This window comes from Danio aesculapii, chromosome 15 (assembly GCF_903798145.1).
Source record: "Danio aesculapii chromosome 15, fDanAes4.1, whole genome shotgun sequence".
NCBI lineage: Eukaryota > Metazoa > Chordata > Actinopteri > Cypriniformes > Danionidae > Danio > Danio aesculapii.
In genome coordinates, this window is record NC_079449.1 from 38,733,215 (window position 1) to 38,877,393 (window position 144,179).

The 144,179-nt window shown below is 35.8% G+C and overlaps 6 protein-coding genes across 8 annotated transcripts in view; 3 read left to right on the forward strand and 3 right to left on the reverse strand.

Moving 5' to 3' along the window:
• Positions 1 to 5,298: 5,298 nt before the first annotated feature.
• sgcg (sarcoglycan, gamma) lies at positions 5,299 to 26,154 on the reverse strand. Of its 2 annotated transcripts, none has more exons than XM_056473316.1 (8): positions 25,914 to 26,154; positions 21,067 to 21,261; positions 20,832 to 20,933; positions 18,298 to 18,385; positions 16,220 to 16,339; positions 12,752 to 12,824; positions 10,806 to 10,929; positions 5,299 to 5,563 (listed from the first exon to the last, which is right to left on the reverse strand). In XM_056473316.1, exons 1-8 carry the CDS (start codon positions 25,914 to 25,916, stop codon positions 5,546 to 5,548), a joined length of 723 nt encoding a protein of 240 aa, XP_056329291.1. In that variant the 5' UTR covers positions 25,917 to 26,154; the 3' UTR covers positions 5,299 to 5,545. The 2 variants fall into 2 exon arrangements, with proteins under 2 accessions (XP_056329291.1, XP_056329290.1); XM_056473315.1 differs by lacking the exon at positions 5,299 to 5,563 and adding an exon at positions 6,967 to 7,579 and having other exon boundaries at positions 25,914 to 26,148.
• A 5,293-nt stretch (positions 26,155 to 31,447) lies between these two features.
• trappc4 (trafficking protein particle complex subunit 4) lies at positions 31,448 to 37,814 on the forward strand. The gene is made up of 5 exons (XM_056473509.1): positions 31,448 to 31,662; positions 31,758 to 31,932; positions 32,968 to 33,071; positions 33,175 to 33,301; positions 36,989 to 37,814. The coding sequence occupies exons 1-5, from the start codon at positions 31,488 to 31,490 to the stop codon at positions 37,065 to 37,067; spliced, it is 660 nt and encodes a 219-aa protein (XP_056329484.1). The 5' UTR covers positions 31,448 to 31,487; the 3' UTR covers positions 37,068 to 37,814.
• Positions 37,815 to 38,234: 420 nt separating this feature from the next.
• On the reverse strand, positions 38,235 to 56,834 carry slc37a4a (solute carrier family 37 member 4a). Its single transcript, XM_056473508.1, has 9 exons — positions 56,628 to 56,834; positions 53,737 to 53,967; positions 49,898 to 50,130; positions 46,299 to 46,542; positions 45,586 to 45,744; positions 42,652 to 42,737; positions 42,333 to 42,446; positions 40,235 to 40,373; positions 38,235 to 38,474 (listed from the first exon to the last, which is right to left on the reverse strand). Exons 2-9 carry the CDS (start codon positions 53,882 to 53,884, stop codon positions 38,308 to 38,310), a joined length of 1,290 nt encoding a protein of 429 aa, XP_056329483.1. The 5' UTR covers positions 53,885 to 53,967; positions 56,628 to 56,834; the 3' UTR covers positions 38,235 to 38,307.
• An 856-nt stretch (positions 56,835 to 57,690) lies between these two features.
• On the forward strand, positions 57,691 to 62,969 carry si:ch211-261a10.5 (potassium channel subfamily K member 13). The gene is made up of 2 exons (XM_056473112.1): positions 57,691 to 58,045; positions 61,873 to 62,969. Exons 1-2 carry the CDS (start codon positions 57,691 to 57,693, stop codon positions 62,799 to 62,801), a joined length of 1,284 nt encoding a protein of 427 aa, XP_056329087.1. The 3' UTR covers positions 62,802 to 62,969.
• Positions 62,970 to 69,600: 6,631 nt separating this feature from the next.
• calm3a (calmodulin 3a (phosphorylase kinase, delta)) lies at positions 69,601 to 95,210 on the forward strand. Of its 2 annotated transcripts, XM_056473432.1 has the most exons (6): positions 69,601 to 69,753; positions 79,186 to 79,216; positions 81,389 to 81,532; positions 82,045 to 82,151; positions 90,858 to 90,993; positions 93,631 to 95,210. In XM_056473432.1, exons 1-6 carry the CDS (start codon positions 69,751 to 69,753, stop codon positions 93,657 to 93,659), a joined length of 450 nt encoding a protein of 149 aa, XP_056329407.1. In that variant the 5' UTR covers positions 69,601 to 69,750; the 3' UTR covers positions 93,660 to 95,210. The 2 variants fall into 2 exon arrangements, with proteins under 2 accessions (XP_056329407.1, XP_056329406.1); XM_056473431.1 differs by lacking the exon at positions 69,601 to 69,753 and having other exon boundaries at positions 79,180 to 79,216.
• Positions 95,211 to 121,992: 26,782 nt separating this feature from the next.
• ptgir (prostaglandin I2 receptor) overlaps positions 121,993 to 144,179 on the reverse strand; it is a 71,588-nt gene continuing 49,401 nt past the window's right edge. Inside the window, exon 3 of the mRNA XM_056473814.1 lies at positions 121,993 to 124,067. Coding sequence (XP_056329789.1) covers positions 123,795 to 124,067 — 273 coding nt within the window. The 3' untranslated portion in view covers positions 121,993 to 123,794. The remainder of the gene's footprint in view (positions 124,068 to 144,179) is intronic.

Sequence of the window (144,179 nt, forward strand, 5' to 3'; positions counted from 1 at the left end):
CGATTAACTTGCACAGATTAATTGTTCTTCTAACAAATTACAATGTGCATAAAAAAATAAACATTGTGAATTTTTATTTCATGCTGACTTTAAGGTCATACAGCACAATATCTGTGATTCGTAATCAAGTTGGTGTTTATTATCTTATTTTTACCTACATTTTGGTTATTATCTGGTCAATTATGTTTAGGATGGACATTCTTCCTAAAAATTGAACTTTTTTTTTTTTTTTTCAAAGATCTTTATCTATTCCGCAAAATATCCTACATTTCAAGAGTTCACAATTAGCTGATGATTGATTATGAAGCGTGTTTGGCATACTCTCTCTGAAGAGAGCCCTGAACTTTGAGATCCTCAAGCCCGGGGCTCCCTCTCGTTAGCAGAGCGAGAGGGGAGTTTGAGCTCAGGTAGATCTCGATGAACTCCCATGACTTATTTCTGGCTAATGACAGATATAGGGATGGCTAAGGAGAGATATATGACTTGCCAAGATCTTGACTATGATGCCAATTTGGTATGTTCAATTTACTTAGGTGTTGCGGAGAACCCGGGGAAAACAGACGCAAGCACAAGCAAACTTCACACAGAAATGTTGACTGGTTTAGTAGGGACTTTGAACATTCTTGCTGTGAGGCAAGAGTGCTAATCACTGTGTTGCCGTGTCGCCCAACTAGAAAGAAGGGGGTGTAGGGGTGGGTGTTGGTGGTTTCTTCAAGACGAAGATACTGAGATAAGAAACTGGTTATTTATAGTGAGTTAAGAATCATCTGATTGGAGAATCAATCGTAAGCTAATGCGGGACCAGCCATGGACAGTCATAAGCACGTGATCCTCTCGAAATTAGTTTATAAATAAACTTCACTAAGTGAATTTGAAGTTAATGTATGAGTCATTGTATTACACAACAACACCCAGTTGTCTAAAATAAAATACACTTTTTTTATTAATTTTTTTCATCGTCACAAAAACATTCCCTTTAATTTAACGAATTCTTTGGTTCATTTAAATGAAATGATCATGTCAAACATACTGTAACATTTCAAGTGAAAAAACAAATTTACACTTGTTCATGCATGTCTGATAGTTACAGTTAACTATAATATTCAATTATTTACATGACACAACAAACATAGCCTGTTGAAAAACATATGCATCAATCAAAATATACAACTGATGTATAACTGCAATGATCCCCCGCCAGAATATACAGTTGAAGTCAGAATTATTAGCCCCTCTAAATTATTATCCCGTTTATTTTTTCCCCAATTTCTGTTTAACGGAGAGATTTTTTTCAACACATTTTTTAAACATTATAGTTTTAATAACTCATTTCTAATTACTGATTTATTTTATCTTTGCCATGATGACAGTAAATAATATTTGACTAGATATTTTACAAGACACTTCTATACAGCTTAAAGTGACATTTAAAGGCTTAACTAGGTTAATTAGGTCAACTAGGCAGGTTAGGGTAATTGGGCAAGTTATTGTATAATGATGGTTTGTTCTGTAGACTATCAAAAAATATAGCTTAAAGGAGCTAATAATCTTGCCCTCAAAATGGTGTTTAAAAATGTAAAACTGCTTTTATTCTAGCCAAAATAAAAAAATAAGACTTTCTCCAGAAGAAAAATATTATCAGACATGCTGTGAAAAATTCCTTGCTCTGTTAAAAGTACATTAGGAAATATTTAAAAAGAAAAAAAAATCAAAGGGGGGCTATTAATTCTGACTTCAACTGTATATACAAACAATCACTCAGTATTTTCATACAGTACATACACAAGGAGTTCTGGAAAAAAGAAAACACTAATCACAATCTCAAGCAGCAAACAAAACAAAATGGAGATGCTGTATTTAATGTTAAACCATTGCAAATATAGTTCAAAACCCAAGAGCACCTTTTATATCTAAACATCACAAACCAGAGAATAACATTAATATTACATTATATAAACCATAGAAGTTGGATTTGGGTGTTTGGTTTTTCAGCTGTAATAATCATTAAGAATGTTAAAATTAATGGAAAGCAAAAGCCTTGGAGGAGCTCAAGGCACAGTTGTCTCAATATATTTTATGTCTTTCTATTAGCTGAAATTTAACACACAGAATTTGGTTTTTTATTGCACCTCATCATTATATTGCATAGGATGTCAGCTGTTGACCAGCTCCTTTATTGCCCAGCCTAATTTCAAAATATTTTACAAACAAGAAAAAATTCTAAACAAAACATGTACAATAAAACTACAGGTACACTACACTATAAAAATGCTGCGTTCCCCAGCAAGCATTTTTTGTTTCTAAAAGATGTCTAATAGACATCTAAACATAGCGGTCTTAGCTAAAACAAGGCTAAATTTGGGCTGTCAGTAAAAATAATAGACGTCAAAGAATACTGCAGGCCTTACTTAATGCCTACACTGTAAAAAATTATATGATCAATTAGTCATGACAGTATATGTTTTAGCTCATTGTAACTTAACTTTAAACTAAGTGAATCATGTTCTAACTTAATTTTATAAGTTACGCAAGCTGTTTTAAGTCCGTTTAACATAATATAAGTCCAATGGACTTAAAGTTTAATTTGATTCAGCTTAAAATTTTAAGGAAACCAGGATTTATTTTTTACACTGTAGTCATGAAATAAACAGAAATGAATGAGTACACACAAAGTCTGTCTAATCTGTCTATTTGATGACTAGCTTAGTTTTGGCCTATTCTTAAACGTCTTTTAGATTTTCAGACCAAGTTTAGCCTTGTTTTAGCCAAGCTGTCTATGTTTAGATATCTATTAGACGTCTATTAAACAAAAATAGTTTGCTGGGTTCATACAATTCCTTCATGCTGGCCCAACACAAATCGATTAAATTAACTTAATAAGTGGATTAAACGTAAAACAATTAAGTTATCCCAAAAATCTAAAGAATTGTGTTGATTTACTTTATTATAAATTAGTTTGAACAAGGAGCAAAAGTGTAACCTGATCTCATGAGAGAACTATTTTACAGTGTGGCAATTTTCAATCAATTTGTACAAGGAAAAAAAGAGTCCATTGTCTAATGTGAATAGTTTGACTAGTGACAAGGTTGCACTAAATTCATGTTCAAACCAACCAACTTTTGTGTTATGAAATCTGCATGAGGGAATTTTTCACTCTTTTTTGAAATGACAGAATTTTTTGAATACATTTTGACTGATATCAAAACAGTTAAAAGAATACTAAAGTAAACATGGTCCATCAGAAATCAGCAAATTGTATGAAAGCATACATATGGGATCGAACAAATAAACCACAAATCTGCCGTAAAGTAAAATAGTTTTAAAGAGTGTTGCCTACTGTACACTTCATTTTCCCAGTCATGCTTCAACTACCCAGCATGTTAATGTTTGGAAGCATGTGTCCACCATAGAGTATTAATCTTATATTAAATATAAAAAATAAATAAATAGCAATTTTTATCTTACAACTCTAAATTTATTTCTTGCAATTTTTATAAATTCAGTTCTATTTTTTTTTCTTCTCAGAATTGCTACTTTATCCAACCCAGGCTCATTCTGAAAACATACCACTATATACATTTATGGAGAATACCAATTACATCCAAGGAGCTATGTTTTTTGCAGTTTTTGATTTACCAAATCCACCAGGGACCTCTGTGTAAGCATTTTGAGATCTCAAATTTCTCTTGTGAGTGCCATTCGCGCCTGCTGTTCTCACATAAATCCACCAGAGGCTGCTGTCGACTGACTGACCAATCGACTGACCCACCCTCCTCCTTCCCTAAACCCAACCTTCCCTAAACCCAACCAACACTAATTGACCAGCGCCCACCCATTTCCCTAAACCCAACCGACAGTTAAAAAAAAAAAAACACAGAAAAAGAAAAGGCCTCGCATGATTTTTACCACGTTTTTAGATTTTACCACATTATCACCCTGTTATTTATTTGTTTATTTTATTTATTTTTTGGCTTCTGTTTTTGTCATACCCCGTCACTGTGGTCAACTCGTCTCTGTGTCTCAAATCTGCCAACGTACATGGCGAGCTACTGGACAAACTGGTAACAGCAGGAAAGCGGTCCATACGGAGGTAAGCAGTCAGCTGGAAAGCGCGAAAAGGAACGGCGTCATACACCGTACACCGTAGCGTTCGTTTTAAAGACTGAATGCAGCCACATAGATATATACACTAGATATCGCATATGGACCCTGAACATGCGTCAATAGCACTGCCACATTTGTACAGGGCACCCAGCACAAATGTTATTCAACTGCACAAGTCAAGACAGTGTGCCAACGTGAAGATGCTGGACTTTAGCGCTGTGTACGTGTGTAGTAACGAGCAAACAAAGAAAACAAAGCACAAAGGCAGAACATTTCATAGGTAAGATTTCGTTTTGTACATTTTTGTTTGTTACGAACTTTTGTGCTAAATATTGATGGTAATACAGTCACTTACTGCACTGACCATAAGGCAGAATAGCACCAACTCACACTGAATCCTAGGCTTATGCTAGTTTTGTTGAATAAAATAAGCAAACAATGCAAAAGAAACATGACAAGATGCTGCTCTGCCAGAAACTTGTATTATTGTCAGCTAAGTGAACAAGTCGTTCATAACGGAGATTCATTCACAAACGAATCGCTCCCTCTGTTAGAATGACAAGTGAAAGCAGGAGAGGAGGTGTGTTTCAGGACACGGATTAGATCAAATTTAACAGGGAGGGAGGATAATACATTTCCATGCACACAAACCTACACTCTTTGTCAGCAATGCCCGTGCGATCACTTATCCATCAATGTAGAAAAGTAATCTAAAATTATAATTTTCGTAATTAAAAAAAATATTTGCATACTGACCACCGGGAAAACTCCCGATCATAGATATATGTATATATGTGTATATCTCTGGCTCTAGATGGTCACAGTCCTCGACTACAGCTTGGTCCTGCATTCATTTCAAAGGAGCGCAACCCTGTACTAAAATGGTGGCTCTATTGACGCATTTCTTCCAATAGACAACAACAGGGTAGGCGACATCTAATGTAAATATCTATGATGCAGCCATAAGTACTTCTGGCTACATAATTTGTAATCTCTAGAAATGTATAAAGGGCAACATTTTCAGAATGAGCCTATGTTGACTTTATTTCTTATGCTTTTTAATTTAGTTGCTTTTTACTTAATTAGCTTTAAAAAATGGCCAAATTAAAAACGAATCCCTCACTCAATGAGAGAACAGACAGAAACAAAGAGGGTAGAGCCTTAAATTTCTGTGATGGAAGTATTCTAATTATTCTGAATGCATTGAAGAAATGGAAAAGAGGATTGTCTCAATGGACAGTTATTTTATGTAACTAGCAAAACAAAAAGTACAAAAGTAGCAAACACACTGCTTTACACCTTTATTAAACTGTAAATACCGAATGTACAGTATAGCTTTGGGGTCAGGATGTTGTCAGAAGATAACATTATTTTAAATAATTTTTTGATGTGTTTCTTTTTTTTCTTTTTTCTTTTTTAATGGAGGTTATACAGTGCGTTGTTAATTGCAGAGCGCCTCCTATAAAAAAGAAAAGGAGAAAAAAAAAACTATAAGTTCTGAAAGAGATCAAGCTTCACCCAAAAGTAATGCAAAAGTAACTCAAAAGAAACGTAACATTACTTACTATAAAAAGTAACTAAGTAACTAGTTACTTTTTAGGGAGTAACTCAATATTGTAATGCATTTCTTTCAAAAGTAACTTTCCCCAACACTGGTTACAGGAATTAAAAACCATTATCTGGGTATATTGCAATTCTTTTTTTCTGAATTTTCAATTCTGAGTCTAAAGGGGGTCATACACTGGATGCGCCGCTCGGCGACACGCTGCGTCGCGCCACGCAGCACCATGCATTTTAGAATTCTAAACATAGATTTCTATTAGTGTACACACACCGGCGCCGCAAGTCGGCAGCTGTCCGCAAAGCCCAGCTACAACTCAGGACACTGTTCATATTTCTGCCACGCCACAGAGCACCATCCGAATACTTTCATTTTAAATAGCATGCGAATGTGCACATCTGGTGTGTGATACTTTTAACTGTCATGTGCGTGCTGTGTCGCGGCACATCCGGTGTGTGACGTCCTAAATTCTGACTTATTTTTCTGAACTGTTTAGGAAAATATATTTTATATTTTTTGTTGTTTAAAGAGACCCTTTAAAGTTCACCCAAAAATTGACAATTTCCTCATTGTTTACTCACCCTCAAGAACTTTTATGAATATTTTTCTTCTGTTGAACATAAAACAAGATATTCTGAAGAATGTACTCATTCAGCTGCCATCAACATCCATAATTAAAAAAATACCATGGAAAGAAACCACAGTTTTTTTATGTAAGGAAGGTAAATCCGGCCAATTTTTAACAGTTCTGGAACAAGAGGATGATGTGTACACTACCTGACAAAAGTCTTGTCCCAGTTGTAAGAGCAACTAATAATAACTTGATTTCTAGTCATTTGGAAAAGTGGCAGAAGGTAGATTTTTCTGATGAATCATCTGTTGAACTGCATCCCAATCAACACAAACACTGCAGAAGACCTATTGGAACCCGCATATACCCAAGATTCTCACTGAAATCAGTCAAGGTTAGTGAAGGAGAATCATGGCTTGAGGTTACATTCAGTATGGGGACGTACGAGAGATCTGCAGAGTGGATGGCAACATCAACAGCCTGAGGTATCAAGACATTTGTGCTGCCCATTACATTACGAACCACAGGAGAGGGCAAATCCTTGAGCAGGAAAGCACTCTTTCTCATACTTTAGCCTCCACATCAAAGTTCCTGAAAGCAAAGAAGGTCAAGGTTCTCCAGGTTTGGCCAGCCAAGTCACCAGTCATGAACATTGTTGAGCATGTCTGGGGTAAGATGAAGGAAAAGCCATTAAAAAAGCCAGATGACTTTAATAATAATAATAATAATTCCTTGCATTTATATAGCGCTTTTCTGGCCAATCAAAGCGCTTTACAAATGAATCTCCTCATCCACCACTTTATTAATAAGTCATATTTTATTTTGATGAAATAAGCATAATCTGAAGGTCTTTGCCTTTCATATATGCCACTTCTGATACCAAATGATCAACTAAAAGTCATTTTTTTTGTTGTTCCTAAAACATGGATAGGAGAAAAGACTTTTGTCAGGTAGTGTAAATCATGACTGAATGTTCATTTTTTGGGTGAATTATCCCTTTAATGTATTTATTGTAATTCCCTGGGGAAAGCAGGCTTCCATATATGTATCATAGGGTTGAATTACCATTTGTATTATTGTTTTTACCTTGCCCAAACCCAGTGTAAGAACACATCAAGTCCTTGTTATAGGGCAGAAACTGGTTATAGTTTCAACCAGAAGCTCATTCAGCAGTCCTGGCTTTCGCTGCAGGTCGAGGAGACTCCAGCTGTGGAGAAAAAGAGTTTCCCGCTGGGGCAAACGCAAACCTCATACATGTTGTACATTCCCTGAGAGTCTCCTGACGTTCCGGCTTCTCCCACCGGTAACTTTGGCAGACGGACTGTTTCTGCATCTAGAATCAACTTGACCATACAACAGAGACCCCAACATTGAAGCAATTCATGAATGTATTTATGGAAGTAACAATACGCTTATTTCACGTGGCCGCCATTTTAAAGAACCAAAGCGAGGCTGCGGTGGGAAGAAACCCGGAAGTATAGGACCAGCACTGTAAACATTGCAGTAACATGCTGTGGACTATAAACCTCCAGCTGTTGCTGAGAATTCAAAATGCAGAAATGGTGTAAACATCACTTTAATATCATTCAGTAAGCTTAATTTAAACAATTAAAAGCAATTTAGCATAAAACAACATCACAATCTCTTCAAGAGTAATATGCTCAAGTGTCCTCCTAGGCTTCAGTTATTGGCACCAGTTAAACACCGTGGGGACGCTTTCCTGCTTCAGCCTATGTAACCCTGTGAGCGATAAAACTCTGCAGTCCTCTGTAGCACACCCTACTACTTAATTCAGTATCGTGACAAGTCTAATATAGTGAAAAAATCAGTTCATTAACTCGAGTTTGATAAATAGCATCTAAAACGTGTGTTTGGGAAAGAAAACGTTAGCTAACTAGTGCCATTTCCCTTAACTTAGCTGAAAATGAGCTCTGATATCCCTTTTTATTTTCACTATTCATTCAGAAAGGACCTTCGGGTCACTCGGAAGGCGGTGAAATGATAAATTTGTGTCACTTTCTCTTCCCTGATAAGATATACAGCCAGGTACACAACATTCCTATGTAACTCCCAACGATACTTCCGGGTTTCTTCCCACCGCAGCCTCGATTTTGCTTTTAAAAATGGCGGCCGCGTGAAATCAGTCTATACTATTATAAAAAAGATATATATGCACTTACTGACCACTTTATTAGGTACACCTTTTCAACTGCTCATTAATGCATACATATAATCAGCCAATCACATTGACTTAATACATTTAGACATGTTAAAGTCCACATGGACTGGAAGCTGCGACTGTTTTTTTTTTCATATTGTGATGCAGTTCCTAACAGACACCTCCTCCTTACCATTTCTGTTTGTTGTCAAATCTGACAGTTGGAGGTGTCTGGCTAAGTATGTCAGACATGCCCAATAACTAAGAAAGATGTCATCTGAGAATTTAACTGAAAACAAACATTTTCAGATTTTAATTTTAGTTTACAAGGGCAAACTTTTTTTTTCTTAATGACGAACAGAGGAATTGTTCACAGCAAAACTAGCAGTGTGAGCGAAAAATTCAACATGGTTAATTTTGATTTCATTTGTACTTTAATATTGTCAAGATGATCTACTGAAGTTCAAACAGCATCAGAATCGGGAAGAAAAAGGGTGATTTAAAGTAGTCCTATTATGCTCTTTTACAAAGTCTTGATTCTGTTTTGCGGTGTACTAAAACATGCTCTCAAGCTTGGCGGTTCAATAAATGCATTATTTTTCACAAAATATAAATTTTAACAATTTCTTTCTCCCCAAACTGGCACAAACAGCTTGATTAGTTTCAAGCTGCGGTCACTCTGGACTTTTATCCCCATAGACTTCCATTCATACGCACGCGAATTCGTCAGACCGGAAACGCAAGGTCGTGCGGCAAGTTTCGCACTTAGCTGCTTTGGAAAGTTCAAGCTTGGTGAACTCTGACCTGCAAAATCGCATCACATGACTGCGTGAGACCAATTGCAGATCAAAACATGACCTCTCTGGACAGAAATTTTAAATATGGACAAATCGCTCGCTTTTTAATTGACTAATCATCTTGTTCAATCCACCCCTTTACACAGCACCGTACGACATAATTTCGCACGCACAATCTCTAGTGTGACCGCAGCTTTAGGTTTGATGAAGAGACGCCTTCCGATTGGTTAGCTGTCCCAGTGCATTGTAACCAGAAGTGTCCAAATTTGGTGCTGAAGGGGCCGGTGCCCTGCAGATTTTAGCTCTAACTTGCCTCAACACCTGCATGGATGTTTCTAGAAACCTAGTGAGAGCTAGCCCAGGTGTGTCTGTTTGTGGTTTGAGCCAAACTTTGCAGGACACCCTCCAGGACCAAGTTTGGGCAGACAGTGCAAGTCAGGGTTTAGTACTGCCATGCGCCCTTGCTAAAGCAGCAACTTCAGCCTGTTATGCAGACTGACGCTGAGCCAGAGAGAGAGAAAGTGAATAACTTGTTGAAGATCAAAATTTATCAGTGTTTTCAATGATTTAACAATTGTTTTTGGTTGCAGACATTTGAATACATATTAGTACACAAGTAGTGTAGAGACAGCAATGATAATCCTTTTACGCATAATCCGATGATAATTATTCACATACAGTTTAAGAAACTAGAATATTTACTATTTTCTTCTCCAAGTTGAACAGACACTTTTCTGTATTTGATGAAACAGTTTACATGTTGTAAATCCAGCAGCTCTAATCTCCACCAGCCATTCTTGATCAACCAATATGATCATTAATAAGATGCTATAACAATAAAATTGTGCTTCTTACACATATTTTACAATCAGACTATCAAATGTTTGACAGTAAAATCAATTGGATATAGCACAAATGGATAAAGCAAGACATGTCAAAAGTTATTGTTGTTTTGCCCCCTGCCCTCCCCACCCAAACTATTTGAATTACCGTAGGTGGGACCAAAAAAAGACTTAAAATAGTTTCTTCTCCTCAGTGTCAGTATAGGGCACATGTTCATGTGTTGCACTTGGTTGTGCCTCTGACGTATTACCTTAAATATGCCTTTGTTTTTCAAACAAAGGAAGTTGCATGTGTGCTTCCAGGGGTTATACCGTACATCATTGCACAGTGCTCATAAACATGCGCAATATACTGACACTAAGAAGAAGAAACTGTTAAATAAAGTCATTATTTTATGTGCACACAAAAGTAGCTTTAAAATATTCTGAATAAACCACTAAAGGCAAATGTTCTGTTTTAAGGAACTTTTTTGGTGTTTTTCTGGACTTTAAACGAGTTGGGAATCTTGTGGTCTATGGAGAATGAAGGAGCTCGCAGATTTCACCTAAAATATCTTAATTTGTGTTCTGAAGCTGAACGAAAGTCTCAGGGATTTGGAACAACATGAGGGTGAGTAATTAATAACAGAATTAAAATTTTTAGGTAAACTAATCCCAATCCTAAACAGTTCTGAGTGCAAAAGTTTGACCATCCTAGTCCTAGCAAGGCATACCTAATAAAATGGCAGTGGTTTAACATGATTACTTGAAAATGACAGGCATTAATACTCACCAGGCCTTCAGCTGAATGTAGCAGAATGTCAAAATGTGCTGTCACGTCAACATTTCCAGCCAAGGCTTTGACATGAACGCCTTTGGGTGCATCCATACTGAGAGAGCGAGTTGGAGATTCCAGTCTGAAAAAAAAACACTTGTTTTTTTTAGTTGGGTTACTTGGGTTGGGCAGTAGTTGGGTTACTGCACCGTGCAATACAAAGTTTAGACACAAGATGGCCACAAAATCTAACAGGTCGAGTCATGCATAGGCATTAAAGAGAGAGTTCACCCAAAAATAAACCATATAGTGACACTGAAATGGTTCTAAACAATGGGTGTCCCTAGGCCTATTTTAGGGGGACTGTAGCCCCCCTATATTTCTACTCAGCCCCCCTAAAATGTTTGCAATTAGCTCATAAACTGTACAATAAATTATCGCCTCAGTCCTCTTTTAAATTTGATATGAAAACAGCGGGAGAATTTGGCTCCCCATATTTTGTTTTCCATTTGATCAGCAAACCACAGCTGTGTAGCTTGAGAGAACAAGGTGTGTGTTTATCGATAATATCTGCTCCTTTGCTATAGATACACTTGTATCACTTATACACATCACAGTGTATGTGCCATTAATAGTCTATTTTATACAGTCATGCACAGAAAAGATTAAACAAAGTGACAGAACCATTTAGTGAATGCACTCATTTTAATTGTCAGAGTTACTGACAGAGATAGAATAGAAATAGAATGAATAGAATAGGCTTAACTAGGTTATTAGGTTAACTGGGCAGGTTAGAGTAAATAGGCAAGTTATTGTATAATGATGGTTTGTTCTGTAAACCATCGAAAATAAAATTAGCATAAATGGGCTAATAATTTTGACCTTAAAATAGTTTTTTAAAAAATAAAAACAAATAAGACTTTTTCCAGAAAAAAAATTTGATCAGACATACTGTGAAATATAATAATATATACATATATATACATATATATATATATATAAATATATAAAATTTATTATTATGATTCAGATTGTTAAATGTGTGAATCAGCCTGTAGGTTTAAAAAATATTTATATTTATGCCATTTAATTAGAAAAGAGGCAGTTTTATTTATTTAATATATGGAAACATTTAATTAATAATATTTTTTAAAATAACTTTATTTAATGCATTGTACTACAGTAAACAGGTGTGTCGAGCCTATTTGGCTTATTCAGAACTCAAATTGCTATGCCTGTCTATACAATAGACTGCTAGTTTAGTGAACCTTACCATATTAGTCAAACATTTTTAAATGAATTACTATTAATTATTACTTATAAATGTAATATTAGGCTTATATATATAATTTAATTAATAATTTTTTTTACCTCATAAGGAGCTGAGCCCCCCTAAAATGAATATCCTAAAATCGCCCCTGTTCTAAACTTTTATGAATATCTTTTTTATGAACACAAAACAAGATATTCTGAAGAATGTTGGGGGTAAAAATGTATATACCATAAATCAATGGCTGCTTTGTTTTCACAACATTCTTCGTTATATTTTCCTTTGTGTTTAACAAAAGAAAGAATCTAAAACAGATTTGTAATTAGTGGAGGATGAGAAATGATTTTTGGGTGAGCTATACCTTAAAAAGAACTTACGTTTATTTGAAAAATCTGATTTTTGCAGTTGTTTTTAACCAGATGCTGGGTCTTACTCATCACAGATGTGGCTAATACCCTGCTGGAAACCTCCATAAAAGTTATTTCAGGGAATATACTCAGTGCTGTCATTACTTTTAATGGGCTGACATTTTACAAACAAGAATGTTTTTAAACAAGCGCCCACATACATCGCTGTACATGCAGACACTGTATAAAAAGGATATATTTCTGCAAAATCATAATTTTTTTAGCATTTTAATGTGTACATCTGCATAAGAAGTGAATATGTTAACAAATATTTAATGTGTACTTACTTTAGCTCCTTGTTAAGTACTGCTTTGACCATAGGAGTCCTGACTGAATGCTCGAATAAAGCACCCTCTGCCCCTGTCCCAACATCACAAAACTCAGTTATTCACTGACACTGTAAAATTCATTCTATAGTAAGGGTTAGTATAGTATAGTATAGTATAGTATAGTATAGTATAGTATAGTATAGTATAGTATAGTATAGTATAGTATAGTATTTCTGCAGGTTTCACCATGCCAAATTTAAGACTTTTTAAGACCATTATGAATGAAATTTCAGACTTAAATGGCTTAAAGCTAAAATTCATTCATCCAATCGTTCAGCGGAATGAACCGCCAACTTATCCAGCACATGTTTTACGCAGCGGATGCCCTTCCAGCTGACAGGAGTGGCACCCGGTGTGGTCTTCAGCTGCTGTAGCCCATCCGCCCCAAGGTTGGACGTGTTATGCATTCAGAGATGCTCTTCTGCTTACTTCGGTTGTAACGAGTGGTTATTTGAGTTACTGTTCCCTTTCTATCAGCTCAAACCAGTCTGGCCATTCTCCTCTCACCTACTCACTGGATATTTCCTCTTTTTCAGACCATTTTCTATAAACCCTAGAGATAGTTGTGCATGAAAATCCCAGGGGATCAGCAGTTTCTGAAATATTCCGACTAGCCCATTTTGCACCATTCCATGTTTAAAGTCACTTAAATACCCTTTCTTCCCCATTCTGATGCTCGGTTTGAACTGCAGCAGATCGTCTTGACCATGTCTACATGTCTAAATGCATTGAGTTGCTGCAATGTGATTGGCTGAATAGAAATTTGCGTTAATGAGCAGTTGGACAGGTGTATATTAACAACATAAATGGCCAGTGAGTGTTTATTATCAATGTGCTAAAACAAGCAAACCCTACTTGTATGCATTCACATTTTTCTTGAAATAGTTTTTCTAAAAAAACTATTCATTCATTCATTTTCTTTTCGGCTTAGTCCCGTTATAAATCAGGGGTCGCCACAGACGAAAGGACCACCAACTTATCCAGCATGTTTTACGCAGCGGATGCCCTTCCAGCTGCAACCCATCTCTGGGAAACATCCATACACACTCATTCACACACATACACTACGGTCAATTTTAGCATACACAATTCGCCTATACTACATGTCTTTGGACTTCTGGGGGAAACCGAAACACCCGGAGGAAACCCACCCAAACATGGGGAGAACATTCAAACTCCACACAGCAATGCCAACTGACCCAGCCATGGCTCGAACCAGCGATTGTGCTACCCACTGTGCCACCGCGTTGCCTAAATAAACTTTTAAACAAATGTTATTGTTAGGAATATAGTTAAACCAAATTTGTAAAGTTTGAGTTGAGTTTTTTTGAAAGTTTTATTGAGAAATATTGTTGGTGACTGGCTTTATGTGAACATAGGCAAATTAAGACCTATTTAAAATGAATAGAGACCTACAAGATGCTATTTCAGTCAATTTAAGACTTTTTAAGGCCTTTTCTTTTTGAAATTGAAGACTTTTTAAGACCCAACGGACATTCTGTGTTATGACTTAAAGCACATTATTGCAGAGATTTTGCACATACGGATATTAAGCACTTGTCCGCAGTATTTATTTTCTCTTATTTCAACTTTTTTTACTGTAATATTTTTGTATGCAGGGGCAGCACGGTGGCTCAGTGGTAAACACACTCGCCTCACAGCAAGAAGGTCACTGGTCTGGTTGGGTCAGTCATCTTCTCCCCGTGTTCACGTGGGTTTCCTCCGGGTGCTCCGGTTTCCCCCACAGTCCAAAGCTACACCTGCGCTACAGGTGAATTGAATAAACTAAATTGGCCGTAGTGTATGTGTATAAATACGAGAGTGTATGGGTGTTGCAGCTGGAAGGGCATCCGCTGTGTAAAAACATATGCTGGATAAGTTGGATTTTATTTTGTTAGCAATGTATAATTACTAATTACTAATCAATTGTATACAAAGAATTAATAATAACACAAATTAAAGGTCCTGAAAAAAGTTTCTTTAAAAAATTTAATTTTCTTCTTTTGATTTCAAGATGAAACATAACTGACAGGTCTTGGTCTAGGTTTCATGGGATTTATCTAGCTTTAGACTATTCTGGATGAAGTATTAATATTTAACCTAGTGTGTGAAAACCCACTGGGAATCATAAAGTACCAGACATGTTTGTTGATAAAACCTCAGTTTTACCACCTGTATTAACTATTTTACATAAATATAAGGTGTGCAGTGTTTCTTTGGAAAGTGACATCACCAACTACTGGCCTGGCATGGATAGTACAGTGTTTTAGTAATATTAAATATTTAGTATTTGTGAAAACATCCACACGCACATTTCACGCATAAATTTGTGCGTATGCATGGTTAGTGAATGAGACCCAGGGCTCTATTTTAACTATCTAGGCGCAATGTCTAAAGCGCTAGGTGTTTATTCTCTTAATAAGTTATGGGTGTGTATTGAGCATAACATGCATTAAACCAATCAGAGTCTCATCTCCCATTCCCATTAAGAGTCAGTTGTGTCGCAAGACCTTGATAATTACATGGCGGTCCTTGTAAGTGGAAAAACTGAATGCTTCACTAGCGAGAAAACAGTTAAACAGACCATCTGCGCTAGGATAAAGAATAAACCTCATACATTTGGCCTTTTTACTTAGTCCTTACTCCTTTAGTTTACTTTTACTCTTTACTTTATTCTTTTAACTTTGTGGAGTATGGGAAACTCATTCCACTGAAGACATCCATTAGCCTACATAAATAATTTTGTTTGTTAAGCGCAAAGATTTGCTTCAAAACTATTACTAAAATCAGTTCTAAATTCCAACGAACTATTAAATGAACAATAATAATGAAGTGTGGTCAAAATTTATTTCCAGTTATGGAGTTATATCCAAACACACGTCCTATTCTTGTGCCCCATGGTGATGCATACACCTCTAAAACCCAACAGGTGGACAAATCTAAACTTGTTTTTATTAAAACAAATATAAATATACATATAATAAATAATACTGCTAGTAATAATAACATTATACAAATGCAAATAGTCATGAATAAACTGAAAAAACAACGCGCCTTAACACACCCATGAGTCCACAAAGTGGCTCAAATGGATTTGCTATTTAAATAACATGGCACAAAACATAAAAATTTGGGTTGTGCTGGTCTGAAAATTGCAACAAATTGCACCAAACACATCTTGCGCCTTATTGTGCCAGGTGTATGATAGGGTCCTCAGTGTTTTGAGAAATTGTCATATATAAACTAAACTTATTAAAAAACAGAAAAAGAAAATGTTTCTAAGTACATAAATACCATATTGGACTCTTTTTTTAATGAAGATTTACATTATTGCAATATAAATAATCTGCTTTCTGTCATGACAGTAATATTAATATGCTTGAACATCAATACATTTACATGGTCCAGGTCTAGAATTAGACTCACCAGTTACACGGAGCTTTCCTTTTCCCACAACGGCTCCATTTCCATCTGCGTAAAATAGATTTTCATCATGGTTTGAACTGATGTTGAAATGTTCACTGAAACCCTCAGCCTGACTGGGACCTGACAATAATAAAAAAACAAAACAAAACAGGACAGTCAACATGTCATTTTCTCATGAAATATTCATTTTAACTAATTCAAGAGTTCACACTTAGCTGATGATTGATTATAAAGCTTGTTTGGCTGTTCTGGGAGAGAGCCCTGAGCTCAAGATCCTCGAGCCTGGGGCTCCCTCCCATTTGCAAGGCAAGAGAGGGGAGTTTGAGCTCAGGTGATCTCGAGAACTGCCCTGCTGTAGTAGCTAATGAACAGATAGTGATTGCTCTTAAGAGATAACTACTTACTAGGAGCATGTCTATGGTGCTATTTGAATTAGACAATTAACTTAAGTTGCATATTTCTGGACGGTGGGAGGAAACCGGGAAACCCGGTGGAAAAGCACGTGAGCACAGGGAGAGCATGTAAACTCACCCATTTAGGAACGGAGAAGGAGTAGGGGTGGAAGGGGTGATTTTTCAAAGTGAAGATGGCTGTTATATGGAACTTAGGGTATTTCTAGTGTTGTAGGAATTGTCTGATTGGTGTATCATAACTTGGATAATGTGGGACCAGCCGCAAGCAGTCATAAGCATGTGATTCTCTCGAAATTAGTTCATAAATAAACTTCACAAAATATGTCACATTATGATTTTTGATCAGGTAGTGTATATTGTTTCATGTTTTGTCCCGTGCATGTTCTGTGTATAAAATAATCTTGTTTTAGCAGTTTTATATTTTAAAGAGCAGGGTATATTTGCTTGCTTGTATAGCGAGATGTAGAAGAATATGACAGTCATACTCAAGGGGGTAAATAATTTGGCACAACTACTGATAATTATATGTATTTCAAAGGAATTAAAAGCCTCATGTTTCATATTTGATCATTACATGTTATGCTTTTCTGGATAATCAGGTAAACAGTCCTGGAAAAAGCTGCACTACAGAGCTAGTACAGTAAATAGTCATCATGAAACGTTACTAGCAATATAAAATTATTCTCACTTTTTTCACTGCAAAAAGGAACAAGTCCGATGATACCAAAAGGACTGTTACTTGCTTAATAAGTATGAAGTATAGCATAGAAGGCATTAGGCATGGGACGATAACCGTTTTCAAGGTATTCCACGGTTTGAAAAAGTCAGGGTTTTAAAACCGACAATATTTTCTGCTATACCGTTCCTAAGGTGTGTGAACGATTATTTATGGTTTTTAGGACAACAGTATCTCCAGCAGAAAAGGTATCCAAAGATGCCATTTTAAATTGTAATGAAATCAGTGTTTTTGAAACAAATGAAGACAACAGAATGATTCGTTTCAATTATTTAGCCTGACATGTTTACTGTTCCAAATATTTTAAATGTTTAATAAATAAATTATACTGTGTTCAAAGCTGAAAAATGTTTTCTGTTTTTTACCCAGACTTTTAAAAAGAACTTATTTTAAAGCAGTATTTACAATACCGTGATACCGTGAAACCATGATATTTTTATCCGAGGTTCTCATCCCGTCAGAATCTAACACATTATATGCATTATACAAGGTATTTAGGTTGTGTGCAACCTAAGCAAATATTTTATTATAAATATATAAATTGATTTAATATTTTTATTTTATTAAATATTGACAACAAAGGGGACATTTACACAACAGTAATGTACTAAGGTTTTTTTTTTACATAGTCAAAGTTTTGTTGTTGACACGCATCCACAAAAAAACTATATGTTTGCTTTATTATGCATGCCACACAAGTAGATGCCGATGTCACTTTGTAGTGATTATTGTATTGAAAATTATTTGTTAATAATTTTGATGGTTACAAATCAATTGCAAAGTAATTCAAATAAATTTCAGATGCATTAAAATGTTTGCATTTTAATTAAAAAACTGTTATGTAAATAACCCTGTAAGAGACGTTTGAATGTCGCATCTCAAAAACATTTTCTAGGGTTAAACCAGTTATTGTTTTAAAAATCTCTTACCTACAGACACACTTCCTGTAACGTCACCATTGGCATTGCGAGCATTCAGGGTAACATTTTCAGAGGATTGAATTAGAAGAGCTGAATCCTATAATGAAGAGAGAAATATGAAAAATAAATAGTTACATCTGTATATCTATCTATACAAGATTACTTTACATACTGACATATCACATACTGGCAATTTATTGGTACTTTTGTTGCACATATTGAAGCCCCATTCTGCATGATCATATCCTACATCACTTAATCCTTTTCCAAACCAGAACTTAACAGCTACAAGAACTACCTTACTAACTATTAATATGCTGTAAATGATTTTTTTAGACTTATATTATTGGGCTTCTAAATGCTTAATACTGATTGGTTGATGAAGATTTTAAGGTGCGCAATCTGTTCATAACTCTCAGTCATAAGTATTTAACATAATGTCAGAAATGTGGCTATTTTGTATGTATTCAAATAATCATACAAAACGTTCAACACAACCGTCATTGGAGATGAGCAAATCCTACTAAAATGTACAAATGAAATTGTACAAATTCATATGAATTAGCCACTGAATCAAAAAATTCTGAATTTCCTACAGATTGTTTTGGATAAACACAGAGCTAAAGTATTTTCAGGCAGATTTTTACCGTAATACAGTTTTTGGTTATTTCACAGCCTTTGAATGAGAGGCGTGAGAAACAACACAGGAGATGTTTGAGGACAAAAACCTGACAAATGTTATAAAAAACAACATCTGATTCTTAACAGTCTCTTTATATGTGTTGACTGTAGTATTAAGCGGAATAAATGGCCACTGACTATTAAATTATTATAGGAAATAATGCACACCAAAAGTGTAACGGATGAATCACCACCTAAGGTGTGCATTATTTTCTAATAATATAATCCTTAAAAGTCATAATTATGGCCAGACAGAATCTGCAGACATTTTTTGTAATTTATGCGGAGACTTTTGTAAAAAATCATTTTAGAAGTATCATAACTGAAAATTTAAAATATAAAATAAAAAAGAATTCATTTTTAACTTTTGTTTAATGTTTACAAAGCAAATCCATCTAGATCCACTTATTTGATATACAAAGCAAGTCTCTCATATAATATGTCTACTAAAAGACAGAAAATTGTATTGTAAATAAATCAAATGAACATTTTAATAGTACCATTAATTTTATCACAATAATATTAGTGAAATTAATAAAAAAAAAAAATGTGGATTTTTGCGCGTGCAGATTCTGTGTGGGCCTAGTCATAATTAAAGGACTATTCTGTTTTGTAAATAGGTTCCTAACTCCCCTAGAGGTAAACAGTTGAGTTTGGCCATTTTTTAATCCATTCAGCCAATCTCTAGGTCTGGAAAAAGCACGTTTAGCTTAGCTTAGCATAGATCATTGAACTGGATTAGACCATTCGCATCTCACTCAAAAATTTCATAAAAGAGTTTAGATAATTGTCCTATATTAATTTTAAATCTCCTGTACACTGTAAAACCCAACAGTAAACTTTATGAAATGAAATGAGTGTAGTTAACTCAAAATGTACTGAAAGTTAATTCTACTCATTTAAAAAGAGTTTTGAATGTTGAAGGTAATGAATAATTAAATACTTCAATACTTCAACTTCACAGTACTCACATAGATTCGTTTTTTAACTCAAATAGTTTGTTGCAATCAGTTTCCTCAAACGGTTTGAGTTGACTTAACTTATTGGATTTTACAGTACTCAGTTGGTTTGAGTTCCCCTCATTTATCAGGTTTTACTGTGCTAAAATTGCTTCATTTATTCAAATGGATTAAGTTCACAGTACTCATTAGGATTAGTGTTTGAACTTAAATGGTTTGTTGCAATCGGTTTCCTCAAATGGAGTTACCTTAACTTTTTGGGTTTTACAGTGTAGTACCATTGTGTATTTAAACTGACAGAAAATCAACTTTCTATTTTCTAGGATTATATGTCTAGGAACTATACTCTCTATACTCTCATTGCGCTTGATCAAAAAACTTTGCTGCTGTACAGGACAGCAGCAGGCGCAATACTATAACACAGGTCTTGACAATAATCCCCAGCTAGGTAACTAGGCAACAGCACTGCATATTATCATCGCACCTGCTGCAGCCATGGTACGACAGCAAAGTTACTTTTTTATTATTATTAGTATTATGATTATTATGTTTATATTTATGTATATTTATTACCCATATCGACCAAGAAAATAGCTACTTTTTTATTTTATGTCTTTCTTAGTGTGTTATGTATAGTAGAGTTGAGCTTTAAATAGAAAATAGGATAAATAGAAGATGCTAATGGTCTAATCTGATTCAATTAATTATGCTAAGCTAAGCTAAGCTAAAAGTGCTTTGGCCATACCCGGAGATCGGCTGAATGGATTTAAAAATAGTAAAACTCAACAGTTTAACTCTATGGGTCTGGTAAAGTGAGCTTATTTACAAAAAAGTGGAAAGTTCCTTTAATATTTCATAGCCCATGTGTTTCTAAAGTATTATCTTACAGTAAGTACCTCTTACCTCTCTGGAGTCGATTTCTTGGGCGTAAACAGGGAACAGAAAGTCTGACTCTCCCTCTAGTCTTAGTCCATCTTCATGGACTTGCAAGTACCCCATGCCTTCCTACAAAAATAATACCACCAACAGTGCATTTCTCCACATGAGTGTGACATCACCCGGTAATAAAAAGCCTAATCTGAGGGTAGAACCTAAATACGGTTTCATTAAATATGTGATCTAGGTGAAGTTCTCTCACCGCATTGAACCACATTACTCGCAGGATCCAGATGGTAAGGGCTAAGTTGACGACCAGGATGATCAGGAGAAGCAGAACAAACAAATAGAGGCAGCGTTTCCTCCAGCCGTAGATGCCGATCATGTAAATGTACTCAGAGACTGGAGACAGAACTCCAGATTCCTCTGTGGTGGTGACATACTGCTCACGCACCATCTGCAAAACAAGATTTACTGTAAGTTGACAGTGGGTGAGTGAATAAAAACTCATACAAGTTTTTATAGCTACAAATGTATCTACAAATTAATCAGTTGTAGTAATTCGATAGTTGCTATGGTAATACAATAACTATAGAAATATAAACAACCCAATGCTGAGTTGAATTTTTTACAACTATAGCGTATATTATACTACACCACAGTTTACTATCGTAAAAACTAAAGCATCCGGCACTATTTATTACAGTCAGTCAATTCACTACAGTTAATACTACAGTACACTGTAGCATTTAGTAATAAAGATTTGTAAATGATATACTCTAAAGTATACTGTGTAAGACATTTTACTATGGTTCAAAAACACTATAGTACATACTATAAATTACTTTAGTATTATTCAGGTGGAATTTTACTTCAGCTTCAGCTAACCTTGTCATGAAAACGTTGAAGTTATGAAGTTATCTAAAACATTACAATTACTTTTAATTTTTGATTTTGTAGTACTGTAAGTACAGTGCATCCAGACAGTGCATCCAGCGCTTCACTTTTTCCACATTTTTTTATGTTACAGCCTTAATCCAAAATAGATTAAATTCATTTATTTCATCAAAATTTTACAAACAATACCCCACAATGACAATATGAAAAAAGATGAAAAAAATGTTTTGAAATTGTTGCAAATTTATTAAAAATAAAAAACCTGAAAAATCACATGTACATAGTATTTACAGCCTTTCTACAACTCATCATTCTTGAGATTTTTCAGCAGCTTAATTGGAGTTCACCTGTTGTAAATTCAGTTGATTGGATATGATTTGAAAAGGCATACACTTGTCTATATAAGATCCTATGGTTGACAGTGCATGTCAAAGCACAAACTAAGCATGAAGACAAAGGAATTGTCTGTAGACCTCCGAGAGAGGATTGTCTCGATGTACAAGGCTGGGGAAGGTTACAGAAAAATTTCTGCTGCTCTGAAAGTTTAGACGAGCACAGTGACCTCCATCATCTGTAAGTGGAAGATGTTTGGAACCACCGGGACTCTTCCTAGAGCTGGCCGGCCATCTAAGCTGAGTGACCGGGGGAGAAGGGCCTTAGTCAGGGAGGTGATCAATAACCCGATGGTCACTCTGTCTGAGCTCCAGCATTCTTCTGTGGAGAGAGGAAAACCTTACAGAAGGACAACCATCTGTGCAGCAATCCACTAATCAGGCTTTTAAGGTAGAGTGGCCAGACGGAAGCCACTCCCCGCCTGGAATTTGCCAAAAGGCATTTGAAGGAGTCTCAGACCATAAGAAACTAAATTCTCTGGTCTGTTGAGACTAAAATTGAACTCTTTGGAGTGAATGCCAGGCATTACGTTTGGAGAAAACCAGGCACCGCTCATCACCAGGCTAATACCAACCATGTTTTTCAGCAGCAGGAAATGGAAGACTAGTCAGGATAGAGGGAAAGATGGATGCAGCAATGTAGAGAGACATCCTGAATGAAAACCTGCTTCTGAGTGCTATTGACCTCAGACTGGGCAGTCTTTTCACATTGTCATTATGGGATATGATGAGTAGAATTTTGAGGAAATAAATTAATTGAGGGGCGACGCAGTGGCGCAGTAGGTAGTGCTGTCGCGTCACAGAAAGATCGGTGGTTCGAGCCTTGGCTGGGTCAGTTGCCGTTTCTGTGTGGAGTTTGCATGTTCTCCCTGCGTTCGTGTGGGTTTCCTCCGGGTGCTCTGGTTTCCCCCACAATCCAAAGACATGCAGTACAGGTGAATTGGGTGGGCTAAATTGTCCGTAATGTATGTGTGTGTGAATAAGTGTGTGTGTGTTTCCCAGTGATGGGTTGTGGCTTGAAGGGCATCCGCTGCATATAACAAATGCTGGATAAGTTGGCGGTTCATTATGCTGTGGCGACCCCAGATTAATAAAGGGACTAAGCCAAAAAGAAAATGAATGAATGAAAGAATAAATTAATTGAATCCATTTTGGAATAAGGCTGTAACATAAATGTGGAAAAACCGAAGCACTATGAATACTTTCCAGTTGCACTGTACATGTCAGAATAAGCCTGTCCTGTGACACTTTTTTTATATTTGAAGGGGTGTTCATAAGACTGTCATTACACCTTTGTAATCATGATATGAAAGAGAGTTTATCATTGCTTATTGCAACTGTCATTAAGTGTTGTCGTTCAATCAGTTGTCGTTTTAAGTGCAAATATGACATTGTTTGAGATGTCTTTATGACAACTTGACATAAATACATCATTACTTGTCTTTGTAAAGGCGACTTGACTTTACCTAGAGAAACTTGTCATAAATCTGTCATAAACATGATTTTCATGAGGCCCTTATAAATATGTCATAAATATTGTGATTGTTTTTTTCATTGGAACAAAATTCATTGTTAAATTCTCTATAACAGGGGTGGCCAAAATTGTCTTGGAATGCTTGTGTCTTGCAAAGTTTAGTTCCAGCTCCAATCATACACACCTGGGCTAGCTAATCAAGCTCTTGCTTGGAGGGCCGGTGTCCTGCATAGTTTAGCTCCAACTTTCTTCAACAAACCTGCCTAGAAGTTTCTAGAATACATAGATAGAGCTTGATTAGTTGGTTCAGGTAGGTTTAATTGAGATTCGAACTAAAATAGGCAGGACACTGGCACTCCAGGACCGTGTTTGGGCTTCCCTGCAAAAGATTTTACTGACTCTGTTATAAAAGTCATGACATAATTATAAACATAATGACAGTCATGTTTATGACAGATTTATGACAAGTCTTGGTATTATCGAGTTATTATGACAAAGACATTTTATGATGTCATCATAACAAAGAAATCTCAAACAATGTCACCTTTGCATTTAAAATGACAACTGAGTGAATGACGCATAATAAAATTAATAAGATTCATGTTCATGATACGTGGCATATGATTATAAAGGTTTCATGACAGTCTTATGAACAACCTCAAAATGTTGATGTCTCATGATCTGCACAGTATTCACTGAACACAGTAGCTCAGTAGTGAACATGCTGTTGCAGGAAAAACTGAAACAGTGTTCATGGCAGCTCCTCCAAACATTCCTTTGGCTTGGCCTTGCATGATTCAATTCCCATTCCTTTCTAATCCCTTTTAAAGCATAATTACCAGCCAGCAATTAAACATTTATAAGATATCAATGGCTGCAGAGGATCATTAAAGTCCAACAAGAAAGTAAACATCTTGATTCTCACAGACAAGTCTCTCTTTCTCTCTCGGCCTCCCTCGGGACTTTGATTTTTTTTCCATTAACCCACCCTACTGATGCTCTTTCACTGTTTCCAGCCTCGTCTAAGCTGCCAAGAGAAGAAATTACAGCTGAACACTGCCTTTCAAAGCCACCGAGGTCTGACATTGTTTTTTAACAGAGAATCCAAGATCCTCATGGTGTCAAAGCTGGACCTGATCAAATGTCAAGGGGATCAAAGGAAGATGTGATGTTGTTCTGTTTCAGTGGACTTCTGCTGGAGGATAAACAGTTACGAGGTGGGAAAAACAGTTCTCTAAGGAGCACAGATAAGAGCTTGTGGAGAGAGGCTGTGGGCAAACATATAACAAGCTGTATGAAGTTCTCCCCACTCCGTCTAATCTTGCTGTCTGCATAACTCCAACGCGCTGTAATGCCTCGGTCCTCTAAAAATAGGTCCCAGGACCGTGCTCTCATTTTAAAGAGGAAAACTGGCAGGGTGTTTGAAATAATGATCAGAGAGCAAAAAGGGGGAAAAAATATGGCAGAGGATTTATATTTCCAACCACAGTAGTCTGACTATTTCTTAATGTCAGTGTGGATGTTATCAGTTTGAAAACATGAAGGGTATACAGACTGCAAAAGAATGTGCAAAAGTATATGCCCCCCACTAATTGTTGAATTGTATAACCCAGCGGGCACCTTAATGTCAAAACGACATCAAAAATGGGTCAAAAAACACATAAAATATGCTAAATCAATTCGATTTCAATTGAATATCTTGCAACGACATAAATTTGACATAAAACATTGGTATAAAAACACATCAAAAATATATTACATGACAGTCTTCTAATAGTTTAGGTTAATGATAATATAATGAGGTCAATTTGACATAACTTTGACATTAAGATTAACTTGCATTGTTGGAATAAAAAATACATTGTAAATTTGTATTTAAGAATTGAAGCTCTCAGATTCATTAACCATTTCATTACAATGTTTGTGTCACCATTTTGGTGGTTAAAAGGGCATCAATGTGTGGATCTCAAATGGACGTTGAAGGTTTGAAGCGAATTTGATTAGCAGTTATTGACATGTTTTTAAGATCTAGTTTTTAAGACCTAAATTAGATCTAGACGTTTATTAGATCTAGTTTCGACATCAATGTGCTCACTGGGTAAACATATGTAGTCATTCAGATACGATTTCTTGCACATAATTATACAAAGATGATATATTTTACCAAACAAGGAACATTTTGGCACACTTAAACACAGCTGCTGTTTGGGTTTCATTCATCTACTGTAGCTATATGTCCAAATCTTTTTTCATATCTCGTACAATCGTTATTAATGATAATAAGCGAGGTTAATATTTAAAAGTAAAGTCAAACTTGTCAAAAACAGAGTATACAGTGTGACTTACCATTGGTGTTTAGTGTGATCTGACACTCCTCAGCAGACTTGTGTTACACAGCAGCGCTCCGATCCGTATGTCTGTCAAAGCCTCAACAGCTGCCTTCCATAAATCTGATTCTGGATCAGTCTCAGCGCGGACACCCCCTTAAACTTCCTCTCAGGATCTCACATATCCTTTAGAGGTCCTCACACTTTTAGAGTAACGCAAATAGGAGACTTTAATGAACATTCGAGAGTGGGTTCATTAGCGGCACCCATAAACAACAGTTGTGTTTTTTCTCAGCTGAGAGAGGAGGAGGAAAAGAGCGCGGATGGCTAGAAGGAAAAAATGACCGTAAAGACAGAATTAAGGAGCATTTTCTGCACTTGTTTGACGTTTTGCATGTGACTCACTTTGTAAGCACGAGCTCCGGATGGGAAACTAAAGTTAGTGGCTTTGCTCGCTTGGACAGCGAGTCACGCTAAAATAGGACAGAGTATTTTAATGTGTGTCTGGTAACAGGCTTCAAGCAAAACACAGCATTATGTTGTTGTCATGTCACAGTAATAATAATAATAATAATAATAATAATAATAATAATAATAATAATAATAAAAGAAAATGAAACTACCAGCTCATCCCAAAATTCAGTTTAAATTCCAGATTCCTGAACCTATTACTGGCTAAGGCTAGTGATTTATTGTAAATATTATAATGTTTTTGACTGATGCTGGTTCTCCAATGGCATAACTGGACATCCTGTATAATCAGTGGTGGAAAGAGTACTGAAAAATTATACCTTAATAAAAGTACATTACTTGCATAAAAATGTAGTGCAAGTAGAGTAAAAGTATCTGTTTTAAATATTACTCAAAGTATGAGTAAAAAGTAGACCTTTCAAAAGTACTCAAGAGTAATGAGTAAGTATTACACTCTAAAAAGCTGATGCATTTACATGTAATTTGTGGATGTGTGTAAACGTAACATTCTGTAGTGCATTTAGTCATCGCCCAGCAGGCACACAATGTCATAAGACCTTAATATTAGGTTAGATTTAGGTTGTGGTGACCAAAATTCAATGTCTAGTCAGCGTCTAAGGACAATGTTCTTTTCATGCCCAATAACAACATAGAAGGATGTTGATATTTGGTTGATTTTAGGTTGTGTTAGAAAGTGACCAAAATCCAACGTCGAGCCAACATCTTAAACCAACATTATATGGACGTCAAATACTTGCATTTATTCATCAGGTATGGCAACCAAAATCCAACATTTGTTAGATGTCGTAGTGGGAATGTTCACACAACGTCAAGCTGTAACATCATTAGATGTTGATATTTAGTTGTTTTTAGGTTGGACGTTGGACATTGACGTTGTCTGCCTGATGTTGGGTTCTGATGTCAACCCGATTTTCATTTCTAAACAAAATGCAATGTCCCTACGGCGTTGGGGTACAATGTCAATCTGACGTCATATTGACATTGTTTTTTCTTTTGCAGTTTGTGTAATGGGAGGGGATGCTGACAACTGAGGTGCAGATCCAAATGCAGGGTTTATCAGGAGATTGGTTAGGCAAGCAACAGTCAACACATGGGCAAACAGGTACATACAGATCATCCAAAAGGCGCAGTCATAAACAGACAATTGGTCAGTCCTGGCAGCAAGCAACGTAAACAATAAGACAAGGCAAAAGGTCAAACACGGCAAGGCAAAGAAAACACGTTGTAATGTGACAAATACAGTAAACAGATAAACAATTTGCTTGAACTATCCATTTAATGTATTAATGTATTATCCCTTTAATTCCCTTCCAGCTGCAACCCAGTACTGGGAAACATCCATACAAACTCATTCACAGACACTCATTCACTACGGCCAATTTAGTTTACTCAATTCATCTATAGTGCATGTCTTTGGACTGTGCGAACAAGGGGAGAACATGCAAACTCCACACAGAAATGGCAACTGACCCAGCAAGAACTCAAACTAGCGACTTACTTGCTGGGAGCCTCTGAGCCACCGTGTCACGCCATGTGTTGCTGCTGGAAGGGAATTCACTGTGTAAAACATATGCTGGATAAGTATAAATAAATATAAAATATACAATCAAAACATTCAGTAAAGGTACATTAAAGGGATAATTCAACCAAATAATGAAAATTCTCGGGGATCCAAGCCGATGATCTCTGGATTCCTCACTGCTCCAGATAATGCTTAATGACCTGCCTGTGAAGTGAGACTCAATTTGAATTATCTGTACTTTATATTAAAATTCTAGGTAGTTACTTTACTGTGTTTTGGCTGTTAGTGGGTACACTTCACTATTTCAGTAAAATACACATTATTTAACTGTAAAATGAACTGTATTTTATTGTGGAATGGTTATACAGTATTGTACTCTATTTTAAAATTTAATTGCTAGAAATATCCTCTTGGCGCCATTTTTTATTTGCTGAAATACAGTAAAACAAATAAACAAGATACACGACCAGTCACAGAAAGGGATTTCTTATAATTATGAAATATTTTATTTATTTAACTCTGTCTTAGAAGGATGCTGTTCTGTTCTGTAACATGAGAAACTGTATCTGGCGATATTTGTGCATGACTGGAGACATCCTGGTTGTCTCTGTATTCAAGACAGAGACAGAAAGTGTGCAGTGACAACCCAAACAGCTGACCACATCCATCAATATCTGATCTCCCTCTGCCAGGAAAGACAATGACGGGTTTCATCTCACATTTAATGCATGTCTGCAGCAAATATAGCAAACTAAATTCATAAAGACCTAACAAAGTTGTAAAACACTTTGCTATTAAGTTTGTGTCTTTTATTTTTGCCCTGAGACAATAAGATTTAGATCTTGAAAAACAGGATGTCATGAGGATTAGAAATGTAGCCTGTTGTGTCAAGCTTTACATTGCATGGTTTTCATCTCCTGTGTCACATGCAGAATATGTGTCCCACTTTTACAATAATTTTTACTGCATTACAAAGGAATTTGTCCCAGTCAAAATCCCACACTACCACAATGTCCCTGTTAGGACATAATAGCTTTTATAATGATATTATCACAGTGTCGCTGCCAAAAACGTTTAGCCTATTCTAATAGGGTTAGCTAACATAAAGAACTCTACATTAAGTGCTATTACTTTATTGTATATACAGTATATACTTCTGATTATTAATAGCCTCATGTACATATATTCATTTATTGTAAATCTCTGTTCATAGCTAATACAACCTATATATAATGTTCATAGTACATCCATCTGTAAATATCACCATAGTTTTTGAGGGCAAAGGGGCAGTGGCTCAAACCACAGGCCCACCCCCTGTGCATGGTGCTGATTTTAAGGTCAAAATTATTAGCACCTTTAAGCTATTTTTTTTTCCCGATTGTCTACAGAACAAACCATCATTATACAATAACTTGCCTAATTACGATGACTTGCCTGGTTAACCTAATTAACCTAGTTAAGCCTTTTAATGTCACTATAAGCTGTATAGAAGTGTCTTGAACAATATCCAGTAAAATATCATGTACTGTCATCATGGAAAAGATAAAATAAATCAGTTATTAGAAATGAGTAATCAAAACTATTATGTTTAGAAATGTGTTGAAAAAATCTCTCCATCAAACAGAAATTGGGGAAAAAAATAAACGGGGGACTAATAATTCAGAGGGGCTAATAATTCTGACTTCAACTGTAGATGTTTACAAAGAACACATTTTTAAACAAATTAAACTGTGAAAGAGTACAATACAATAGGTAGCATAGGTGACACTCTGCAACAAGGTCTTATTAGTATGTATTAATACATTTAACATCAACAGTGCTCTATACACTCAACGGCCACTTTATTAGGTACACCTGTCTAACTGCTTGTTGGCGCACATTTCTAATCAGCCAATCACATGGCAGCAACTCAATGCATTTAGGGGTGTAGACATGGTCAAGATGATCTACTGCAGCTAAAACCGAGCATCAGAATGTGGAAAAAATGGGATTTAAAAGACTTTGAACATGGCAAGGTTGTTGGTGCCAGACGGTCTGGTCGGATTCTTTCAGAAACTGCTGATCAAGTGGGATTTTCACACACAACCATCTCTAGGGTTTCCAGAGAATGGTCTGAAAAAGAGGAAATATCCTGTGAGTGGCAGTTCTGTAGGCGCAAATGCCTTTCAAGCTGAGAGAGGTATGCAGAAGAGCATCTCTGAACACACATGTCGAACCTTGAGGTGCCAATCCTGTCAGCTAAGAATAGGAAACTGAGGCTAAGTTTTTCGCATTTTCCAAAATTGGAAAATAGAAGATTGGAAAAACGTTGCCTGGTCTGATGAGTCTTGATTTCTGCTGCAACATTCAAGATGGTAAGGTCAGAATTTGGCGTCAACAACATGAAAGCATGAATCCATCCTGCCTTGTATTACAGTTCAGGCTGGTGGTGTTGTAAAGGTGTAGGGGATATTTTCTTGGCACACTTTGGGCCCATTAATACCAACTGAGAATTGTGTCAATGCCACATCCTACCTGAGAATTGTTGCGAATCATCTCAGACTGGTTTCTTGAACATGACAATAAGTTCTCTGTACTCAAATGGCCTCCACAGTCACCATACTCAATCCAATAGAGCACCTTTGGGATGTGGTGGAACGGGAGATTTGCATCATGGATGTGCAGCTGACTAATGACAAGCATTTGCGTGATGCTATCATGTCAATATGGACCAAAATCTCTGAGGAATATTTCTAGTACCTTGTTGAATCTATGCCACAGGGGATTAAGACAGTTCTGAAGGCTAAAAGGGGGTCCAACCCAGTACTAGTGGTTATGCTAAATTGTCCGTAGTGAATGTGTGTGAATGAGAGTGTCTGGGTATTTCACAATGATGGGTTGCAGCTGGAAGGGCAGGTTGGCGGTTTATTCCGCTGTGGCGACGCCTGATTAGTAAAGGGACTAAGCCGAAAAGAAAATGAATGAATGAAATATTGAGGAGAATTATTTTGAACTTGACTCACGTTTAAGGGATAGTACAGCCACATTTTAATTCACTTAGGTTTACTATTTACTCTCCCTCAATTGATTGCAAGCCGTTATGAGATTTTTTCTTCTGTCCAACACTAAAGAATATATTTTGAAGAATGTTAAAATCTGGTAACCATTGACATCCATAGTAGGAAAAACAAATGGAAGTCAATGATTACCGGTTTCCAACAATTTTCAAAATATCATGTTTTTTGTTGTTAACAGAAGACAAAAAAAAAAAAAAAAAAAAAAAAAAAAAAAACTGGAGAAAGTAAGTCAATGATAGACTTGTCTCGACTTTTCAGTTTTGGGCGGGCTATGCTTTTAACATAGAGGACCACCAGGGGGCAGTCACTCGGCAGGCAAATTATTATGGGAAATGTATATTTATCATCAAAAACCTCATTAATGAATTAGAATAAACCAAATACAAATAAAAACTACATATTATTCACAAAATTGTTAAATTAAATCACGATCTGCTCTAAATAATTTTGTTTCAAATTTATTTATTTATTTTGTCTACGTCATAAAGTCACATGATCGCCCGAGTGACAGTCAGGAAGAAAGATGGCGATATTCAGTGTGTATGTTGTCAATAAAGCTGGTGGACTCATTTACCAGTACGACAATTATGTACCTCGAGCTGAAGTGGAAAAAACCTTCAGCTTTCCGCTTGATTTAGTGTTAAAGATTCACGATGAGAAGGTTGTCGTGTCATTCGGACAGCGGGACGGAATCAGAGGTGTGTGTCTGCAAAACATCACACGAAAAACACACATTTATAGGTTCTTTACGTCTGTTCTTTTCATTTACATGATGTGTTTTTCTTTTGTGAAGTGGGTCATGCAGTTCTGTCCATTAACGGCGTGGACGTGAATGGTAAATTCACGGCGGAAGGGAAGGAGATCCAGGAGTATCTGAGAGATCCTGCAAACTATCCAGTGTCCATCAGATTCGGCAGACCGAGACTCACTTCAAACGAGAAACTCATGCTGGCCTCAATGTTTCACTCGTGAGTAACACTTACATTTATTTGTTTAAGGCCATTGTCTTTATTTTGTTATTGTTTTTCCTAACATGTATTATATTTAACATTATATTCTGCTTATATCTTAGCAAGGTAAAGTTGGTTTATATTCACACATTTGTTCAATGACGGCTTGTTACACTGTTCCTATATTGTTTACCATGCTACTTTGAATATTCAGTCAGAAATAGTATGCAAGTTATGTCTTCAAAACAACATTATCACTATTTAATTGACTGTGAATAATGTTGTACTTTGATAGCCTTTGGCTGCTTATATGATTTTCCTAATTAGAATTGGTAAAGAATACTTTCCTGAAAATATAATATTAAGCAGAAAGTCAGAATGTGCAAATATAAAACCAAAGTTACCTAAATTTGTCATGTATGTTTTTGTTTCGGCATATATATTCTCGCATCTGATTCTTAAAGGCTTAGTTCACCCAGAAATGTAAATTTAATAATTCTGAGTTCAACTGTATAAAAAGAAACACTAAAATGTAAAGCTTTATTTGACTTTTTTTGTTTTAATGCTTAAAGTCCATGTATATTGCCTTTAAAAAGTTTAGGGTCAGTAAGATTTTGCTTTTGTAAAATATCTTTGTAAATTTTTAAAACAATAAAACAGTGAAATGTGAACATTTTTAATTGTTTCTGTAATATATATTTCTATAATTATGTATTTTATTCCTTGTATCATTACTCCAGCATTAAGTGTCACATGATCTTGCAGAAATCAGTCTAATATAATGATTTCTACTCTAATTTTATCAAAGTCATCGATACATCAAAAGTTGTTCTACTTAATGTGGAAAGTGAACCATTAATTTGTTGCATCCTCGCTAAATAAAAGTATTAATTTCTTAAAGAAAAGCTTTACTGAATCCACACTTTTGAACAACAGTGGAATACATAGACCACTATCATTACATTCAAAATCAGAAGCACACCAATGATAAATATTATACAAAGTTCTGTTATAATTTTATCATATATTTATTTTCTCTGTCTCTCTTCTAAGGCTCTTTGCTATTGGATCACAATTGTCACCAGAAGTTGGCAGCTCTGGCATTGAAATGCTGGAGACAGATATGTTCAAACTGCACTGCTTTCAGACTCTCACAGGTTGACTTTTTCACTATTGAAACTATATTTTGTTCCAGAATGTTGTGTTAGTATGGCGCTGAAGGAAACAACCGTAGTTCTGACAGTTTTCTTACTTTGACAGGTATAAAGTTCATTGTATTGGCAGACCCTCGACAATCTGGAATCGACGCCCTGCTTCGAAAGATTTATGAAATCTACTCAGACTTTGCACTAAAGAACCCGTTCTACTCTTTAGAGATGCCTATCAGGTGTGTAATATCTTTATTTATATTTTTGTACTACTATTATAGGGATAGTTCATCCAAAAATGAATATTTACAGTTAATTTAATCCTCCTCAGGCCGTTAAATATTTGTGTACACATTTATGTATACCTAAATAGTTAATTATAGTTTATATTTATGTTTACTTATTTGCATGCTCTTTAATTGCCTATTTTGTTAAATTATTTTAGTATAGTTTTATTTATTTACTTTTTTGGTTAGTGCTGCACGGTATTGGAAAAATCTGACGCTGTGATGTTTTGATTTCTATGATATATATATATATAGATATATCTATATATATATATATATATATATATATATATATATATATATATATATATATTGTGATATATATATATATATATATATATATATATATATATATATATATATATTGTGATATTAATTCAATTTCACCAGATGGCTTAAAGTTCTGTATGGAAATAATTTATTAATTAATATTAATTATTGTAATTGAATAATGAAATGTAAAATAGCACAGTTTTCATTTCAATTATTTAATAAAATTAATCTTTAATAAAGTTACAAATAGTCAAATTTTTTCTGACCTTTAATCTTTCCTGAAATCTGACATCACAGGCTTTAAAAACATATTTAAATAAGGCTGCATAATATATTCCAAAAATGATCGTAATCCTGATAATAGTATTTGCAATATACTATTATTGTTGTAATAGTATATGCAATATATGTATCGCAGACATGCGTGATAAAATCCATTTATATTATGTGCCAAAAGTTGTGTGTGTTGTATACATTGGTTATTTAAGTTTGACCAATCAGATGGGGCTTTACTATCTTTATCCCCACCTCCATAGTAGTTGCTGTTATACTATTGGCTAGAAACGAACCCAGAGCTGAAAATAAAGATTGGCAGGAGTCAAGAAAAGACAGTTAAAAAACAAATCTATCAAAGTCAGAATGTCTGCAGAGGTTTTCGCTCATTCATAGTGTTTTAAAGAATTAATGTTTGCACCTTGACATGTTTTTTCATCTGAATTGGATCTTAAAATATCTTTTACTTTATTTTAATATCTCTTAATTAAAGGATTTAAAACGAGATAATATAAGGGAAATGTTATATTGTAAGAAATATCGTTGTTGCAAGCAACTATATTGAATATTTTCCTAGTATCGTGCTGCCTCCACATGTAATAAACTTTCACTCCGTTATTGTAGAACTCTGCAGTGACTCCACATTAAATCTTATGTGTTCTGAGTCCACTATGTGGCGTTGATCAACTACTGTACAATCCCAACATATAAACTCAACAATACAAATCCTGTGATCGTACTGTGGATGCGCACCTTGCAATATCACTGGCTGCTCTATACACAACGTTCAGTCCTACCCTACCTACCTTTTTTATCATACAGTGTGGACAGCAAAGTAAAGCCGTGGTCACACTGCACGTTTCACCACAATGACTTCCATTCAAACGCATCCAAAAGTTTCATATGTCTCTCCATTCCAAAATTGAAGCTCGGTGAACTCTGAGCTGCGGAATCATATCACATGATTGCATGAGTCCAATAAAACTTCAAAAAGTGACCACTCTGATTAGTGGGGCTGCACAATATATCGTCAGCATCGATATCGCAATGTGATCATTTGCAATCGTCACATAGCATATATACTGAATGTTAAATCTGGATTATAATTTACCATTTTGCAATTTTTTTTGAGGCCTGTGACTGTGTGAGGGGTTTTAAATACAATCAGGCATAAGAGATTGTACTTTTTGTAACTTCAACAAATTAATAACGATTTATTTTATTGAGTCGTTTATCAAACGAAGACTACAAAGACTATTATTTTACATTTGATTATTAAATTACTATATACCTGAAGACAGATCAACTCCTCTGAACACAATAAAATGCTGGTTATCTAATTGGTATATTTTCCTTGATTGAATTTATCTGTGCTTGTAGATTGTTTGTTATATTTTATACATATGCACTCCCCTACAGAATCATCCCAATCAATTTTTCTTTCCAAATTGTTATTCAACAAATCTAGTAAAATTATATTCTTATCACTATATACATTGCAGAATAAAAATATATTGCAATGTTAGATTTTCCCAATATCTGTACTGTACTGTACTGAACAGTATATTGTATAGTAATTTACAGGGTTCATGCGGTCATGGAAAACCTGGAAAAGTCATGGAATTTTGACATGGCATTTTACAGGCCTGGAAAAGTTTTGGAAAAGTCATGGAAATTAGTTTAATAAATATATACACAAATTAGGGCTGCGTGATATTGGAAAAATGTGACATTACCATATTTTGTATTTCTGTGATGTATATTGCGATGTGAATACAATTTCACCAGATGATTTAACAGGTTTATTTGGATTGATTGGGGGGATTTTGTAGAGTAGAGGAGTAAATTTCGAATAATGTATAACAAATAAATTACAAGCATAGATAAATAAAATATTGCAAAGACAAATTGAATTATAGTTTTCAGGTGTTTACTATTCAGGTACAGATATTGAATAATCAACACTGCATAGTCTTCATTGTATATTATTTATTCTTTATTAAAGTTACAAAAAATTTCTTGTGGCCGGATGTTTTAAACTCTGAAATATTGAAATGTTCACACAGTCACAGGCCTTAAAGGGACAGTTTACTCAAAGATTCAAATGTATTCACTATTTACTGACACTTCACTTGTTTCAATACTATAGGAGTTATTAAATTGTCTTCTTTTTGTGTTCTATTTTAAAAAAAGAATGTTTGAAACAAGTGAAGGGTGTAATGAAAATTGTAAGTAATTTTTGGGTGAACTATCTCTTTAAAAAAGCATGCAGATGATAAACTTTTAATCCATTAAAATTAAACTCTACATTAAACTATAATTCCAATTTAACATTGCATATCCTGCGATTTGACTTATGCTGATGCACACATAGCGATATCGGTTAGTTGTCTTTACTTATTTCTGTCCTTGGCCAAACATTGTTAGTGCTGTGTAAGCATTATCAAAATCAATTTTACATAGATATAAAGACAAATTTAAACAAAATAGATTGTTGTGTGTTTTATGATATGCTGTAATAAATTTGAACGCCATTGTTTTTCTTCCTATTTACCATGTATACGTAGACATTACATGAAACATTAGGCCATGAAAATTTACTTGAAAGTTCTGGAAAAGTCTTAGAAAAGTCGTGGAATTTTAGTAGTAAAAATGTGTATGAACCCTGAATTTAAAATATGGAGCAATTGATCACTTTATTGATGTCTAATCATCTTGTTTGATCCCGCCCCTTTTTGCAGCGCTGTATAACAGAATTTCACATGCTCAAACTCTAGTGTAACTGCAGCTTTAGAGTTTCATGGTACAGGGAACCTGCTTCCCTACTGTGCATATGACAATAAATGCTTTGAATCTTGAAGATGCATGTGACACTTTTTTCTACAGGAAAGAAGCTATTTAGTCCTTGGTGATTCGTATAATGCTAGTCAATGGTTACCCATCAATCCTGATGATACACTGAACTCTTTTGAATGACCTGAGGCTTTAAAATGAACTGCAAGTTATCAATTTTGAATGAACTGTCCCTTTAATCATAACTTTGCAAGAAGTTCAAAGTGTAGTGCATAACAAAAAATGCTTATTTTCTTTCAGATGTGAACTTTTTGACCAAAACCTAAAGAGTGCCCTGGAAATAGCAGAGAAAGCGGGAACGTTTGGATCCGGGTCCTAAATTGAACTTGAATTGAATATGTTCTGCGGTCATGCGTGTCCAGAAATACAGCATAAGTACTGTATTTCCATCAACCTCTTAAGGAAAACAAACAAGACTTTTTCACAAGCTCAAATAATTCAACACTGGTTAGCTTTTTTTACACTGTTCCTGAAATTAAGTCTAAAATTTACAGCGAGAAACTTTTTTCACATTAGCTGTGTAAATACTGTACATGGACGCAGTTTAAGTTTGCAGTGTTCATGCAGAACCTCGAAAGAAAATGGTGCAGCTCAACAAATGTTCATTGAAGTATGTTTATTACCATCTGCACAAGTATCATGGATGTGACATTTCTGTTTGTATGTGTAATTTACTTCCTCTTAGCAGAACATGAAAAGACTGTTCCTTGGATCTGTAGTTTGGGTCCAACGTGCTTAAAAGGAGAGTATTTTAATTCTGTCATCATTTACTTCATGTTGGAAAATGGTAACCATTGACTTCCATAGTATTTGTTTCTCCTACTATAGAAGTCAATGGTTATCGTTTTCAGCAGTCTTCAAAGCATATTCTTTTGTGTTTAACAGAACAAAAAACCCTCGAACTGGTTTGGAATACGTCAATGGTGAGTAAATTATGACAGAATTACATTTTGGGTGGGTGAACTATCCCTTTTAGTTAAAAAGAGGTCAAACAATGATGACAGTAAAATCTTTTCTTTTTTAATTTATTACAAACATTGTGTTATTAAACATTCATGTGATGTAACATTCTTATGTCACACATTTTATATTTGTAATACAACAAAGGTAGGACCAGTTAAAGCTTTGAAACGCATAAAGAAATGCATGTTATTCTTAAATGGCTTTAACATGCCTTAATAAACTACTTCTATACAGTCAAAAATGCTGCTCGTTTAAACTACTTATTTAAAATGAGTTCAATCAACACAATTCTTAAGTTTCTTTTGGGAGAACTTAATTGTTTTATGTTCAATCCACTTAAATTTGTAAAAACGATCTATTTGTGTTGGGACTGTAATCTGTTTTTAAAATGAGCAGAATAAATAACATGATGTGCTTCTGAAAGTGACAACATGATATCCCAATTTGTATGTTTGTAAAAATATAGTGTGAAATCTTAATAATACACATGCATTCCAGAAACAAACAAAAAAAACCTAAACGCTTTTCCACACTTTCAAAACGTGTCCTTTATTCTTAAAAACTAGTTCAAATATATTTAAATAACACTCTAACGTTTAGTCTGCCTTCTTGGGAATGCTTCCCATCTTGGTGCGTATATTTCGGAGCAGGAAGTATCCAACTGTAGTGACCATGCAGGCTATCTCTGCTACCCAGAATGCTGTGTTCCAGCCATGGTGTTTAGCAATGCTTCCGAATGGCAAGCCTGACAGAAAACCACCAACTGTTGGGAAAACAAACACAAAAATGCATTAGTACTCTTTGAGATGGACAACAGGGGTCCGTACTTCATACCATCAGTCTGGAGGAACTGATCTGAGATCGCTGTGTGTGCTAATTATACAATTAATTATATTGCGCCAGACTGCACACCAGCTGATTGGTGGAGAGGAGACAGAGTGATGAATCCAATTATGATACGGGGATGGTTAAGAGTCCAGTGGGCAGATTTGGCCAGTATGCCGGGGTTAAACCCCTTATCTTTTTCGAAGGACATCCTTGGATTTTTAACGACCACAGAGAGTCGGGACCTTGATTAAATGTTTCAACTGAAAGACGGTGCTTACTGAGCAGTATAAAGTCCCTGTCACTATACTGGGGCATTAGAACCCACGCAGACCACAGGTTGGGCGCCACCTGCTGGTCTCACTAACAACACTTCTGGCAGCAACCTAGCTTTCCCATGTGGTCTCCCATCCACGTACGGACCGGGCGAAGCCCTGCTTAGCCTCAGTGGGTGACCATGTGAGAGTTGCAGAGAGCTAGCTGCCAGCTATTTGTACACATATAAGGGGTCAGATTTTTGTTGATGATTTCACTTTTCAAATTCTGTGGATGGATAAGTATTGTGAACAACTTCGATGGAAACATGAGGAGGAACACTTTCGCATGTCGAGATGTTCATAATATGTGTGTGTTTGCTGGCGTGTAAAGCAACTGAAGGAAGCAGAGCTTGATGGTAAACAAACAGGTTTATCATAAACATTTTATCGATAATTTTTTTACACAGTTAGCGTTAAGAAGGCACATAGAAACGTTCTCTGACTAACATCTAGCAGCTAAATATGTCTGGAAAAATATTCAAAGGCTTTTAATTTTCATAAACAGCGTGGTGTGAATGCATATGAGTGTTCTGATTGGCTGGAGTAGACGTCTCACATCAGCACATTCTCTTTCCGGAAGTTTTCCTTCTGCGTTCACACAGCGCAGCATTCTGGCAAATTACCTGTAATGTTACAACTTCTCTTTCTGGAAAATTGGCGGAACAAATTTACCGTTTTTTTTTTTTTCAATAAGGGCCTGTTCACACATACAGACCTTTCTGGAAAATTGCCAGTAATTTTCCGGAAAGGTCTGTATGTGTGAAAAGGGCTAGTGTGTCTTACTGACCATTTGGAAACCGGCAGGGGTGATTCTAGGATTTTAGATTTAATAGGGTGGCACAGGTCGACCCATAGAAATTTCATTCAAAAGTTAATTTTTAGATTTAATAGGTATATTCTAGCTAATTAAAGACAAAATCATTTAAATGCGAATCTGTTCTTGGACATTGCAGTTGAAAAAGAAAAAAAGCTAACTATTCCATGTTACAAAATGTCAAAACACTTAACATCATTAATACCCCACATTTTAGCATTTACCGTGAGACTAGATAATGTCTAGGAAGGTCAGTGTGCCTTTTTAACAACAGGAAAAAAATGTAACTATGATTTCAATATTAAAAGCTTGCTGAATATCTATAAGCGGGAACTGGAGCTTTAAACACATGAACCTATTTCAGCTTGTGAAATAGCACTTCTGTATTTGAGCTCTGAAATTTACAGCACTTTAATCCAATGGCATTGAGCGTTGTGACATTGACAGCGCTCTAATCCAATGGTGTTGTGTCGTAAATATATGGGAATTGTCAGCGAGTATGTGTGCCACCCCTCTACATCCATCCCTGTAATTAGGGCCAAAAAAGCAACAATAAATAAAGATTACCGTTTGCCATCAGTGCGACAATGGCGTGAGAAGTCCCGCAGTAGTTTGATGGAGCACTTTCATTCGCAAGAACTCCAAACAAGGCAATCGGTCCATAGGAGGAAAAGCCAAAAGCAGCACCCAACAAAAGAATCCAGACCTGTGTGGGGGGAACAATACCTCATTAAGATCTTTCATTCTTGCACGGAAATACTTTGATTGCAACAGTAAGTTTGGATGGGTTTGATTGTTCTTTAGTGTTAGTCAAAGGCAGGTTATATTAAAGGGTTCGGTCACACAAATATTTAAATCATTACTCGACCTCGGGTTGTTCCAAATATCCTGAGGGAAATCAATTTTATTTTACCAGACAAAAATGTTCTTGGAGCTTCGTATGATTACAGTTGAACCACTGAAGTTAATTGTTTTGAGGTTCATGTTTTTGGTTCTTTTTCTGGACTTTAAACATATCTCAGAAGCAGTGCTATCTATGGACGATATCTAAAGTATCTTTATTTGTGTTCTGAAGATAAACAAAGATCTCAAGTGTTTGGAATGACATGAATGTGAGAATTTAAAAGCTGATTTGTCTATTTTTTGTTGAACTAACCCTTTACATGGTTTCTGCAGGTTTCACCAAGGTACATTTCTATCTTTTTTATTTATATTAAAAATAAATTTATTTTTAAGACCATTATGAATTAAATTTTAGACTTATACAGGGCTAAACGCTAATGATTTTTGTTCAAATATCCCAGCTGGAAAAGATTTTTACTTTTCTAATAAAAGAAAAAGATTATAATTTAATACATTTAATAATACAACAACAACAATACTAATAACAATAATAATAATAATAATAATAATAATAATGAAAAATCAGGTCAGTATCCTCAGCAGTAATTACACGGAGAACTAAACAAATGTTATTGTAAGGAAAATAATTAAATGATTATGGTAAATGGAGTTAAAAATTCAGTTTTTTAATAAAACGTTATTTTTTATTGAGATGGATTGTAGGTGATTGTATGGGTGGCCAGATTGGGCAGCAATATATGAACAGAGGAAAATTAAGACCTGTTAAAAAAGATTTAGGACCTACAACACAATATTTCAGTAGATTTAAGGCCTAAAATGTAGTTTTTGAGATTTAAGACATTATAAGACCCTGCAGACACCCTGCTTTAAGGGTGGGGATGATAACTGGTTTTAAGGTTTACCGTGGTTTAGAAAAGTCAAGGTTTTAAAATTGTTAAAGTTTTCTGTTATACAGTTCCTAAGTTATTTGTAATTTCTTTTCCGTGATTTTTACGACTATTTATTGAGAATTTTTTTAGGGCGACCGTATTTCCAGCAGAAAAGGAGGTAACGCTTTATTTTGATGGTCCACTTGAGTATCAGTAGACTGTCTGCTTAATATCTGTTGATACTGCTCCTTCAACAGACATTTAACTGACTATAAGAAACTTTGCAAGTACATGTCAGCTTACACTAACCCTAACCCTTACCCCTACCTAACAGTCTACTTATAATCTAATGAGAATTAGCTGACATGTAGATGCAATGTAACTTAATTCAACAAACAGACCATCAAAATAAAGTGTGACCGAAAAGGAGCCTTCATATCAAAAGCTACTTATCAGCCTACGATTAAGAAAACATCTAAACAACAAATCACTTCTAAACCAACATCCAGCATGCTCTAGAGCTGAACAGTGCAGTGCCTTATTTGATATCCACAAAAAAAGCTCTCCAAAGATGCCTTTTCATGTAAAAAAATCTGTGCTTTTGAAACTAATGAAAACAACAGAAGTCAAAATGATTCATTTAAACTATTTAGCCTGACATGTTTACTGTTCCGAAATATTTTAAATGTTAAAATAAAAATATATTTATTCAATGGGAAAAAAAGTAGTTGTTTTTTACCCAGACATTATAAAGAGCAAATTTTACAGCAGTATCACAATACCGTGATACCGTGACATTTTTTATCTAAAGTTATTATACCATCAGAATCTTATACTGGCCCATGCCTACATATGATTGGACAAAAATCAGTGCAGTGCAGGATGAGTCAGTTTTGTTCAGCTGTAATTGTGTAAGTGACGACTGAGCTTACATTTGAGCTGTGTGCTGTGACAGTTGTGCGGAAGAGGTACATGGACACACACATCCCAGCCATCATGGAGAGCAAGAGCCCATGGCGAGGGTTACCATACAGTCGCAATCCATGCTGAATTACAAGAGAGGGACAAAACAACACACTTTTTAGTCCGTAAACTTTTTATAATTAATGGTTTTATTCAGAAAAGATGCACTAAATTGCACTATTTAAATGGTAATTTAACACAAATATGCAGCTGTGGTGAGTAGGAGAGAACATGGTGTGGCTGCTTAGTGGCAAAAATCCAAAAAGTCTATTGGTGGTGTAAAGTCACCTTTGCCACGGCTCTGTCTGACAGGAATCCTGCAGCCAAACTACCCAGCAGTCCTCCGATTTCAAGGGCACTCATAAAGGAACTGCCTGTGAAAATGAGCACATTATTTAACTCAAAACCACTGACTTTTTTTTTTTTTTGAGAGTAGTTTTGCTATTCTATTTCTACATGTATACTTTCTTTTGAATTTATCTCTTTAATTAATTTAACAAAATGTGTGACGGTTGTCATTTAGGTTTTTCCTTATTATGGTATGAGCGATTGTGTGATTGGATGACAGTTGTCAGCTGATTCAATGCTATTTAGAGCGCCTTGGTTGGCTCTCTCTCTCTCTCTCATTCAATCCTTTAACTCAAATGTGTTGAAGTTAAAGCTTGTTTTGTTTTCTTCATCAATATATTGTTTTGCTTGTTTGATTGAATATTTGATTTGGTTTATCTGATTAAACCATGCATTTGTTGAAGCTCAATTTTTTATTCAAGTGAATTATTTGAGAAACTGTAGTGGTTTTTTTTTTTTAACCCCTGGCGCCCAACCCACTTTATTAGCCAAATACCGCTACAAATGTACTGTAAAAATTCAGAAATACGACTGTTTACTTAAATTGTAAGCTATAAATTCATTAATGTGAGTTTATGTTTTTCAACTTCCTCAGAATTTTGACTTTCTCAAAATCATAAATTCCAATAAAGTCATAGCTGAGTTTATGTCTTGCAATTTTTAGTCTTTTCTAAGCCATTATAACATGCAATTGTAAGAAAAATGTAAAAATTGTATGGTGTAAACTTTAAGCCAAGGGGTGAACAAACTTTGAGCAAAAAGCCAAACTTGATTGAGGGCTGTGGGCCGGAGGTAAATATAACAAACTTTACATGACATTAAAGTTACTATGAGTAAATTCCTATTTATTTTCCTAATATTTAATCGAAGAATATATATATATATATATATATATATATATATATATATATATATATATATATATATATATACATTTGAAGTCAGCCCCCTTTGATATTTTTAAATATTTCCCAAATGATGTTTAACAGAGCAAGGACATTTTCACAGTATGTCTGATAATATTTTATGTTCTGCAGAAAGTCTGATTTGCTTTATTTCGGCTAGAATAAAAGCAGTTTTAAATTTTTTTAAAAACCATTTTAAGGTCAAAATTATAAGCCCCTTTAAGCTATATATTTTTTTCGAGTCTACATGACAAACAATCTTTATACAATAACTTGCCTAATAACCCCAACCTGCCAAGTTAACCTAATAAACCTAGTTAAGCCTTTAAATGTCACTTTAAGCTGTATAGAATTGTCTTGAAAAATATCTAGTCAAATATTATTTACTGTCATCATGGCAAAGATAAAATAAATCAGTTATTAGAAATGAGTTATTAAAACTATTATGTTTAGAAAGGTGGTGAAAAAAAATCTTCTCTCCGCTAAACAGAAATTGGGGAAAAACTAAACAGGGGGGGCTAATAATTCTGACTTCAACTATATATGTTTTAACTTATTACAGTAAAAATATAAACAATGTCATTTATTACACAATGGAGTTCAATGCCGAATATACAAGTCAAGCTTTGCATTGATTTGCTCGTGATGTTTTCTGGATTGTCTGAGAGACAGTATTTACATTTTTAAAAATCTGATTCATTTACAACATTTAATAAAAACAGTTAATTTCAGTTTGCTTTTTTGGAGCTCAACATCAAAGAAACAAAAAAGGTTACGTTAAATTCAAAATGACAATCTCTGATAAAGGCATTCTCCCCAACGTTCCCCAGCATTCTCCTTCTCTTTTCAGATGGGATGTTGGCCCAAATCAAAGCTTTCCATGGGCCAACTTTGGCCCGTGAGCCCTAGTTTGGGCATCTCTGCTCTAATCTCATGCCAACTCGTAACTTTTTGATTTAGTGACTAATTTGTATGAACTTGTATGATTCCATTTGTACATTTTAGTACAATTTGCTCATCCCCCAATGGCGGTTAGGTTTAGGGGTGGGGTTTGGTGTCACGCCTCCTTTTTAAAAATCGTACATTTTCGTAACTCGTATGAATTTGTACAAATTAGCCACTAAACTGACAAAACGTAAAATAGTTACGTTTCAATTTATCTTTCAATTCATCTTTATTTCTATAGCACTTTTACAATGTAGATTGTGTCAAAGCAGCTTCACATGGAAGATTATAGTAAATTAAAACTGTCAGTCCAGTTTTCAGAGTTGAAATTCAGTTTAGTTCAGTTCAGTGTGGTTTAATTTTCACTGCTGAAAGTCCAAACACTGAAGAGCAAATCCATCGATGCGCAGCTCCACAAGTCCCAAATCAAACAAGCCAGTGGCAAGAAAAAAAACATCACCAACTGACGAAAGTGAAAAAACAAAAAATCTGGCCAAACTTCTGGTACACAGCTGCAGTCTAGGTGCTGGAGGCTGGAAATCATTTCCTCATGAGATCAAGCTGAAAACTCGCAAGTAAATTTATATCTACCGATTCTGACTTATATCTGAAATGTATCTCTCATCTCACAAAAAATGAGAATGGACTTTCAAAACTTCACCTTGCCAAAACATCCTCCCTTTCTTTGTAAACTTGTTTCCACTACTAAAAACAATAAGTAATTGCAACTTTCTTGTTTGCATGTAAATCTTGTAATTATCCCTGTTTATATTTCACAATTCTACCCACTGCACCACCGTAATTTTGAGTTCATGTTTTACAATTCAGACCTTTTTTTTGTTTTGTTTTCTGCCACATGATAAAACAATTCATTCATTTGTTTTCAGAACTGCCAGTTTACTGCCATCTTTTGGCATTTCTTTTTTATTTTCTATTCCATGGCAGAATCGCGCTTCTACAGACCCTCATTAGACTACATATGATGCTGAAAACCCCAAAACCCAAAGTCATCAACACACATTACCCATTAGAGCTGACTGCTCCTTATCCTGGATGAGAAAAAGTTGCCCCCAGTCTGTGTAGGCAGTCTTCACCCCAAAGACCACCAGGTAGCCCAGCGACATCAACCACAGATATGGAGAAAAGATGAACTCTTTAAAGGTGCTTTCATTTTTGCTGGAGCCTGAAATCAGAAGTAAATACCAGATCATGGATCAAATGTACAACTGCTATTGGGAGTGAGTGACGTTTGACAGAAAAAAAAAACACTTTAATCACACACACACACACACACACACACACGCACGCACACACACACACACTCACACTGTACTGTGATTAGGTCCAATAGTTCATTCTTCAAAGAACAAATGAATTAAACCTTTTATCTAATGCAGTCTTTCACAATGTCATAGAACAGTAATGACCTATATATGCCAAGCCAAGCAAACACCAATAATTGAGGATGACCAATTTTGAATTTAAATCCTAGATGTGATGCGTTTCATACTAAAACAGCATGTGCAATGGATAATGGTCAATTTTAGACCCGTTTTAGACCAATTCAATTTTAAATCCTAATTGTGATGCATTTTCTATACTAAAACAGGATATTCAACAGATAATGACCAATTTTAGACCAATTTTGATTTTAAATACTAATTGTGATGCATTTCCTACTAAACAGGATATTCAATGGAACTGGTGCATGCATACATTATTGTGAATTCTTCATACCTCCTTTGCCTTTCTTGGCTCCAGCTTCAATATTTGGCAGGCCAACTTCACTGGGCTCATTTCGGATAATGATCAGACAGAAGATAGACGTGACCACACAAGTCAGGCCGGAGATGGACAGCGTGGACCTCCAGCTGTAGCTTTGCGCCACCAGTGTTGCAATTATGGGTCCAAGACCTCCAGCCAGGTTCATACTGCAGGACAGCACTGCCCACCAGGTGCCAAACTGAGATGGCTCGAACCACTGTTTAAACGAATGAATCAATTCATTGCAAACGTAGAACGACTGAAAAGGAATCATGCGAGTACACTACCTGACAAAAGTCTTGTCCCCATCCAAGTTTTAGGACCAACAAGTTGATCAATTGATATCAGAAGTGGCTTTTATGAAAGCCAAAGGCCTCTAGATTACGCTTATTTTACCAAAATGATACCAAAAATGATCATGTCTTCTATTTTAATTAATTAGGACAGTAAGGCCTGACTTTGCTTTGACAAAAATCTTGTCCACTTAACAAATTAATATTGTGTATGACTCTCATGAGCTTGGAGGACTATATCCATACATCTGTGCAATGACTTACATAGCTTATTAATGAAGTTATCTGAAATGCCAATGAAGGCGTTCTTGCAGTTCATCAGGATACTTTGGATTCATCTTCAATGCCTCCTCCCTAATCTTACCCCAGACATGCTCAATAATGTTCATCTATGGTGACTGGGCAGGCCAATCCTGCAGCACCTTGGCCTTCTTTACTTTCAAGAACTTTGATGTGGACGCTGAAGTATTAGAAGGAGGGCTATCCTGTTGAAGAATTTGCCCTCTCCTGTAGTTTGTAATGTAATGGGCAGCACAAATGTCTTGATAACTCAGGCTGTTAATGTTGCCATACACTCTGCAGATCTCTCGCATGCCCCCATACTGAATGTAACCCCAAACCATGATTACTCCATAATTTACAAGTTGATTACAAACTTGACTGAATTCTGTGAGAATCTTGGGTCCATGCGGGTTCCAATAGGTCTTCTGCAGTATTTGTGATGATTGGGATGCAGTTCAATAGATGATTAATCCGAAAAATCTACCTTCTGCCACTTTTCCAAATGATCAACTAGAAACCAAGTTATTATTTGGTGCTCTTACAAATGGGATCGACGCCAACTTTTGTCAGGTAGTTTATAGGTCCAGCATGCCCTATACTGACATTAAGGAAAAGAAACTAATTAAATGAAAGTTATTTTTGTTTTATACAGTGCATCCAGAAAGTATTCATAATGCTTCACTTTTACCACATTTTTTTATGTTACATCCTTATTCCAAAATAGATTCAATTCATTTATTTCCTCAAAATTCTACACAGAATACCCCATAATGACAATGTGAAATAAGATTTTTTTTAATTGTTGCAAATTTATTAAAATAAATTCACCTGTGGTAAATTTAGTTGATTGGATATGATTTGAGAAGGCACACACCTGTCTATATAAGGTCCCAGGGTTGACAGTGCATGTCAAAGCTCAAGCCAAACATGAAGACAAAGGAATTATCTGTAGACCTCCGAGACAGGATTGTCTCGATGTACAAGGTTGGGGAAGTTTACAGAAAAATTTCTGCTGTTCTGAAAGTTCCAATGAGCACAGTGGCCTCCATCATCCGTAAGTGGAAGATGTTTGGAACCACCAGGACTCTTCCTAGAGCTGGCCAGCCATCTAAGCAGAGTGATCTGGGGGGAAAAAGGGCCTTAGTCAGGGAGGTGATCAATAACCCAATGGTCACTCTGTCTGAGCTCCTTACAGAAGGACAACCATCTGTGCAGCAATCCACTAATCAGGCCTGTATGGTAGAGTGGCCAGACAGAACTCCCCGCCTGGAATTAGCCAAAAGGCATCTGAAGGACTCTCAGACCATAAGAAACAACATTCTCTGGTCTGATGAGACTAAAATTGAACTCTTTGAAGTGAATGCCAGGTATTACGTTTGGAGAAAACCAGGCACCGCTCATCACCAGACTAATACCATCCCTACAGTGAAGCATGGTGGTGGAAGCATCATGTTTTGAGGATGTTTTTCAGCAGCAGGAACTAGAACACTAGTCAGGATAGAGGGAAAGATAAATGCAGCAATGTACAGAGACATCCTGAATGAAAATCTGCTTTAGAGTGCTCTTGTGTCCAGACTGGGGTGACGGTTCATCTTCCAGCAGGACAATGACCAAAAGCACATCGCCAAAATATCAATGGAGCGGCTTCACAACAACTTGGTGAAAGTCCTTGAGTGGCCCAGCCAGAGCCCAGAACTAAATCCTATCGAACATCTCTGGAGAGATCTAAAAATGGCTGTATACCGTCGGTTCCCATCCAACCTGATCAAGCTTGAGAGGTACTGCAAAAAGGAATATGCAAAAATTCCCAAAGACAGGTGTGCCAAGCTTGTGGCATCATATTCAAAAAGACTTGAGGCTGTAATTGCTGCCAAAGGTGCATCAACAAAAGTATTGAGCAAAGGCTGTGAATACTTATGTACATGTGATTTTTCAGGTTTTTAAATTTTTTTTATAAATTTGGAATAATTTCATTCACATTCTCATTATGGCATATTGTGTGTAGAATTTTGAGGAAATAAATGAAAAAAAAAAAAAATGGAAAAAGTGAAGCTTTATGAATACTCTCCGGATGCACTGTATGCACATAAAAGTATTCGCATAGTTTTATAATGTAATGATATTATTCTGACTGAACCACTGAAGGCATATACGGTCTGTTTTGAGGTGATGACCTTGAAGTTGTGAACTTTGAATCTTATTTTGTGTTCCGAAAACGAACGAATATCCTAGGGTTTTGGAATGGGTGAGGTTGAGTGATAAATAACATCATTTTCATTATTGGAACGAACATTACTATTTGGTAATCTTCAACCAAAGTTTGACGATTTGCTTCCACATTTGGAGTGGTGGTTTTTCTGTTAATGTCAGTTTGATAACTTCACCGACAGTATTCCCATTTTACCATCAGTTTATTGTAAGCGAATGATGCGCAAATGGAATGCCCCACCCCCTACTCAATACTCTGTTCCAGTTGGAAGTACAGCAACATACTAAAATTAAAGTCTCTGAAACTTTCAGTTCATGTGAACTTTAATGGTCCCATGAAATTAAAATAACATATTTGAATTAATTTCTTAGATATTAGTATCAGTACAATGACAAAATTCGTATTTAGAAGATACACACATCCAAAGTTTGCGGCTAGTCACTACAGCCTAAATGGATAAATGATTTTTTTGACATCATCTCATACTTCAGTTTCTCATCAAATCTTCTGACCAATCAATTGCTCTATAATATCTGACATGTCCCGCCCCCTTCAAAATGCTTCTTTTGCTTTTCATTTGATGTGGTTGATCTCAACCACTCTCACTGGCAGAGCTGTGATTAAATTAAACCCTTATGGTAGTTTTTTTTAAAGGGGAGGAGCTACTATATGTCCCACCCTGTCTTCGTGAAACTACATCAAACATTGAATAAAAATATCTAATTTCAAAGGACTTCACGGAAATTTTAATAGTGTATTTCTACGCAAGTCAAGGACCAAACCCATACCTTACGTAGCACTTTTGCACAAGGTGGCCATCCTAGACCTTGACCCAGTCCATTGAGAAACCACAGTCCTGAGAATACAACCACTGAAGACGACTGAGAGAAAATGACATTAATGCCGCCAACTGTAAACAGCCCAATGGAGAAAAGCCATCGTGCGCTCATCTGATCGGACAGCACACCGCTTATAAACTTGCTGATGGCGTAGGCCAGAGATTGACTGCTGGTGATGAGACCTGCAGCACACAAAGATGAAACAAACACTCATTAATCTTCAGTATAGAGAGTGATTCCTATTCAGAATTGGTCAACAACATTTGGGCTTGAAAAGATAAGACAAATGAGCCGTTCTTCAGGCATCATCGCACTGAAAAGACTTTGGTGATAAGAGAAACTCAATCACTGTGTTGATCAGGGGTGCCCAAGCTTTTTCTTACAAAGGGCCAAAAACCAAATTTAATTGAGGCTAGTAGGCCGAAGATAAATATAGTTGCCATGGGTGATTTCCTAATTTATTTAATAATATTTAAAAATTGCTTTATATGAACTAATACAGTAAATATTTTTTTACAGTTTATAATAAAGGTATTCCAGTAAAAACAAAAAATCTAATTTCTAACAGAATTAGTTTTCGCCTTGATTTGCTCGCTGATGTCTTCTGCATAGTTCTCTCTCCATCGAGTGACGGTGTTTACATTTTTACAAATCAGATTCATTTACAATATTTAATTGAAACATTTCGTTTCAGTTTGCTTTTTTGTAGCTCAGCAATAAAACAAACAAACAAAAGAATGTTATGTTAAATTAAAAATGACGATCTCTGCGTAAAAGGCATTTGCCCCCATCATTCTCACTCTCTTCTCAGATGGAATGGTAGGCCAATCAAAGGTTACAACGGGCCAACTGTGGCCTGCGGGCCCTACTTTGGGCATCTCTGGTGTTAATAAAGTAGATCCAGACAACACACCAAACTCTCATTAGCTGTGATTCCATCTACCTACAGTATTTGTATCAGGGTTCATACACATTTTTAATACTAAAATTCCATGACTTTTCCATAACTTTCAAGTACATTTTTATGACTTAATGTTTTATGTAATGTTACGCATATGTGGTAAATAATAAGAAAAACAATTCACGTTCAAAGTTATTACGGCATATCATAAAACATTTAATTTATATGAATCTTTATATCTATGCAAAATTTATTTAGATAATGCTCACACAGCCCTAATAACGTGGGAGCATGTTTTTGGCCACAGAAAGAAAAGAAGTAAAGACAACTAACCCATATTTAAGTATACAGATATTTGTTAAACTAATTTATATGACTTTTCCAAAACTTTGTGGGTTTTTCAGATTTTTCAAAACTTTTCCAGGCCCTTGACAAAATTCTGTCACTATCAGGTTTTTCAAGACCGTATGAACCATGTTGTATGTGCATTTTGAAATATTGCATACAGAAATGCTCAAAGAAATGCCTAGATGTACATTTAAAAAAATCACTTAAGCGCACAACTGAGTAAGACAAATTTTAACCCAATAAATAAACTTCTGGAAAAACTTTGATTTACCAAATAAATTCCCGCATGTGTATCAAAAGTACTGTGATTTTGTTTTAACAGATCATGCGATAAAAACGGGCATGATTGGATGGCATTAAAAACAAAAAAGTTATACACATTAAGTTAGAAATGCATATTACTACTCAAAAATGTATTGAATATTTTAAGTTTAGATATCAATGGTAGAAAATGTATAACATGTCTTCAGGGAACATGATCTTTCCTCAATATTCCTTAATGATTTATTGCTATATATAAAAAAACATTGTGCATGTATGACGTGTGCTTCACATAGGTGAGTGGACTTGACAAACCACATGTTTAAACTCTTTTCTCCCAAAAAACAAAACACTTACTCTAGCACTTAATTCTCTGAGCACTAACAGTTCATTTGTATAATTAGCACTTGTTGTATGTATTGCCTCTTCTTGTTGAATCACTGCCTCCTCAACTGTAAAACCCTTTGAACAAAAGTGTCTGCTAAATCACTATACTAAGATACTATACTGTTTTTTTAATTAAATGGATTGAATTAAAGATGAAAGGGTTTTCAAGCATTTAAAAAAGGAATGCAGCTTAATTATTTTCAAATACATTAGAATGTGTTGCATTTATTTGTAATTTAAACATGAGATGTCATTCATCCATACCAGCCACTAAAATGCCAGGGCGACCCCAGATTAACAAAGGGACTAAGCCGGAAAAAATAAATGAAAGAATTATTATCAATGTGTAAAACAGTTGTACTGTGATACGTATTTCAGCAGTTTCAAGAAAATAAAACTTCTAAATAACATTGTTTATTTGCATTTCTAGAAATCTACTGTCACCTGAGATTTATTTAATGCACCTAATATATATACATATACAGTTAAAGTCAGAATTATTCGCCCTCCTGTTTATTTTTCCCCCAATTTCTGTTTAACGGAGTAAAGATTTTTTCAACACATTTCTAAACATAATAGTTTTAATAACTCATTTCTAATAACTTATTTATTTTATCTTTGCTATGATGACAGAACATGATATTTTACTAGATATTTTATATAGCTTAAAGGGGCTAATAATTTTGATCTTAAAATGATTTTTTAAAAATTAAAAACTGCTTTTGTTCTAGCCAAAATAAAACAAATAAGACTTTCTCCAGAACAAAAAATATTATCAGACATACGGTGAAAATTTCTTTGCTCTGTTAAACAGCATTTAAAAAAATAAATAAATAAATCCAAAGGGGGTTTAATAATTCTGATTTCAACTGTGTGTGTGTGTATGTATATATATATATATATATATATATATATATATATATATATATATATATATATATATATACACATATTTTTTTTAAATCTCAAGATTGCAAACATTTTTAGATTGCAAACATTTGAATTTCATACTAATTAAAATAACATTCAATATATAATTACATTTATATTAAATAAAATGTATAAATAATTATATACAGTTGGAGTCAGATTTATTAGCCGCGCATTGAATTGTATTTTCTTTTTTTTAATATTTTCCAAATGATGTTTAACAGAGCATGGAAATTTTCACAGTATGTCTGATCATATTTTTTCTTCTGGAGAAAGTCTTATTTGTTTTATTTCGGCTAGAATAAAAGCAGCTTTTTTTACATTTTAAGGTCAAAATTATTAGCTCCTTTAAGCTAGATTTTTTTTTACGATAGTCTACAGAGCAAACCATCATTATACAATAACTTGCCTAATTACCCTAACCTGCCTAGTTAACCTAATTAACCTAGTTAAGCCTTTAAATGTCACTTTAAGCTGTATAGAAGTGTCTTGAAAATGTAAAGATAAAATAAATCAGTTATTAGAAATTAGTTTTATGTTTAGATATGTGTTGAAAAAAAATCTCCCTGTTAAACAGAAATTGGGGAAAAAATAAGCATGGGGCGAATAATTCAGCAGGGCTAATAATTCTGACATATACATGCTTATCAATTGAGCTAAAATACATTGAATATTCTTTCAAGAATCTTTATAAATATATATTCTTTCAAATATTGTTCTGATTCAAAACAAATCTAATATAGTTCTCTGTTCAGCAAAAAGGGATATTCCAAAAATGATTTTCCTAAAGTAATGACAACCTAGAAAGGCATTTACACAGTTTACAACCACCTCATTGATCCTGAGCTTATCATCATTCACAAAAAGTCAGTTTAATACCTCTGTGCCAAGTTATAAAACATGTGTGATCACATAACAAACAGGTAAGACAAAGTACAGGCCGCTAGTGGCACATGCTCACCCAGATCATCCTTATCCAGCGTGATCTCCTGCATTACCGACGGCATCACGAAGGAGAACGTCTTCCTGTTAAAGTAATACAGCGTGTAGCCCACAAACATGGCCAGAAATATAGTCGCTCGGTAGTAGCCATATCCAGTCTTTGCCATGGCTAAAATAAGCAACAATGAAGGTCTTCTTTATTAGCGAGTTAGCAGGAACATCTGAGGGCTCTGAACTCTTGCGTGCAGATCTGTAAAACATGAAAAGTTGGTGAGGTCAGGAAAAGAGAGCTGTAATCAATGGCAGGGTTAATGGTCAACCTAGCAAAGATCTTTGGAGCGTCTCCGGCAAACAACTGCTTTCAAGGGACGCACTGTAACAAAGCTAACTAAAAAACTAGCACAGCTACACAGTCAGCAGACCTGCTACAAACAAAACTTGAATGTTTTACTTTGATTGTAGTCTTAAAGGGATAGTTCACCCAAATTTACTCATTATTTACTCGCCCTTTACTTGTTTTAAACCTTTATGAGTTTCTTTCTTCTGTTAACTACAAAAGGAGATATTTTGAAGAAAGCTGGAAACCTGTAACCATTGACTTCTATATTATTGTTTTTTCCTACTATGGAAGTAAACGTTTTATAATGAAATTGTTAATCTAGTTTTCATTTTAACCTCTGAAGTTTATTTGATTTGTTTCCATAATTGTTTCCACAGTAGATTTTTTACAGGTTTTCAGCTTTCTTCAAAATATCTTCTTTTGTGTTTAACAGGAGAAAGAAACTCATAAAGGTTTATAACCACCTGAGGGTGAGTTATTAGTGGGCATATTTTCGTTTTTTGGGTAAAGTATCCATTTAAAGTCTTTTTGTGGGGAGTGTTATTGAAGATTTGCTTGTCTGAGGAGATTAATGATTGACGTGGGGGTCTGTGTATGACGTTTTTTATAGGTTTGACCATTGCGGTGTTGTGCAAGAATCAGTGCACTATGATTGTAATCTCTGCTTAGGGGGCAAGAACAAAATGTGCAACACTGTTTAAGGTTGTTTATGTCACTGATACAGAGTTATAGCCTTGCATTTAGTCTAACTATTTGAAAGTCAATTTCTGACATAAAAAACATACATAAAAAGTTTGAATTATGACATACCAAGGTTATAATTGTAAACGTATCATGTCAAAATGATCAAATAAATCAAATTTATCTGTCAAAATTCAATATTAATAGTTATTAATAATAATAAAAAATAATAAAATTAATAAAAGTCAATATTCATTTGAAATTATTAGATTAAAATAAAAGTTATGAATATCTTTATATTAAGACAAGTCAAAATTATGACACTCATAAATATAACATTAAAATCAACTGTCAAAATATGACATACTTAAATTGTAACTAAAAAGTAAAGTTCGTAGACAAACTTTATAATGACTTGAGAAGCCTCATCTGAAACTTTTAAAGTTTAAATAATTGAAGTATTTTTTTTTTTTTGCGTTTGAAACAGTTGGCATAGATTGATAACATCATATATGTTAGCATGTTTTTAGTATGGATTGGCATGTTTCTTGCTAGGCAGTTGAGAGGGGTTCTGAGTAGTTGCTAAGGTGTTGCTATGGTGTTCTGAATGGTTGCTAAGGCATTGCCAGGCTGTATAAATTAGCATGTTGTCAGTATGGTTCAAGTATGAAATAGCATGTTGCTAGCGTGTTTCTAGTGTAAAGTAGCATTTTGTTAGCATAAATTTAGTATGAATTAGGATGGTGCTAGTATGATTAGTATGTTTGGTAGTGTGTCCAATGTAAAGTCAATGGCAGTTTTTTACAATGGAAGTCTATAGAACAGTTGTTAGGGTGTCGTAAGTGGTTGCTAGGGGTCATCAGTGATTGGCAGATTGGTAGTCTGAGTTAAATGAGCCCAACCTTAAGTCTATGACAGTCTGGTGCAAAGTTATGAGATGACAAAATTTGGTCCAATGTTAATGGGACTTTTTTAAGTTTTCCGGGTCAGTTTTCGGAAAACTGTAAGTCAGATCAGTTGGAAAAGATATAGCAACTTAATTCAGTAAAGTTGGGCGGTTTGGAGTTAGTTTGGTGGCTGTAGAACGGTCCAGAGATGCGTTCTTAAAATAGTCGAAGAAGAAGAAGACGACGAAAGAAGAATAATACGTTTATGTAGTATAACAGTAGCTAATTGGCTTTCTCAAGCCACCATAATTAAAAACAAAATCAAATTTGGTTTTAAAGACAAAATTATGAAATTAAAATATACTGATACATACTGAATACACTGAATTTGTCACGGATGCCTTATGTCCTAATTAGTGTAAATTGGGATTTTAAATTAAATATAGCTATATAGTTTGTGTGAATAATAAGTTATATTATTAGAGGCCTATCAAGTTAAACAAATCAATTGGGAAATGGAAAAAAGGGGATATCCATGCAAATAATAAATGTTAGGTGGTTCATTCCGCTGTGGCAACCCCAGATTAATTAGAGATTATAAACTGAAGGAAAGTGAGTAATAAATGTTAATACGGCTTGCCATAAACTTAAAATCAAAGACAATTTATTTAAATGTTGATCTTTTTTTTTTATTCAGATGCATTGTGTGTCCACATTGTTGCGGATATATGTTTTTATTTGACATCTGCAGACCTGACTGGAACTAATTCCCTAATTCTCGTCCTACTAAGAGTTAAAAGTTTGTTAATGCTGCACTGCGAGCTGGTTTGGCACTGCAAACGTGGCAATGCTATCAGTCAAACAGTTGTAAACGGTTGATCAGCATCCATTAAACCTACAAGTCCCGATCACCTTTATCTGAGTTATGACATGATGGATGGAGATTTTACAAATGTCATAATAGAATGAAAGGGATAATCGTGAAAACCATAACATGCCTACTTTACTTCCGTGAACAAGAGGCTGCCCTTCGGATGTCTGTTCCAGCAAGCGGACACTTTCATTAACCATTTATTCACGACCAAAGCATGTCGACCCGACACACGGTCCTCCTGAAATGTTCATGTTATAGTTAATCGCTGTCCTTAAAGTCAAATATGAGTGGATTTCGTCAAGATGCTATACATGTAAAATCCTGAAATACTGGCTAAACTTGTGATTGTCAAATGCTGCCACCTAGCGGAGCAGATGGACTTAAACAGCGAGAGAACTGGAAATAAGTAAAATTCTATCTATCTATCTATCTATCTATCTATCTATCTATCTATCTATCTATCTATCTATCTATCTATCTATCTATCTATCTATCTATCTATCTATCTATCTATCTATCTATCTATCTATCTATCTATCTACCTACCTACCCACCCACCCACCCACCCACCCACCCGTCTGTCTGTCTGTCTGTCTGTCTGTCTGTCTGTCTGTGTCTGTCTGTCTGTCTGATTTTCATTCATTCAATCTTTTTTCCAAGTTGTTAACCCCATCGCTTAAGACCTAATGTTTCCTGCCATATATTCATTCATTCATTCATTCAATTTCCTTCAGCTTCGTCTATTATTTATCAGGGGTCGACACCGCGGAATGAACCGCCAACTATTTAGGGCATGTTTTATGCAGCAGATGCCCTCCTTTAATAGTTAATTTAAAAATGTAGAATAGTGGCTCATATAAAAATAAATTCTTTTAATTTATGATGGATAAACTGCCAATACTCAACCGTATATGACAGTAATAACTGCTGGGCCATTAAACACAGTTATGTGAAGTTTACACAAGCGTTGGTGGGGCGAGGAGGATCATGTTTGCCTTTTACCGTACTTGGCAGTCAGCACAGTTCCCAGAGCAGCTTCTGAATCTCAATGTTTTTGGATCAATATCTCTAGATGATGGTTTTCTAAATGGTCAGATAGAAGTAATTAACCTTAAGCGTGAGGTTGGGGTCTGGCTCTGACGGTAATGCAAATGGTTTTGTAATATTTTGGGGTTTAATTTCTCCATATTAATGGTGCAGTCAGATCATTCTGCTAGGAGGAAAGTCTGCGGCTGCATCTGGTCTCACGTCAACATAGACTTTGCCAGAATATTGCTGTTAGGGTTTGTGATGATTTTCTATGCTTTACTGGGGGCCGCTGTCTTCTCTGCCTTTGAGAGACCCTCAGAAATGGAGGCTCACTGCAGATGGGACAGACAGCTGGATGAGTTTGTCCAGGACCACCGGGTTTCTTCAGAGGACCTGCGTGAGCTGCTGGGACACTATGAGGAGGCCATTGCTGCTGGGATTAGAATGGATCCTAGGAGACCCCGCTGGGATTTCTCAGGAGCTTTTTACTTTGTGGCAACTGTGCTCAGTACTATTGGTAAGACTGCTGGAGTCCTGTCTGTCTGTCTGTCTGTTATTCTATGCTTTCTTCCCTTCTCTCTGTCTCTTTCATTCATTCTATAAATTTTTTTTTCTTTCTTTCTTTCTTTCTTTCTTTCTTTCTTTCTTTCTTTCTTTCTTTCTTTCTTTCTTTCTTTCGTTCTTTCTTTCTGTACTTTTGTATCCATCGATCCTTTATCTGTTTGTCTATCTATCCATTCTGTCTGTCTGTCTGTCTGTCTGTCATACTATGCTTTCTGTCTTTCCTTCTCTTTGTCTTTTTCATTCATTCTATCATTCTATTATATTTTCTTTTTTCTTATTTTCTTTTTATATTTCTTTCTTTCTTTCTTTCTTTCTCTCTTTCTTTCTTTTTTCTTTCTTTCTTTCTTTCTAAAAATTCTGTCTGTATCCATCTATCCATCCACAGTCTGTCTGTCTGTCTGTCTGTCATTCTATGCTTTCTTTCATGCTCTCTGTCACTTTCATTCATTCTGTCAATCTATTCTTTCTTTCTTTCTTTCTTTCTTTCTTTCTTTCTTTCTTTCTTTCTTTCTTTCTTTCTTTCTTTATTTCTTTCTTTCTTTGTCTGTATCTATCGGTCCATACATCCATCCATTGTCTGTTTTTCTATCCATTTTGTCTGTCTCTTTCATTCTTTCTGTCTAGCCATTCTTTCTACCCTTTTTATCTTTCTGTCTGTTTTTTTTTCTATCTATCCATTCATCCATTCGTCCATCCATCCATCCATCCATCCTTTGTCTGTTTGTCTATCCATTCTGTCTGTCTGCCTCTTTCATTCTTTCTATCCGCTTTCTTTCTACCTTTCTGTCTCTCTGTCTGCTTCTTTCTTTTCCATCTTTCTTATCTATCTATCTATCTATCTATCTATCTATCTATCTATCTATCTATCTATCTATCTATCTATCTATCTATCTATCTATCTATCTATCTATCTATCTATCTATCTATCTATCTATCTATCTATCGTTTGTTTTTCTTTTTTCTTACTCTCTGTCCTTATCTCATCTGTCTGTCTGTGAATCTGTCCATTTATCTAGAATGATTAAAAATAGAATATACTGTCCATTTTTTATATTTGCTCTTGTACATGCAGCTTTCCATATAATCTAAAGTCATTATTCAGTATAATTCTAATTAAAATGTCTGTGTGGTAGGGTGTATGTTGTATTTACCCACTAATGCAGAACTCTTTGTTGACATAACGTTTGCTTATTCTCTAAATAACCCATTTATATCCATACATCTGTTCCTGTATTTGCAGAAGCTAATATTTCTCCCACTTATAGACTCCTCGTGGTCATTAACTTGAGGAAGAAACAATGCATAACTGTTTAAATGTGATAGCAATCTTTTTAACAATCTTGTCTGCTTCTGAGCTTATCTTCCAGTGGTGAATTAGAAAATCAATTTCCTGATTTAAATCCCCAAAGCTCACATCATTATTGCTTTGTAATCATAGATACACGTATCTGTAAATGTCACCATTCTTGCATAACATAACAAGGATTTCCTTAAAGGGATAGTTCACCTAAAATGAAATCATTTAATCACTCTTCAGTTTTTTAAAATCCTGTTTGAATTTCTTTCTCTTGTTGAACACAAAAGAAGATATTTGGAAAATGAGATAATATTGTATAATATATACTTTTTTCAACTACGGAGGTCGATGGTTGCCAACAACCAGCATTCTTGCGAAAAAAATACATTCTTTTTTTAACAATAATTTTTATTTTAAACATTGTCATACAAATTGACAAAGGTTTAAGTTTTCAGTTTAGCAAAATAATACATATACACTCACCAGCCAAGGTACACCATGGTCAATATGGACAATCTCCCAGGGTGACACAACCCCCCTCTTCACTTTCATCCATGACAAACCCTCACCCCACCGATCTTCACTTACCTGGGGTTGCATGAATACTGTCACGGCGACACGGTCATCGTTGCCTATAGCGCCAGTTAGGCTTGCGCCGGCCTGGTACTAATACCACGTTGGACCCCCTTTTGCCTTCAGAACTGCCTTAATCCTTAAAGGCATAGATTCAACAAGGTACTGGAAACCTTCCTCAGAGATTTTGGTCCTAATTGACATGATAGCATCACACAGTTGCTGCAGATATGTCGGCTGCACATCAATGATGCGTATTTCCCATTCCACCACATCCCAAAGGTACTCTATTGGATTGAGTTCTGGTGACTGTGGAGGCCATTTGAGTACAGTGAACTCATTTTCATGTTCAAAAAACCAGTCTGAGATAATTCAGCATACATTTTGGACTATTTCATGTTCCCAACATTGTTTGAACAGTTTGGGTAAGCCCTTTCTGTACACAAACAAGGTCTAAAGAGACATGGATGAGCAAGTTTGGTGTGGAGGAACTGGAATGGCATGCACAGAGTCCTGACCTTAACTAGATTGAACACATTTGCAATAAATTAGTGTAGAGACTGTGATCCAGGCCTTCTTGTCCAACATCAGTGCTTGACTACACAAATCCTCTTCTAGAATTGTCAAAACGTCCCACAAATACACTTCCCAGAAGTGTTTTTATAGCTGCAAAGTGTGGGTAAATTCCATATTAAACCCTACTGAATAAGATTGAGATGTCATTTAAGTTCAGGTGCATGTAAATGCAGGTGTCTTTAAGCCTTTGCTAAAATTATTTTTATCAGCAGAAAAATTTTTAAGTTTATAAATCTTCTTCCAGGAACTGTGTTTCCAACACCTACATTAAACGGTAATGAGCAACATCATAACTATGACAAGTTAGAGCAGATGTGCATAACCATTGTCCTTTTATGATTTTGTCCAGTGTTGCCAATTGCCTTAAATGAATACTAGCTACAAGTTTCTAAATGTTGATGTCATCATGTTGCATCAACCCTTTATATTTGTTTCCCATTTATAGATTATCATTAACATTTGTATTTTAATACAGCCAAATTCCCCCAAAAAATTTACATGTTTTATGTTTCCGTTGTCAGATGATGTGGCTCCTGTATGTCTTTTGGACTAATATCGCATGTCGCAGTTTAGCTAAATTAATTCATGCCTCCTGCTAACGCCTTCACCGATTGCAATGCATTAAAACACTGTTTTTCAGCCACAGCTGCGCTTCATTCTTGAAATGTATAGTTTGTCTGATGTGATGTATACAAACTATAAAGTACACTATGACCAGGGAGACAATCAGCCAGTGCAGCGACCTGTCTGTTTACTTGCGAGAGTTCCATTGGCATTTTCCTGCACGTTAATTCTGACCAATTGAAAAGCAGTTTAAGAAATACGTTCAATAACATCTGGCTAATGAGTGATGTGGATTTTGTTCCAAGACTGCATTTTGGTTCTTTTCAACTGGTTCGGACCAAAGCAATCAGTGTGGTGTGAAAAGAACCCAAAACAGCAGAAACATGCTATAATGTATCATTTGTTGCCCTTAGTCCGGACCAAATGAGCCAAACCACAGGTGTGAAAGCAGCCCTACAGTATGTTCATATTTCAATCAAACTGCACTATATTGTACATTTGGTCTCAATATTCTTGTTTTGAGCACACTAGGATTCAGATGGCAGTATTTACACTTATTATTGAAAATGTTCCCATATTTTTAGACCAGAGTTTAAGCTTAACCAAACCCAAGTGTAAACACACACCATATATTTATCAAAATGTGATTGTAAATTTTGCACATGCAAAGAAAAACAGATTTCTTCAATATATCCACCAATTTGAAAAAAAAAAAAAACAACAACAACAACAACATTATTGCATTAACTACATGTGTGTTTACATATCAGGTTTTGGGATGGCAGCACCGGCTACCCACAATGGAAAAATCTTCCTTATCTTCTATGGGCTGATAGGCTGCGCAACCACCATGCTATTCTTCAACCTCTTTCTGGAGCGCATGATAACGCTGATTACATTCCTCACAAGCAGATGTCGAAAGCAAAAACAAAGGACAAAGCAGAGTAAAAGACACATTGTCCCAAATTTAAACACACATCCAGAAAATGGAGACATCCACGAGGAGTGGAAACCATCCGTTTACTATGTTACCCTCATTCTGGCAGTAGTGGCATTGCTTGTGAACTTGGGAGCATCGGGTTTGTATTCAGCCATGGAGGATTGGAGCTATCTGGAGTCGATGTACTTCTGCTTTGTGGCTTTTAGTACCATGGGTTTCGGGGACATGGTAAGCGGACAGAAGGCCCATTATGAAGTACGTTGGGTCTACCAGATTGCCAACTCTTTAATGATCATCCTTGGCGTCAGCTGCACCTACTCTCTTGTCAGCGTCACCGCTATCATCATCAAACAGATGTTGAACTGGATTTTGGCCAAGCTGTTCAGCATGCACTGCTGTTTCTCCATCACTGCTCCAAAAGTCAAAGAAGCAGCCAATCAGCAGATCCAGAACGCAAGCAGTCATCAGAGCACTTGCCATGGGGTCAAGGCCTCTTTCCCCTCCAAGAGCAAGTGTAAGTGTGCCAGCTCTGCAGTAGAAACTGTGTGCCAGAGCCAGGACACAGCAAACAGCGGCCCAAGCTTTGAACACCAAATCAGACATTCGGACAGACTGTCAGAGGATGGTGCAGCAAAAGAGCTCTGCAGTGCTGTCAGCAAGAACCGTCATCTCTGTGGTGTGCAGGAGGATGTGAGAACAGTTGCACTGTCAAATCAGCAGCAGCAAGAGACAAACATTAATCCAAGTCCCATACTGTAACAAAAATATTGGTTTTGAGGCAATAAAATAATGTAGAAACTGTCTGAAAACCTGTGACTGTCTGAAAAAAGTGACTTGTTGTAAGTTATATTGTTATGTGAAATGTGTAATACAAGATTAAAAATTGAATTTTACTTGGAAATAATAAATGAAAATGGTTTAATTTAAGGAGACTACTGTATATTCATGTCACATTTGAGATCTGTAGAATTATTGTGTGTATTTTACAATACTTTCTTTAAATACTGTTCAAATGAGGTGTTATATAATATTAAAGGGCATTTAAAAGACATTCTGATCAAAAAGTAGATGAATTTGTAAAAGGAATTGTCAGGACTCTCCATCTTGTGCTTGTGTTTACCTTCCCCATGTGCTCCTGTGTTTGTCACATGATTCCTTGTCTCCTTTCCCGCCGTTATTAGTGTTGATGTGTTCTAGGTGTCCCTCGTTTTGGTGTGAAGGTTTCCAGTTTCCCTTTGTTTCCTGCCCATTGTTCTCCTGCTCATTATGCCTAGTGTTAAGCTGCGGTCACACTCGATTTTGAGCTTGTGAAATTCTGTAGTATGGCGCTGCGGGATTAAACAAGATGTTTAGACATTTAAAAAAACGAGTGATTGGTCAATGTTTTAAATTCCTGTCCAGAGAGGTTATGTTTTGATCTTCGATTGGTCTCACGCAGTCAAGTGATGTGATTTCACAGGTCAGAGTTCACCAAGCTTGAACTTTCCAAAACAGCGAACTGTGAAACTTGTGGCAAGAGATTGCGTTTCCGGTCTAACACATTTGCATTCGTATGAATGGAAATCTATGGGGAGAAAAGTGCAGTGTGACCGCTTCACTTCACTTGCTAGCTTTACTAGCTTCACTTGACTGCGTGAGACCAATCGAGGATCAAAACATGACCTCTCCGGACAGAAATTTGAAATATGGACCAATTGCTTCCTTTTTAAATGTATAATTATCTTGTTTAATCCCGCTCCATTTTGCAGCGCCGTACGACAGAATTTCACATGCTCAAACTCTAGTGTGAACACAGCTTTATTCTCTTGTGTTGGATGATCATGTGATCTATGTTCCAATTTATTTAAGGTTGATGAGCCATGACAGCAATAAACTATTTGCAAAATAGCAATATTTCAACTTAGTTCAGATGTAAATTAGCTTTTTAGTTAACTCTGGCACATGTCATGTTGCACATTGTCCCTGTATAAATAAAACAAACAAATATGAAACATCACAATTGTTTCATAACAAAGTACTTTTAATTAATTCAGAAATAATTAATCTTGGTTAATGTTGCTAAAATTACATGCCTTGAGAAAACCTTGCCTGAAAGTTTCTGTTTTGAAAATGAATGCTTTACAAACCAAAACAAACAGAAAAACCATGCTAGCAGCCAATTGCTAGCATGTCTAATGTTGACAACATAAATGTTTCTATGTTTATATGATCCTAGCCAAATTGGTGCATCACTGACATCTTTTAAACTTCAAAAGAACATTAAATAACATGTTTAACACTACTGGCGAGGCTAGCACATTGCTAACATGGATATCTAACATGTTTTAACATGACTTAACATGTTTCATGTGCAAAGCTAACATGTTTTAACCTTTTTAAAACATGAATTAACATGTTTATACTATAGTAATATGAACAGTATGTTAAAAATGTTTGACATGTTGACAGCATGAATTAATATGTTTCTAGCACATTTACCCTAATTTGTTGAAATGCTAGCATGTTTTAACTTTTAAAAACACAAATTAGCATGTTTAATAATATGCTAGCATGATTAACACACTGCTAGCATGGGTATCTAACATGTTGAGAGCATAAATTAATATGTTTCTAGCACATGTAACCCATTTGTTACAATGCTAACATGTTTTAACTTTTAAAAACGATAATGTTTAATACTATGCTAGCACGAATACGTTTAAATAATTATAATACAATTAATCACTTACACGCTTCTCAATTTTCTTCTTGGACTTTTAGAATTTGTATGTTGTTGATTACGCTGTAAAAAATACTGGGTTCCACATAATTCATTTATGTTGTACGAACACAAATTTATGAAGTTAGCTTAATGATTTTTTACAAATTTAAGTCAACCGAACATAAAACAATTAAGAATTGTGTTGTTTCATCTCATTATTACATAGCCGTCTCTTTGTAATACAGAAAGAGCAAGGCTATCAGCAGGTAAAACTAGTCTCTTTTACAAGAGCGATTCAGTTTCTCACATCATCACCTTTCCAACGAGTAATGTCACACTACATAGACTGAGACAGAACTAATTAACTGTGTTAAAATGCTTAAATGTATTTCAGTCAATCTAAGCAGAATAAATACAATGCGTTGAGAATTAAAGGTGTGAAAGAAATAACGCAGATGGATGTACCTGTCTGTACGTGAATGGCAATCCACGATAAAGCAGTGAGAACATTTACAAGCTAAAATACCCTTCACTGCAGTTTGTTTGGGAACTGGCTTCGCCAAAATACTGTAATATATATATATTATATATATATTATATTATATATATATATTATATTATATATATTATATTATATATATCATATGTGTATATGAGTGTGTTTTGAAGTAAATGAGTTGTCATATCATAAAAGAACACAATATGCTTCAAATAAATTGAAGAACATTTTGGAGTGGCAATGTTTAGAAGAAAATCAAGAAAAAAATAAGTTGATGGTTATTTATGGCAGGGGTGTCCAATTCTGTTCCTGGAGATCTACCTTCCTGCAGAGTTCAGCTCCAATCCTGATTAAAAACAACTAACCAACCACGTAGGATCTGCAGGAGCACTTGGTAATTAAAGACGTGAGTGTTTGATCAAGGTTGCAGCTGAAATTTGAGGGAGGTTAGATCTTTAGGAACAGGATTATGCAGCCCTGTTTTAAGGAGTTTCCTCAGAGTGCTCTGGAACAAAGACATGCATTGTAGCTATAGTTTTTCCCGACACTCTATGTTTGGGTTTTACAAATTACTGCACTCTCAGGACTGGTTGTAGCAGGCAGCGCATCTACTAATATGACAGAGTAATTGGGATTTTTTTCTGTTGTGGCAACTAAGCTGAAGGAAAGGGAGTGGTAAAAACCTTGATTAAACTACTGTATGGATATTTTACAGTTTAAACTCAAAAATGACCAGTCTGTCGGATGAAGAAAAGTTCAAACAAAAAGAAAGTTTACTGAAGAAAGTTTGCAGTTTTTTCAGCAGAAGCAGGCTTTAACACTCACAATGAGTTTGTAGCCCGCTCTGCTTACAAAGACAAAGCATCATAACGTCATTAACTGCGTCATACATATAGGTTTTTTAACCATGCCGCCCCTAACACGATGCCACCTAAATCGGCCACTGGAGTTGACCCCAGACCTGTGAAATGATCCAAAAATGAATAGAACACACACACACAAAGTACAATCTGTTTCTTATAACATATCTATTCTAAAACATAAAGTCACTTACAAAAGCTAACACATATTCTAATGTCATATATTAATTATATTAATAAATAATGATGCTATCTATTAAGAAATTAAATTTAGTATTTATTAGGAAAATGAAAAAAAATCCTACTTTAATAATAATAATAATGATGATGAATTCATTCACTTTTCGGCTTAGTCCCTTTATTAATTCAATTCAATTCAATTCACCTTTATTTGTATAGCGCTTATACAATGTAGATTGTGTCAAAGCAGCTTCACATAAAAGGTCACAGTAAATAGGAACAGTGTAGTTCAGTTTGTAGTGTTTAAGTTCAGTTCAGTTGAGCTCAGTTCAGTGTGGTTTAATAATCACTACTGAGAGTCCAAATACTGAAGAGCAAATCCAACGATGCGCAGCTCTATAGATCCCGAAACATGCAAGCCAGTGGCGACAGCGGAGAGGGAAAAAAAACTTCACTAAAGGCGGAAGTGAAGAAAAAAAACCTTGAGAGAAACCAGGCTCAGTTGGGCACGACCATTTTAATTTCTCCGCTGGCCAAACTTTTGTGCAGAGCTGCAGTCTCAGTGGCGGAGGCTGGAAGCTGGCCTCAGCGAAGACTCGTCTGTCTCTGGAGCGTCACAGGAATCAGTCTCATGTTCTCCACTCCTCCATGACCATCACAATAGCTGCTCAGGATTCGGCCAGATCCAGGATATAAAAAACCTTGGGATCATCTCGTCGTTGGTCTTGGATCGAATCAGTGACTCTGCATAGTCTGAGGGCCTCGGGAAGAGCATCCCCAGGTGGAAATGGAGAATAAAGAAAATAATTAGCGTAGCTGATGTTCACAGTGTATATCAACAAGATGCAGAACCTGTGTGGAAGCCCCCAAGTGGTGCACTAAGTGTATGCTTTACTGAACAGATAGGTCTTTAATCTAGTTTTGAATTGGGAGAGTGTGTCTGAGCCTCGGACGTTATCAGGAAGGCTATTCCAGAGTTTAGGAGCTATAAATGAGAAGGCTCGACCTCCTTTACTCGACTTTGCTATTCTAGGTACTACCAGAAGCCCTGAGTTTTGAGACCTTAAAGAGCGAGTTGGATTGTAGCGAGACAGAAGATTGGTTAGATAAACAGGAGCTAGATTATTTAAAGCTTTATATGTAAGAAGCAATATTTTAAATTCAATACGAAACTTAACAGGCAGCCAGTGTAAGGAGGATAAAATTGGGGTGATGTGATCAAATTTTCTAGACCTGGTTAGAACTCTGGCAGCTGCATTTTGTACTAATTGAAGTTTGTTAATAGAGGATGCTGGACAGCCAGCAAACAGTGAATTAATCTGGGGTCACCACAGCAGAATGAACCGTCAACTTATCCAGCACATGTTTTACGCAGCGGATGCCCTTCCAGCCGCAACTCATCTCTGGGAAACATCCATACACACTCACACACTAGAGACAATGTAGCCTTGCCAATTCACCTGTACTGCATGTCTTTGGACTGTGGGGGAAACCGGAGCACCCAGAGGAAACCCACGCAAACGCAGGGAGAACATGCCAACGCAGGGAGAACTATTTACAGATAATAAATAACCCACTATAAATTAAAAGGATTGACATATTCTGTTTTTTGTTTTCACAAGCTTTGGAGATGTAACATAAATTCCGCATTTAAATAATAGGTCACCTATAGCTTTCGTCATGAGCCACAACTGTGTTCAAAATGACATCAATGCTTTCAAAGTGCACTGTGAAGAGAGTGCAATTGTCAATATAAAGATAGCTAAAACTGAACTTTAAAAATACTTAGAAAACAAATTACACCTAAGAGAGATGACTTTAATGCTTTTTTAAAAAAAACTAATTCCAAGTTTAAATGTTAGAGTGTTCTAAACAAATAGGACAAAGAGGGGATAACTGGAAACAGAACACAGCCAGGAGCTATGTTTCTAACTACAGCTCCACAGGTGTAGTTGCAAGCATACAAGTTTGCGACGCAGTTTACAAATGTTTGTTGGAACGACAGATGTGGGAACAACGGAACTATGTTTGCAACAACGGAACTTGAGACCTTAGTTGGCTAACGATGGTTTTTGCAAAGGCACCCGTGGCTGGGTAGATCCTGAGGAAACAAATAATTTGACATACAGAAAAGCAATCACAACATATTATTTCAGTTTACTCTAAAGTGGGATGACACTATAATCTAGGCTCTTAAACATTTAACTTTATTAATAATCTTAAACACATAGGAATTTATACGTGTTACTCCATCCTGGAGCGGACATCCATTAGAAAATCCACGCTATCACTACTACAGTATTTGTCCATGGCAATGGTGTGGCTATGAGACGGCTCCAACCTTTGTTGAATTTGAAGTTTCTTCTGCTCAGTCTATAAGGTTGTCAGTAAATACATAAGTGCTCTTGCAAGAGCTGCTCTATAATAGAAATTGAAGTGTAATTCTAATATAAAGTAAAAAAGTTTTCCACAGTACATTTACAGTACTCATCAAAAGTATTTCCACTTGTCCAATTTACATACACATCTAAAATATTTGTACATCTCCAATGTGAGGTACGGGTTAACATGTTTGGTAAGGTTCACTTTTAAAGGCTTCCACTGTGTTCTGTACCTATACCTGGAACTTTTTTAGAATCTGTGTGAGGTAAGGATCTAAGCAAGCCTTATCATTACCGAAACATGATGTACACACACTGCTGATCATCTGGTTGAAAAGAATTATCAGTAACAGGGTCACTACCAGCATTATTGGATTTGTGACACGAGAGCAGCCGCCACTGCTCAAGAACACCATTCCATATAGCATCCATTGGTTTTGTGCTGTGGTAGTGATGATTTATCATATTAAATAATTTTTTATGCTAAAATGCTGCTCTATGCAGTCTAATACAACATAAGATACCAAGGTGTGTTTACCATTTTCTAACTAAAATCAAACCGGAAATTGAGGGTGTACAAAATGACAAGTCCCGTGCCACTACTTAAGATAGCATATTTCTTTGGATTTTACCATTCTTCAAAACATTTGGGATAATGTAAGTAGATTCAGCAAAATATGCAACACTGTTCTTGGTTTTTGGATATTTTTATGGATATATTACATAATATGCCTTTAAAACTGTAAAAAAAAAAAAAAAAAGCACCTTCATAAAATGAAATTTTAAATTTGGTAGCATTAACAAAACGGAACTTCAGCTGAGAATTAGTACGTGTCATCATCACATCCACACATCCTGCAAGTGTGCGGTAATGAGATGAGCAGGCGCGGATGGATACAAAGTGTAAATGAGGCCAGAGCGCAGCGGTGGCGGCGCATTACTACACCTCAATCTGCGGCTCGCTCACTCTCATACACACACAAACACACAGAGGAGCAGAACCTGCGTATGTTCGTCAACCTTTAAAACACAAACAGCTTCTTCCTCCTGATTTTACTCACATATATCAACCGAGCTTTGTTTAAAGATGGTAAGTACAACCTGGCTTTTATCTCCGTTTTTATTCCTAGCTAACGGTTTAGCCACTTTAGCATCCTGTCAGACAGTTTGACAGCTAGTAATAATTGTACTGCTCATTTAGAATTGCCTCTTTTCAAGCTGTAAAACGCATTCATAGTGTGTGTTTCATTAATGAAAGTGTAAATTTATCGATGTTTATTTAAACACCGCGTTAATTAGCCTGTAAACGCTATCAAATGTAATACAGCAACATGTGTGTGATAAAATCATACACTAATCTCCATCAACTAAAATTGATTTAGAAATTGATATATGAATGCATTTAGCTCATTCACTCTATCGCTCTCGTGCAAACTGAAGGCTGTCAATCACATGCGCACCAGTTTCTGTATTAGGTTTATTAACGTTACACATTCTTCAATACAAACAAGCTATTTTGTCACAAACTCGTCTAGAGGTTACAAATGTGTAATGAAATGCACCACACGCATGGTATCTGTCCATAACACTGTCTCCTATGTGCATATTATTATGCATGTAATGCATCATTCGTGTTGCCTTCACGCAGTGTTTCTGCTCATCTCGGTGTGTGAACAAGTGACTGGCTGCTAATTTTACATGGGCTGAGCTCATTGCCTTTAACAGAAGGATAAGTGTGGGCGTGGTGGTGTAAAAATAACCACCAGCAAAGCGTATGCGCTCAGGTTCCTCATTTCTGGAAGAATCTGCATTTTAGCTTGCTTTGCCTTCGCAAAGTTTGCAAACGTCCTGCAGATATGAGGTTCTCCATCTGGTGCATTTGCATGGGCCAAAGTTGCAACATGTAGGGTAGCTGTTGCTCACTGGTACAGAAAATCTGCAATTCAGCATCAGACGATCGTGTAGCTGTATAAGGCATAAATATGAATGGAGTGGGCTGTGAAGTTGCATATTGCAGCAGGTTGAACTGCAGTGACGAATCCTGGATGTCCCCCTCCCCCTTTTCCCCCTGCATTGAACCAAATCATAGCTGGTGCAGCAACACGCTGACACTGGATCTGCAGTGCAGACACACGCGCACACACATACTCACACTCGCTCATCAAATTGGAATGCAACTCAGAGAGACTCTTGTTGCATGACAAACATTTGTCCCCTCATGCTCCACTTAATCCACAGTAATTGCTGCAGTCATTGAAATGCGGTAACAGGCCTGAGAAGCAGCGCAGAATATGTTACCCAGCAGCAGCAGAGCCTGCCTGCATCCAAACCAGCCATTTAACCATCCGTGCAGCTGATCCTGGAGGGCATGTCTGTCTGATACCATCTTGATGGCGGGCCAACAAACCTCTCCACTAGCTTAAAGTTTGGGTTATAGATTTATTTCATTTTATCAGTGCTGTATGCGAAGGCAAACAGCTTTATTAGTGTTGTGTATTGCTGAGGGTGACACATTACTTATTATAGTCTTACAGATGAGGAACCGAGTTAAGCAGAGGTCAGATTTATAGTTCTCCTGCTTTTTAACTAACCTATTTCATAACTGTAACATGAGGCAATTTAATCATTACTTAACGTTAAAACAGCAATCATAACATTATTTATCAATATGTGGCTCTTTATGGATTCATGGAATCTCTTGAAATTAAAAATGTAAAACAAGAAATACGTTAGGACCATTGTTTTTGTTTACACCCCTCAAAAGTGTCTCTCTATGCGGCCGCTTTCCGTGGGTTCTACATCTGTAATAACAAACTTTATTTACTTCAGATTTTATTTTAGAGAGCAGGCATAACGTTCAGCTTCATTTTCTGTCTGTATTTACACAGCAGAGGCACAGTTTGTGCTAGTAGAGGTGTGATGCTTCCTGGTGACGTGGAGCACATCTGCAAATCACCTCATATCATGTTAGCTGACCAATCTATGCCTCTTGAGGGTGGGCCTTTTGTAGGAACTAGGAAATATGATAGTCATTTTCATGTTAGCTGAGTAGCAATATATAATTAAAGTAAGCTATATGAAAAAATAACATGCTTTTTAAGAAATGAAGCATGAGCAAACATTGCTTTGCACCCCAAGCCTTAAAAATACACTTTTTACTACCCCTTTAAGCAGATTAGCCTTGTTGAGCATGAGATTTTCTTTAAAAAACATTACAAAATCCCAAACTTTGAACAGTAGTGCATTTTGCAATATGAAGTTAAATATTCATTTATAAAAGATTTTTTTTGAAAGTTGGACCTTATGACATTTTAGTCACCATCCACATAGAAAAAGATTTAGGTCAATCCACAGAAGTTTAAAATAATTTCGACATTTCATCTACAAGACACCACTTTGTAGATAACAGGCTACATGAAAAAAATCAACAAGCTTCCTCTCGCATGGCCATGTAGATCGGCAAAACACCACTTTTTGGAAACGACAACAATGACAGATTACAGAGCTGCGATTGTGCTGCAGGCTCTGCTAAATGTATTAGTGCTATTACATCAAAACCTGGTGATGCTGTATTAAATAGATGACCAGTGGAAACGCATTAATTAACACGCATCAGATATTTTTAAATCCACTGTGTCCGGTTTATATCTGTACTCGGTACACCCGAAGGACTTTATGCACATGCTCCCTGCATTCTCCTGGGATTGTTGTGCATCCTGCAGCTTTGTATGTATTTGTTTACAGCGCCGCATATTGGTGTGGCATAGGTATTACACTGTTTTATTGTCTGGAGGAAGACATTTCCTGAAACAATGCATGTATGTACAACAAAACTTTTAGAATCTACAAAAAACAAAAAAACATAATTGTTGCCATTGTCTGAACTTATAGTTAGTCATCTTGTAAAATAAGGTAAAATTATAAAAAGGTGTTTTCGCTATCATATTTTATAAAATTAATTTTCTTTTCGGCTTAGTCCCTTTATTAATCTGGGCTCCCCACAGCGGAATGAACCGCCAACTTTTTCAGCACATGTTTTACGCAGCGGATGCCCTTCCAGCTGCAACCCATCTCTGGGAAACATCCATACACACTCATTCACACACATGCACTACGGACAATTTAGCCTACCCAATTCACCTGTACCGAATGTCTTTAAACTGTGGGGGAAACCGGAGCATCTGGAGGAAACCCACGCGAACGCAGGAAGAAAATGCAAACTCCACCCAGAAACACCAATTGACCCAGCCGAGGCTCGAACCAGCGACCTTCTTGCTGTGAGGCGACAGCACTACCTACCGCGCCACTGCGTCACCATTTTATAAAATGTTAAGTCAAACTAAAATGAAATAATTTTCCTTCGGCTTAGTCCCTTTATTCATCAGGGGTCACCACAGCGGAATGAATCGCCAAATTTTCTATCATATGTTTTACACAACGGATGCATTTCTAGCCTATGGCCAATTTAGTTTATTCAATTCACCCGTACCGCATGTCTTTAGACTGTGGGGGAAACCGGAGCACCCGAAGGAGACCCACGTGAACATGGGGAGAACATGCCACTGACCTTCTTGCTGTAAGGCGACAGTGCTAACCACTGAGCCACCATGTCATCCTCACCAAAGATATATTACATTTTAATTACTTTATTCCCCATACTGTATATCACCATTTTAATACATAATAGATAAAAGGTGAGGGCAACTAGTATTATAATACTGCTCGATTATGTGATAAATCATAAGATTATTTTGGTCAAAATTGTAGTTACGATTATTTAAAATGGTCATCAGTATGGTCATCATTAAATTGACCATATGACCAAAATTTTATGAAATTTCACAATTCTCATTGCCGAAGCAGAATGGGACAACATAAACAAAGATTTTGTTCTCAAAATGATGTAAAAAGAATAAAAAAAGAGGGTGTCATGGAGGCATAATCGCCTCACCGCAAGATGGTCGCTGGTTCAAGCCCCGGCTGGGTCAGTTGGCATTTCTATGTGGAGTTTGCATGTTCTCCCCGTGTTGCTGTGCGTTTCCTCTGGGTGCTTCGGTTTTCCCCACAGTCCAAAGACATGCGCTATAGATAAGCTAAATAGGCTGTAGTGCGTATGGGTGTTTCCCAGTGTTGGGTTGCAGCTGGAAGGCTATACGCTACGTAAAACAAATGATGGACACGTCAGCGGTTTATTCTGCTGTGGCCACCCTAGAATAATAAAGGAACTAAGCCGAAAAGCAAATGAATGAATAAAAAAATAGAACAATAGAATATAAAATATGCAAATGAATCCAACAATGCTTTAAGCATCATCACTTTAAGAATTAAAGTTGATTTGCTTATTAAAGCTACACAAGTCCTTAAGTCAGGAGCAGTGAGGGATTTTATTCTTGTCTTTTTTTATATGATTAATAAACATAGCAAGCAAACACTGTCCCTTCAAGAGCCACACTGGTCTGACTTTATGGTTTCATTTTCACTTGCCTACGTGTCACTACGTGTCACATTTTGACACATTTTTGCATTAGTTTGCCCATTTAGGCATGCACCTTCAGTTAAAAGATGATTTTACACATGCATGTTGTGCTAGTCTCTGAGGCTGAGCACAGAATAGCAAAAGCACGTTTATGCTTTAATTTATATATATATATATATATATATATATATATATATATATATATATATATATATATATATATATATATATATATATATATATATATATATATATATATATATATATATATATATATATTAGGGCTGCTCTATTATGGGAAAAATCATAATCACGATTATTTTGGTCTTAATTGTAATCACGATTACTCAAAATGATTACTGTTGAAGTCAAAATTATTAGCCCCCCTGTGAATTAAAAAAAAAATAAAAATTCCCAAATGATATTTAACAGAGCAATAATTTTTTTCACAGTATTCTCTATAATATTTTTTTCTTCTGGAGAAGGGCTTATTTGTTTTATTTTGGCTAGAATAATAGCAGGTTTAAATATTTTTAAACCTATTTTAAGGTCAATCTATATTTTTTTGATAGTCTGCAGAAGAAACTACTATAATTACCTTATTACCCTAATCAAGCCTTTGAATCAAACTTTAATCTGAAAACTAGTATCTTGAAAAATATCTAGTAAAATATTATGTGCTGTCATCATAGCAAAGATAAAATAAATCAGTTATTAGAGTTATTAAATCTGTTATGTTTAGAAATGGGTTGAAAAAAAAGTTTTCATTATACAGAAATTGGGGGAAACGGGGGGCTTATAATTCAGGAGGGCTAATAATTCTGACTTCAACTGTATATATACAGTTTATTTCCTCCCTGTAAATAAGGAAAGGGAGATAAATACAATAGAATAAAAATATAAAACAAACTGGTTTAAACATCTTCACTGTAAGGAAAAAACTTTAATTACAGCTACAAAAGTCCTTCAGTCAAGAGCAGTGAGTGATAGCAGGAATATTGCGCACTGTTTGATTAATGGTTTCACTTTCAAGTGTCTTTTGATTCTCAACTTTGTTTATTACATAAGTGAGGGTTAATATGAATAATCGCTAAACACCGCATTTTGAAAAAAATTTGCATGTAGTTGACTATTAAAGCGCTCACATTAAGATGACTTTAGATGTGTGTGTTTGAATGATGCGCATCCTATGCTGCAAAAGTTACTTTACAGTACATGCTTTTAGTCATTTTCACGTGGAACTGAAAAATGAACAAAAAACAAAAAATGTGGACAACTAGAAAGGGGGCGGTGTATGATGAAATAATTATTTTATCTCAATTAATGTTTTTTCATAATCGTTAGAAGCTGAAATCGAAACCGAATTTTCGATTAATTGCACAGCCCTAGTTTATATACAGTGTGTGTATATATGTGTGTGTGTGTGTATATATATATATATATATATATATATATATATATATATATATATATAAAAATTAGAGCCGCACGATTAATCGAAAAAAGATCGAGATCTCGATTCGACCCCCTACGCGATCCTAATTCAGCATTTATACGATTCTGCCAGTCATATTTTTAAGTTCAGGAGAGAAGCAAAGGCGGCTGCATAAGTCTTCACATTGTTTTATATACGTTGCTTAGCAACATGGACATCTCCAAATGGTGTTGAAAGAGTTACATACTGTATTCATAAGGTATAATTACCCAAAAATGTAATTTCTGTCTTCGCGTCCGCGAAAACATGTGACATGAGCTGATGACTGAGCTGTTACCACAGAGAGGGCGGGTGTGAGCCCTACTTAATGATAGACGCGCGCGCGTCTACTTTAGTGAACAGAACCTGCTTAGGCTGTGAATAACAGGTGATACAGTTGTAAATGACATTCTGTTTGGGGCACAGAGTGATTGTTTGGGAGCTGCGCGGGAGGTATTAACCGCAATTAGCATTAAAATGAAACCGAAAGCACCAACATCATTTAAATAATCATATCGCATTTTAGAGTTATGATTACGACCAGCACGTAAGATGTTTTTCTTTGATAGCGAACACAGAGTGTTGTAAATGAAAATAAATGTTTAACAGTGTCAGTATAACTACTGTAGCCTATATAATGTTGAATGTAATGCAGGAGGGAATCTGATAATGACAAATGTTTGATTTTACCAGTAGAAAAAAAATGGTCTAATAATGTTGTCAATGACTGATTGCAAGCATGTGTCAAACATAAAAATTCAACATTAGACTAACAGTAGACCTACACATAATATAATTGTTGTTTTACCATTTTACCATATTAAACTTTATTTTACATCTACAGAATCATGAGAATATATATATATAGTCTTACTAGTCAATTGGTCAACCGAACTATGCAGACCCACAATAAAAAAAAGTTGAAAGAGGTGGTCTAGAGAGCAGTTCAGTTGAGCACGAAACTGAAGACACAATGTCACTTTTAAGGGACTGTTTCATATATTTTTTACTCATTCTTACTTTTCACGAACTGTCACAGTTTATTAAAGAGGCAAACCCCTTGTTGCACATCAGCTGCCACCTTCAGAAAACCTCCTAAAGGGCTGCTCACACCGAACGTGAGGCGCACCACACTGCCTTTTCTGTTGACTAGAAAAAAGAAGCGTGGTGTGCTTTTTATGTTGCTAGGCAACCACTGAATTAGCTGGGGAATGTGCGAGAATGTTGCTGTTGTGAATAATATATTTTTAATATTTAATATTGTGATATTCAAGATTTGTGAGTCATGCAGCACTGGGTAACTCAAAACAGCAACCAGAAGTCTCTCCTCTATCTTCAAAAGTTTCCGTTGTTGTCTTGACAACACAAACACTGCAGGCACCTCAATGGAAACCCCGCCTTTGCTTTCATTTGATTGGAGAGGAAACAGAGCAGAAAAAGTGCATTATGTGAATCGCATCTGAATTTACTTTTTTCAATTGCGAGCACACTTCAGCGTGCAAGGAGAAAAACGCGAGGTGCGCAGGATGCATATGCAGCGCGCAAAATGTACACAGCTGTTAGTAAACCACTCAAAAAAGGCGGCTTAACGCAAAAAGCATGTTCGTTGTGATCGGCCTCTAATACATGATGTAGCATAATGACTTTAAAACTGCGTTTACAACAGACGTATATGAAGGATCAAATGCGAGTGATTTACATGTTAAGTCAATGGAAAGATACGAATAGACATCCTACAGCGATATTCGCCTATTAACCACCTATTGCGCAAGTCGCTCAAATCGATCGAGTAGGAAAACCTGAACTTCAGCAGACTTTCGCATTGCGTTATCCAAGTGGTGCCTTGCTCTTTTAGGGGAGTAATTATGACGCTAGTGCCTGTTAGTGCCGAGGGGAAATCCTCTTGCCGACACCGGACAACAGTTAATCAAACTGGCCACGGCTCAGTCTGAAGCACCGATGAAAGCCTCCATCATCCAGGTACAGTTTCTGGAGAAGTTGATGAACTAACAAAGCTGGGTGCACCTCTGAAAGGATCTAGCGGACTTAGATACGGCACTAAACTAATCTATGCTGTTTTTCAGCCTTCCTAAAGCACATAAAGCACAGCTATTATCTCAATAAAATCCATGTTAACCATTTAGCAATGATGCTAGAGTCACCGGGCAGACTGAAGCCCTGCCCATGTTGCTAATCCACGTCTATTGTGAAGTGAATTTGACGGCGAATGAAGCGAGTAAACTCAAAATTATTCACGCGTCTATTTTTACACAAAAATAGTGATTTATTTGTGAGTTCCACGTCAGGTTTGAACACAGTATATGAGCGTCAAAAGTGGCTGTTCAACAATAGATTTGCCTGAGTGTCACTGCATCCCAAATGACTCAAAATAATACAAAACGAAATCTTGTTTTCTTTGAACTACCATTTGCCCTTTGTCCGAGTTGTTTACATACATATAGAAAACAATGTAAAGGCTTGGCATGGTGGGCTTTAGTTTATCTGCTTCTCCTGTTTTCAAAATAAGAGTCCCACATTCATATTAAGTTCAAAATAAGCATAGATAAAATAAGGGGGACAAATTATGTTTGGTGTAATCAAAGAAGTAATGTAATGTAATGTGGCCACGTTCAGTGTGATTTGTAACAATCTTGATTTGGTCCAATTGGACTTTCTGGCTCAAATTGACAGGTGTAATAGCATCGCCCCTAACATTAGTAATGGATGGAATTGAGTTGAACAAACGATTGTTTTGAATGTGCCAGGGAGGTTTAGACTTTACACATTTAGAGGTGCAAATCCATGAATTGTGTAGTCAATGAAGAATAAACTGGATTACTTGAATTTTAACACACAGTATCTTTCACAGTATGTTAGTTTTTTTGGGGAATGATGAAGCAACATTCACACTAATGAGGGCAAGTGCCATTCATATCATGTTCAGTGCGTGTAGTTTAGATTTCTTGTTTAGTTTTTACTTTACCAAATTTGATAACCTTTAATCTATATCTGTACGCACATATCTTGCTGTGTTGTTGGGGTGACCATTTATATATCATCTGTTTCATTTCACAAATGGTGAGCCAAACGTATGTGAGCGAAAGTCATTGACTCATATGCGGATGAGTCAGACTCATGTCCGCTGTGTTCTTTAGATCATTTTACACCCTTCCCTTTTTAAGCTCCCAGCTTTATGAATCACCCGCCTTTGAATGCATGTTCTGGTGCCAGCTCTCAGAAAAGAGACGGATGAATCACTCCCAATGAATCACGTGCACAGATAAATCTTCTCCTCTTTAATAATTGAATAATGAACTCTGTGTCATAGAGAAGCGCATTCATTTAAGTGTGTCGCATTGATGACCCCCTAAGTGGCACTGTCTAATTATAACTGCCGTGGATATTTTTAAAGGAGTATTTTTGTGCATGTCCTTCATTATACTCATTTAGTCAGAGGTGTGTGTAGTATGTGTGTGTGAGTGCTGTAAAACTGGAGCTTGTCTACTGTTTTGGACTGATGTGAAACTGAGCTGACTGACTTTTTCTTTCTCTCCTTCTCTTTACCAATGCAGGCAGATCAGCTGACTGAGGAACAGATTGCTGGTGAGTGAACTCTGACGGCCTACTTCAAAATGGTCACTAAGGTCACTGATGCCTTCTTTTCACTGAACGGTATGGTTTAGTACAGTACAGTAAAATTCAGTATGGGTCACCCAGATCAGGCTTGTATTTCCACTGCCAACAGTAGCCTTAAGTGGTTACAACAATCTTAATCATGGTGTATGACAGAAAGAAGCCCTCTTGCTTGACAAACACAATCTTTTTTTAGCTCTGGTTGACCAAGATTCATTGCTGTGCATCATTTTTTTTATTTTGGAGTCAGGTCTTGGGTGAATAATGGCGTAAAAATGATGTTTCCTAAGTTGTCGTTCCCCTGGGTTGTTGTACACTCAAGTGACAATTCTCTGTAAACCAATTGTGTTCAACAGTGAATCTAGTTTAGAGTGAGACCAGTGACTAGTGCTGATGAGCATCACCTGTGTGCACCACCTGTCTCGAGTCCCACAGAGGAGCGGAAGTAAAAAAGGAGTGATGACAGAGGAAGACGAGAAAGGGCTCAGTTTGTTTGTTTAAACTACTTATTTAAAATGAGCTGAAACAACACAACTCTTTCGTTTTTTGGGGGGACAACTTAATTGGGTCACTTTTTTTTGATGGGCCATTTGTTGAATTTAAGTTACATTGCATCTACATGCTAACTTATTCTCATTAGATTATAAGTAGACTGTTAGGTTGGGGTTAGGGTATGTGTAAGTTGACGTACTTGCAAAGATTCTTACAGTCAGTTAAATGTTTGTTCAAGAAGCATATCAACATATATTAAGCAGGCAATCTACTAATACTCAAATGGACCATCAAAATAAAGTGTTACCCTTAATTGTTTTATGTTCAACCCACTTAAATTTGTAAACAACTAATAGATTAATGTTATTCCTTCATGTTGCCCCAACACAAATCCATTGTGATGTACCCAGCAATTTTTATAGTGTAGGCCTATCAGTTATGCGGTAGTCAGTCATGAGGGACAGCCGCCTCCATTTTTTTTTTTGTTTATTTATTGGTTTATTAAAAATTTTAACAATTGCAGGTTTCCCCCCCCTATTGCTTTCCTTGAACTGCAAGTTTTTTTTTTTTTTTACTACTGATAGTAGAAATGAACATAAATGCACACTACTGTACTCTACTATACTGTACTTTACCAAACCGTACAACTTAGAGGTAATAAGTTATAAGTTTGTCTTCTCTAAAACATCATCCGTGTACATACTGGAAGACATTTAATTACAAGACAAAAACGAGATGGTTGGGTTAATCCTACTACAATAAATTCAAATACCATGCCTAGAACAGCTTGTATAGTAAAAGGTGTTTTACTACTAAACTGGTTTGTAATTAAAGTCCAAGTAATTCACTTGGCAACACCAAACAACAAGTTTTGAAGGAGTGACAAACTAATTCTAAATCTAAATTTGCTTGAGATTTAGTGTTGAGAAACATTTGCTGAAAATCTGTCTTGTGTTGTTGTTCTCGATTCAGGAGCTCAGACCCTCTAAGGATGCTTGGTCATTTCAAAAGTTGCACAAAATGCCTTAAATTGTGTCAAAACGAATGAAGTGCAATTTAAAATAAAAAAGCTTGTGAGCCAAAAACTGACAATCTGTGTCATTTTAATTATAATAACATTTGTAATTTGTAACTTAATACAAGGTTTCCATTATATTGGGAACACTTGGACATGTGAGAGAATTAAGAGTGATATCCAGACCTGAAAAGTCATGGGAATTTGAAAGATCTTAAAAAGATCATTGGAGTTTCTGTAATGTCTGTTTATAATGAAATTGCACTATGCATATACATTCATAATAAAGAGTATAAACTCTTAGAACAATTTACTTTTTGAAACGTTTTGAATTATAATTTGTTTAAATCTATTGCCACTCCTAGTTTCTGTAAAAAGTTTTACCTAGTAGTGTGTGATGTTGATTCAATAAAATACATTTTATGCTGCCACTTTGTTCCTGTCTTAATAAGTGATTCATTGAATCATCAACCCCAGAGATTTTTTCCAAGTGGCTGATTTAATTAGAAATGTAGTGATTTCTTCATTAATAAATCATTAAGTCATTGACTCGATATTTTCAAAAACAGTACAATTGTGAAACAAAATGCTAGTGTTGCTAGCCGTAATACTACATGTTCTGTACTTCAAAACAGAGTTCAAGGAGGCCTTCTCACTGTTCGACAAAGATGGCGATGGCACCATCACCACCAAAGAGCTGGGCACAGTGATGCGCTCATTGGGTCAGAACCCGACTGAAGCTGAGCTGCAGGACATGATCAACGAGGTCGACGCTGATGGTAAGATCGATGCTTTCTATCCACAGCAATGTGCTGCCCTAGATATAGACCCACTAAATTAAGGTCTTTGGATCACTAGAAACTTCACAGTATAGTGTTTTGGAGCTAATTTTGCAGGATATTGACCCTACATAATATGAATTGGACACTCTATCCTCGATCAAACTGGTGTTAGATGACTTTCTCAGAAGGGAATCTTACATTTGTTGAGGATTGCCCTGTCAGTCCAAAATGTTTAGTTTTTTATGGTCCACCATATTACACACTAAAATGGCAAGAGCTGTCAAAAAATTTATTCTGATTGGCTACAAGCTGGAAAAGGATTTGTTTAGGTCTCTGGATTCTAGAATGGCAAATCCAGTGAAAAATCTTAAAATCAGTTCATGACATTGAATCTTTGAATATATTGAAAAGTATTGCCTGGAGCACTGGTGAAAAGATATAATAAATGAAGTTGATTTTCCATACAATATTGTGGTAAATTGTGATCATATGGTTTTGTTTGCTCGTAGGCAATGGAACTATAGACTTCCCAGAGTTCCTAACCATGATGGCGAGAAAAATGAAGGACACAGACAGTGAAGAGGAAATCCGAGAAGCTTTCAGAGTCTTTGACAAGGTGAGGACATGTCACCGGTTACAGCAGCTGCCGTGAACATGAAACCAGATGAAGTACTGATTTATGAAAGATAATTAATCATAAATGATCTTATTGAATATGCAAGGGCAACTTGTAAGTAACACAACATTGTTAAACAGATTTTTTTAAAGGACCAAGTTAACCGAAAACCAGTCAAAATATTAAAGGCTTCCTCAAATAATCAGTCAACCAGACAAGCCGCTGAGTAATAGATTTGAAAGCTGTTTACTTTTTTTTTTTTTTTTTTTTTTTTACCCTTTCAATTTATTTCAGTTTATTTTTGGTAGTTATACCTGTTAAAGGTGCTACATACAGCATTTTTAACAGGTATAACTACCAAAAATAAACTGAAATGAATTGAAAAAGGGTTAAAAAAGTTTTTGACTTTTCTAAAGCATAAAAATACCATAATATGTTTGCAGATATTTAAGAAACATGCTAAGTGGACATTCTTATTTATCTGAAAAACAATGCTGAAGTCAGATATTCTGCTTTGAAAATGTGTTTTCTGTGCTGGAACGCTGTCTTTGTTTTGGTCATTTTAACCCACTCAATGCCAGTTTAGCCAATTATATTTCAGCACCCCGGGTTGCCTTGGTGGAAAACAGCATATTTCAATCAATCATTCAGAAAGGCTCTAAAAGCATGCATCCGTGACCGAAATGCGACCTCAGGTGTACAGTAGCAGACTCCAAAATGAGACGAGGATTCAGTTCCACATGAGGTTATTATTTAGCAAATGATGTATTACAAACGTAAACATTAAGTGAGCGGGTTACATTGCAACCGTGTGACCTAAAAACACACTTCGTGATGAGCAATTTGGCTGTTTGCACCAGACGAAACATGACAGAAATTTAAATACAGCCATTCAGAAGCACAGAATATGCACTCACTCACGAAATGGCAAGGTTTATAATCTATTAAGATAAAAAAGTTCAATTTCAAATATTTTATTTTCAAGATCTGAGGTAAACTGCACTCAGCAGTGAAAGTGAAACCGAAATCGCACACATTATTTAAATGATCATATCGCATTTTGGAGTTACGGTTACGACAAGAATTTGATCTGTTTTTTTCTTTCATTTCGAGCATTTCAAGTGTTGTGCATGAAAATAAAGGTTTAATAGTGTCAGTATAACTACTCTAGCCTATCTAATGCTGAATATAATGCAAGAAGTAATCTCACAAAGACAAATGCCTCATTTTACCAGTGGAAAAAAATGGTCTAATAATGTTGTCAATAACAAATGGCAAGCATATGTCTCAAACATAATAATTCAACTTTAGAATTATGAATGGTTGTATTCTGTTGTCAGTCTACCATATTCAGCCCTACCATATACAGTAAAAGCAATCTATTTAAGTTTAGAATATTTTTGGTGGTTTGTGGGTAAGTAATGTGTGTGATATTTGTAAGAAACAGTCTGTGACACCAGAGAAAGGATCTCACTGCACAGGAATGAAAAATCTGTGTAGATCACACAATCTTGCAGCCGGAGCAGGACAATGTGTAAAAGTTGTGGGTGGTAGTGGAAAGAAACTTGCTGTCAGTGGAAGAGATACAGAATTTAGCAAGTTTTGAGACTGAAAACTGCAAGCTTTCCTTTGACTGTTGAACATCTTTGAGTTTCTATCAGTTGTTGACCATTGTTTAATAGATACAGTAGGTGTAGTCTGAATACTGACTTATACTGGACACAGTTGCAAGTTTTCTTGGGTGCGCGTGACAAAGATGACATCACAATGCTGCCAGAAGTTCTAGCTTTGAGCACACATGATCTCATTTCTGTCTGGTGGGGTGCACAATATTTTTATGTAACTTCACACACTATTCTGCTTCCAAAGATGCACAGCTTTAAGCTGACTCAGTACTACAGGGCATGTGCCCATATTTTTAGGATTCCAAACCAGCTGCCCTCAAATCCTTTATTTAAAAATTTTTTTTTTTTAAAGATTTGTGGAACAACAGTACATGTATTCCATAGTGCTGTGACGGTAACGGATTTTCTGTTACCGCGGTGATGAAGCAAGAAATCATGCGGTATGTCGGTTAACCGCGCACATATACACACATACATACATATACGTATATATATATATATATATATATATATATATATATATATATATATATATATATATATATATATATATATATATATATATATATATATATATATATATATATATATAAGCATTTTTAACGCACCGCTGTAATTTCTATATCCCAGTCCCTTTATCAACATGTTTAATACAAGTCATTATTTTAAATATTATGACTTGAGAATATGATTTTACCTCAGCGCTGCATTTTTCTCCTTCACCCTCGCGAGTTCAGGTGACGGAGTGTTGTGAAGTAGTTAAACTCTCCTCAGTTTAATTTACAGTGTCAAACTGGCACAGGAATATCAGTATATCAATATAGGCTTTGCTAAAAGGCTGGTCAAATGTGGGTCTTTTTTTACAGAAGCTATAAACAGACGCATGTGCTGCGACCCCGGTGATGAGTCAACAATCGCATATATTTGACTTATTTAAAGTAGGCTATAGGCTATAGCATATAATAATTGTGTGTAAAGAAGTTTATTAAAAATGTAGCTAATATATCACAGGGGTTTGTGTAGCAATTACAGTGGAGCATTAATTAAATCCTTTTTTTCGTGGAGCGAAACAAACACTGCACAGTTGTGTAGCGGATGGAGACGCACAAAAATATACAATTCATATATTTTCGTCGGAAGAAAAATATTCTTTAAACGAATTTAGTTTTGTACAATTTGTATCTTAGTTTTTGTCGGTCAGTTATTTACAAAATAAATAAGAATAACTAATAACCTTTGAGGTGAAGCGATGTGCCTCAGGGTCCGCTATATGCCGCGGCCAAAACACAAACTGGTCTGTTAAATACAATCGTAATATAAGTGAAATATTCAGTTTCGAATATGGAATCTTTGTTAACTGCATGATCAAAATTAAAAGAGCAGCCTGTATTATCACTCTTTATGACAAACATCCATTGATCGGTCAATAGATAGACCTCATCAATGACATATTAAGCATGGACATTTTAAAGGACAAGTTACTTTGCGCTGTGAGATGTGTCCATGACTTTAAACATTAAAGCAATAATCAAGTGTGCTCAGGTTATGTACCTTATGGAGTCACTCTCTTAATATTGGATATTTAAGAAGCATAAAACGCTGTTATGAAACAAACTCTCTTATATCTGCTGGTGCTGCTATTAAAACTCAGATCTCCGGTTATGCTGGTGCAGCCGTTAATACACGGTTCAGGTAATCAAAAAGCCAGCTCGCCTACATGATGTTTAATTATGGGTGGGTCGCAGGTGGATAAGTTCAATCATTGGTTATGCAGACTTTGCCTAAATTATCAAAAAGTTCAAACGCTTTGATTAAACTAAAGCGAAACTGACCGATCAATGGATGTTTGCCATAAAGAGTGTTAGTATAGGCTGCTCTTTTAATTTTGATCATAAAGTTAACAAAGATTCCATATTCGAAACTGAATATTTCACTTATATTACGATTGTATTTAACAGACCAGTTTGTGTTTTGGCCGCGGCATATAGCGGACCCTGAGGCACATCGCTTCACCTCAAAGGTTATTAGTTATTCTTGTTTATTTTGTAAATAACTGACCGACAAAAACTAAGATACAAATTGTACAAAACAAAATTCGTTTAAAGAATATTTTTCTTCCGACGAAAATATATGAATTGTATATTTTTGTGCGTCTCCATCCGCTACACAACTGTGCAGTGTTTGTTTCGCTCCACGAAAAAAAGGATTTAATTAATGCTCCACTGTAATTGCTGCTACACAAACCCCTGTGATATATTAGCTACATTTTTAATAAACTTCTTTACACACAATTATTATATGCTATAGCCTATAGCCTACTTTAAATAAGTCAAATATATGCGATTGTTGACTCATCACCGTGGTCGTCTGTTTATAGCTTCTGTAAAAAAAGACCCACATTTGACCAGCCTTTTAGCAAAGCCTATATTAATATACTGATATTCCTGTGCCAGTTTGACACTGTAAGTTAAACTGAGCAGAGTTTAACTACTTCACAACACTCCGTCACCTGAACTCAGCGCGAGGGTGAAGGAGAAAAGTGCAGCGCTGAGGTAAAATCATATTCTTGTATGATAAATCATAAACTTGTATTAAACATGTTGATAAAGGGATTGGGATATAGAAATTACAGCGGTGCGTTAAAAATGCTTATTTTCTGTGGAGCGATTGATTTGAGTTAGTAGGTCTGCTTTATTAAAATAAGCTTAAAATAAAAACAGCCTATGCTGGTTATTAAAAAGGATTCAGTGTTTTCGTTTTGTAATCTAAATTTGTAATTTAAGTGGAAAAAACTTAGGGCAGGCCTTTTATTTAGTTTATTCTGTTTTTCTATACAATCCTAAAAGATTCACAAGCAAAAAAATAAAAATAAACTAAAATGGGCGGTAATGACGGTAATAACCACATCACCGCGGTTGACATCTCATTATGGCGGTATGGCGGTGATGCGGTTACCATCACACCCCTAGTATTCCACTGCGTCTGGCCAAAAAGCTTGCATGGTGCATGAACACACCAAGTGGATGACCGCTGACTGAAACGAGAACATATGAAGAGTTCAGATGCAAAAACCTCTAAGTGCGTATGAAATTTCCATGAAAAATGGACGTTTTTCTCAGCCTCCTTTGTTTATGTTGTGGTATTTTACTTTCAAGACCAGGAAAAGGACTTATTCTTTGCCATAAAAGTGATATTTCTGAATGTACACCCAGGGGACTGATAAAAATACTCAATTTAGAGGAAAATTGCAGACGGCATTTCTAGGTTTTTGTATCTAAACTCTTCATATGTTCTGCGCCTGTGTAAGAGGATGTATTTTCTATACCTGCAGGTTGCAGTATTTGTATTGTCATTCAACAAATGGAAACCAGAACTAGTGCAGCACACATACACACCTATAAACAAAGCTGTGTTTAATTTACCTACCATTTCACAGAACGATTCGCTCATGCAAAGGTATGTAAGGGCACTTTAACAGCTAGATGTAGGTTTGAGAACCTGGCGCTTGGATCTGTGCCAAAACGGTCAGTCCGAGATCACCTGAAAAAGGTGGTCTCAGCTTGGTTGAAACAAAATCGATCCAATACGATCCAATTAACTAACAAACCAGGCTATATTACTGCGTATTATGGTTATGTAATGGTGTATATATACAGTATGGCTATGAGAAGAGAGAATGAGCAAGGAAAGATATCATTCATACTGGTAATTGTGGGATTCATGTCAATTACGAAAGTGAGAACATGCTTTCTAGCAACTATTAAAATAAATCAAAATAATCATAAAAATTTTGGTTTATGCGACTTCTGATATACAGTACAGTGGGCGAAATAAGTGTTCAACACGTCACCATTTTTTCGTCATCATTTTTTTGGAATGGCCCAGCCAATCACCTGATTTGAATCCAATAGAAGATACAAAAATAAAGATCAGATTTGATAGACAAAACCCATAGAACCATCAAGATTTTTACAGTCTGTTGAAGTCTATGAAAAACTCACACCTGAGCAATGCATGACTTCATTCTCCATATGAGAGGCATCTTCAAGCTACCATCACCAAAAAGCTTTTTAAAGTATTAAATACATTTCAGTAGTTCAGTACTTTCTATCATTCCATTGTTACGATCTTCAGGTGTGAAATCACCCTAAAATCCATATGGCTTACAAATATTGGAAAAATGTGATGAAATGGCAGCTAGCTTCTTTGTCTTCCCTCCTGACTAGTGGCTTTTGCTTGTTCTCCTCAGTTCAGTATTTGTGCTTGTACTCTGATTTGTAGCTGATCAGCCAATCAAAGCTCTCTCTCTCTCTGAGGCCTCCGATCTTGTATTCTGAATTCTGTGAGCTCCCACAGACAGCTTGACATTGCCCAACTGACCATAGGCTAGAGCTACACGATTCTGGCTAAAATGGCTTTTGTTTTTTGCCTAAAATCAAGATCGTGAATTTCTCACAGTTCTGTAGACGTAATTAATATCAGTAGGCTAATATTAATATTATTACCTAATTACCTAATATTGTTATTCACAGCCTATGCAGGTTCTGTTCCCTAAAGTAGACACGCACGCATCTATCAATAAGTAGGGCGCGCGCCTGCCTGCCCTCTCTGTGGTAACAGTTCACGTGTGTTTTCGCGGACATTACAAGAAGGCAGAAATGACATTTTCGGGTGAATTGTACCTTATACTGTAAATACAGTATGTGACTCTTTCAACACCATTTGGAGGTGTCCATGTCGCTAAGCAACATATGTAAAACAATGTGAAGACTTATGCAGCCGTCTTTGCTTCTCTCCTGAACTTGAAAATATGACTGGCAGAATCGCAGAAATGCTGGATTAAGATAGTCTAGGTAGTCGAATCGAGATTGTGATCTTTTTTCGATTAATCGTGTAGCTCTACCATAGGCTTGGTGTACAGTATATCGGCTGTGATCCGATTGCAAATGCAGTTTTGTTCAGATTTCTTTGATTACATCACATTCTACAGCAGTTTCGCAGGAACACTCAGTGAGTACTTTTGAAATAAACAAGTCAGTGTTACGTGGCTTATGAGCAAGTGCGAAGCAAGTGAATGGAAAAAGATGTGGATGGCAGCTACGATTTTCATCATTTGTATGTTCTAGTACATCACTGTGAAGTAGGAATACCTTGTTTTTGATGCACTTTTTTTTTTAAACTTACAGGTTATCTTAATGTTCACAATAGGACTGTATGCAGAGACTAGATTTTCTTTTGTGTCTGCTTGGACCCACTTGACCATGTGTGCATTTACCAGTATCGCCAATATTGTGTGCACGTCCATGGTATGAACAGGCTGTTGTAGGCATCTTGGGACTGCACTACTTTTCAGTAGATGCTGTACCATTAACAGGCACAAATGTTCAATTTCATTATTTTTTTTTAATGAACGAGTAGTGAAGTGATGTAGCAAGTAAACAATTCAAGTCAAGAAAGAACCGAAAGTGTCCAGCTGTAATTTCCCTACATTTCTCAAATATTTGCAATTGATATGGATTATTGAATAATCAGTTCAGTTAGTTTTTATTAATTTCCCGAAGGCACTTTGATTGTAGCATACAAGCATATCACACAAAATGCACAAAACACACTGAACAATACAAATCTACTCTTAATTGAAAAACTTTACTGCTGAGGGGATAAATGAAAGTTTGAACTGATTGGTTTTATTAATAGATGTTTTGTATCAAGTACAAGAATGGAGAAGATGCATAGGATGGGAATCATCTGACTGAATATTCTGAGCTTTACCCAAAACTTGTCTATGGTATACAGACCTGTAACCAGCCTGGTAAAAAGGGGTGGTTCTTTTTTCTCAAAAAGAGGACCTTTTTGAAGTTATTTACCCATTTTAGTGACCTTTTAAGCACTATTTTTTGTCGGATGGCCATCATAACCACACATTTTGATATACCAAAAATATTTCATAAAGATTTATAATAAAGAAATGTGAAAAAATACTTTTTTTTAAATACATATGTGTTACATCATGAATAATTAGAAAAACATAGGAATCTATTAAAGTTTTAAATTTCAAAATTTAGCAAATAACAAATAACATTTATTAGGCAAATAACAAACAGGCTAGCAAATTCAACTTTCCTCAGTTCCACTTGACCATTTAAAAAAAAACAAACAAACAAAAAAAACATAATAGTAGTAGTAGTAGTAGTAATAATAAAAATAATATTGTAGAGCTTCACAATTTTTCTAGCCTCTCTTGTAAAAAATGTACATTTGAAAATTCATGGATAACAACAATAGCCAAATAAGTAGTTTCAATATGGTCCACTTTTGATGCTTCACACCTTTTTATTGCTCATTTTTTTGTTTTAAGCATAAGGTCCAAGATTTAGAATAAAAGTTCACTTGCGCCAGATAGTAAAATAAGAATATTGGTTTGCATTGGCCAAAACTGAAAAGCTGCACAGAATACTCAGCCAACAGAGGAATTTGCTTGGTCTTAAAGCCTTTTCGATGGGTTATTTTCATTTATGATGGCATAACAGTCAATATAGGACAAATTAGGTCTGTAAAGGGTGGGTCTTCTTTAAACAACTGTTGTTTTTCACATTTAGAGAACTGAACTAACAAAGCAAAGAAAAAAAGAACAGTGACTGAATGTAAGAACTAAAAAATGAGCATCAGTGATTTATCTACATTGAATGATCTTCATTTCTGCAAGGAGTACAGTCTTTGCTGTCCCTTTTTTACACAATATTAGTATTTTTAAATGCCAATTAATAAGTATTACAGACATATTTGCAGGAGTGAATTCCTCTATGGTGAGTGTCACTTACGGTGAAAAACGCTGCTTTGTTTACACGCCTGTTTCATTTGATGTGTTCACGGACAGCTCTTTGGTTCAGTCATGAGGTGACAACACTGTTGAGTTTCATCTGTCCTAGTTATTTGCTTTCAGCTTGGTGTGTCCCAGTCTTAAGAAGATGCTTTTATCTTTTTTTTTTATTTTTATTTTTTTTTTATCCAGTTCATTCAAGAAATCAACATGACGTTTATGGTTAGAGACCATTTTCTTTTTATATTCTCTGTTTCTCAGGATGGAAACGGCTACATCAGTGCAGCTGAGCTCCGTCACGTCATGACCAACCTGGGCGAGAAGTTGACGGATGAGGAAGTGGACGAGATGATCCGAGAGGCAGATATTGACGGAGACGGTCAGGTCAACTACGAAGGTGAGATGGATATTTATTCGTATTTAACCAACGTCACATTCATGCAAACTTGAGTCAGTTTTGTACTTATTTCAGGAGTGAGATTAGATGGTGTTCGTGTTTTAATTTGTTTTTTAATTGGCCCTCCAGAGAAATTGGGTTGAGATTCATTCTTTACACCTGCATTGAATGTTCAACACATCAGGTCTTGAATATGATGGTGTAATGAAATGCAGTGCCAGGGTGATAAGTCTAAAAATAGCAGGGACTTGTACCTGATAATTAGTGGTGTTTGCTAGGCAAGTGTCAGGCTTGCATCTTTATTTCCAATGCTGTTTTGAATCTTATACCTTTTAAATATTAAACTTGAACTCAGTCTGTTCATCAAATAATCATGAAATATGTTTCCTGGTTTTCACTAAAGCTTTAAGCAGCACAGTTGTTTTCGACATTGATAGTTGTAGTAATAAATATTTCTTTAGCATCAAATCATCATATTTAAATGATTTGTGAAGCATTATGTCACATTGAAGAGTAGGGTGATGAGGCGGAAACTCATTTTTGTCAACAGGAGAATGAATTAAAATTATTTTTACTGGCAATGGAAAGTGGTTATTTTAAATTGTAATACTGTTTTACCCTATTAGTTATTTTGTGTACTTTTAATCAGATATGAGACCTTAGTGACCATAAATTTGAAATTTAATGTATAGTTTGCCATACACATCTGTGTTTAAGTGATACTTGAATACTTTTATTTTTTAAATTAATCCAGTTCATGTGAAAATAATACAATAAACGACATGGTTGTGCATACCAGACAAAATCTATAGATTTGTTTTGTTGTTTCTGTGTCTAATATTTAAAAGAATCTGCACACTAATGATTTTGAGACTATAGGAGCTGAAAAATTAAAGGGAAACCTCACCCAAAAATTATCATTTGTTTACTGTTTACTCAGCCTGAAATGGTTCTAAATCTTTGGGATTCTTCTGTTGAACACAAAAGTTATTTAGAAAAGTCCTGAAACCTGTAACCATTGACTTCCGTAGTCTTTAAGTCAATACTTACAGCTTTCAGCATTTTCAAAATGTGTCTTCCATTGTGTTCAAAGAAGAAAGAAGCTCAGACAGGTTTGGATTAGGGCTGCACAATATATCGTTTCAGCACCGATATCGCAACGTGTCCGCAATAGTCACATCGTAAGATATCCAATGTTGAGTCATGATTATAGTTGACCAGAAACCGCAGGTCAAAACACATGAGATTTGTGGAGAAACCGAACTTAACCCTAATTGAGTGAACGTTTCTCATTTGCATGTGTTTTTGAGGACTGTGAAGAGAGTTTTAAAGCATTTTAATAGCACATAAAGAAATTGAATACTTATTTGTTAAAGCACTGTTTATTTCACTTTAATATTTGCTGCATTGTTTATGACTGTAGTTTGTTAATCATATGTAAATAATAAATTACATAAAATATATTTATATTTCAATCCCCTACAAAATCATTCCAGTCCAAATGAATGACTCACCTGGTGAATTAAGTCACCTGGTGAAATTTACATTTACATTTACATTTAGTCATTTAGCAGACGCTTTTATCCAAAGCGACTTACAAATGAGGACAAGGAAGCAATTCACACAACTATTAGAGCAGCAGTGAACAAGTGCTATAGACAAGTTTCAGGTGTGTAAAGTCTAAGAAGCAAAGCATTAGTAAAAAATTTATTTATTTATTTTTTTTTTTGAGAGAGAGAGAGAGAGAGCACAGTTAGTGGTATAGCCAGAGAGGCAGTTGCAGATTAGGAAGGAAAGTGGAGACTAAACAAATTTAAATTGTATTTATAATCGCAATATTTATTGCGGAGAGAAAAAAAAAAATACCGCAATGTCAAATTTTTCCAATATTGTGCTGCCCTAGTTTGGATAAAGTTACGGGCGAGAAGACGATGACAGAATTTTCATTTTTGGATGAACTATCCCTTTTTACAAATAATTAAAATAAAACGTACAATTTTTATTTAAAGTTTAAAATGTAAATTTAATCAATTGGAACTACTTGTTTAGTAAACAATACTACAGTAGGTCTTGCATATGATGCATGTAAAGGCTGAAAATATTCTTTACAAATTTAATATATTTATATTATAGTATTTTATATTTATATTTATAGTATATTAGTATTAGTATTAGTAATAAGTATATACAAATATGTTAATAACTATTAATATAATAATTTACAAATACAAATAAGGTCTCACTTATTTATTTATCGACTGGGGTGATCAAGTCAAATTCTACGCAGTGCATCTGCATAAAATTTATTAAATACAAGCATATATAAATATGACAGAGCAAAGATAAAAGTGACATAAACAGCACTTTATGGTTTTCTGGGGACTCAAATATAGAAATTGAACTATCAAATGCAAAATAAAATGGTCATTATTGTATAAACGAGAATTGTATTATCGATGCTCAAACGATATATTGTTCAGCCCTTGTCCAATAGCTACTGAAAATCTGTAACGGTACTGTCCAATAAATTCCTATCAGTGAATGTGTGTATAAAGGTATATAAATGTGACTTTTATTTGTCATCATGATGATCTGTTTATTGTGACTTATTGTGAATCTGTTTTTCTCTCTTTACAGAGTTTGTCCAAATGATGACTGCAAAGTGAAGAATTGTCTTATTCTGTATCTCTCTTTCTCTCTTACATTGCTTGTCCTACTAAGATCACTCTGTCTTTAAAAAGAAAAAAAATCTAAAGTTTACTTCAGAGAGTTATTAGAATGTCAAATTCTGTGATCTCTTACCAAAAAAAAAAAAAAGTATATCAAATTTTAGAAACAATTTGTGGAAAAATACTAGTAGAATCGTCCCAGCAGAAGTGAATGGACCAAGCATAACTGCATGAGCCCTTTTGGAGCAAACGTCTCCAGACCTGACAAACATTTTGAGGACAGAACTTTAGTCGCACACGAGTTGAAGTCCACGCAGCGTTTTAAACGCAGAGAACATCTCCTTTCATGAGTGTTCTTTCATCACTCAAAAATAGAGTACATTAAAATAATAAACCTATAATATTGATAATGCTAAAACATTGTGGTAAATAGTCCAGGGTCACAGTGCTGCCTTCAATATAAAGTGAGCAAAAACAATTGCGTGTGACCCCTGTGGTGAAGTCATGCATTTGCGTATTGCCTTCTCCTTTTTAAGGCTCCAAACGGAACAAAAACCGGATGTTTCTGAAGACGTACATATTGTAAAAACCTGACGTCATACTCATACTCTGTAAAATGGCGGCGTACGACTTAAAAGAGTGTCTTTATGGGCTATAAGGCATGTACTTGGTTGCCAGTGGTTTCTGTTGGCTGGCTTAAACCTTTATTTTAATGTGGTCTGATGACTTCAAACTTTGTGTGAGCGTCGAGATGCAAAGTATGTACAGCAGAATGGAAACGTGACGGAATAGCATTACTGTATAAATACATAGTTGCATAGATAATCACAATGCTCTCAGTGTTATGCTTTCAAAATGTACCGTTCTCCAATATTAACGTCTGGTAAGCTTTGCATCGCCTATTGTTCTAGTTAGGTCTGTGACTTTTGTTTGATCCATGGTCTTGAAACGTGCCATAAATACTCGTAAAGCATCAACTTTGTTGCAAGAGATCTTGTTGTCAATTAAGAAGTATGTTATCAATCTATGAATATACACACAAATATCTCTATATCTATATATATTTGCACTTTGGTGTAGATTATACAGTAAACCACAAAAGAGGAAACTGCTGCTGCTGCTTCTGCTGCTTTTATGGCTCATTTGTCTCTTGCTCTCGTGGGTTTGTCACAATTTCTTGTCAAGTGCTTCGAAAAATTTTCATTTGCGCTTTGCTTACAAGATGACGATAAACGGTGAAACCCGTGGGTGATTTTCGAGGGGGCGAACAGACAACGTCTCCAATTATGTTGCTAGTAAGACTATGAAGGGCTTGTCATTGGTCTAATAATTGGGTTATTTATTTCTCTTTTTTTCTAGCCAAACTGTATTACTCCCGTGGAAGAGCTTCACGTAGCATATCTTACTCTGTTAATGCCGGTTTTGTGATGGCAGGGTTAGAAAGTGAGCAGCCAGACGGAGAATACTGGACATGTGAAATCTGTATGGATAATATGTGAAATATGTATCGGTGTTTTCCAATAAAATATATGTATATGTTTATGCATACACTGTTGCGTTTGTCATTCATGTTTTCATGTGCAACCTAATAGGTTTTGTCATTAGCTGCTAACTAATCTCACTCTTTAGGTCTCATGAACTATATTTGGCAACTCACAGGATTGCGCTGGATGGAGCTCTAATCTGGGGTTAAATAGGGACGAAGATCCTTTTCCCTTTTGCATAAGATGTCACTGCCGTTTTAATTATGTGTGGTCATACAAGAGGTTAACTCGGGACACCTCAGACCGCCGAGAAGGACCTCATTCAACCTTTTGCTAATGTATTTCACTTTAAATTGGAGTTTTATGAGTGAGTGTTTTGTGGAATGAGTCTCACTGGTCGAAGGGATTTTATTGGTTTATCTGTAGGTAATTGGTATCTATTTGAGTAAAATGGTAGTATTGTATATGTTGCATAGTACAGTCAACATACTGTATCTTCCAAATTTCTAGAACATTTAGATGTTTTTTTTCTCTCAGAAAATGGCAATTGTTTTCATCTGGTGTGATATTGCAAATAGGGTTTTCCTACCAAATTTTTAATTTACTATCTTGATTTTTTTTTTAATAAGAAATATCTTGTAAATATTATATTTTACTCAAACATATAGTTCTAAATAGTTAATCCAGTTAGACAAAATAAATAAAACATGCCATGTTAAGAAATAAATCTATATTTGGTTGAATAACCATAATAATAATAAAAAAAAAAACATTTATTATGTCACAGCGAATGTTTTCATTTGTTTATTTGACATTAGTTATTCAACCAAATATAGATTTATCTTCTATGATTGATTTCTTAACATTTTTTTCAGTTATTTTGACCCATTGGTAAAAATAAGGTGCCTATAAAGCAGCCTCATTTTAAAAGTAGCCCATTATTTCTAGATTTTAGTTGAGCAAAGCTGTAGCAAGATGTCAAAGTTTTTGAAAATTATAATTTTAGAAAACGTAGTCATCAGTTTGATAAAAGAACATTGATAAAAGTGGAAAGAACATCAAAAGAATGCCAAGGAACATAGTCAAGTTGAAAAGGAGAGCTGTGAGAACCAACTACACCAGATGAACAGCCGATGGCGCCCTTGTCCTGTTCAGTATGGTGCATTTCTCCCTCCTAGCGTACATTTACTTGAGATTTTACTACATAAAATAAAAACGTTTAACAAACGTAACAAGCGAATTTTAGCAAGAATATTCTCATTCCGTCTTAACTGTGTATTAAGCTTAAAAAGATGGTTTCGGATGATCGGATGATTTACATTTTTTCCCGCCTTAGAGTCCGACGGTTATCCCTCACAAAACATGACAGGACGTAAATTAACTTTGTTTGCTACGGTAAGTTTGATTATTTTAACATTTTCCTAGGGGTTTATGTTTTGTTCAGACTTTGACTTTTGATTTTAAAGTTCCAGAGTGTAAAATGTTCATTACTACACGTGTCAGCAAGATATGTTCCAGCAGCCCAAACAGTAACAAAAAAAGTATAACAAAAGATTTGTATATGTCTATTACACAGCACTGTTTAGTTACTGTATTACAGTTATCTTTAATGTATACACGCTGTTTTAAACCGTTTATCTTAATATGAAAAATAAAGTTGTAAATTCCATATATCATGCAGATAATACAGATTATGGCAAAAAAAAAGAAAACTGCCAACATCAGCTAATTGTATAATGAGAGATACTAAGCAGTGTAATACCAGACTGTAATGGAAAAATAGTGGAGATGGTTGTGAGATATTTATCTAAAGCACTGCCTCTGTGACCTGTGGAAAATATTTGTGTGGTCCACACAATTGGTGAAGCTGACATGTATTTATTGATTCATTGGCAGATGGAGGAGAAAACAGTCTGGTTTCTTTCTTCCTCCCTGTACAGTCCTCCTACACCCTCCACTGCTATCACACAACGTTTATTGATTGTAAACTGAGAAAAGGCTTTTGTGGTGGCCACCTTTGCTCATGAAGTGCTTGTATATCAAAGTGGCCAACCTCAAACCTCTTCTCACATTTATGCTGCAGTCTATATTCTTTTTTTTAACACTAGTGCATTTCAGAATTACACAGTCTGGCTGTGAAATGTAACTCCTTTTTTTAAGTTACTGACAGATAAGACATAAGGTCATGAGGGCATGTGTGATGTGAAAGATATCAGACCAATAAAGTCATTTTCTCAGTGATTTTATGAGGTAAAGGTAACTAATCACATGTGCAGCACTGTCATGAATACCTTTTTTGCTTCAAATCTTAAATCTGACTTCGGATGCCCTTCCAACCGCAACCCAACACTTGGAAACATCCATACACTCTTGCATTCACATGTACACTTCGGCCAATTTAGCTTATTTAATTCACCTATAGCGCATGTCTTAGGACTGTGGGGGAAACTGGAGAAGCCAGAGGAAACCTATGCCAACACGGGTAAACTATGCAAACTCCACTGACCCAGCTGGGACTCAAACCAGTGACCTTCTTGCTGTGAGATGACAGTGCTAACCCCTGAGCGACTGTGCCGCCCTCTTTCAGAATTTACTTCTATAGTAAAGCGTATTTAATGAACGAAATTGTATTGTTAGAATGGAATAGTGATAACTGAATTTATCACAAACATCAATATTTTGGTATTGATATTAATAATGTTATTCTAGCCTCACACCGGGCACTTTATTAATAACATTATTTTTTCTAAAGACAAGCTAGACTCTGACAAGGTAAACCTTATTCTAAAATAACAAACAACGAAGGAAGTTTTTGTTATTAATGAATATCCAGTTCGTACGAGTTCAGTCGTATGAAATTGTACGATTTTAAAAAGGAGGCGTGGCACCTAACCCCACCCCTAAACCCAACCGTCAATAGGGGATGAGCAAATCGTACGAAAATGTACAAATTAGATCGTACAAATTCATACGAATTAGCCACTTAAAAAGTTCTGAATTGCCGTGAGATTGTGTTGGAATATCAGTTATAAACAGGGCTTTACATTAACACCCTCCAAATGCGGGTAGATTTCAGCTCTGGCGGGTTAGACAGACACCACCACTAGCCACTTTGGCTGGTTGAAAATTATTTTTAAATTGTAGTTTTCTTAAAAGCAGAGTTCGACAGTAAGGATGGCCCAGTATGCGTGCAAATGCAATCCTAGAATCGAGAAGCAGCACAACTGTTAAAAATAAATTTGTTCGTGTGAGCAAAGAAAGCAGGTGAATACTGAATGAGAGCATAATCACTCGCGCCAACAGCTGATGTGATGCGCGCAACTGTTTCCTTGCTTGAAGCAACCGTGCCTAGAAACGCAACTGGTGTGATCGGTTCTCTTTCAAATAGACTAAACAAGAAGTTATGATCCTGCACCCACAGTCTTGCTGCTTTCAAGAACTCTAGATTTGTCTTTTTGTAAGCCGGAACGGTTGCTTTCGCTTTAACCATTATTTGAACAGATTATTAATAGGCCTAATGTTAACCGTGTGCGTGTGATAATCCTTTTATTATCACTCACGGTATGTTTTTCACCTGTTTTGTTTTGCTTACAGTTAATTGTGTTAATATGGTTCAATTATCATTTTTGACAATACACCCCCCCCCCCCCCCCCCAATTTTTAATAAACCCCCCCCCCTCAGGTTGAAAATGCTTTCCCAGTGCGCCCCTCTCAGATATATGACAATAATTATTTCTTAAATGTCAATAGTTTTTTAGTGTGGTTAGAGATAAATTTGGTAAATCATTCATTTTGAGCTCTGAAAAGTCATGTGAAATAAAAACTAATTGTAATACGACACTATGAAACCATGACCCATTTGCTCATGCTCATTGAGCAAGCTCACACAAAAAGTGAAATGAAGGAGGAGTCATGTGGACAACACAAAATCTAAATCAAGTAATTTTAGCATGTCAAAGTCTTATTTATGCATTTAAAATATATTTTCCCAACAATAAAATTGTGGCTAGTGAAAAGGGCGAGTGGATAGCAATGTTGGAAAGCTACTAGCCACAGTGGCTGGTGATCAAAAAAGGTAACGTCAAGCCCTGGTTATAAACATGTATTAGAATATCTTATACTGAAACACACTATGCCAAGGTCTGCCGTTGATGCAGTTGTTGGAAGAAGCTGGATCTTCTTGCAGGTCTTTGAGAAGAAGAAATCTGGAGGTTCTGGAACATGCAGACCTGGGGATTGTGGGTCTGATGCTTTTATCCTTGAAGGCAGAGTTCCTAAAAATCTGAGACACATAGATTTCTCGAGGTGGTAGTCCTGAAGCGATGGTTTCAGATGCCTTGGAAATTAATTTCCACAAGTTAATATCAACAAGTTCGTGACTTTACCACTGATCACTACAAAAGTGACCTTTTGAATCTGACATGACAAATAAAAACAAATGTATCATAATACAGTGTTTCTCAACCATGTTGCTTAAGGACCACAAGCTCTGCATATTTGCCTGTCCTTAACCAAACACACCTTACTCACATCATCGGCTCATTAGCCGAGACTGAAAGACCTGTAATGGGTGTGACAGAGAAAGGAGCCATCCAAAACAAGCAGTGTTGGTGGGCCTCCAGAAACATGGTTGAGAAACACTTTCCTAATATAAAAATATCTTGAATGTTTGGATATGTTTCTGGATTTATCTGGAGCTGATAAATTGGTCTTTTATTATCTTTTTTTCTTTTTTGTAACATAATTGAATGCTTGTTTTTGTTTTTACTAAATTCTGTAATCTAGTTTTGTGTCACCGCAACATCTTTTAGCTGATCATCACAGGCCCATCTGCCTGAAATAAAGATCAGAAATGACATTTGTTATTCTGAAATGTTTAATATCCGTTGAAAGCACAGTAGCTGCAGAAAAAAAATATTGCATTACCAACTGAGGATGGCATAGTATGGATGATGATCATGATGATGATGATAATATACAGAATCTATGAATATATGCAACATAGATTCATTTTGAAAACGGCCTATATACATTTCTGGAGATTGCAAATTATGTAGCCAGAAGTACGTATGGCTGCATTTCGCCTTTAAAACGAATGCTACGGGGTGGTATGATGCCATGCCTTTTCGTGCTTACCAGCTGACCACTAACCTCCATGTGGACGGCTTTTCTGCTGTTACCAGTTTGTCCAGTGGCTCGTTGCCTCGGAGGATTTGAGAAGCAAAGCAGAGTTGACTGTGATGATGGTGTTCGAATCTGGCAAAGGTCGGTTGGTCAGTCAGTGGTGGATTTATGCGAGAAGAGAAGGCGTGAATGGCACTCACGAGAGAAATTTGAGATCTCAAAAAAGAGTATACAGCCACCTTTGGTGGAATTGCGAAAACAAAAACTGCAAAAAATTGACCTCCTGGGACATATTTGGTGCTCTCCAGAAATGTGTATAGGGGTACCTAATCAGAATCAGGCTGGGTTGAATAAATGTTTCTTTAGCCATTCAGTTACCAAATAAGCATGCCAATATTTTCTAAAGTAATAAACTATTTTGTTCTGAACAATTGAGTATGCTAATCAAAGATTTAAAATAGTAGCAATGTCCTGACAAAGAAAATAAAACAATTATTTAATGCTGACAACAATGGAGCCGCTTGGGGGAGCAACTTTTTAGACTTATTTATACAATTGCACATTGGTACAAGAAGATAAGCAAATCATTGCTTTTATTGTTAAATTGTTCGTCTAATAAAAATAAATCAAGTCATCTTCATATTGTTACAAAACAGTTTATTCAGCACAAAATATCTTTCGAAGAACGTTGTGAGACAAATAGTTTCAGTTTACATTGACTTCCCATTGTATTTTTTTGTCCATGTATTTGAAGTCAGTGGGAACTAAAACTGTAAGCAACATTCTTCAAAATATCATCTTTCACATTCCACACGAGAAACAAAGGCATGTAAGTCTAGAACAATGTCAATGGGCTTAAATGATAACAGAAGTTTCATTTTGGATGTTATTACTGATTGTTTATTGTTCACATGTGAAGTACACCTCAAGTGGCCAAAACACATTATGAAGAAATCTCATACATCCATATGCAACAGAATCAATCATTTTGAATCTAACAGCATTATTAAAACAATATGCTGCTAGAGAGCAGTGCAGCAACACTGTGTGCTAACAAGATTCCAATAGACCCTTTGTCCATGACGCGACAGAACCAGACTCGACAAAACAGAAGCATTTAAATGCCAGTCATTCAAAAGTGCAGGATAGTCTGAAATGGACCAACCCCACGCCTAAACCCAACCTTCATTGTGGGATAAGCAAATCATACTAAATTGTACAACTGAGATCATATGAATTCATACGAATCAGCCACTAAATTAAAGTTACGAGTTGCATTATATTAAATAATTATATTAATGGTAACTGTTATGTATGTAATATTGCCATTGCTTTCAGTGCCTTTAGGTGGAACCACCACGTTATTTCTTATGTTGTGTGCTCTTGTAAATAAAAATAGTGAAGAAGTTAAGTACTCCCGTTGTAGCTGTGTTATTTAGCCAAGTGAATTCAATAGTGTATTTTAAATGTTATCATAGTGAGAACTTAACAATAATGTCACATAAAATGATACTTAATTTGGTTGGTTCGATAGTAAGTTTTCTTTTTTTTTATCAAATAGGACTCATATTGAGAGAGTTAATGGTGATTTATCCTCCAGGTCATGGTCTTCAATATGTTCTCCTCTGGGGTGTGTTCTTTTCCCTCACCTTTATAAATTAAATACTAATGATTGTAAAAGTATTTGACATACTGAAATTTGCAGATAACAATGTTATTGGGAGTCTCCTGGTAAATGAGGAGATATCTCATGGACATGTCGTGGAAAACTTTGTTTCATGTCCAAATTATAGTCTAAATTTAAATCGTGAAAACGAAAACCAAAGATATAATAGATTTGACCAAAGTCATTACTGTTTCACCTACTGTCATTATTGGGAAGGACACTGAGCTTGTGGATGATTGGTGTTGGGGAAAGTTACTTTTAAATGTATTGGATTACAATATTAAGTTACTCTCAAAAAAAGTTACAAGTTGCATTACTTGGTTACATTTTATGGAAAGGAATGTGTTGTGTTACTTTTGAGTTACTTTTGCGTTACTTTTTCTTACCTATAAAGGACCAGGAGTGCCAGTTAGAAATAAAATGAAGAACCAAATGATCAATTTAATAATTGAAGCATAATTTAAATGAACAAATATTGGACAAATAAATAGACATAAATAAATTTGTCTATTTAAATTGTGTTTTAAATATAATTTCATAAAGCAAATGATTTATGATTTATTTATATACCATTTTAATGTTTTATCTAACAGCGTTTTACATGAATTAAATAGTCATTCATTTTCTTTTTGGCTTAATTCCATTATTAAAATGGGGTCGCCACAGTGGAATGAACTGCCATCATATCCAGCATATGTTTAACGCAGCGGATGCCCTTCCAGCTGCAACCCATCACTGGGAAACATCCATATACACTCATTCACACACATACACTACAGACAATTTAGCCTACCCAATTCACCTATACCACATGTTTGTGGACTTGTGGGGTAAGCCGGAGGAAACCCACGCGAACACGGGGAGAACATGCAAACTCCACACAGAAACGCCAACTGACCCAGCAGAGGCTCGAACCAATGACCCTCTTGCTGTGAGGCGAATGTGCTACCCACTGTGCCACCGTGCAGCCTGAATTAAATATGATTCATATAAAAATTGAATTGATCATTAGATTTTTCATTTTATTTCTAACCGGCACTCCTGGTCCTCCATATTTACCTGGCTGAGGCTTGATCTCTTTCAAAACTTACAGGAGTTTTTTTTTTTTTTTTAAACAGGAGCTCTTCAATTAACAACACATTTAGAGAGTAGAGAGCAATAGGGGCAAGGACAAGGAGATTTAAAGGGGTGGTCCACTACAATATCATATTTTAAACTTTTTGTTTTTGTATAATGCAGCTGTGTGAACATAAACAACATCTCTGCATTTAAGACTCAAAGGGAGACATTGGCTTTTATAGAGTTAGCTTAGCAACACCTACGACGAATGAAGCTCCAAAAAAAACCCCATCCGGGTTAATTATGTCATATACCCCAGTAAATGTGTGGTAAAGGGGCATGGTTGGCAGGTTAATAAGCTGGTAATAAGCCAGTAGTAAATGGTGTACATTTTTACTTAATCTAAAGTGTTACAACTTTCATTTTTCATTTATAACATTTCTGGCTTCTGTTTTATTGATTAAATTATAAAAGTTTAATGATTAAATTAGATGTTGAAGCACTAAAACTGCTTGTATAATTTAAACCATAAAACTGCATCCACATTTTTTTCTGTCACAATTTCTTGAAGTTAACCAAACTTTTAACAGGTTGTCAAAATGACTTTAGTACATGATATGACTGTAGTTTATTCCTCACACAAAACAGTAAAGTATTGTTGAAGTAACTCTCATGTAATAAAACAGCAGAAGTTGAAACACCTTGAGCATCATGTGTGCGTCAGAAACAAAATCATGCCATTCATTCAAAATATATATATATTTTTTCGTTATTTTTTCATTCTTTCAAATAGTTTTTTGCATTTTAATATTTTCATACAGTACTGGTATTTTATTAGGTGTATTATCCAACTGTTGATTCATTCATTCTAAATTCTTTTGGCAATTATATTACACATGAAATTTCATATTTATGAGAAAATTTTGCTTCATGAGAATATTTACATACACATATACATACATATACTACCTGATAAAAGTATTGTCGCCTATCCAAGTTTTAGGAACAACAATTAATAACTTTACTTCTAGTTGATCATTTGGTATCGGAAGTGGCTTAAATGAAAGGCAAAGACCTCTAGATTATGCTTATTTTTACCAAAATAAAATATGATCATGATTTGAATTTTACTTATTCAATTAGGACAGTAAGGTCTGACTTTGCTTGGACAAAAGTCTTGTCACTTAACAGAAATGATGTACAGTATAAAATATAAAGTCATTGTGCAGTGGAAAAATAATTAATATCGTGTAAGACTCTCATGAGCTTGGAGGACTGCATCAATACCTCTCTGCAATGACTCAAATAACCCATTAATAAAGTCATCTGGAATTGCAAAGTAAGCGTTCTTGTAGGACTCCCAGAGTTCATCAAGATTAGTTTGATTAATCCTCAATGCCTCCTTCTTCATCCTTCACTAGACATGCTCAATAATGTTTATGTCTGGTAACTTGGCTGGCCAACCCTGGAGCACCTTGACCTTCTTTGCTTTCAGCTGAAGTATGAGAAGGAGAGCTATCCTGCTGAAGAATTTTCCCTCTCCTGTGATTTGTTATGTAATGGGCAGCACAAATGTCTTAATACCCCAGGCTGTTAATGTTGCATCCACTCTGCAGATCTCTCGCATGCCCCATACTGAAAATGCCTTCACGAAACTTGACTGATTTCTGTGAGAATCTTGGGTCCATGCAGGTTCCAATAGGTCTTCTGCAGTATTTGTGATGATTGGGATGCAGTTCAACAGATGACTGATCTGAAAAATCTACCTCCTGCAACTTTTCCAAATGATTAACTAAAAGTGCTCTTAACTCTTATATATATCATTAAGATTTGCAAACATTTATTATAAACATATTTACTCAATACAAAGTAGGATAGTAGAATCAGAGCGGAACACACTACTGTACTTCTGTGTTTTGTACCTTCCTCTAATTTGTTTTCTCAGCTTTGTCTTCAAAATGGAATAATTTAAAGGATAATTAATAGCACAATAAATATCACTTAATTTAGATTACTGTGTTTTTGTTAAAGAGCATAGTCATCAATGTAAACATCACAGCTTTTTTTCATCCAAACAAACTTTTCTTCAAGCACATTTGACTTCTGCTCAAGTGTTTCCAGAAAAGTGTGCCATGTGCATCAGACATCCATGGGAGGTGCTTGGTGTGACGTCTGAGGCTGGGAATAAATCTAAATACAAATGTAATTTCGACAGTGTACTCATTTTTGTACAGCAGTGTATTATCATTAAAAAACATTAACTGACACATTTGTGAATGAGCGTTAACTTCGATGATGATCTCATAACAATCCTCTTTTTTCCAATACACTTCATTAGGTAACAAAACAGCAATCAAGTGCTTTTGGAAAGAATTAGTTGACCTTTCATAGATTTTAAGTACACAAATAAGATCGTAAATACCAACTGCTGTCAGTGGTGTTGAAATGTTACAGAGTTTGATTCGTGACTCTATAAAAGGCCAGACATCTGCTGCGTGCCTGACGTCAAAGAGAATCTCACTTCCAATCAAACACGTGAAGTTTTGTAATCATAAATCTCCGTTTGACATCAGACTCATCGCTTTGTGGGAAACTGAAAAAATAGGACGTAAAACAAACCAGCCAGATACAATACTGAGAATACTGTATACATAATATGCTAGTGTGTAATATTAACCTTTGGGTTTGTAGGTTGAAATGTGGTATTAAGGCAACGATTTACAAACAGATTCCCAAGAATATTTGACTCATTTGCATAGAGGATTTCAGCAACGGGGTCAGATGTTTCACATCTGTTTTCGGGAAAAGTGGTTTCCAAGCTTAAAAATAATACAAGTGTACTAGAGCTTTTAAAATATTAATTATTATACTTGGTTTACAGAAGACATCACCCACTAAAATGCCAAAAGTAGATTCATTCATTCTATTACCTTCGGCTTAGTGTCTTATTTACAACCCAGGCCCATTGTGGATATGTACCCCTTTTTACATTTCTGGAGAGCGCAAAATACATCCCAGGAGGTATGTTTTTTCATTCTTTGTTGCGATTCCACCAGAGGCTGCTGTATGCTTTTTGAGATCTCAAATTTCTCTTGGAAGTGCCCTTCGTGCCTGCTCTTCCTGCGTTAATCCACCAGAGGCCACTGTTGACTGACTGGCTGACCAACTAACCGATAACCCCACCCACCCCCTTCCCTAAACCCAACCAATAGTGAAATTTATTGTAGCTTATTACTAAGGTAAAAGGTATAAATATTAAATTAAAATCACACAGTAGGTGGCGGCAGGACACTGTCTAAAGGTCCTAATTCATTCAGACGGAGAAACTGAAAAAATGGATCAGTAAATAATAAATGATGAAACTGATTTAGAGATGAAATACTTAAAAGATAATAAGTGAAAATTTTATAAAGAATTTTACTTGTGCTAGAACATTCACATAACAAATAATATACATTTATATTCATAGCAGTATCAAAGTAAAAATAAAGGAAAACAGAAATCCTAAAAAATTATTGAGGAAATCAACTGAATTAATAAGTGAAAAGGTTGAAAACATCATTTTCTTGATAAACAATATCTTATTCCTGTTCTTAATAACTTAAACAGTCCTTTTCAAACTCAGAAAGCAGTTCAGTATTTAAAGAGAAACATGTGGACACGTCCAATACTTTAACAGATTTAAATCACAATGTACAATGTTAATAGGAACTAACTAACTTACTAAATACACTGCATTGCTGATAGGGGGAATGAAGTGACCCATCCACGCACTTTTCTAAACCCAACCGACAGTGTTTTCAATAGCAATCCAGAAAAAGAAAAGCCCTTTTGGCTGCCTGGTTTTTACCACGATTTCTGTGGTTTTCTTACCATGTTCTCACCCTGATAGTTACTTGTTTATTTTATTTGTTGACTTTTGTTTTTGTTTTACCTGCTTTCTGGAAGCGTTCTTCGCCTGTCTTGAACCCTATCATCGCGGTCAACACCTCTCTGCATCTCAAGTCTACCAACCTACGTGGCCAGCCACTGGAAAAATTGATAACAGCGGAAAAGCCGTAAGTGGTGAGCTGGTAAGCGCGAAAAGAAACAGTAGCCGTTGGTGGCGCCATACCTCCCTGTAGCAGTCATTTTAAAGACAAAATGTAGCCATAAGTACCTCTGGCTACATAATTTGCGCTCTCCAGAAATGTACACAGGGTTACATATTCACAATTCGCCTGTGTTGCTTATTTATCAGGGGGTTGCCACCACAGTGGAATGTACCGGCAACTATTCTGGCATATGTTTTATGCCTCAATTACACTAGCAGCGACCTTGTAGCTGCCTGTCACTCTGGGTGGCAACCTGTTGCAAACGCAGGCCTGGGTAGGTCTACAGTACAGAGAATACATCCAGCCTCTGAGCGCGAGCTTAGAGAATATCACATGAGCTCTACTGGTGCTCTTATTGGCTGTCGCTCAAAAAAGTTGCTCTTTATTTGCATAAAGTCATCTGAAACGTTGTCAAACAGTGTTATGTCAGGATTTCCAGGCTGGTTTCCAGACATTTACAGCCTGGTCTTAGCTGGTCAGACTGGAAAATGACCAGCTAAATCCAGCTAAAACCAGCTTGACCAGCCTGGTTTAAGCTGGACATAGCTGGTTTTGGCTGGGCTCCAGCCTGGAAATAGACAAAACCTCTCTAAAACCAGGTTGGTCAACCAGCTAAAACCAGCCAACCAGCCTAGGCTGGTTTAAGCTGTTTTTTTAGTAGGGTAGTTCTTAGCCATATCAGCGCAGAAAATAACAACTTTTCATTTTCCATTGCTCGTAGTACATGACGTAAGTACAGAAGAGTCAAACTTAAAAAGTCAAGCTTAAAGTCTTTGGTTATTTTAAAGCCAGTCGCTAATGGTCCAATCTGATTCAATTATGCTAATTATGCTAAGCTAAGCTAAAAGTGCTCCCACCAGACCTGGAGATCGACTGAATTGGTTTTAAAAATGTGAGCTAAGAAGGTTTTAAAAAACGTAAGCTTTAAAAAGGTGTAACTGTGAGCACCTTTCACAAAGATCAGTGATTCACTTCTCCTTGTTTAAACTGCAATTACCACAAGCTGTAATTCTAGTATTCAACATGCTTCCTATAATTAATCTCTTATTAAGTATAATTATAATTGTGTTCCGCTGTCAGGACTAACTTGTATGAAACTTAGGTATTAGAAAATGAATGATTCGAATTTAAAAAATATGTTACATTTCCAGGCTGGCCTGGAAGTTCAGCGCTTGATTAAACTGTGATCAGTTCTTTAACTTAATTTCCATTCAGTTCAATAGATTGCTAGTTCATCGTAAGTATTTCATGATCACTTAAAAAATTCTTGATTAATACACCAGGATGTGAGTATAGTTCTTATCTTATAGCCATCTCAGCTAAACGTGCTCCCACCAGACCTGGAGATCAACTTAATGGATTAAAAATGGTTAAACATACCTGTGTAACTCTGGGCTTGAAAAAGGGGTCTTGTAAAAGTGTTCTTTTAAGAGCAAGACATCTGACGTTATGAAAATAGTTGTTCAACATCAGATTACTGATGATTTGCTTAATGTGCATTCCTGATCTTATTGTGACTGCCTGGAATGTGCAATTTTCCCATCTGAAACCCATTTCCCCTTATCTACTGTATCTAATTTGGCAAGATTTTTGTTAGACTTTTTTTTTTACGTGAAAACTTGTACAATGCATTTCATTCTGTGTTTCCCAGGGAATTATTGAGCATAGTGCCAATTCTTTTTTTCTTTCTTTTTTTCTTTCTTTCTGATAATGATGATGATGATAGGCACTTGTTTGTGCTCAGAGAAGTGGCCATAGGCTGTCAACATGATATCAATATGAACTTACAAATATGATACTTACTATTTTGTTAGATTTGTAATAACTTTATTCTGTTTTAAAATCATTTGGTAACACTTTATTTCGATGGTCCGTTTGAGTGTTATGAGACTGTTTTCTTAATATCTGTTGATACTGCTCTTTCAACTGACTATAAGAAACTTAGCAAGTACATGTCACCTTACACGAACCCTAACCCTAACACCAACCCCAACCTACCAGTCTACTTATAATCTGATGATGTTATTTGCAATGTTACTTAAATTTAACAAACGGACCACCAAAATAAAGTGTGACCAATTTATCTATAGTTCTGTCTTCTGCCTCTATTTTAGATGTAACAGATCTTTTTCATTGTCCAATCAAATGTTAATAAGGTGTTTTTTTGTGCAATATTTCGAATTACAGAAGTGCAGGGATTTGTGAATGTCAATTAGTTTATTTGAGATTTATAACTGTATAAAATTAGGTTGAAAATGTGAAATTAATGTCATTGACAGTTAAAACAGAAACTGTAAGAATTAGTGTCTTGACTTAGAAGATCATCTACCCAATGTTTTGGGGGGCCTGAATGTACCAACTTTTGGAAACTACTGTCAAAACTGCAAGTTTTTGAAAACAATACGTTTATCACCTTAATGTAAACCCAAAAGTGGGATTAGTGAATGTCATTCACATACACTTGAAGTCAAAATTATTTTTCTTTTTCAAATATTTCCCAAATGATGTTTATCAGAGCAAGGAAGTTTTCACAGTATTTCCTATAATATTTTTTCCAGTTATTTTTTTTTTTTGACAAGTATAAAAGCAGTTTTTTAATTTTTAAAAAAAATTTATTTAAATTTTCATGCAGGCTGTAACTGTAAACACCGTTCACAAAGATCAGTGATTCACTTCTCCCTATTTAATCTGCAATTACTACAAGCTGTAATTCTAGCATTCAGCATACTTCCTATAATTTGTCTCTAATTAAGTATAATTATAATTGTGTTCCGCTGTCAGAACTTGTCTGAAACTTAAAGGTATTAGAAAATGAATGATTCTAATTTTACATTTCCAGGCTGGCCTGGAAGTTCAGCACTTGATTAAACAGTGTTCAGTTTCTTAGCTTAATTTCCATTCAGTTCATTGGATTGCTAGTTCATTGTAAGTATTTAATGACACCCGAGCCACTTCTTCAAATAAATGAGCATTAACAACAAGCCGTCTGTTGAGTAATGCTAGATGGCCATTCATTACAGAGAGAGGGACTGCAAACGCCACATCTGTCACGCTTTATATGCATCACTGCATTACAAAAGCCTAGACCAACAGCACAGAGCAAACATACAGTTGCTCTCATGAACACACAATACCGAAATGCCTCTGGCGCTCATTAATGTTATAAAACCATAACAATTCATGCTTATTATCAGCTGTTATAATTAAGGTTGTTCAGGTTAAAGTTTAAAGTGATGCTTTTTAATTCATGTTACTGTTTTTTTTTTGCACATAAGTGATGCACAGACAGTAGCTAGTTTGGCTTTAGGAACCGCATTAATCCATGGTCATTAAACTATGACCATTTTTTTAAATAAGTATTTGGCACGACTTCATTTTTTTAAATGGTAAATATATTTCTAAAGAAGCTGTTGAGATGAAATTGATCCAGATTTAGTTAAAACCTACAAACAATCCAAACATACACATAAAACAAAAATCTAACCAAACATTAAATTGTCGTTTTTTTCAGCTACTTAAGAATAGAATGCCTTTTGTTTTGCTAGACTTTGACCGATAAATGATTAAATGAAATCTATGCAGTTTTCCATAGATTCCATTTCATAAATGGGCAATTTAAGACAAAGATTTGGCACTTATGGCAAAATTTCATCTGAATGTGAGCCTAATGTGACCCATGTGGAAAATGGTAAATTTGGCCCAAATTATGGAGGACAGATGTGGGCCACAGTTGGCAAAAATGTGGCATAGTCATTTAAGGGTAATCTGGGTCTAAACCTAAAGTGGCTCACACATGTAAGTGCAAATGTGGCTCAGTTATCTTAAAGGGCACCTATGGTGAAAAATCTACTTTTAAAGCTGTTTGGACAGACATGTGTGTAGATATAGTGTATAGACAGGCATATTGGGGTGATATAAACACACCCAGTGAGTGGTTTTCAGATCGACCGCAATTTGACGTAGGAGTGCGGTCCCCCCCATGTCCCGGTAGTCATGTGTATAATCATACCAACAAGACAGGACGTGCGCAAAGCAACCGGGATTAAAAGGTCTGTTCAGTTTGCTAGGATCATCAATCATCATCAAATGTGATCAAGAGTGAGTTTTACAAGTTTAAAATGTTTTTAAAACAGTGCACGTGTGTAATGAATTACAGCGATTTAGCTTAGCTTTACTTCATCAGCACAGCCATATGTCAGAACAATTATTAAAGAAGACGCTTCAATCCCGGTTTGTGGACATTAAATCAGGTTTATTTTGTACATTAACATAACAGATATCCATACAGCAGTGAGGATTAACCTGTATCCTTTCACATATGTGTGTAAACAGAGTGCGATGCTAAACGCCCGCGATGTCTCTGTCTCTCTCTCTCTGAGTGTGTGTGTGTGGGTGTCTGCACTATTGATGTGTGTCTGCGCTATGTGTGTGTGTGTGTGTGTGTTTCCTCGCTGTGTGTGCGCGTGAACTTTATAACGACATTGTGTGTGACTCATGGTTGCAACTCACAAAAAATGCATCAAATACTCATTGGTAAAGTTCTTACTGTAGTATTTCTCACAAACACGACGTGAGATCTGCTTCCTGAGGCAGCCAAGGGTGGCGATTGAGGCATGTTGCTGACAGGCACGTGGGAACGGGGGGCGGGGAGGACTAGCTTTAAAGGCCCAGTACAAAAAAAATAGCAATCAGGTTTTACCGGCGATAATACAGACACTTCAGACAGCTATAACAAATACTCTGATGGTTGTTTTGAGCTCAAACTTTACAGACACATTCTGGGGACAGAAAAGACTTATATTAAATCTGAAAAAAGGGGTAACCTAGGTGCCCTTTAAGACATATGTGGGCCACTTTTGGCAAACATTTGGCACAGTAAGCTCTGGCTATTGCGGCTGTGAACCTAATGTGACCCAGAGAAAATATGGCAAATGTGGCCCAGTTATCTTAAAACAAATGTGGGAAACTTTTGGCAAATATTCAGCACAGTAAACTCTGGCTAATGCAGCCGTTAGTGTATAGTGGCCCAGATAAGATATGGAAAATGTGGCCAAGTTATCTCAAAATTTATGTGGGCCACGTTTGGCAAATATTCAGCACAGTAAGCTCTGGCTAATGTGGATTTGAGCCTATAGTGGCCCAGAGAAGATATGGCAAATGTGGCCCAGTTATCTTAAAACATTTGTGGACCACATGGACTAAAGTCACCATCATGGAGAAAAGTGTTTGCTTTAGTTGGGCTCATAGCCCTGAAAATCTTAATATAAATTTTCTTTTGGGCTGCTGTAACTTTTACGAACGTTGTTTGAAAAGTTTAGTCATTACAGCAAAGTCTCCCTGCGTTCGTGTGGGTTTCCTCCGGGTGCTCCGGTTTCCCCCACAGTCCAAAGACATGCGGTACAGGTGAATTGGGAAGGCTAAATTGTTTGTAGTGTATGACTGTGTATGGATGTTTCCCAGAGATGGGTTGCGGCTGGAAGGGCATCCGCTGCATAAAACAGGTGCCGGATAAGTTTGTCGGTTCATTCCGCTGTGGCGACCCTGGATTAATAAAGGGACTAAGCTGAAAAGAAAATGAATGAACAACCTGTGATGAAATAATATAATTCAATGATTTTAACCAATGTTTAATCCATTATTAGAGGTAACGTAATAACATGTCTGCACATGCCACAGAATTATTAAGGTTTATAAGCTAAAAAAAATCAATGGTTCAACTTCTGCTCACAGAGACATCAATAATCAGTGTATGAACCGCAAAAACGGTGACAATTACCACAATGAACAAAACTCACAAACATCACTATACTAAATAGTGACAAAATCAACAATGTCAACATAAACAACAGAATCAAAAGCAAATAAGAAAACTGTAGCATCATTAAGCTATAGAATGTATTCATGCTGCAATGCATGCTGAGATTTTTGTACTTTGCCACACCCAGCAAGTGTAAGGTGTAAATGAAATATAACATAGAAAACGCGATTTAAATATTTTCCAGTGGCCAAGATATGAATTAACAGTCATACAAATGTCTTTTTTGAAGCCTCTGTACTTGATGGTTGGTCTCACGTGTCCATCATGTTCGTAGTATATTTACATTTTTCACCCGCGTTTGTAGTTCTAATCGAATTCACCTTCAACGCGCAATGTATTGTGGGCAATATCAGCTGTAGAGTATGGATCCTTCTACACTTCGAGTTTTATCATAAAAATAGTAAACCATCCGGAATCTTTGTCATACTCTTTTCGACGTACTACGATTTAGGACATACTCTTTTCGACATACTGCAATTTGGGACATACTATTCTATTTTTCTATTTTCAAATACTGCTTAGGATTGATAGTATGCAAATTAGGATTTAGCAATACTGTAGCCCAAATAGCAGATGGCTACTGTAATCTCCGGATACTCATAGAAAAGCATTTTTAACAACGCTTTAATAAATTATTTAGCATTTTACTATTGTACTCCATTAATTTTAGTTGAGATAAATGAATGTTTAGTGCATCCAAAATAAAACAACAATGATCTCGACTGGTCTCATGGTGCTAAGTGTGACACAAAGCTCTTCATGTATGGAATGCTTGTTCTTTTACATGATTGACATTTTAAAAACGTTTATCACAAAGTATTCATGGCCATGGTCTAAACAGGTGGGTTATTATGCTTTCCCAGCCTGCTCCTCTTGATGAACCTGTTCCCCAGCGCCATAGGCTACTCGATTAGGAAATATAATATTCCATAATTAGGAATACAGCCTCTTCATATTACAAACCATTGCACAATATCAAATTTGTACAAAAACAGTGATGCCTGTAGTCATGCGGATGCAGACATGCTAACTTCTGTAACTTTAAAACTGCAAAAACGTTGCCAAGGGCAATATGTAATATATTTGTAATGCAATGTAAAATATTAGATTTCACAGTGGTAGTTTAAAAAATTACTAGACATGAGTTTTTAAACAAACATTGAATTATGAAGTCCATTTTGTGTCCATCTGCTTACTTTTTATCAATTGGGTGGCTATTAATCGATTTCTTACATTGAATGTTTGCTGTTGTTTTATTTGGAGATTTCAGCATTTATCCAGTGATTTGTATTGGAGATTGTGCAATTTATTTCAGTTTTATAGTCTTAAACATTATAGCCTGAAGAAAGAGACAAAGTTTAGACAGGGTGTTGTGTTCTTTACTAAGGTGTCCATTGTTTCTAGCATGAGTCAACACTGCAATGAACAAACCCAATGTACACAAAGCAGTTCCACCTTTACAACACTGTGCTAAGACACTATAGAAACGGAATATCACATCAAGACAGGACATCAGATTCACAAAACACATGCAGGCAATGCACATTTTTAGCGAACATATAGTGGGGACGTAAATTCCCACCATCCAACACAATCGATGACATCAGAGAGGTAAGTTTGTTTAGTTAGTTAAACTTCCTGATCCTCCCCAACACTATACAGACAGTTCCCTCTCAGAAATGTGATCCTTTAGCACTGTTTACATCTGGTATTAAGAAACGTTTTCATAAGTCTGATCATGAGTGGATAATGGTGGATAAATACAGGTGTAAACAGGGTCAAACCAACGCTATCTCACAGCAATTTGTAACTTTTTGATTTAGTGGCTAATTCGTATGAATTCGTATGAATTCATTCAAACAATTTAGTCAAATTTGTTTATCCCCCAATGACGGTTGGGTTTGGGTCGGGGTGCAACGCCTCCTTTTAAAAATGTTAAATTTTCGTACAACTGAACTTATATGAATTGGTATGAATTAGCCATTTAACTGACAAAACGTAAAATAGTTAAGTTTCCTAGTGAGATCAAGCTGGGTCTGACATGTCTTGTGCTTTCGACCTCTTCCTGATAGGGATGCGGGGTATTATACCGGCACATATTATTTTTCAAACCATTCAGTGTCATAATTTTGCTTAATTTGGTATTTCTCACATTGCAATTCTGAAGTTCGCCAGTAGGTGCTTCACAATTTGCTGCGGAAACTTTTAAACTTCATAACAGAACAATGCAACATATCATCGAAAGGATAAAACGCAATTAATGCACCTGAATACAGATACTGAGGTATTACATTCTGGTATCGTACCAAATCTAAAATTATGGTATCGACCCAACCCTACTTCCAAAGGTATACTCCCAATACATGTTATTAACTTTCATAGTGTAAACTAAAACTAAATCTTATTACCAGGTGCAAACAATGTCAATTCTAAAAAATGTTTGGTTGTTTCAATTAAAATTCAGGTCAGATATGGAAAAACCCATTTATTGGGGGTAAAAATTGTATTTACAATCATTTAAAAATGTAACCAAATGACACTAGTAAAGCATGAAATGATGAAACTGTCTGTTTTTATTTGACATTTTTGACTAGACCAGTTGTCTAGACCAGTGTTTCTCAACCACATACCTTGAGGAACACCAAACACTGCATGTTTTGGATGTCTCCTTTTTCTGTCACACTCATTACAGGTGTTTCAGTCTCTGCTAATGAGGTGATGATCTGAATCAGGTGTGTTTGGTTAAGGAGACATATAAAATGTGCAGAGCTGGTGGCTTCCAGGAACATGGTTGAGAAACACTAGTTTAGACCAGTGGTTCCCAATTCCGGTTCTCGGAATCCCAAACCTCCCACCCAATACCCTCCTTGCAAATTTTGTATGTCTCTTTTATTTGACACGCAAGGATCTCATAAGAAAACAATTATTTTACGATTAGTCAGTTTAGTGGCTAATTCATACAAATTTATAGAGTTCAGTTGTACAAAAAAAGTATGATTTGTAAAAGGAGGTGTGCACCTAACTCCACCCCTACACCCAATCCTCACTAGGGGATGAGCGAATTGTACTAAATTGAATGAATGAGATCATACAAATACATACAAATTAGCCACTAAATGAAAGTTACGATTTGCCGTGAGACAACATTGGTTAACGAGCTGATGATCTGAAACAGGTGTGTCAAGTGTGAAGGAGTGGAGCACTGGAATTTGGAACCACTGGTCTAGACAAGCATTCAGTCTTAGCTTCAAACACAACCTATACACATACTATAACCACAATATACTGTACAGTAAAAGCAGATATCCATGTTTAGAATGACACATTAAAGATGATATCAGTAGCAGACATCAGGTATGATAGCACACATGCACTGTTATAGTTTGAACTTTATACTTCAGTTGAATTGTAAACATACTGTAAGGTCAAACATACTATATGCAGTAGCTTTACCTCGAACATCACTTACGAAGAAAATGTTGTTTGCTACAGCAGCAAGAATTGAAACCTATCTATTTCACGTCAAACTTTGAACAGCCCAAGCCTGATTTTCAGTTTGGATTACAAGAGCTGGGTTGCCCTGTCCACAGTCCTATACAGTCTATTTGCCCCCATCCACTTTTCCAGCAGTGCAGTGAAGCATCTTTTCTAATCATTTGCTGTAAGTACTGTGTACTTTACAGCTTTACACTAAAAGAAGTGGAAAATTACAATCTAATCGCAAAATCAAATTAAAAATGTAAGAAATATTAAGAGATTTATTCAAAGTTGTTGGCTAAATTCCAAATTTGGAGTACTCTAAATTTTCAAGATTGCAAAATATGCATATATTTAGAATAGTTGTGGGCCGTTATCGCTATTAACATGCTGCATTAATGTGAGATTCTTACCGCGCGACAAGAAAAATATCGCTGATGACTTTCACCTTGACATTTTAGCACGGATGTATACCTGACTGGTGAGCCGTCTGACAAAAAAGTGCCCTTCTGAATCAAATCAGCAGGATGCCTGACTGTAACTGCAGTTCAGCAGTTTCACTTTAACTCATGAATATTTCATTCATGCCCCCATGACAAACTGGGGTATTAGACGCAAATAAGGAGTAAGGACTGGTGAGGGTGTTACGGAATTTAATAACGCACGCCAAATGGAAAGAAAATAAACTTCTGCATTTCACGATATGTGTGTGGTCCTTTACTGATAGCTGCGTGTGTGGATCTTGTTGGAAAATATGGGAAAAAGTCCTACATGACGAAATAGTTTGATCGCGGTGTTTACTTCAATAATGCTGCTAATATATGCATACTCCACGTCTTAATTCCATTTCTGTTGAGTTCAGTTATGACTTTAGTTGGATTAAGGTCATCAAAAATCACTGTTTTGAGTTTATGTAGGCCTACAGTTCAAAATTCATGTTTAACAGAATAAACAGTTAGTAAACATGAGTACATCTTATTGAACATCACTTATTTTCATCACCAATTATCATAGTAGAACAGTTCTACTATATCATAGCAATTAGAGACCAACTTGATTGTCATTTGCTGTGCTTTTTGAGAGTGGGCGGGGCTAAAGATATGTGACTCTTTGATTGGTGTAATTTCCAAACAGCATCATGGATAATGGATAGATAATTTAGTTTTTCTTAGCTAATTCCACTATTAAACATGACGTTTAAAAGTTGCTTCAATCCTTGTTGTTGTTCTTAAATATTGATCAATTAATGTTCAAAATCTGACTTTTATCTTCCGAACCCGACTATTGTGCTCTACTTATACTGTATACAACACAAGTTTACATTACACACTAGACACACTATATTGCCAAAATCTTTGGGACATCCTTCCAAATAATCAAATTCAGGTGTTCCTCTAACTTCCATATCCACAGGTTTATAAAATCAAGCATCTAGGCATGCAGATGCTTCTACAAACATCAAAGAATGGGTTGCTCTCTGGAGCTCAGTGAATACATGCATGGTACTGTGATAGGTTGCCACGTATGTAAAATCCATGTGTGAAATGTCCCCACTACTAAATATTCCACGGTCAACTTTTGGTGTTTTCTTTTAACAAACTGAAAGCAATTGGGAACAACAGCAGTGGAAACAGTGCACAGGTGGGAAACTTCCCACAGAGCCAATAGCTTCAGATCTCTAAACTTCCTGTGGTCTTCAGATCAGTTCAAGAACAGTGCTTAGAGCTTCATGAAATGGGTTTCCATGGCCAAGCAGCCTTACTTCACCAAGTACTATGTAATGCTTGGCATGCAATGGTGTAAAGCATGGGTCTCAAACTCAATTGCTGGAGGGCCGCAGATCTCCAATCTTTATCAAATACAGCTGATCCAACTAATCAAGGTGTTCAAGACTACTAGTGTCTTGTAGGCTGTTTCTCAATTCCAAGAACACAGAGAATGCATTTGTGTTCTTGTGGAGACCGGTCTTGCCAGGTCACCTTGGAAGAACGAACCAAGGAGACAGCAAGAAAAGAGAACGCGTTCTTTGATAAATGAGATGCTGCGTTCTCCCTGATGGTCACGTGACCTTCACGCTTTTTAACGGACAATTATTTAAACATTTATTCAACAATTTATTATTTTTTTCCCATTTCAATATATATAACATGCATAAAACATGCACAAATATACTTTTCACAATACAAATAAAACAGATTTTAATAAAAAAATTCAGCAAATATACTCCCTTATGCCCTTATTAAGATTTTCGTCTCATTTAGAGAAACTCTTGTGATAAATAAGTTATATCTCTGAACTTTAATAATAAAACACTGCGGTTCCCACCTCCTCTATTCATCTGCAATGACTCCAGGGACTTCTAGAGACAGTTCGGTGCTCAAGTCTGCATCGATATCAAAAACACACCCTGGAAGTTTCACGCGTCCTACATTCTTGCGATCTTGAGTATTGGAGCTGAACTTTGACGGTTTTGATGACGTTACACGAAAACACAAGATTGCTGAAGAACCCATATTGAGAAACAGCTGTAGTCTTGAACGCCTTGGCTGTTTCTCAATACAGTTGAAGTTGAATTATTAGCCCCCCTGAATTATTAGCCCCATTATTTATTTTTTCCCCAATTTCTGTTTAACGGAGAGAAGATTTTTTCAACACATTATAAAACATAGTTTTAATAACTCATTTCTAATTTTTTATCTTTGCCATGATGACAGTAAATAATATTTTACTAGATATTTTTCAAGACACTTCTATAGAGCTTAAAGTCTTAACTAGATTAATTAGGTTAACTAGGCAGGTTAGGGTAATTGGGCAAGTTATTGCATATTGATGGTTTGTTCTGTAGACTAACGAAAAAAAATATAGCTTAAAGGAGTTAATAATTTTGACCTTAAAATGGTGTTTAAAAAATGTTAAACTGCTTTTATCCTAAACAAAATAAAACAAGTAAGATTTTTTTCTCCAGAAGAAAAAATATTATCAGACATACTGTGAAAATTTCCTTGCTCTGCTAAACATAATTAGCAAAATATGTAAAAAAAAAAATCAAAGGAGAGCTAATAATTCTGCCTTCAACTGTATGCATTCTTCAGCATCATCAACAGCTGCCAGAGTTCAGTCCCAATACTCAAGACCGCAAGAACATAGGACACGTGAAACTTCCCGGATGTGTTCTTGATATCTAGGATGCATGGATGCAGACTTGAGCACCGAACTCGCTCAAGTCCCAGAAGTCATTGCGACTGAAGGTGGGAAGAGCAGCATTTTATATAGGGTTATTATTAAAGTTCAGAGATATAACTTATTTTATTTGTCTCAGGAGTTTCCCTAAATGAAACGGTGAATATAAACATTAACATGAAAATCCTAATAAAGGAATAAACACATTAAGAGTGCTTATTTGCTGAAATTTGTATTAAAATCAGTTTTATTTATAATGTTTTTATGTATAGTATATATTTTGAAAAGTGGAAAATAATAAATCGTTGTATGAATGCTGTAATGTTTAAATAATTCTTCATTAAAAATGCGTGAAGGTCACGTGGCCATCAGGGAGATAGCAGCATCTCATTTCTCACAGGACGCGTTCTCTGTTCTTGTGGTCTCCCGAGTTCGTTCTTCCGAGGACACCTGGCAAGACCGGTCTTCACAAGGATGCAAGTCCGTTCTCTGTATTCTTAGAATTGAGAAACAGCCCTTGATTAGTTGGATGACTTTGATTAGTTGGATCAGCTGTGTTTGATTAGGGTTGAAGCAAAACTGTGCAGAGCTGCGGCTCTCCAGGAATTGAGTTTGAGACCCATGGTGTAAAGTAAAGTGCCTTTGGAGTTTAAAGTGTTCTTTGGAGTGACCAATCACGCTTCTTTGTTTGTATCTAAGGTTTGGTGGTTACTAAAAGAATTAAAGAGTTCAGTTGCAAAACCCTCTAAATCCATCAGACCTCTTTTTTTTGTAAATAAGCATTTTCTATAAGGTTCCTATAATAAGGTTCATACGTTTCATTTTATAGATAATGATAAGGTCATTAGCTAGTAAATAAAATAACTTTTTTTCATAAATGTCACTTTAGACCAGGGGTCACCAATCTCGGTCCTGGAGGGCCGGTGTCCCTGCAGTGTTTAGCTTCAACTTGCCTCAACACACCTGCCTGAGTGTTTCAAGTATACCTAGTAAGACCTTGATTAGCTTGTTCAGGTGTGTTTGATTAGGGTTGGAGCTAAAATCTGCAGGACACCGGCCCTCCAGGAACAAGTTTGGTGACCCCTGCTTTAGACAATCCTTTGGTTTTTAACAGATAGATTTTCTTTTGCATCAAAACCAGCTAAATCCACTTGTCCTTTTTTTTTTTTTTGCTAAAACCTCTCAATCCACCTATTGGGACAAGACGGTGTAATTAGTTGAACATCACTAAAGATGCAATTATAAATGATTTTACCAAACATAAAACACATTACACACACCGCCTAAAATTAAAAATAGATAAATCTGTCAAGTAAGTGGTGATTCATTCCGCTGTGGTAACCCCTGATAAACCAGGGACTAAACAGAAGGAAAATGAATGAATGAAATCTGTCAAGTGCATTAATCAATAACATTACATCTGACATTATTTAAATCTTAACAATCTGTTGTCATTTCTGATATTTGGTATTTAGATTTAACCTAAGTAGAACAATGTAAACATTGTAAACTAAGCTTGTCAGATTCAAATAATGTAGTGTAAAAAGACTGAAACATCAATATATGTGCATTGTCTATTAATATAAAAACCTTATCATACGTATAGGTAATATGAAGTAATATAAATAATAGTTTACATTATATTTATCTTTTAACAACTGCTTACGTTAGCAAATAAAACACTGGCTAGGACTACTGGGCAAAAAGGTGATGTCTCTCACACACTTATAGAAGCTGTCATTCATTTATTCTCACCGTACTCAGGGCCTTGGTCTCTTGTTTATCCTCATAGCATCCATGTGGGATAAAAGAACGGCATCTTAACTTCATCTTTCGTGAAACTGTGTTGCTGTTTAATGTATAGTAAATCAGACTCATTTAAAGTAGCATTACTGGTGAGTTTTGAGGTAAGGGGTGTTTTCATTTGCTATTCACTGACAGTCAGACAGTCTCATTTAATTCATCAAAAAATCTAAATCGAAAGCGGAATAAAACAGTCTCCTCAGCGCGCTGCTACATTATGTGGCCAGTATGTACTCTGTACATAGCGGCTTTTGCTGTCAAAGTAAACTGTTGTTTCTGAAGGCGCTGGCTCTGTCATTTAGTTGATTTGAAGCAAAAATATTTGTAGAACGTGTACTACGTGCCTAAAGCATTCGTTTAATTTCATTAGCTCATTTTTGGCGGAAATGGCATTTAGCTGTTTTTGCATCTGAACACTTCAATTGTACTTGGCTGACTGCAGTTTTGGGGTATACTTGGTGATATCATTTTATGTTTCTTACTGTATTTTTAGAATGTATTTCAGTTTAGTAAAGTGGGTTCAGAAAGTTTTTACATTTGTAAACGATGGGCTACTTGCTTTATTAAAATAAATAAATAAATAAATAAATAATAAACTTTATTTATACATTTATCTTGACTTGACTTGAATTTTCGATGCTTTAACTGCTTCCCTAGCATTAGGAAAATCAACACTTTTTTTATTCACAATTGGTTGTCTGCTGCTAAACAACTTGCTGTAACATGCCAGCTCATACATTGCACATATCCCAGCAAACAATTTTTTGTTTTATAGACGTCTAATAGACATCTAAACATAGACAGCTTGGCTAAAACAAGGCTAAACTTGGGCCGTCAGTAAAAATCTAATAGATGTCTAAGAATAGCCCAAAAATAGATTAGACAGAGTATGTGTAGTCATTCATTTCTGTTTATTTGATGACTAGTCTAGTCTGGCCTATTCTTAGATGTCTATTAGATTTTCACTGACCGCCCAAGTTTAGCATTGTTTTAGCCAAGATGACTATGTTTAAACGTCTATTAGACATCTATTACATATCTTTTAAAAACAAAAACAAAAATGCTTGCTGGGATGTGTGCCCTGTGATTTTGGTTGAAAGAAGGTTTCATAAAGTGTGTCGATTTTAAAAAGATATTAATCTAGAGTCTGAATGATGTAATGTCGCCTATTCATTGTTTTCTGACTCTGTATCTTGGTTGCATGTCATTAATAACTTGTGGTAATACATCCAGCGGCTCTGCTATGAATTATTAAGTCTTCCCTTTCCAGTAATCTATTAGTGAATAAGTCCTAAATGTTCATGATTGTACATAGTAGCTATTGGTGAACTGGATCTCAAGAAACAGGCTGCTTTCACAATCATGTGGTTTGTGTGGTAGTTGCCAAAATGTTTGCATCTTCCCTGTTCATTTGTCATTATTTTCGGCACAAGTTGCGCACTTGAATTCTGTGGTTTACATGAGTAACTCTTACGGACAAGCTTGCATAATTTTGAGCGGGGTTGGAACCAGCATGGGAGGAAGCACACTAAACGGTGCAGCTGCCATCATTAACTATCATGTCTCTTGAGGCAGGGAAGTGAGGTTTACTTGCTCAACTCTTTCTAGCTGGCATTAACAACATTTCCTATACCTCACTTACACCTGTACCAGTTTGGTTCAGCTTTTTTTACCATCTCAGCAAGATTTGAACCTTCACCTCTAGCATGGGAGCAGGAAAATTTTACAAGGTCACTAGTCAGCGTAAACGCAAATGTCCGCTGCTAAAGCTGTTTAATCACACAGTTGAATAGCTGGTAAGCCTAACCATTTACAGTACCTTACAGCCCTCTAGCAACAATCTTAGTCCTCTGGTTGGACTTCCTTGCCTCCAAGTTACTTTAAAAGCACTGTCATTGGGATAAGGGATACATTATACCAGGATACACTAGATAGTAAAGAATCTATGCATCTTGTGAGGCCAAGGAAGTGAGGTTTACTCACCAGGATTCCTACTAGGTGGTGTCCTATACACCTTCCTAAACCATACTCCTATCTGGGCTATGGAAACAATCTCACCCCTGTGGTTCTACCCGGCCTGTCTAGTGCACTGGCAAAGTTTCCTCAGTTGCTACTAGCTGGCCTCTTTTGCACAATAATCTCCTCTTACATCCGGGTCATGGCACCAAATAACCCCAACCATTGACCTTCATTCAAGCGGATTTCTTGCCAACAAGAGTCTTGAGTTGGGCATACTAACAAGATTTCCTTCTGACTGGTCTCCATTACACTGCAAAAAAGAGCATGTTTAGGAATAGACATTAGTCACGAAATGTCCATTTAAACAATGTCCTCTGATGCTTTTATTCTTGGTTCTTGGCACCACTCGACACATTCATGCAGTCTTTTCAGGCTTCTTAAAAAGTCCCTTCATCGCTCCTGAAGGTCTTACTGGGGGAGGCTGTGGTAGATCTTGCTCTGGATGCTGGAGCTATGTTTAATGTCTTCCGTCTTAAGCTCTTGGGAGCTTTGAACTGTGGTCTTCACTGCTTCTCCAGGGAAGCAGCAGCGGAACAGAGCCCGGATGTGGTGGAAGACCGCCTTACGGAAGATGATGAAGATCCAAGGGTCCAAGATAGGATTAAATGCAGTGAAGCGGAAAGCTAATAGATTCTGCTGATCATTCCCAACTGGACTAATGGCATTCACAAAGCCACAGATCTGTTGGGAGAGAGAGAGAGATATTAGAGAAGTTGGAGATCAGCATCAAGACATTTTTCCAGGGTTGCCAAATGTCACCTGTCATACACAACTGGAACATAACCATGCTCACTATTATATGCAGTTTGTTCTCTGTTTTAGGCCATACACCCAAACAGCTGAGAATACTTATATCATTTATTGCAATTGAAACTGTCATCAGAATGGAAAACAAATAGTGAAAGTTTCATATGTTCACAAGAAGTCAAGTCTCAAGCTGTGTTTTTGTGATAAGTCCAGATGAAGTCCATTTCGTTAATAGCTTTGCAAATGTTCCATAGAAATAAAACAAGGATGATATTTATTTATTTATCCTTTATTTGACAAGGGATTTTCCATTGGGATAGGCATCTTATCTACCAAGGGGTCCTGGCCAAAATGCCAGCACAAAGTTTCAGATATAAAATTAGACACACATAAAATATCACATATTCAAATTTACACAAAACATTCACATGATTCTTCCAGACAAGACTTCAAAAGATTTGTAAAAATATTTAGAGATGGAATTGTTGCTGCATTTCATTCCGTATTGTAAAATGCAGAATACATAGTCAGGCCATAATATACAGTCAAGCCCAAAATTATTCATAGCCCAGGGTTATGACAAACATAAAGCACCTATATTTGAACTGCAGCAATAATATTTAGGAAAGGAGTGTTTGTTTGTATTGAACTCATTTACTCCATAATATAGGCTAAACATGAAAAATTCCCAAAATTCGCACTTATAATTTTTTTAATATGTATATTTAGTACTGTAAATCCCACTGAAGGACAACTTCACTCACATTTTGAGACATTTAATTCATTTTGAACTTGACCTATAGTCACATATATTAGGGGTGCACGATATTGAAAAAATCTTGTGCTGCTTTGTTTTTCTTAAATATATATTGCGATATGAATACAGTTTAATTAGATGATTTACTTTAAATAGCTTTATTTGGTAAGAATTCTGGTACAGAAATTACATAATGAAAAGTAAAATAGCACTGCATACTTTTCATTGAAAATATAATAAAATAAAATGATTGTTATTAAAGTTACAAATGTTACAATTTCTTGTGCCTAAAGCTTTAAACTCTCTTAATACGTCCATACAGTCACGGGCCTTAAAACACATGTACTGTAAATTATAAATTTTTATAAACGTGTTAACAATATCTTTCATGATATTGTTTAGTATAAAGGTAGGTATTCCAGAAAATGCACCAAAGGGCTTCATATAATAAATGAGGTTGAATATTTAGGAAAGAAACTGACTTAATCTTATTTGATTATTTTGTATTTTATTTTTAACCTTAAAAATATAGTAAACAAAATACAACTTTAGATTAACAAGTAATTCCACTCACATTTCACTGTTTCTACAGACCTTATAATTATTATAAATAATGTTAATGCCAGACGGGCTGGTCTGAGTATTTCAGAAACTGCTGAACTACTAGGATTTTCACGCTTAACCATCTCTAGGGTTTACAGAGAATGGTCAGAAAAAGAGAAAACATACAGTGAGTGGCAGTGTCTGTGGGTGAAAATGCCTTGTTGATGCCAGAAGTCGGAGGAGAATGGCCAGACTGGTTCGAGTTGATAGAAAAAGCAAGAGTAAATCAAATAACCACTCGTTACAACTAAGGAATGCAGAAGAGCACCTTTGAACGCACAACACATCCAAACTTGAGGCAGATAGGCTACAGCAGCAGAAGACCACACCGGGTGCCACTCCTGTCAGCTACGAACAGGAAACTGAGGCTACAATTTGCACAGGCTCACCAAAATTGGACAATAGAAGATTAGAAAAACATTGCCTTGTCTGATGATTCTCAGTTTCTGCTGTGAAATTTGGATGGTAGGGTCAGAATTTGGAGTCAACAACATGAAAGCATGGATCCATCCTGCCTTGTATCAATGGTTCAGGCTGGTGGTGGTGTAATGGTGTGGGGGATATTTTCTTGGCACACTTTGGGCTCATTAGTACCAATTGAGCATCGTGTAAACACCACAGCCTACCTAATTTTGGCTGGTTCGAGCCTCGGCTGGGTCAGTTGGTGTTTCTGTGTGGAGTTTGCATGTCCTCCCCACAAGTCCAAAAACATGGGGTAAAAGTGAATTGGGTGCGCTAAATTGTCCGTAGTATATGAGTGTGAATGGATGTTTTCCCAGTGATGGGTTGTGGCTGGAATAGGCGCAAGTCCAAGTGAAAGTCACAAGTTGTTTATATTAAAGTCCAAGTCGAGTTGCAAGTCTATTTATATTTTGTCAAGTCGAGTCTAAAGTCATCAAATTCATGGCTCCAAGTGGAGTCCAAGTCACATGACTCGAGTCCCCACCTCTGATTGTTGCTGACCATGTCCATCCCTTTATGACCATTGTTTAACCATCTTCTGATGGCTACTTCCAGCAGGATAATGCGCCATGTCATAAAGCACGAATGGTCTCAGACTGGTTTCTTAAATATGACAATGAGTTCATTGTACTCAAATGGCCTTCACAGTCACCAGAACTCAATCCAATAGAGCATCTTTGGGATGTGGTGGAACGGGAGATTCGCATCATGAATGTGCAGCCGACAAATCTGCAGCAACTGCATAATGCTATCATGTCAATATGGACCAAAATCTCTGAGGAAGATTCCCAGTACCTTGTTTAATCCATGACATGTAGGATTAAGGCAGTTCTGAAGGCAAAAAGTGTACCTAATAAAGTGGCCAGTAGGTGTTCATCCTGAGTAATTAGGAAAAAAAAATGAATATAAAAATATAAATATGCAAACACTTTACGGAAATATCAAACAGTTTTTTTCCTTCAAAAATACAAAATATAAACAACTACGGAATTGGCAGCACTGCCAGTCTGCCATGGAGCACCTTTCTCAGCCTCGTAATAGTTCATTTATTCATTCATTCATTTTAGTCCCTTTATTAATTTGGGGTCGCCACCGCGGAATGAACCACCAACTTATCCAGCACATGTTTTACAGAGCAGATGCCCTTCCAGCTGCAACCCATCTCTGGGAAACATCCATACACACTCAGTCACGCAGTCATACACTACAGACAATTTAGCCTACCCAATTCACCTATACCACATGTCTTTGGGCTTGTGGGGGACACCAGAGCACCCGGAGGAAACCCACGCAAACACAGGGAAAACAGGCAAACTCCACACAGAAACGCCAACTGACCCAGCTGAGGCTCGAACCAGCTTGCTGTGAGGTGACAGCACTACCTACTGCGCCACTGCACCGCTGCCTCGTAATAGTAAGAAAAATAATTTTCACACATTTCATTCCTTGGTAATGATATATACCATCATACCAGCCAGCCTATTTAATAATAACAACATACCATAATACATCTCAGATGTATTTTAGTTCCACATTTACACACTCTCACTGTGTAGCATGTTGACAGGGTGGACATTTCAAATGGTATATGTTTGGAGTGTTCCTTTTTGTTGGCAAAAGTCTCAGACTATTGTTGTCTGAAAATGTTTTCTGAATGAAACATACAGCAGAATAAATATAATTATATCCACATGATTTCACTGCGTTTGTTTTGCAGCATGGTTTGTGCTGTCTGGATGTGTCAAAAGGACACGTTTTCAAGACAAAACAGGTTTTCAGTGAAACCACAGAAATTCTCTCTCTGAAAAAAACTGTGAATTATCAGTTCCAGATTCGCTGCAATAAATTTTCAACAAATTAGGTTTCGGATTCTGGAAAAACACGTCTATTGCGATAATTTGTCCTACAATCTTATACTATGACTTTAGTTGCGGGGAAACAATTGAACTGTAGAGCATCTCATTCCACTTTTCTCAAGAGCCCCAGTTCCCACAATTTCACCAGATATAAACAGCAGGCGGTAAACTTTTGGCATCAGACTTGTTTTGTACATGTTCAATGTTTGGAAGAAAAAAATGCTTAAATATGGCTTATGTTTATCAAAAGTGGAATTTAAGATTCAGATTCATGATATCTTGTTACTTAAAAAATGACACACCCAATTCCTTTTAAATTCACCTTAGCTTAATAACAAAAAAGTTTTAATAACAAAATTATGCAAAATTATATTATCAGAACATATTTTTTTTGTAATAATACAGTGTCACACAACATGTAACCTTAAATAAACCCAAAAAAACACATAATACAGAAATTTTTCATTGATGGATATTTTTTACAATGCACACCATAGTCTGTAAAAGATATGGACGTAGTATTCGTGATGTCACCCATATGTTTCTGAAGGGCACAAATGAAGCTACAAGTGGGTGTTGCCGAAGGGCACCATTCTGTTTGCGCGTCATCGCTCCAACCGGGGGATACCAAATAAGGGCAAAGAGGTGGAGCGTGAGTGGAGCTACATACACCTGCTAGCATTTTGCTTAGACAGGCTTTTCTTAGTGAGACCTAGCTGTCACTCAAGTGGCCACGCCCTTAAATATGCAGACTTAATATAAACAAAATGGATGAGTTATAAAAAAATTCACCCTCCTCACAGGTGTCGTGATGGGTAATATTAGCTATATGAACCAAAAACGCTCTTTGTACAAGGCTGTAAACACCTTTTTAACAGTGGGCTCAACAGAAATCTGCTTTATTATTATGAAGCCAGGACTAGCGGAATTTTGATGAATTGCAGTTTCAGTTACTTCCGTATTTGCTTCACGAGGGAAAACGGGAGGTTGCCGCTTGGTGCACACATGGAAATCTGATCCAGCTGACTTTTAATTATTCTGTTTTATATCATTTGCATATTTTAGCTTGTATTTACAGTGCTTTGAGAAAGTAACTTTTAACAGCACTATAAAAAATAAATGTATTATTATTATATCAGTACACTGAAAAAAGTGATTAGAGTAAATTTGTTGCTTTATAATTATTAAGTAAACAAAATATGTGTGTTATAAAAGTTATGTCATTGGGCTTACTGACTTTTTTAAGTAAAATCCAATTGTTGCTTTTAGGGCAACGGGTTTACTGAGTTTTTTCCTTTGTAAAGTAATGTAACTAATCACTTTTTACAGTGTAATGACAGCGTGCTTGTCGGTTTGTTTTAAAACACTATTAATTGTATTATTAACTGTATTATTATGCATTAAAGCTTCTTTAATGCTACTATTACATTTCCAAATCATAAAATAATTCAAATATTACATTCATTATAAAACACCTTTTTATAATTAGCAGATAATTGAAAAAAAGGTGTTTATTTGTCTCATATTTTTACCAAATGACTCAGAAAGGCACTCAATGTCTGACACCTTTTCCACCCCTTCTTGATTGTTTTTGTTTTTAAAATATTTAGCATGTCAAATATAAAAAATAAAAAAGTTCAATAAATGTCGCCAAAGGATCTACACAGTTCAATTATTAGCCCTCCTGAATTATTAGCCCCCACCCTGTATATTTATTCCCCCAATTTCTGTTTAACTGAAGATTTTTTCAACACATATCTAGACATCATATTTCTAATTACTGATTTCTTTGCCATGATAACAGTACATAATATTTGACTAGATATTTTTCAACATAGTAGTATTCAGCTTAAAGTGACATTCAAACGCTTGACTAGGTTAATTAGGCAGGTTAGGGTAATTAGGTAAGTCATTGTATAAACAGTGGTTTGTTCTGTAGACAATCGAAAACAAATATTGCTTAAGGGGGCTAATAATTTTAACCTTAAAATGGTTGAAAAAATGTTTAAACTGCTTTTATTCTAGCCGAAATGAAACGAATAAGACTTTCTCCAGAAGAAAAAATATTATATAAAACACTAGGGATACCTTTTTATTGGAACCGATCCGATCATCCATACAAAATTCTAAATATCAACCAATACAGATTCGATCCCAATACAGTGCTTTTTTTAAACATAGTTTCTATAGTTCTGGTGATAAACTCAAATAATGTGTCTTCTTTGGTAAAAAAATAACAGACCTAATAAACTATGCTACATTATTTGAGCATTCATTATGACATTGACATGATCATGTTGTGGTCCAGCTTACATTTTTTTTAAAAGATTTTCTTTGAAATCTGCAATAGGCTACCACTATTTACCCCAATTATTGATAAAATAACCAGCCTTTTAGCAAAGCTAGATATTTTCCTGCAGGTTTGATGCAGACTAAACTAAAGTGTCTGAGGCCAGTTTTAATAAACAATCCCTCGCCTAAACTCGTGCTAAAACAAGGTCTGCTTACATGCTTCAGCACAACTAGTGTGTTAAATAAAATATTGGTATAAATAAAATTACAGTAATTACAGTAATGCAAAGTATTCACAGTTTCAGAGTAGCCTATATTAGGCTAAATCATTTTCTGTTAATGACAATCTATATTGCGCCCATCAGTTTCACTGTTATTAATTTAATCAAGTACTTTGACCGCAATGAGCAAGGCTTTGCAAACTATTCGCAGCACTGAAAGTATTCCCCTCGGAAGAATAAACTCAGTTGGATGGATGAGAGAACAGAAACTCATTGTGAGAATAATTTTACAAAGCGGTGCACATCGTGTCTGCGCAGCCGGTGCGTGAATGAAGCCTTTTCTAATTTATAATTTCAAGGAAGGCCTACTTTGTGTGTAAAGAGCAGGTAATAACCCTCTCTACTCCAGTGTTGCGAATGCGATATGCTGATCTAACAGACACAGCGCAACATGATTTAAAAACAGCAATGAACTCCTTGCTGCAGGTCAAAATGAACCCATTTAATCCCAAACTAAATGCATTTCTTCACTGATTATTTAAACTAACATGAACAAATAGTCTTGGAGAAAGTTTTTCATGTTGTCATAAACGCGACACACAGTTTGAATTGTGAATGAATAAAGGATGATTGACAGGCGCAGCGGAGGGAAGCGCTGAATTGAACATGAATTTAAGCATGTGAATATTCATCTGTACTTCACATTAAACTATATAATGGCTTCAGAACATTTAGGATATAGTAGGCCTAATTGACAACTTTCTAGTGACTTATAATAGGCTACTTTTATTGCTTTTGTTGGCTTATAAATTACACAGAATATAGCTCACACGCTAGATTTGCTTTGGACCGGTACCCGATACCCAATCCAGCAAAAATATGCTGTATCAAACCGATTTCCAATCCAAGTATCAGGATCAGTGCATCCCTAGGAAATACTGTGAAAAATGTCTTGCTCTGTTGAACATCATTTGGAAAATGTTTGAAAAAGAAGAAAAAATTCACAGGAGGGATAATAATTTTGACTGTATGTACAATATAGCATGGACCCTTACTTTATATCTATGATTTTGAACATGGGAGTCAACCATCAATGCCAGGAAAAATTATCTTTAAAAATGGTAGTGACCTTCTGAACCTTTGGTTTTTATTTATTTTTTTTTTTAACCACATGAGAACAGATTTATTGCACTTAATAAAATCTTGCCAATTCATTTAATTTTTCTCATATGTGGCTTCAGCCCAGATGTAAAATCAAGATTAGACACTGAAGTATCAGGCAATATTTGTGATCCAGATGCTGCCTTCCTCATAGTGAGACAGCATTTTGCTTCAGGGCTTAAATACACACAGTTGGATGGATGACTAGTGTGAAATACTTGATGATTTTTATTAGGCTGTACTTTCAGAGAGCACCTGTGTGTACTCAAAAGTAACAGGTTGTTCCAAAATTCCAGCTTGTGCAAAATATTAAACAATTTAAAACAATGATATACCAGGCACTGCTTGGGAGGGTGTGTGTGTGTGTGTGTGTGTGTGTGTGTGTGTGTAGAGTTAGGACGTTTCTAAAGGCCAATGCCCTTTAGGAACTCCCAGAGTTACTATTAGGGTGCCCAGTCATAACCCCCCTCCCCCCACTCTTCACTTTAGGTTTAAACTAATACGTTTTAGTTTTAAAACACGTAAGTTTTGCAACGGTTACGCCATCCGTCCACACTACGCCGTAATTTTTGAGCCCCGAAAACTGAGCTTTTTGAAAACTCTGAAGAGGCCATTTTCATTTTAAAACGCTGCCGCTCCATGTTAGTGTGGATGGGAGAAAACAGAGACATCTTAAAATGGAGACGTGGCTACAGACATTTGCCTATCTGATTGGGGCTTTTTCCTCAAAATTAAGTAGCCTAAACACAGTTCAGTCTTGCATCCTCTCCTTGTAAGTTCAGACTTCGCAAGTTTGATATGGAAAACAAACTCCCGAGGACATGTCGGGTAAATGTTCAAAGGGAACAGTGTACTTTATAACCTCATTCACATCACCCTGGATATGTTGCTTCACTTTTTTTAACAATAAAATGAAAACATGATATAAGGAACTGCCTATTTTTATTTGGATATTAGCACCTTAACAGACACCTTGTTTATGACACAACCACAACTTCAAAGCTCCCCCAACCCCCTCTTTTCTTTCGCCACACATCCCCAAGCCAAACTACAGTTTAGATTCTCTGCCCGAGCCCAGACTAGACCCGACCACTATCTTCTATTACAATCTATCACTAAATCTAAACTAATTTTTGTAGTTCAAACAACTCAGAATTGTAAATGAGAACGTCTGTTATAATGGTCCACGTATTAAAAAATTGTTAGGTTGCAATCGGGCTCAGGCTCATAATTACAATTAATGTGTTGGACTAGGTCAGACTTGGACACAAGGTGCACAGGCTCAGGTAGGGTTGGGTTGAAAGTTTTAGGTCCGATCTAAGGTCCAAGCCAAACCATGCCCCCCTCCCTCACCTCTTTCATTCGTGACACTCTTGACCCCTTACATTCTGTTTCCACTGTTCATTCTTGAGATGTTTCAGCAGCTTAATTGGAGTTCACCTGTGGTAAATTCAGTTGATTGGACAAGATTTGAAAAGGCATACTACTGTCTATATAAGGTCCCAGGGTTGATAGTGCATGTCAAAGCACAAACCAAGCATGAAGACAAAAGAATTGTCTGTAGACCTCCGAGACAGGATTGTCTCGAGGCACAAGGCTGGTGAAGGTTACAGAAAAGTTTCTGCAGCATTTAAAGTTCCAATGAGCACAGTGGCCTCCATCATCCATAAGTGGAAGATGTTTGGAACTACCAGGACACTTCCTAGAGCTGGCCAGCCATCTTAGCTAAGTGTTCAGGGGAGAAGGGCCTTAGCCAGGGGGGGTTCAATAACCCGATGGTCACTCTGTCTGAGCTTCAGCATTCTTCTGTGGAGAGAGGAGAACCTTACCGAAGGACAACCATCTGTGCAGCAATCCACCAATCAGGCCTGTATGGTAGAGTAGCCAAATGGAAGTCTGGAAAATTTGCCAAAATGCATCTGAAGGACTCTCAATTAAACTAAGACTAAAATGGAACTCTTTGGAGTGAATGCCAGTCGTTACGTTTTGAGAAAACCAGGCACCGCTCATCACCAGGTTAATACCATCTCTACAGTAAAGCATGGTGGTGGCAGCATCATGTTGTGGGGATGGTTTTCAGCAGCAGGAACTGGAAGACCAGTCAGGATAGAGGGAAAGATGAATGCAGCAATGTACAGAGACATCCTGAATAAAAACCTGCTTCAGAGTGCTCTTGACCTCAGACTGGGGCGACGGTTCATCTTCCAGCAGGACAATGACCCAAAGCATACTGCCAAAATATGAATGGAGTAGCTTCACAACAACTCGTTGAATGTCCTTCAGCCAGAGCCCAGACCTAAATCCTATTGAACATCTCTGGAGAGATCTGAAAATGGCTGTACATCGTTGCTTCCCATCCAACCTGATACAATGACAACTCAGCAGACACACAATGTCATAAGACATTAATATTAGGTTAGATTTAGGTCGCCAGTGTCTAAGGACAATGTTATTTTGACATCCAATAATGAAAAAGTGAAGCGTGGTGAATACTTTCCAGATGCACTGTATGCTATTAATTACCCGCACTCATGTCATTCCAATCCCCTGAGACCTTCTGTCTTTACACAAATTAAGATATTTTAGATAAAATCCAGAAGCTTGCTCAACCTCCACAGATAGCAAGACAATCCTGAGATGTTCAAAGTCCAGAAAGGGAACCAAAAACATTGTCAAAACATTCAATGTGACTTTGGTGGTTCAACTGGAAACACATAAAGCTCCAAGAACATTTCTGTGTGCCAGAAATTGTAAATATGACTTTGTTCGCCTATGTCTTAGTTATCAGATCTTGGTGTGCATTTACTATGGCTAAACCAATGGTTATGAGCTGCGATGCCCCTTGTAATGTCAATACATTACATCCTGTAGTAAATGCACACTCTGACAACCTGATGAGGAAGAGAAGATATAGGCGAGCAAAGTCATAATTAAAATCATAATTTAATTTCTTTTTTTGCCATAATTCGTATGATAACAGATGAACCACTGAAGTCACGTGGAATGTTTTGACAATGTTTTTGGTTCCTTTTCTGGACTTTAAACATGTAATTGATAACATATTTGGGGTAAACTAACACTTTAATGTATTAAAGCTAGTATTTTCCATAGAATTTTTACAGAATTTTAGCAACATTTTTAGATTTGCACAACATTTGGAAATTACACTACTTTTTCAAGTGTAAAAAATAATAAAAGTCTTAAAAGATGTTGAATTTAAACCCAGGCGTTTTAGACAATTACATCTGAGAAACCTGTGCAACTTCTTTTACTGGCAAGAGCTGCTACTGTTCTTTATGTTTAGAAGAACTCTTCATCATAAGCTACAGTCGCAGCATTGTTATGACATTATTGTGTATATTCCATCATCAGAGATGTATGTAGACTCAACACTGACACCTGAAGTAGCCAAAACTACTATTTCTGCTAAAAGAATCTGTATTTTTGCTATGCGAAGTGGTAATTAATTCAGTGATTATGACAAAAAACATTATAGCAAGTCATGAGAGATGCTAATAACCCTGATGCTGATGTGTCAAACAATCCATGGTAGGTTTTCATGTCTTTAGGCTCATAAATTTTGCCACCCAGTACCGCCAGTTCTGGATGTCATCACTCGTCAGTGATCAGTTGTAGTCAAAACACTGCACAGCATTCCCCTACATGTCCCTAACACCTCATATGGTCCTCCAGCATTGTGGTATTCGTGAATCATGCTGTGAATGATGTCTCAGGAGAACACGCCATTTGGACTGTGCTATTGAAGTCTCATTGGATTTACCACCCAAACTTGTAGACACAGTGTCAATTTACTTGTAGGATCATTTGGGCAGGAATATGAAGATGTGCTGAATATTTGAACTCATTTGATCAAAAAAAGGGATAATGTTTGTCTCGCCGGATGCTAGTCGCAGGATAAAGCACAACAGGCTTATTAAATCAGCTTTATTTTGCGAAAACAACTGGCTAGATGTACATTAACCCCGCTTCATGGCTACTTGACTAACAATTATACACAAAACATTGGTTTGAGTTATAATAATTTACTATTTAATTAAACATAAAGCTTGCAGAAAGATGTCTCAGAAGACTGGATGAAGCCTACATTATCTAAATTATTATTATTAGGGATGCACTTTATATTTGTAACCAAAGAGAGGTTGGGTGACAACTGAGTCAGGATCCATGTGCAGTTTTATTAAGAATCATCAGGTAGACACTGGTCAAACAGGAACAAACAGTACAATGAGGACAATCCAAATGCGTAGTCGAGTTCACAGGCAATGTTATTACAATGACAACTCAGCAGACACACAATGTCATAAGATGTTAATATTAGGTTAGATTTAGGTCGCCAGTATCTAAGGGCAATGTTATTTTGACGCCCAATAATGACGTGAAATGATGTTGATATTTTGTTGATTGTAGGTTGTGTTGGAAAGTGACCAAAATTCAACATCGAGCCAACAACTTAAACCAACATCATATTGATGTCAAATACTGGCATTTATTCGTCAGGTATGGTAATATGGTAATCTGATAGATGTCATATTAGTAACGTCCACACAACGTCAGGCTGAACATCATTCGGCATTGATATTTTGTTGCTTTTAGATTGCATTGGAAAGTAACCAAAATGCAACATCTGTCGGATGTTGGACATTTACGTAAGCCTGATGTTGGATTCTGACGTTCCAAACAAATTCAACTTCCCACTATGTTAGGGTACACCGTCAATGTCATGTTGACATCCTGTGCCTGTTGGGAAGGCTCAGCAATGTGTTGGGATGTGAGCAGTCTATATAGTCTGTCTAATAAGTTTTAGACAAGCTTCCAACTGTGCGAGTGTAATCATCAGTGATCCGGAACAGGTGTGTGTGAGGTGCATGACGGGAGATGTAGTTCATGTCAGTGGCAGACTTGTAGTTCTGGTGATAATGAATGTTCTCCAGCAATCTATAAGGGCTAGACCGCTCGTGATCGTGACAATATTGGCAGATACTGTGAATGCTATTTTTAATGATATCAGTATTGGTCAGATAAAAGAAAATTATTATTACAGTTTAAGTCAGACTTTTTAGCCACATATACAGCTTAAAGTGACATTCAAAGGCTTAATTAGGTTAATTAGGTTAACTTGGCAGGTTAGAGTAATCAGGCAAGTTAAAGATATATTTAAGCTGATAAATTATGTATTTTTCCACTGGTTGAATAATTTTACATGCTTGCTGACTGCCGTTTTTTATTTTACTTATATTTTGGCTTATAACAGTTGCTCATTGTGTATGTTTGACATTTGTTTTTGTAACTATGCATATCTAATATATTGACTATTTTCTTTAGAATCTAAAGACTTATCAGCTATTATATCGGTCAAAAATTCCGTATCGGTGCATTTAATCACCTAATTAAGAGTATTGTTATTCAGTAACAAGATGGCACCAAACAGACAAGAACAGCAGTGTGACAGATAAGCATTGATTATATTTGTATTAATAATACATTAGTCAAGATGATACATAGTACCTGGAAGAGCCTGAATAATTAATTTTAATCAGTTGTCATGGGAATAGCACATCTTGGAATGCCATGATCGGCCAATCGGAATCAAGTGTTCTAGAGAGCCGTATAATAATAACTGGAAATAATGCTTTGTCTCAGACCCATGAGGTTAATAGCAACAACGTGTTACTCATCCACAGGGCTTTGTTAGCATTTATTTTATTTATTTACCTGCTACATGAGTTCCAGGTACTTGGCGAGCAATTTTTTAAAAGGGCAGAACAGCAGCATCAGATCTTTTAATCACAATATGCCCAAGAGTGATTATTTTCATTTTCATTTTTTTATGAGTAATTTTAAACAGGTTTGCATTTGCCTCTACAATTTTGGAAATAAGCAGTTCTGGATGGAAGCCTGTTTTCTACACAAATTAAAAACTTTTTCTCTTACAATTCAGACATTTTTATATTTTATATGAGTTTATATTAAAATTTTTACCTTTTTTTTCTCAGATTTAAAACTTACTCCTAACTGAAAGTTTCCAGGTCTGGTCTCATTTCAGTTCTTATTTTACATGTTGGACTTTTGTCAAAGTTTTCCCTATTTTGGAAATATTTTCACACAGTTGTGAGTTTTTAGGTTTTCGTTGATGTAATTATTTAATTGGAATAAGTCGGAATTGAAAGAAAATTACTTGAAGTTGTGATTATATTGGCAAGAATCACAAGTTTACAATTCTGATAGAAAATAAAGTAAGAATAAGGTTAGGTAAGACAAAAATACAAAAAATGTGGTAGCATAAAGCTTTCATAGTTTTAAAAGTGTAGGCATTGACATACAGTTTCTTGTCAAATTAACTATAATTGTTTTTACACGGCAAACTAAGCATACCAACGATTAGTGTTACTTTTTCAAGAGTCTGGCGCATATATCTATAGAGGTCTATTGTGAAATGCAGATCATATGATATAGGCTTTTCCACAGGCAATATTTGGTTGCAGTCATCTGCTATTTGGTCCTGAGCAAATAGATATGTCTGCAATGTTCCATTTTACAGCCTAATATATATTTTGCTGAATGAAACTTGGTCATTATTTCTTTGACTGATTTACTCAACATTGTTAAATTATTGTTTGTTAAATGTTATTGTTCAATAACTGACATTTGGTATAAACTGCAGGAATATTTACTAAAAATACATTGCATTATAAAATGCAGCATTTTAATATTGCTAAATTAAAAAATCATAATTTGAATCAATTTCTTTCTATTACTGCATTTAAACTATAGTATTCTGGTAGTGATTGCTTGCTTTTGCTTTTATAAGGTTAATATAGCGAGTTATTGCAGGAGAACACAGTAGACTGATGTTGTTTTATGCTGTTCAGATTTATACTCTTGATCTGTAAACAAGATTTTCTGTTTTGTCATCAGTAAGACATTACAACAGTTTACAAAATGCAATGAAATAAATCAAATACTTTTTTAATTAGCAACAGCTTTTGTTGCACAATATCAGACTCGTAGCACTGACACAGCTGTAATTTGCATATATCTATACACTCAAATAATTGTTTTGCTGTTTCTTCAAACTACTTGAAATTAGCTGAATTAGCACAATTCTTGATATTTTCGGGACAACTAAATTATTTAATGTTTAATCCACTTCAATCCACACAATCCAAATTAACTTAAATAATTTATGTTGGGAAACACAAAGAAATTAAGTTAACATATTAGTTTTTACATATTTTAGTGAATTGAACATAAAACAAGTTGTCCCAAAAATATTTATTAAAAAATTGTTGTTTCAGCTTATTTTAAGTAAGTAGTTTGAACAAACTATTATTTATTGTGTATATGTTATGGTAAACATCAAATGCTGCTATAATAGTGAAAGAAAAAACTATTTTCTTTCACCAGAAGTAAATAATCCCTGACTATATTTCTATTTTTTTTGTTTTTCCATGTTAGATTTACTTTTTAGTGAGAGCATGTTTGTCTTAATATTACAGTGCAATATTATTATGTGCAAACTGTAAGAAGGTGGACCTTCACAGGTTTATTATAACATTTTTCCAAGTCTTGGACAGGAAATGTGATATAATTTGATGAAACAATCAAATCCAACAGCACAGGTAATCCCCTTTTGCTAATTTAGGGAACACAAATAGGGCAAGGGTGACTGCAAATGAAAACTAGAAAGAAGAAAGCCTCAGCCTTAATGAATCAGCAGTGCTGCCTGGTGAGAGACTAAAAAGAGACAAAATCAATTTCACTTAAACCACAAGTTTCTTTCTGCCTGGAAGTGCACATAGCTCATGCACTGCACCATTTACGCACACTGACCTGTTTAGAACTCATTTGATATAAGATTCCATTTAACCCGCCGTGTGCATCTCACACTTCCCTAAATAGCAGCAGCTCAGTAAGATATTAAGCTCATCTGTCGATGATAATTTGATTGTGTTTCACTATAAAGGGAATTCAATCATATGAAACACATTTACTGAACGGTTGAGTGAAAGTTTGAGTAAATACTGACATAAATGAAGGACAAATGTCCATGTGCAAACCGACCTTAAAAACAGCCATCGGCAAAACAGAAAGACAGAAAAGTCTTATATCCTCCCAGGCCTGTTCAACCACTTCACAAATAGAGAAAGGGACGGCCAGTCATTTCACAACCCTCCCCTGTCTATGGCTCCTTGCACAATTTAGCTGCTTTCTGTTTTGTTCCTTAACATGTTTTTCGCTCTTAACAAGTGTGTATATATATATATATATATATATATATATATATATATATATATATATATATATATATATATATATATATATATATATATATATATATATATACAGTTTAAGTCAGACTTTTTAGCCACATATACAGCTTAAAGTGACATTCAAAGGCTAAATTAGGTTAATTAGGTTAACTTGGCAGGTTAGAGTAATCAAGCAAGTTATTATATAACAATGGTTTGTTCTGTAGACTATCGAATAAGAATATAGTATAAAGGGGCTAATAATCTTGACCTTAAAAAAAGGTGTTTAAAAAATTAAGAACTGCTTTTATTTAAGCTGAAATAAAACAAATAAGACTTTCTCCAGAAGAAAAATGTTTTATCAGACATACTGTGAAAATTTCCTTGTGCTGTTAAACATCCTTTGGGAAATATTTCAAAAGAAAAAAAAATCAAGGAGAGGCTAATAATTCTGACATTTTTAAATAACTTTGAAATGCTTGAATTTTAAATATCTTACTTTTAAGATTTTACAGAAAGCAAAGAAGTCAGTAATACATTAATAATATGTTATCAACAATACCAGATGGCTTACATATTATTTTATTTATTTAGTTTATTTTGATGCTAACATATTTGAAAAATAATACTGACATGAAATAATAACATGATTTTACATGTAATTTCAGAAATAATTAGACCCTTGATAAAGAAGAGAATAAGCCAGAGTGAGAGCAATTAGCATGATGCTAGTATATTTCCATCATAGATAGCACATGGAAAGCACACTATAACATGATTAGCCACATTGATTACATAAATGTACATATTTACAGCATGTTCAACAAGACTAACATGCTTTAGCACATTGCTGGCATATTTATAGCATGGTTTGAGCCATGGTAGCATAAACGAGCATGGGTTTAGCATGTTTAACGTAGTACTAGCATGAATTAACATTTAATCCACTTAAATTTGTAAAAACTAATAGGTTAACTTAATTCCTTTGTGTTTTCCTAACACAAATCGATTCCATTTTTTACAGTGCTGGTGAAAAAAATCTCATACTGTAGATACTGTAAAAAGAAAAAAGTTGACTCAACTTAAATTTGTCGGGCAATCTGGTACAGTGCTTTTTGAGTTGACTCAACTTAAATCAAGTCTTGGGTTAAAAGTCAACTCAAAAAGGCTGTGCAGAAAGTTGCCTTACAATTTTAAGTTGAGTCAACTTTATTTTTTACAGTGTAGGATTCTGTTTCATGTCATGTTATTCCATGTGCTTTTGTTTTGATCATGTGATTCCTTTGTTCCGTTTTTCCTGCGATTTGTTAGTGTTTATTAATTCCACTTGTGTTTACACCCCTGTTTGTAATTTAACTAATCATGTCCTGTGTATTTATTGCCCTGAGTTTTAGTTAATCTTTGTATGGCCTTATATTGTCAACCCCATCGTCATTGCTGCATTCATACATTCTGGTTTCAATTTGTAGGGGTTTATAAATAAGCCGTTTTTGATCATTCCTGTTTCCTGTGCGATTGTGGTGTGTGCTCACGTGACAGCAGAAGTAACAAAAAGTATTACAGAAACAACCTCATGGCAAACACTACATATTTTCTGCCAAATATGTAGATTTATCAGTTAGAGTTTTGAAAAAAAAAAAATTACTCCGAAAAAATTAGACACTAATCTGTTTACGGTCACAGAATGGTAATTTCAACAGAAATGTTGTAAAGAATTAACATTGCTGTTTTCAATTAAAGTCACTAAAGCCAGATTAATAGAGCTGGTGCTGTCAATGTGATTTATAGCTTTAGTTAAAACAACATTTGCTTTCTTGCCACGTTTCTGAGTAAGGTCATCAGATTTGGCAAGCCTTTTTATGATTGTGAAAAAAACGAGTCTCATTGTAAGAAAAAAATCATACATTTCAAACAGTTAGCGACGATTGATGAGCTGAAACAAGGATTTCTGTTTCAATTTGCATATAATTACACTATTTGTTACAACATCTAACAAATAAAGCATTTGTCTGGGAAACATTTTCCTTTGAGTGTCGTTGAACCTCCAGTATTGTGTATCTGTGCATTAGGAGATTGAATTTGCAGCTCAGCTTTGAAACTTTTACACAAATATATGAAGTGAGAATGGGTAAATGTTAAGATAAGAGATAGTGGATAAAAATGCTGAATAAACAAACCAGCACTTCTGAATTATTACTGTTAGTATCATTTGCCTTGTAAATTTCAGAGTCGTCATGTGATCTGTTTGAAATATTATAAATCACTCACAAGAAAGACTCAGTCTGGTGGCGTGCAGTTTACCTTAAGGCAATGAACAAACCTCAACAATGAAAATGGTTTTGGATCACTATTACTCAACCCAAACGCAGATTCATGTGTGGTTTCTTTGTTGTCGAGAGAAACGACTTTATATGCGGACAATTTCGTGTAGTATTCAGACGACAAACACTTCAGTGATTATATTTCACATGTCTTGGAAAAACTTTAGTGGTTTTGACAGGACAACAACAAACAAGATTTGAAAGAGGGGAAATGTTTATGTAAGCCTATTTGGATCACAGTTTAAAACAAACAAATTTGATTGTGTGAAAGTTTATAAAGTCACAGTTTGAGAAGCTAAATCTGACTCAAATATTATTTATAAATATACAAAAAGCTGCAATTACACTGCAAAAATGTTTCAAATGTCTAAACATTTTAAATTCGCAATAAAGTATTTTTTGCACAAGCAAAAATTTTTGCAATTTTAGAAATAATACATGAAAATTAGTTTTTCAGCCTGATTTCACGAGGAGACGTAAGTACTTTACATTTTGACAGTTTAGTGGCTTATTCATAAGAATTCGTACAGTTCAGTCACACGAAAATGTATGATTATAAAAAGAAACCCAACCGTCATTGGGGGGTGAGCAAATAGTACTAAACTATATGAATGAGATGATATGAATTCATACTAATTAGCCACTAAATTTAAAATGTTATGAATTGCATAAAATATAAAACAAGTTAAATAAGCTACCAAATGGGGTAGGCAAAATAACCTTGTCTTGGATTTGAAATAAGATTATTTTGCTTACCCTATTGGCAGACTATTTTAATTAAAATCTTTTTTTAATTTTAATATTGTTTCTGAAAATATTTTTGCTTGTCTAGAGATGAATTTTTTTTTAGATATTTGGAGAAGAAACAAGACAAAAAACTATGCAAGAAAATAATTTTTTGCAGTTTAACAGAAACAAATTTGTTAGCAATGTGAAGTCAATACACTGCCATATTTAAAGTGCGTATAGTTAGTTACAAGGAATAAAGTACATGGGATGAAATATATTGCAGGTTATATTCACCTTGAAAAAAAGGTATTTTATGCCATCTTTACAAGGGATAAAGCTGGATTGCAAGATGTAGTCACACGGAAATATTGTAAGACTAATAGTTTCACAATCGCCAGCGATCTAATACTTGCAGATCTCTGGAGAACTACACATCAGTCACTGAACTGGACTAGAAAATACCATCATGCACCTCACACACCAGTTCCTGATTGCCCCTGATTACATACATCTGCTAATATTACAAAGCATTTTTTTCCTTCTCTAGTTTTCCGATGTTTTGACCTTTTTCTCACTTACTATTTTTGATTCTTTGCTACCTAGATTGACCATTTGCATGTTTTTGGCCTTGCTTTTTGAATTACTTTTATACTCCTGTTTGTTCCTGCTTTTGACCTTTGCCTGCACGATTTCTCTTTAAATAAACTGCTATTGGTGGGCAAAGCAAGGCTTCATGAAACGCTGAAACAGTTAAAGGAAATAAGCTGAAGCTTCAAAATGTTACAGTGACACACAATGGTTATTTTTTTAATTGATTGCTTTTTTAAATGCCGTTTTTGTAACGTGTTTTGTTTTAACATTGGTCTTGTTTTAACATTGGTTTTAACAACACTTTGTGAATAAATGTCTTGTTTTAGTCACAAAAAAATAACATTATTAAAATACATAAAGTAATAAGATTAATTGTATAAGTCGGGAATTAAACTCGGGACTTCTGCAACACAGCTACTCTATGCAGAGGCACTGTCCACTAGGCTACATGAGATTGAGTTTGTTTTTTATGACCCTGTCAGTCAAATGCAGATTCGCCAGGTCTCAAAATGCCTCTGAAATGACCAATGCTTTAGTCACGTGACCTGGTGTTTTGAATCACTTTTGTCATGTGACCTGGATGTTTCAAATCACTTTAGCAACATGAACTGGGTGTTTCGAATCACTTTAGTCATGTGACCTGGGTGTTTCAAATCACTTTAGTCACGTGACCTGGCGTTTCCAATCACTTTAGTCATGTGACCTGGATGTTTCAAATCACTTTAGCCACATGAACTGGGTGTTTCGAATCGCTTTAGTCAAGTGACCTGGGTGTTTCGAATA

Excerpts from the sequence above, each read along its gene's own strand:
- slc37a4a (XM_056473508.1), bottom strand. The coding sequence starts at position 53,884 with ATGGCAAAGACTGGATATGGCTACTACCGAGCGACTATATTTCTGGCC. Across the intron at positions 45,745-46,298 it reads AGCCAAGAAAGGCAAAGGAG|GCTCCAGCAAAAATGAAAGC; the intron begins GTATGAAGAATT and ends TTCTGATTTCAG. Across the intron at positions 42,738-45,585 it reads GGAGCAGTCAGCTCTAATGG|GCAGTTCCTTTATGAGTGCC; the intron begins GTAATGTGTGTT and ends TCATTTTCACAG.
- calm3a (XM_056473431.1), top strand. The coding sequence starts at position 79,180 with ATGCAGGCAGATCAGCTGACTGAGGAACAGATTGCTG. Across the intron at positions 81,533-82,044 it reads CAACGAGGTCGACGCTGATG|GCAATGGAACTATAGACTTC; the intron begins GTAAGATCGATG and ends GTTTGCTCGTAG. Across the intron at positions 90,994-93,630 it reads CGGTCAGGTCAACTACGAAG|AGTTTGTCCAAATGATGACT; the intron begins GTGAGATGGATA and ends CTCTCTTTACAG.
- sgcg (XM_056473315.1), bottom strand. Across the intron at positions 16,340-18,297 it reads TACAGGAAGTGTGTCTGTAG|GTCCCAGTCAGGCTGAGGGT; the intron begins GTAAGAGATTTT and ends TATTATTGTCAG. Across the intron at positions 7,580-10,805 it reads TACATTCAGCTGAAGGCCTG|TTGATTCTAGATGCAGAAAC; the intron begins GTGAGTATTAAT and ends TGTATGGTCAAG.
- trappc4 (XM_056473509.1), top strand. The coding sequence starts at position 31,488 with ATGGCGATATTCAGTGTGTATGTTGTCAATAAAGCTGGTGGACTCATT. Across the intron at positions 31,933-32,967 it reads CTGGCCTCAATGTTTCACTC|GCTCTTTGCTATTGGATCAC; the intron begins GTGAGTAACACT and ends CTCTCTTCTAAG. Across the intron at positions 33,072-33,174 it reads CTGCTTTCAGACTCTCACAG|GTATAAAGTTCATTGTATTG; the intron begins GTTGACTTTTTC and ends TTACTTTGACAG.
- si:ch211-261a10.5 (XM_056473112.1), top strand. The coding sequence starts at position 57,691 with ATGGTGCAGTCAGATCATTCTGCTAGGAGGAAAGTCTGCGGCTGCATC. Across the intron at positions 58,046-61,872 it reads AACTGTGCTCAGTACTATTG|GTTTTGGGATGGCAGCACCG; the intron begins GTAAGACTGCTG and ends TTTACATATCAG.